Raw genomic sequence first — 138,956 nt, 5'->3', positions numbered from 1 at the left:
TTCTTTCTCTCCCCATTCATTCTTTCTCTCTCCCCTCTCATTCTTTCTTTCTCTCCCCCCCCCTTCTTTCTTTCTCTCCCCCTCTCATTCTTTCTTTCTCTCTCCCCTCTCATTCTTTCTTTCTCTCCCTCTCATTCATTCTTTTCTCTCTCCCCTCTCATTCTTTCTTTCTCTCCCCTCTCATTCTTTCTTTCTCTCTCCCCTCTCATTCTTTCTTTCTCTCCCCTCTCATTCTTTCTTTCTCTCTCCCCTCTCATTCTTTCTTTCTCTCCCCTCTCATTCTTTCTTTCTCTCTCCCCTCTCATTCTTTCTTTCTCTCTCCCCTCTCATTCTTTCTCTCTCTCCCCTCTCATTCATTCTTTCTCTCTCCCCTCTCATTCTTTCTTTCTCTCTCCCCTCTCATTCATTCTTTCTCTCTCCCCTCTCATTCATTCTTTCTCTCTCCCCTCTCATTCTTTCTTTTCTTTCTCCCCTGTCATTTACTAGCGTCCCGTTTTCCTAACAGGGTAGTATCCCATACCACTCCCCCCCATCCCACTATATTTATGGCGCAATCTATTGGCAAGCAAGCTGCCTCGTGTGTGTGTGTGTGTGTGAGAGAGAGAGAGAGAGATGATGTCTGTCACTCTATTTCTGACTGCTTTGATGGGTGCCCCGCTCGTGTGTGTGTTTCTGTTTGACGGTGAGACAGTGAGCCTCTCACTTTGGCCTCGCAGGATTGGGATTATAAACCAGTACATTTGGAGTTCCTGCGTTGATTTAATAGCCATCATAAGGTAAGTGAATTTATGCGTTTCTGTATTTCTGTGACATGCCAGAGAATAGTTAGTGAAAAGCGAGTTTATTCATAGAGCCCAGGGTGGACTGAGGGACAGGTAGGGGAGATGGGGGTTAAGGGAAAAGGATAGGACAGGGGAAAGAGAGTAGGGAGGACAAGGGAGAGGGCCTGGGTTACAGTAGCTGCCCTAGTGTGACTTTGCCACTAGTCTGCCGTTTCAGACAAATAGAACAGTCCCCCCCACAGATAAGGTCATGGCCAATTCTGTCTGGGTTGTAGCTACTGTAATGACACAGTTGTGTTGATTAGGTGGGTCACAAGAGAACTGGAATTGCTTCAGGTGGGAGACGAACGTTTGGAAACCACTGGAGTTGAGCCCCTGTTCCCGTGACCCTGCCGTTGACACGGCGACATGTCGCCACAGTTACATCTGGCACAGTTACGTATCGCCCAGGAGCGTGTTATGGTGAATCAACGGGTAAACATCTTTTAAGATGGTTGTCTGTCCTACCAACCGACATCACTCTCAGATGAGTTGGCGTAGGCTTCGTTGGTGTTATGTTGCTTCGAGACTGTCCACAACAGGGTATGTCTTCATGTGTGTCCATCCCTAGACCCAATACTTGTATAAAACCAGGCACCAGCTGAGCTGCCCTTCACCCAACAGGTTCTCTACAGGTCTCTGTCCTGTCTGTCTGTCTGGGCACAGAGGGGTCTGTCTGTCTGTAAGGTCCTGAGAGCCACAGGCCAGGGGCCCAGAGGTGTGTGAGAAGCCCAATGGAACGGACAGCTGAGTCAGGCTGGAACTGGAGAGGAGAGGGCACGAGTGCCGTACACGAGACCCGTGTTGGGTGGGAGAAGAAACAGTTGTTTGTGAGAGGTTGTGCAGATATTCAAGTGTGTGTGTGTGTGTGTGCATATGACTTCACTAGAAGGACTAATATTTCTGAGAAACAGTTGGTGTGTGTATGTTTAGGGGTGTTGAGTGATCTGTCATGGTATTCCACCACATCATGAGGTGTTTCATCATGTGTTGTCAACTTCACAGCGGTTACTACACCAGAAAGGTATTGGGGGAAAAAACATTTTAACATTTTATCTTTCAATGCACCCTCTCTCTCCTTCTCCATCTCTCTCTCTCTCTGAATTTTCTCTCTCCATCCCTCTCTCTTTTCACGTTACCTATCTCTTTCTCGCTATCCTATTTCTTTCTCTCATTCCTGTTTCTCTCCATCCTCAGCTTGTATCACCGTTTCTGTGGTGTCCCGCCCCCCACTCTGACATCACATCTGGCTGACCTCTGACTGTTTGACCCCTCCCCCAGCAGCCGTTGTCATGGCGCTGTCCTCACGCTTAAAGCTCTGGGAGCAGAAGGGAGGCACAGAGATGATGAGGCTGTTCTGGAATGGTCCTCACTCTGTGTGTTCTAGAATGGTCTGGAATGGTCTTCACTCTGTGTGTTCTGGAATGGTCCTCACTCTGTGTGTTCTAGAATGGTCTGGAATGGTCTTCACTCTGTGTGTTCTGGAATGGTCCTCACTCTGTGTGTTCTGGAATGGTCCTCACTCTGTGTGTTCTGGAATGGTCTTCACTCTGTGTGTTCTGGAATGGTCCTCACTCTGTGTGTTCTGGAATGGTCCTCACTCTGTGTGTTCTGGAATGGCCCTCACTCTGTGTGTTCTGGAATGGTCCTCACTCTGTGTGTTCTGGAATGGTCCTCACTCTGTGTGTTCTAGAGTCCTGTGTGTTCCCTTAATGTGTGTTCTAGTGAGTCTTCATGTTGTGTGTATTCTAGAACAATCAGCCCGTGTGTGTGTGTGTGTGTTTTGGATATGTAATTCTTTGTGTAGTCTACTGTATGTCCCACACTGCTTTGAATGTCCCGTCTGCAAACACAACCACTCCTGTGTGTGCATACAGTAACCAGAGAGCATCACTCTCTCTCCTCTCTCTATCACCCAGCTCTGTTTAATTCCTACATTGTAGTACTGTGTGTATTATCATTCAAATGGGCGAGTAACCTGTTTCGACCACCCCTGAGCAGAGGACGGGAGAGACAGGAGAGTTGTCCTATTGACCTTTCTGACCTCTCTCCTCCACAGTAACAGCAGGTCTAATCTAAACTGACCGTACCACCTCCGTTATTAATGAACCAGTAGTAAACCGGTCATACACTAGTTAAGGAATTATTACATACAGTTGAAAGGATATATGTCCGTATTTCACACCTGTTAGTGGACAAGAGGAAACTCTGTGAACTGCAGTCCTAAACTTAGATAATATTTGCTCTTCCACACTAGCGTGTATGTGTGTGTGTGTGTGTGTGTGTGTGTGTGTGTGTGTGTGTGCTAACCTGCTGTTACAGCATATAGCCCCTGAGCCTGTCCTGTAGACTGTATTGCGCCTATTTCTAACAGTAAATCTGAGTCTGGTTTGTGGCCCAGTTCAAGTACATGCTGTGAAAATTAGGGCTGTCAGAGTTAATCAGTTAACTCGTTAACATTTTTGTGGATTTGATTTTATTAATCGCAGCGTCTGAAAGTGTTTTAAAATACACTGAAAACATCCCCAAATTCTATACAGCTAAAAACGACAGTGTGATGCTTTTTGTATGAAAAATCTTAAATCACAGCTCATTTTGAGCAAATTCTGAGTTTGCGATTAATCACAGCAAATCCTGCAATTAACTCAATTACATCTTTTTTTGCCGTTTGACAGCCCTAGTGAAAATACAGTCAGTCAGTCAGTCGACGATAGAAAGTCAGCCAAAGGTGAAGTAAAGGCAGCACGTTGCCTTGTGTTTTTACGTATTGTGGTGGCGTCCATCTTGTTTCTTTCCAGCACAGTAAACTGAGTGACAGCCTGGCACAGCAGTTTTTCCTCCCAGATCAGACTCCACCAATCCTAGAGGCCGAGATGGCCCTGCGAAACGAGCAGTTGGTCAACGGAGAGCAAGGCCGCCACTCCAACCAATCAGATCTCAAGACCTCCACACACTTACATTTCACTCATTTATCAGAAGCTCTTATCCAGAGTGACTTACAAGAGCAATTAGGATTAAGTGCCTTGCTCAAGTCCACATCTGTTTTTGTTCTTCATGTAGCTCTTAACCGCTAGGCTACCTGGCTCCCTGGAACATACACACAGTGGAACATTCACCTTCTAAAGAACACACACTGCATGCTGTAGAATACACGTGATTTTGCATCTCACTTTCTCGCCGCCTCTTTCTTTTTCTCCCGCTTTCTTTCGCTCTCTCTCTCTCCGGCTTTCTTTCTCTTTCTTCTCTCTCTCTCCGGCTTTCTTTCTTTCTTCTCTCTCTCTCCGGCTTTTCTTTCTCTTTCTTCTCTCTCGCTTTCTCTCTCTCTGGCTTTTTCTCTCTCTCTCTCTCTCTCTCTCTCTCTCTCTCTCTCTCTCTCTCTCTCTCTCTCTCTCTCTCTGGCTTTCTCTCTCTCTCTCTCTCTCTCTCTCTCTGCCAGGTGAGGGGTGTGTGGTATGAAGTCGGGAATGTGTGGTACGTCCACAAGGAGGGCTTTATCCTGGTTAAGTGGTGGTAATGTAGTGTGGTTCACTGTGTGTATTGATGTGTTGTGGGATTGGTCGGTGTGTTAATAGCACCCTGCTTTAGCACAGCTTTTCTATCCAGCCCTTCGTACCGCGGGAGCCAGAACACACGTGGCTGAAGCAGCAGGTTGAAAATTCACCACAGGCTTTGATTCTCTGATTGCTTAAAGAACATCCGATCGCTGATGACTTTGTTTTGTACAGCGCCCCTCGTCACCACAAACCACTTCAGTGATGGCAGTCTCAGACTATAGTATGTAGCGAACGGCGGAGCAGCGGAAGAATTTAGTGTGAGTCGTTAAGCTAGAACAGTGGTTCCCAAACGTTTTATAGTCGCATACCCCTTCAAACATTCAACCTCCAGCTGCGTCACAACCCGGCTGGTGGGAAGTGACAAAGAGCTCTTATAGGACCAGGGCACAAATAATAATATAATAATAATCAATCAATTTGCTCTTTATTTAGCCATCTTACATATGAAACCTTATTTGTTCATCAAAAATTGTGAATAACTCACCACAGGTTAATGAGGAGGGTGTGCTTGAAAGGATGCACATAACTCTGCAGTGTTGGGTTGTATTGGAGAGAGTCTGTCTTAAATCATTTTCCACACACAGTCTGTGCCTGTATCTAGTTTTCATGCTAGTGAGTGCCAAGAATCCACTCTCACATAGGTACGTGGTTGCAAAGGGCATCAGTGTCTTAACAGCGAGATTTGCCAAGGCAAGAAACTCTGAGCGCAGCCCAATCCAGAAATCTGGCAGTGGCTTCTGATTAAATTCAATTTAATTGTTCAGATATCGGTAAGTGGACTGGAGGCAGGGCATGAAAGGGATAACGAATCCAGTTGTTTGTGTTATCCATTTTGGGAAAGTACGTGCGCAATTGCGCACCCAACTCACTCAGGTGCTTCTCTATATAACATTTGACGTTGTCCGTAAGCTTTTCATTTGTACACAAGAAATCATACAATGATGGAAAGACCTGTGTGTTGTCCTTGTTAATGCAGACAGAGAAGAGCTCCAACTTCTTAATCATAGCCTCAATTTTGTCCCTCACATTGAATATAGTTGCAGAGAGTTCCTGTAATCCTAGATTCAGATCATTCATGTGAGGAAAAACATCACCCAGATAGGCCAGTCGTGTGAGAAACTCCTCATCATGCAAGCGGTCAGACAAGTGAAAATTAAGGTCAGTAATAAAACTTTAAGCTCGTCTCTCAATTTAAAAAAATATATCAATACTTTGCCCCTTGATAACCAGCGCATTTCTGTATGGTGTAGAAGCGTTACATGGTCGCTGCCCATATCATTGCATAATGAAGAAAATACACAAGAGTTCAGGGGCCTTGCTTTAACAAAGTTAACCATTTTCACTGTAGTGTCCAAAATGTCTTTCAAGCTGTCAGGCATTCCCTTGGCAGCAAGAGCCTCTCGGTGGATTCTGCAGTGTACCGAAGTGGCGTCGGGAGCAACTGCTTGCACGCACGTTACTAGTCCACTATGTCTCCCTGTCATGGCTTTTGCGCCATCAGTACAGATACCAACACATCTTGACCACCAAAGTCCATTTGATGTCACAAAGCTCTCCAGTACTTAAAAAATATCCTCTGTTTTCCTGGTTTCCAGTGGTTTGCAGAAGAGGATGTCTTCCTTAATTGAACCCTCATAAACGTAGCGGACATATACCAGGAGCTGTGCCAGGCCTGCCACGTCTGTTGACTCGTCCAGCTGTAACGCATATAATTCACTGGCTTGTATGTGAAGCAGTATTTGTTTCAAACTTCTCCTGCCATGTCACGGATGCGTTGTGAAACAGTGTTGTTTGATGAAGTCATTGTCTGTATAGTTTTTTGGGCCTTTTCCCCCAGCATTGTCCCAGCCATATCCGCGGCAGCAGGAAGAATTAAGTCCTCCACAATAGTATGGGGCTTGCCTGTCCTAGACACTCGGTAGCTCACCATATAAGACGCTTCTAGACCCTTCTTATCAATGGTATCTGTTGCTTTTATCTTACTACTCAAAAGTCATCTTTATTCTCGTTCAAAAAACTCCCGTGGCTTATTTTTGAAATTGTCATGTTTCATTTCTAAATGTCTGCGCAAGAGTGAAGGTTTCCTGCGAGAGAGTAACGGTTAATGTGATTGGATGTTAATTATTTGACTAGGCTACCTGTAATTGACATTGTTGTTATTTCGCTGAACACTAGATGGTTACATTTCATTTTTGCCAGTGAAATGAGGCTACTCAGGCGAGGAAAAAACCTCACCCAAATGTATAGCCCCGTTGAAAAATATAAATGTACTGTTTGAAAATGTAATTTTTTTAAATATTTTTTTTTTAATGTGAATCACATTTTTATTTGGCTTACCCCCAATTCCCCAGTTTGAGAATACCTGGACTAGAACATCTAGCTAGCATTAATCCTATTCGATTTTCATATACTCACACACACATCCCCTGAACCCTGGTACACACACACACATCCCCTGAACCCTGGTACACACAACACATACCGTGCTTCTGCATTGCTTGCTGTTTGGGGTTTTAGGCTGGGTTTCTGTATAGCACTTTGTGACATCGGCTGATGTAAAAAGGGCTTCATAAATACATTAGATTGATTTGATTGACATACACACACTCACTCACTCACTCACAGGGATCAGAGATTAGGGATGCATAGCAAAGTTTAATCCCCTGAGACATAAACCCTGGTAATCTCTGTTTAGTTGTGCTGTGACAATAATACTGAGAATACAGACTAGAATCACAACCAGGAAATCTCCACTATGACTGAAATTTGTTCCACAAAAACAACGATAAATCATGTTGGGACAAATATACAGTGCTTAATTAACTATAGAAGAATGTCTCCCTGTTAATGATTAGCATCAAACACAACTCGTGGTGCCTCTAAAGCTGGAATCCTTAATTGAAACAATAACAAAGTGGGTCACCCCGCCTGTGTTTTGATGAAAAGCTTATGGATGGGCCTGGAGAAATGTAACCACTCCCAAATTCAAAGCAAGGACTGACCATCCATAATATCAAAATGGTAGTTTTAACCACGTTTTGTATTTGCAGTTTTTGTGGATCTCCATTAGTCCAGGGCTCCAGCAAAATTAAGGCAGTTAAACATTTTTTAAAACATTACAATACAGCTTTCACAACATATTGATTGTGTGCCCTCAGGCCCCTACTCTACTACCACATACAGTGCATTCGGAAGTATTCAGACCCCTTGACTTTTTCCACATTTTGTTACATTACAACATTATTCTAAAATGGATCATGAAAAAGCAAAAGCAGATAATTAAAAAAAATAAAATAATGAAATATCACATTTACATAAGTATTCAGACCCTTTACTCAGTACTTTATTGAAGCACCTTTGGCAGCGATTACAGCCTTGAGTCTTCTTGGGTATGATGCTACAAGCTTGGCACACCTGTATTTGGGGGGTTTCTCCCATTCTTCTCTGCAGATCCTCTTAAGATATGTCAGGTTGGATGGGGAGCGTCATTGCACAGCTATTTTCAGGCCTCTCCAGCTCTGGCAGGGTCACTCAAGGACATTCAGAGACTTGTCCCGAAGCCACTCCTGTGCTTAGGGTCGTTGTCCTGTTGGAAGGGGAACCGTCGCCCCAGTCTGTGGTCCTGATATCTCTGGAGCAGGTTTTCATCAAGGATCTCTCTGTACTTTGCGCCGTTCATCTTTCCCTCGATTCTGACTAGTCTCTCAGTCCCTGCCGCTGAAAAACATCCCCACAGAATGATGCTGCCACCACCATGCTTCACCATAGGGATGGTGCCAGGTTTCCTCCAGATGTGACTCTTGGCATTCAAGCCAAAGAGTTCAATCTTGGTTTCATCAGAGCAGAGAATCTTGTTTCTCATGGTCAGAGTCCTTTAGGTGCCTTTTGGCAAACTCCAAGCGGGCTGTCATGTGCTTTTTACTTAGGAGTGGCTTCCGTCTGGCCACTCTACCATAAAGGCCTGATTGGTGGAGTGCTGCAGAGATGGTTTTTCTTCTGGAAGGTTCTCCCATCTCCACAGAAGAACTCTGGAGCTCTGTCAGAGTGACCATTGGGTTCTTGGTCACCTCCCTGACCTAGGCCCTTCTCCCCATTTTCTCAGTTTGGCTGGGCGGCCAGCTCTAGGAAGAGTTTTGTTGGTTCCAATATTCTTCCATTTAAGAAGCATAGAGGCCACTTTGTTCTTGGAAACCTCCAAAGCTGCAGAAATGTAGTACCCTTCCCTAGATCTGTGCCTCGACACAATCCTTTCTCGGAGCTCTACGGACAATTCCTTCGACCTTATGGCTTGTTTTTTGCTCTGACATGCACTGTCAACTGTGGGACCTTATATAGACAGGTGTGTGCCTTTCCAAATCATGTCCAATCAATTGAATTTACCACAGGTGGACTCCAATCAAGTTGTAGAAACATCTGAAGGATGATCAATGGAACAGGAAGCACCTGAGGTCAATTGTGAGTCTCATAGCAAAGGTTCTGAATACTTATGTATGGTATTTCAGTTTTGTATTTTTAATACATTTGCTAAAATGTCAACCTGTTTTGATTTGTCATTATAGGGTATTGTGTGTAGATTGATTAGGATTGTTTTGTATTTAATCTTTTTTAGAATAAGGCTGTAACGTAACAAAATGTGGAAAAAGTGAAGCGGTCTGAATACTTTCCAAATGCACTGTATCTACAACACAAAATCCATGTGTACGTGTGTATAGTGCGTATGTTATCATGTGGTTATGCATGTGTATGTGCCTGTGTGTGTTGCTTCACAGTCCCCACTGTTCCCTATAGTGTATTTTTATCTGTTTTTTTTATTCTAGTTTTACTGATTGCGTAAGTTACTAGATGTGGAATAGAGTTCTATGTAGTGCTGTGTGACTCCCATAGTCTGTTTTTGACTTGGTGACTGTGAAGAGACCTCTGGTGGCATGTCTTGTGGGGTATGCATGGGTGTCTGAGCTGTGTGCTAGTAGTTTAAACATACACCTCGGTGCATTCAGCATGTCAATACTTCTCACAAATACAAGTGGTGATGAAGTCAATCTCTCCTCTACTTTGAGCCAGGACACGTATGCATATTATGAATGTTATTAATGTTAGCTCTTTGTGTACATTTAAGGGCCAGCTGTGCTGCCCTGTTCTGGGCAAATTGTAATTTTTCTAAGTCCCTCTTTGTGACGACTGGATTGTAGTCCAGGTGTGACAAAACTAGGTCCTGCCTTGTTGATAGTGTTGTTAAGAAAGCAGAGCAGCACTTTATTATGGACAGACCTCTCCCCATCTTAACTACTGTTGCATCAATTTGCTTTGACATTTTACATGTACATTTTAGTCATTTAGTAGACGCTTTTATCCAGAGCAACTTACAGTAGTGAGTGCATACATTTTCATACTGGTCCCCCGTGGGAATTGAACCCACATCCCTGGCATTGCAAGCTCCATGACAGTTTACAATCCAGGGTTACTCCAGGCAGTTTAGTCTACTCAAGTTTCTCCATTTCCTCATTTTATTTATTACACGATTTAGTTGAGGTTTAGGTTTTAGTGAATGATTTGCCCCAAATACAATGCTTTTAGTTTTTGAAATATTTAGGACTAACTTGTTTATTGCCACCCATTCTGAAACTGACTGCAGCTCTTTAAGTGTTGCAGTGATATCACCTGCTGTGGTAGCTGACGTGTATAGTGATGAGTCATTAGCATACATAGACACACAGGCTTTACTCAGAGCCAGTGGCAGGTCATTGGTAAAGATTGAAAAAAGTAAGGGGCCTAGACAGCTGCCCTGTGGAATGCATGACTCTACCTGGATTATGTTGGAGAGGTTTCCATTAACTTCTATGGGACACAGCCAGTGAAATATCAGGGGGGCAAATTCAAAAACAACAAAATGTCATAGGTGAATTATCTCAAACATACAACTATTTTACACAATTTTAAAGATGCACTTCTCCTTGATGTAACCACATTGTCCGATTTCAAAAAGGCTTTACAGCGAAAGCAAAACATTAGATTATGTTAGGAGAGTACATAGACAAAAATAATCACAGCCATTTTCCAAGCAAGGACATGTCAATAAAACCCAAAACACAGCTAAATGAAGCACTAACCTTTGACGATCTTCATCAGATGACACTCCTAGGACATTATGTTACACAATACATGTATGTTTTGTTCAATAAAGTTCATATTTATATCCAAAAACAGCATTTTACATTAGCGCATGATGTTCAGAAAATGTATTGCCACCAAAACGTCCGGCGAAGTGCACATCAATTTACAAAAATACTCATCATAAACGTTGCCAAAATACATAACAATTATTTTAAGAATTATAGATAAACTACCCCTGGATGCAACCGCTCTGTCAGATTTTAAAATAGCTTTACGGAGAAAGCACATTTTTCTATATTCTGAGTACATAGCTCAGCCATCACGGTGAGCTATACAGACACCCGCCAAGTTCTGGGCAACCTAAACTCAGAATTAGTATTAGAAATATTCTCTTACCTTTGCTGATCTCCGTCAGAATGCACTCTCAGGACTGCTACTTCCACAAGAAATGTTGTTTTTGTTCCAAATAATCCATATTTATGTCCAAATACCTCCGTTTGTTCGTGCGTACAGATCACTTATCCAAAGGTATAACGCGCAATTGCGGAACCAGAGACGAAAAGTCAAAATGTTCCATTACCGTACTTAGAAGCATGTCAAACGCTGTTTAAAATCAATCTTTATGGTATTTTTAACATAAAATTGCGATAATATTCCAACCGGACAATAGCGTATTCATTCAAGGAGAAAAAGAAGGAACAGCGTGCTCGCGTGACTGCGCATATCCAATCCCTTTGTTGCCAGGCAGTCCACTCAGAAACTGAGCTCCTATTATCTGCCCAGTGACAGGAGAATGCTCAAACCACTTTCTAAAGGCTTTAGACAGCCAATGGAAGCCTTAGGAAGTGCAACGTAACCCCACGGATACTGTAGTTTCGAAAGGGACTAGAAAGAAAAACTACAATTCTCAGATCCTCCACTTCCTGGTTGACTTTTTCTCAGGTTTTTGCCTGCCATATGAGTTCTGTTATACTCACAGACACCATTCAAACAGTTTTCGAAACTTCAGAGTATTCAAATCTACTGATAATATGCAGATTCTAGTTTCTGGGCCAGAGTAGTAACCTGTTTAAATTGGGTACGTTTTTCATCCGGCCGTGAAAATACTGCCCCCTAGCCCAGACAGGTTAACCTCTCTGGGCTAGGTGGGACGTTTGCATCCCACCCTAGTCAACAGCCAGTGGAATCCCGTGGCGCGATATTCAAATACCTTAGAAATGCTATTACTTCAATTTCTCAAACATATAAATATTTTACACCATTTTAAAGACAAGACTCTCGTTAATCTAACCACACTGTCCGATTTCAAAAAGGCTTTACAACGAAAGCAAAACATTAGATTATGTCAGCAGAGTACCCAGCCAGAAATAATCAGACACCCATTTTTCAAGCTAGCATATAATGTCACAAAAACCAAAACCACAGCTAAATGCAGCACTAACCTTTGATGATCTTCATCAGATGACACTCCTAGAACATTATGTTAAACAATACATGCATGTTTTGTTCAATCAAGTTCATATTTATATCAAAAACCAGCTTTTACATTAGCATGTGACTAGCATGTGACTAGCATTCCCACCGAACACTTCCGGTGAATTTACTAAATTACTCACGATAAACGTTCACAAAAAAACATAACAATTATTTTAAGAATTATAGATACAGAACTCCTTTATGCAATCGCGGTGTCCGATTTTAAAATAGCTTTTCGGTGAAAGCACATTTTGCAATATTCTGAGTAGATAGCCCAGCCATCACAGGCTAGCTATTTTGACACCCACCAAGTTTGGTACTCACCAAACTCAGATTTACTATAAGAAAAATTGGATTACCTTTGCTGTTCTTCGTCAGAATGCACTCCCAGGACTTCTACTTAAACAACAAATGTTGGTTTGGTTCCAAATAATCCATAGTTATATCCAAATAGCGGCGTTTTGTTCGTGCGTTCAAGACACTATCTGAAGGGTGACGCGCCGGCGCATGTCGTGACAAAAAATGTCAAAATATTCCATTACCGTACTTCGAAGCATGTCAAACGCTGTTTAAAATCAATTTTTATGCGATTTTTCTCGTAAAATAGCGATAATATTCCGACCGGGAGAAGTTGTTTTCGTTCAAAGACTCAAAGAAGAAAATGGACTCTTCATGTGCACGCGCGCAAACCCGTCTAATTGTTCTCAGATCTACCACTTACCAAATGCGCTACTGTTTTTCAGCCAGTAACTGCAGAGTCATCATTCAACGTTCTGGCGCCTTCTGAGAGCCTATGGGAGCCTTAGAAAGTGTCACGTTACATCAGAGATCCTTTGTTTTGGATAGAGATGACAAAGAAGGCCAAGAAATGGTCAGAGAGGGCGCTTCCTGTTTGGAATCTTCTCAGGTTTTGGCCTGCCATATGAGTTCTGTTATACTCACAGACACCATTCAAACAGTTTTAGAAACGTTAGGGTGTTTTCTATCAATATCAAACAATTATATGCATATTCTAGTTACTGGCCAGGAGTAGTAACCAGATTAAATCGGGTAAATTTTTTATCCGGCCGTGCAAATACTGCCCCCTATCCCCAACAGGTTAAAGAACAACCTCTGTGTTCTGTTAGACAGGTAACTGTCTATCCACAATATAGCAGTCATAACACACATGTTTTTCCAACAGCAGATTATGATTGATAATGTCGAAAGCTGCCCTGAAATCTTACAAAACCACCCCCACAATCTTTTTATCAACAATTTCTTTCAGCCAATCATCAGTCATTTGTGTAAGTGCCGTACATGTTGAATGCCCTTCTTGATGTTAATTTGTTTACTGTGAAATAGCACTGTATGCGTTAAAACACGTTTATTCCCAAACGTTTACTAGGCTATAAAGTGTTTTGAGGCTATACAGTGTTTCTTTACATTTCCTTTTTAACAAACATTGGAGTAAAACAAGCTTATATTTTGGGTTCTGATGGGGTATGACAGTGGATCTAAGCTCATGAGGCATTTAGAAGTTATTTTCTTCAAGAATTAATGAGCATACATTACGTTTTTTTAATCCAAAAATGGATGTTGCAACTAAGGATTCTAGCTTTAAGTGACTAATGGCTTTGTCCTGAGACTTGCCAATTGGTGGGTTTATATTGAGATTGTCTGTGATTGGTGGGTTCTGTGTTCCAGCCACTCAGCTGAAACCAGACAAGGGAACCCCAGATCTCCCAGCAGGCGTAGTGAGAGTCAGAATGGGGGCAGACGGAACACTGCATGATGTCATGGAGCACGACATCCAGAAGTCTCTCTCTCTTTCTCTCCAGTTGAATACGTCTGAGTTGAACCTATGTGAGGACCTGAGTGACCTGAGTGTGGAGCGCTCCACACTTTTAACCAGTCGAGCTAAAGCCAGCCTGCCCCTCACACACGCTGGACCCAACCTGCTCAACTTCTGGCCGCCGCTGAACCGACACGGAAAGGTGAACACACACACACAGACACACACACACACACTGTAGGAACACTAGTTTCTGCTGAGTGATTCATGCTGGGAAACCCAGTGTGTCTACTCTCTGGTCCATCAGTGATAGGAGCAAGGTGTTATATTGCTGTAGTTCCACGGGAACTAGATGATAAGGGAATGTTGTGGTCTCCTCTCCCCAGACCCCTCATTCCCGTCGTGGGGACAGTGTGTGGGACGCTCCCCCTGCCCTGGCCGCTCTAGTCAGGCGTGTGTATGTCTCCAAGGTAGGCACGCGCAGGGACCAGAGTGTGTGCGCGGTGGGACGCAGTGGCACGGGCAAGACCACCTCCTGCCAAGCTTTCACCCACACACACTCTGGTCCCTGTGCTTTGTGTGTGTGTGCATTGCTTGCATAATGTAATTTGAAATCTTTGTGTATTTATGAAGGGTGTGAGGTAATAGCACACTGTGTGTAGAATGTTGTCTCTCCTTGTGTGTGTTTCCAGTGGAGCGGACCCAGGCAGTGTTTACGATCCTGAGGTCGTTTGGGTGTGTGAGCTCTTAGCACAGCGACGCGTCATCACGCTTCGCCGTTGGTTCTCTCTCTGGACTGGCGTCTGCTGGACGCACACGCACACACACTGTTGCCCGTTATGCTAGTATATTGCTTCTAATGTCATAATCTAGTTGTCTCAATGTCCTCTCTCCTCTCCCTCCTTTCTTTCTTCATCCCTCTCTCCTCCTCTTCTCCAGACTATGATGTTAGAGAAGTGGAGGGTGTGTCAGAAGATGGAGGGAGAGAGTAACGTCCGAGTCTTCTCCAAGATGCTGGCTGGACTCAGTACAGAGATGAGGTACACACACTCTTACATGACTTCCTGTCTCCTCCTGATAGGACGGAGCTGCAGATGCACCAATTCTCTGAGGCTCTTTAGGAATAGTCGCTCCCACCAAGATAACCTGGAACCTTTTTGGTCTCTCTCTCTCTCTCACTCACTCACTCACTCACTCACTCACTCACTCACTCACACGTGACTTCAGGTGTCGTTTCCAGGCTCTGTCTCCTCTGGTCATGAAACGGTATGGTTCAGTCTTCATCACCCCAGATGAGAGGAAGTGGAGGAGCTGCTGGTAGATCTGGACAGGAAGAGTATCATACTGGGAGCTGGCAGGGTGAGGGAGGGAGGGCTTCTGTTCTGACAGTACTGAGCTCCTTAGAGTCAGTCTCTGACACAGTGTGTTTCTGAAGATTAGCTGGTTACACTACTTCATTTTTTTCTCTCCCTCCCTCTCTGTGTCTCTCCCTCCCGCTCTCTTTGTCTCTCCCGCCCTCTCTGTGTCTCTCCCTCCCGCCCTCTCTGTGTCTCTCCTCCCGCTCTCTTTGTCTCTCCCTCCCGCTCTCTTTGTCTCTCCCCATTCTTTCTCTCTCTCCCCTCCCCAGGTGTTTATGAAACGAGGTGTGTTAAAGTACTTGGAGCAGCAGAGAGACAAGCTGGTCAGTGATTGGCTGGTTCAGCTACAGGCTGCCTGTATGGGACACCTGGCTAGACAACAATACCGCAAAATGAAGGCATCTGACCCATGACCTCTAACCCATGACCTCTAACCCCTGACTGCCAACCCAGGTGAAACATGTTGTAATGTGTTAGGTAGGTGCTGGTGTAACACATGTAGTGACTCTGGCATGACGGTATCACCCGATAATGTGTCTTCCTATAATTGTGGTTAGGTACAGTAAATGGGATGCTGGTGTAACACACATGTATCTCTGTCTGTCCCCATACAGGTGCAGCAGATGGCTGTGAGGTGTTTCCAGAGTAACATCCGTACTCTGAGACGCGTGGCCAAGTGGAGCTGGTGGAAACTGCTGTGTAGAGTACGCCCCCTACTGGATGTTAACATGGACGACCAGAGACTCAGAGCCAAGGAGGTTGGAATCGATTCACAGACTACTCAGTGATTCAGAGCTAAAGAGATATTAGTTAATTCATGATTTAGAACCAAAGGAACTACTTGATCCAGAGTCCAAAGCCTTTTGACTCGACCCAAAGACAGATTTACAAGAGCTTTGCTTTAAAATTGGAGATTTGGAGATAGGTGATGTGGTAAAATACTTTGATTCCCCAGGATGAGATCATGGCTCTGAGACGATGGCTGGAGAAGTCTGAGAGGGAGAGGAACGTGCTGAGACAGACCACTGACATCTTGGAGACCAAGGTGGGAAAGTGTAAAGTTCTAGGGATAGTACATTGTGTAAAGTTATAGGGGGACAGTATAGTGTAAACGACGACTGTAACGTGTCAAGTTTGAGGGTGGTGGGTAAAGTTCTGGTTGTGAGTAAAGATGCGAGTGTGCGTCCCCGTTAGGTGACGGCGGCGGCGTCGGAACTAAGTGACGAGCGTTTCCGTGGTGAAGCTGTCAGTCAGGCGCTGGACACGGAGAGAGACTACGACTCACCAGGGAGAACAAGGAAATACAGGTAGTATTACAACACATATATCTACCTCTGTATAACTCGAAGGGCCACAGCACAATTACAATTGTGTCACGTAATGCAGTGTGTAATATCAGGTTAAGCCAGAACTAAAATCTCACGTCATTTACATAACCTCACAGTGTCGTGGACAGACTCTCATTCTCTCTCACTCTCTCTTCCTCTCCCTCTCTCTCTCTCTCAGGCTCATCTGGACCAGTGTAAGGTCACCAGTGGGGTGCTGGAGAAACAGTTGGAGGGGGAGAAACAGAAAGTCCAGAGCAGAGAGTCCCGGACAGGGACAAGCTGGGAAACTACTATAGGTTAACTGGTTTTCATTTTGATTGAACAATGGGTCAAACCCGCACACACTGAACTGAAGATTTGACTGCACTGGATGTTTGCTGCTGATCTGGGTTGTATGTCATGATGCATCGGTGAGAGTGCAGAATAAATGCCAGAATGCGAGTTTTGACACGGAAAAGGCAACGCGAGAGTCACATGGGAGGGTTTATAGCAAGGTTATTATGGTTTTGTGATTTTATATTTGTTTTCATTTCTATTAGTTTTTATTTGAAATTCAGTTGTTTCAGATTTGATTTCAAATCAACGTTTATTTGTCACATGTGCCGAATACAACAGGTGTAGACCTTACAGTGAAATGCTTACTTACGAGCCCCCAACCAACAACGCAGTTTAAAACAAAATATGGATAAGAATAAGAGATAAAAGTAACAAATAATTAAAGAGCAGCAGTAAAATAACAATAGTGAGGCTATATACAGGAGGCACCGGTTAGTTGAGGTAATATGTACATGTAGGTAGAGTTATTAAAGTGACTATGCATAGATAACAACAGAGAGTAGCAGTGGTGTAAAGGGGGGGGCAATGCAAATAGTCTAGGTAGCCATTTTACTAGATGTTCAGGAGTCTTATGGCTTGGAGGGAGAAGCTGTTTAGAAGCCTCTTGGACCTAGACTCGGCGCTCCGGAACCACTTGCCATGCGGTAGCAGAGAGAACAGTCTGACTGTTCTTGAACATGGCTACACTATGTCCTCTAGAACACCTGGTTCCTTTGCTCATTTTTGGTCATTGTAATCTGGTTCTTTTCATTGCCTTGTCGCTGCGTCAGCTGGAGATGCAGTTGGAACAGGAGTATGACGAGAAACAGATGGTCGTCCACGAGAAACACGACCTGGAGGGACTGATGGCTACACTCTGTGACCAGGTACACACACACACACACACCATATATATATATAGATATGCAGGCACACACACAGTAATTGTTCTCAGTGTAGACAGGGGCCTCATCAACACCACGGGGTACACAGCACTGCATGCTGCGTTGACTAACCTGCTATCACTGATAAAGTAACTGTGCACTCCTGAATTTACATATTGATAGACTGTGGTCAGACTGCTGATACACACACACACATATACACAAACACAAACTCACTGGTGCACAAACTCAATCTCATTGGCGCTGTTGAATCATGCTGGTCTTTCTATTAATGTGCCTCTAGGCCGCGAGCGCGTTTGCGCGCGCGCGCGCGTGTGTGTGTGTTAGCGCGTGTGTTAGCGTGTGTCTGTGTGCTTTCCAGTCCAGGCATTGGGGCAGTATAGATTTTTCCAGTGTAACGCTCTCTAGGTGATGAATTCAGCATGTCACTTCTACCAACAGGCAATACAAAGACACCCAATATAGCAGGCGGCCCCGAGCCTCCTCAACACCACCTCACTCTGTCACTACAGGAAGACGTAGAGTCTGTTTATGCCTCCCTGTGTACAATGCATCAGCCCCGCTAACTCCCTCACAGCAACAAATTGAATTACAAACGTCACCAACCGACGTTAACTCATTGCCCCAGAGTTCCTCCACTCCTTGATATTGACGAGAGAGAGCGAGCGAGCGAGGGTGTGAGTGAGTATGAGAGAGGGGAGAATTAGAGGGAGCACACGTATGTTCACACAGGACACTAGATAAGACAGGAGGATTTCACCAGGAGTAATGTGCAAAATATTCTAACAGCCGTATTTGGCGCTAACTAAAGTTTATTTAGTGCTTTATCCAAGTAGCCGGAGAGTAGAGCATTGCAGTAGTGTAATCTAGAAGAGACAAAAGCATGGATTAGCTTTTCTGCATAATTTTTGGACCCAAAATATTCAGATTTTTTGCAATGCTACGAAGATGGAAAAAAGCTGCCGTTGAAATATTCTTGATACTGTATGTTCATCAAAAGAGAGATCAGGGTCCAGAGTAATGCTGAGGTCCTTCAGTTTTATTTGAGACTACTGTACAACCATCAAGATTAATTGTCAGATCAAACAGCAGATCTCTTTGTTTCTTGGGACCTAGAACTAGCGTCTCTGTTTTGTCCGAGTTTAAAAGTAAAACATTTGCCGCCATCCACTTCCTTATGTCTGAAACACAGGTTTCCAGTGTAGGCAATTGTGGGGCATCACCATGTTTCATCAAAATGTACAGCTGTGTGTCGTCCGCATAGCAGTGAAAGTTGACATTGTGTTTCCGAATGACATCACCAAGAGGTAGAATATATAGTGAAATCAATAGTGGTTATTGAGGAACACCGAAAAGTACAATTGATTTCTCAGAGGACAAACCATCCACAGAGACGAACAGATATATTTCCCAAAGATAAGATCTAAACCAGGCAAGAACTTGTCCATGTAGACCAATTAGGGTTTCCAATCTCTCCAAAAGAATGTGGTGATCGATGGTGTCAAAAGCGGCGCTAAGGTCTAGGAGCACGAGGACAGATGCAGATGCTTGGTCTAACGCCATTAAAAGGTAATTTACCACCTTTACGAGTGTGGTCTCAGTGCTATGATGGATCTAACACCCGACTGTAGCGTTTCATATACGTTATTTGTCTTCGGGAAGGCAGCTTTTTCAAAAAATGCTGAGAAGAATGGGAGATTCGATATAGACCGATAGTTGTAAAGATGTTCCAGGTTAAGGTTTGGCTTTTTCAGGAGAGGCTTTATTACTGACACTTTTAGTGAGTTTGGTTCACATCCGGAGGATAGGAAGCCATTTATTATGTTCAACATAGGAGGGCCAAGCACAGGAAGTAGTGCTTTCAGTAGTTCAGTTGGAATAGGGTCCAGTACACAGCCTGAAGGTTTAGAGGCTATGACTAATTTTGTGAATGTGTCTTGAGTGTCTCCATTGATATTAAGTCCTGGCAGTTCTGTACTGACTCGGGACAACTGAAATTTGGAGAAATACATAGATTCAAAGAGGAGTCTGTAATTTGCATTCTAATGATCATGATATTTTCGGCGAAGAAGTTCACAAATTCATCACTGCTGAAGTGATGGCCATCCTCTTTTGAGGAGTGTTGCTTTTTAGTTAGATTTGCGACAGTATCAAAAATAAATGTTGGATTGTTTTTATTCTCAATTAGGATTGAAAAGTAGGCTGATCGAGCAGCAGTGAGGGCTCTTCGATACTGCACGGTCATTCCAAGCTAGTTGGAAAACTTCCAGTTTGGTGGAGCGCCATTTCCGTTCCAATTTTGTAGAAGCTTGCTTCAGGGCTCTGATATTTTCTGTTTACCAGAGGTGTGACTGCATCTAGGGTATTACGCAATCCTTGTTTAGGTGGTTAACTGATGTTTGTTCGCCGACATCCTTGGAGGGAGTCTAGAAGGGAATCTAGGAATCTTCGGGTTGTCCAATAATTTTTTCCATTTCCATTTTAGTCATTTAGCAGACACTCTTTTTCCAGAGCAACTTACAGTAGTGAATGCATACATTTCATACATTTTTTTATTATTTTTTTTGTACTGGCCCCGCGTGGGAATCGAACCCACAACCCTGGCGTTGCAAACACCGGCTTTTGATAATCTGAGCCGATTATTTGCTAACGTAATAAGATGTTGGTCCAATAGTCCCGGATTATGAGGAAAAACATTGAGATCCACAATATTTATTCCACGGGACAAAACTAGATCCAGGGTATGACTGTGGCAATGCATAGGTTTATTTTTTATTTTACCTTTATTTAACTAGGCAAGTCAGTTAACCTCCCTGGGCGAGGTGGAATCGCGTGGCGCGAAATACAAATACCTCAAAAATGCTATAACTTCAATTTCTCAAACATATGACTATTTTACACCATTTTAAAGACAAGACTCTCAACAGGTTAAGAACAAATTCTTATTTTCAATGATGGCCTAGGAACAGTGGGTTAACTGCCTTGTTCAGGGGCAGAATGACAGATTTTTACCTTGTCAGCTCGGGGATTTGAACTTGTAACCTTTCGGTTACTAGTCCGACGCTCTAACCACTAGGCTACGCTGCCGCCCCATGTTGGACCAATGGCTCCGAACGCCTTTTGGAGTGGGTTTGTGGACCTTTCCTTGTGAATATTGAAGTCACCAAAAATGTTTACATTATCTGCCATGACTACAAGGTCAGATAGGAATTCCGGGAACTCAGTGAGGAATGCTGTATATGGCCCAGGAGGCCTGTAAACAGTAGCTATAAAAAGTGATTGAGTAGGCTGCATAGATTTCATGACTAGAAGCTCAAAAGATGAAAATGCAGTCATTTTTGCAATAGTTTTTTTATTTGCCTTGTTTAGCAACACCTCCGCCTTTGCAGGATGCGTGGGGGATATGGTCATTAATGTAACCAGGAGGAGAGGCCTCATTTAACATAGTAAATTCAACAGGCTTGAGCCATGTTTCAGTCAAGCCAATCACATCAAGGTTATGATCAGTGATTAGTTCATTGACTATGACTGCCATGGACGTGAGGGATCTAACATTAAGTAGCCCTATTTTGAGATGTGAGATATTATCACAATCTCTTAACAATGACAGGAATTAGAGGATGTCTTTATTCCAGTGAGATTGCTAAGGCGAACACCGCCATGTTTAGTTTTGCCCGAACAAGATCGAGGCACAGACACGGTCTCAATGGGGGCAGCTGAGCTGACTACACTGACTGTGCTAGTGGCAGACTCCACTAAGCTGGCAGGCTGGCTAACAGCCTGCTGCCTTGCCTGCACCCTGTCTCATCCTTCTGCCAGGTGGGCCACAGGGACTTTGACGTGGAGAAGAGACTGAGGAGAGCTCTGAAGAGAACCCATGCTCTGCTGGTGAACGCTCAGCTACTACCATCTACCATAGACAACCCTGGACACAGCCAGGAACACAGAGCGCCTGCACAGCCAGGTACACACATGCGCACACACACACACACACACACACACACACACACTATGATGTTATGAAGGGGGACTCAAGGTGTGTTTAGATTCACAGTAATAAAATATATAGGCTTCCCGAGTGGCGCAGCGGTCGAAGGCACTGCAGTGCTTGAGGCGTCACTACAGATCCGGATTCGATCCCGGGCTGTGTCACAGACGGCCGCGACCGTGAGACCCATGAGGCGACGCACAATTGGCACAGCGTCGTCCGGGTTAGGGGAGGGTTTGGCCGGCCCGGGATGTCCTTGTCCCATCGCGCTCTAGCGACTCCTGTGGCGGGCCTGTCGCAGTGCACGCTGATACAGTCGGGCGGTTGTACGGTGTTTCCTCCGACAAGTTGGTGCGGCTGGCTTCCGGGTTAAGCGAGCGGTGTGTCAAGAAGCAGTGCGGCTTGGCAGGGTCGTGTTTCGGAGGACGCATCGGCTCTCGAACCTTCGCCTCTCCCGAGTCCGTACGGGAGTTGCAGCGATGGGACAAGACTATCTACCAATTTGGATATCATGAAAAAAGGGGGGTCAAATGTAAACATACCTTCCACTATCTATCTCTCTCTGTCAGTTGGAGGAGAGTGAAGCGAGGAGAGCGGAGGTGGTGTGTTCAGAAGACTCCGTCCATGGAACTGGAGAATGCTCAGATAGAACTAGAGAACATCTGCAAACACAAGCATCTGGTGAGAGCGATAGAGGCCTCGTACTAGACCCTTACTACTACTACTGCTTCTAGAACACTATAATTATCAGTCGTGTCCGGGAACTTTGAACATCAAAGTGTTTGCAATCCTACTGAAACCAACAGTAACAGGATCCTGTATACATGTGAGGACAACAATCTATTGGAGAGAGTCGTTTTAAAGTGCGAGTGTGTCTATGTGTAGGTGGATGAGCAGGAAGTCCAGCTCCAGCATGAGAAGTCAGATCTTTTGAAGAGACTAGAGGAGAACCAGGAGGACCTTAATGAACTCATGAAGAAACACAAAACCCTCAACGCTAAGGTGGGTTCCCTCTCTGCCTCATAGTGGCTCAAAACCATGTATAAAGACTTTGACATGTGCTCAGAATTAAAGATGACCAAAACCTGATCTTTCTCTCTCTCAGTCCTCAAGTGATATCTCTCCGATCAGAGAGTTGCAGGCTGAACTGGAGGAGGTCAATAAACAGAGACACACAGTACAGGAAGAGGTAAGGACTGAGAGCTGAGTAATGTGGGGAGATGGTGACCTACACATGCTGTTATTGTGGATAGGAGACTGGCTGAATAACCCACTCTGCCATTCCTCTTGTCCTTCGGCCTCTCCTCTCCTCCTCCTCTCTGTTCCTCTCCACCCCCTCCGCTTGCAACGAGTGTGGCCAGGGTGCAGTTCCTGGAGTCGTCCACCATGGGCCGTAGTATCGTCAGTAAGCAGGAGGCCAAGGTGTGTTACCTAGAGAACAAGCTGGAGTTCCAGAGAGGACAGGTCAAGAGGTTTGAGGTGAGACGACAACACAAAATGGACAGTAAACCCTAGATAGCATGTCTTTACTCACACACTTTTTCTTCCTCTGTCTCTCGCTCTCTGTCACTCTAATATCTCTCTCTCTTTGTCTCAATTCAATTTAATGGTGCAATATTGGCATGGTGTACATATTTCCAAAGCAGAAATTCTGGAAAGAATGAAAATAATAATCTCTCAGAAAAATGTCTCTGTAGGTGCTGGTGCTGCGTCTGAGGGACAGTGTTGTGCGCCTGGGAGAGGAGCTGGAACAGAGTGCTGAGACAGAGGCCAGGGAGAAAGAGAACAGTCAGTACTACCAGCAACGCCTCCACGACATGAGACATGAGATGGAAGACCTGGCTCAGAGAGAACAGGACAGTAGCCGCAGACGCATGGAGCTGGTAAAACACACACACACACACTATACACTGATTGTACAAAACATTAAGAACACCTTCCTAATATTGAGTTACACCCCCTCCTTTTGCCTTCAGAACAGCCTCAATTCATCCGGGCATGGACTCTACAAGGTGTAGAAAGCATTTCACAGGGATGCTGGCCCATGTTGACTCCAAAACTTCCCACAGTTGTGTCAAGTTGGCTGGATGTCCTTTGGGTGGTGGACCATTCTTAATACACATGGGAAACTGTTGAGCTTGAAAAACCCAGCAGCGTTGCAGTTCTTGACACAAACCGGTGCACCTGGCACCTACTACCATACCCCGTTCAAAGGGACTTAAATATTTTGTCTTGCCCATTCACCCTTTGAATGGCACACATACACAATCCATGTCTTAAGGCTTAAAAAAATCCTTCTTTAACCTGTCTCCACCTGGTCAATCTATGTCATGGAAAGAGCAGGTGTCCTTAATGTTTTGCATACTCAGTGTACACACACACACACACACACTCATATACAGTTGAAGTCGGAAGATTACATACACTTAGGTTGGAGTCATTAAAACTCGTTTTTTTAACCACTCCACAAATTTCTTGTTAACAAACTATAGTTTTGGCAAGTCGGTTAGGACATCTACTTTGTGCATGACACAAGTCATTTTTCCAACAATTGTTTAGACAGATTATTTCACTTATAATTCACTGTATCACAATTCCAGTGGGTCAGAAGTGTACATGCACTAAGTTGACTGTGCCTTTAAACAGCTTGGAAAATTCCAGAAAATGATCTCATGGCTTTAGAAGCTTCTGATAGGCTAACTGACATCATTTGAGTCAATTGGAGGTGTACCTGTGGATGTATTTCAAGGCCTACCTTCAAACTCAGTGCCTCTTTGCTTAACATCATGGGAAATCAAAAGAAAGCAGCCAAGACCTCCACAAGTCTGGTTCATCCTTGGGAGCAATTTCCAAACGCCTGAAGGTACCACGTTAATCTGTACAAACAATAGTACGCAAGTATAAACACCATGGGACCACGCAGCCGTCATACTGCTCAGGAAGGTGATGCATTCTGTCACCTAGAGATGAACGTACTTTGGTGCGAGAAGTGCAAATCAATCCCAGAACAACAGCAAAGGACCTTGTGAAGAAGCTGGAGGAAACAGGTGCAAAAGTATCTATATCCACAGTAAAACGAGTCCATTATTTACATTTGACATTTTAGTCATTTAGCAGATGCTCTTATCCAGAGCGACTTACAGTAGTGAATGCATACGTTTCATTTCATGCATTTTTTTTTTTTTTTGTACATAACCTGAAAGGCCGCTCAGCAAGGAAGAAGCCAGTGCTCCAAAACCACCATAAAAAAGCCAGACTACGGTTTGCAACTGCACACGAGGACAAAGATGGTACTTTTTGGAGATTTGTCCTCTGGTCTGATGAAACAGAAACGGAACTGTTTGGCCATAATGACCATCGTTATGTTTGGAGGAACAAGAGGGAGGCTTGCAAGCCGAAGAACACCATCCCAACCGTGAAGCACAGTGGTGGCAGCATCATGTTGTGGGGGTGCTTTGCTGCAGGAGGGACTGGTGCACTTCACAAAATAGATGGCATCATGAGGTAGACAAATGGGTCTTCCAAATGGACAATGACCCCAAGCATACTTCCAAAGTTGTGGCAAAATGGCTTAAGGACAACAAAGTCAAGGTATTGGAGTGGCATCACAAAGCCCTGACCTCAATCCTAGAGAAAATGTGTGGGCAGAACTGAAAAAGTGTGTGCGAGCAAGGAGGCCTACAAACCTGACTCAGTTACACCAGCTCTGTCAGGAGGATTGGGCCAAAATTCACCCAACTTACTGTGAAAAGCTTGTGGAAGGCTACCAGAAACGTTTGACCCAAGTTAATCAATTTAAAGGCAATGCTACCAAATATTAATTGAGTGTATTAAACTTCTGACCCACTGGGAACGTGATGAAAGAAATAAAAGCTGAAATAAATCATTCTCTACTATTATTCTGACATTTCACATTCTTAAAATAGAAGCGGTGATCCTAACTGACCTAAGACAGGGAATTTTTACTCAGATCAAATGTCAGGAATGAGTTTAAATGTATTTGGCTAAGGTGTATGTAAACTTCCGACTTCAACTGTACATACTACACACACTTTACACACCTCACAAAGAGAGAAGAGGATAGTAGGCGCAAACATATGGCACACACACACACATACACATACACACGAGACCAGGGTGGTAGCTGAAGTGATTGTGTCGTGTGTGTGTGTGTGTGTGTGTGTGTGTGTATGTGCCTGTTATGTATTCTGAGAGTGTCCGTAACACTGATGCCTTTTCCCGACCTAATGACCAACCACACAGACACACAAAGCTCTCAGAACGAGATACAAGCACACTCACACGCGCTCCCTGTCTCCCCAGCGTTCTCTCTCTAGCTGTGCCACTGTCTGGTTGTGATTAATCCTCATTGCCTTCTCAAGGTTAAGGATACACACACACACCCCATCCCACTTCTCGTGTCTCTATGACAACCACTAAACCCCCACCCCGACACACACACACACACGTGTGTCATAAAGTGTGTGTGTCATATGTGCGCTAGTGTGTGTGTCGTAAATTTGAGTGAATGAGCTAGTGTTTGTGAGGGAGAGAGAGATGACAGGATGAGAGCGGGGAAAGGGGAAGAAGAATAAGTAAATCACTCCTCTCTTTCTCTGTATAAATCCGGAAGAATGCTTGAGAACCCTGACCAACAGACACATACACACTCTACAGGAAGGCCCAGGACCCGCGGGTGTGTGTGTGTACGTCACAGTATATGACTGATGATGCGATAAGGACTCTGCATTATTATAAGACTCATCCATTCTGGCCTGTATTGAATAGCATGGATAAACTTAGTTGACCTGTGACACGGGTGCATACACACACATCCTTAGCGTTCCTTGTGGCCGGTCTGTCACTTCACCTATGGACACATCTCTCTTTTACTCTTTCTCTCTCTCTGTGTTCTCAGGAGATGCAAGTGACGGAGCTGAGTGCAGACATTACAAGCCTTGTTGTCAGTGGCTGTGTGCAGGGCTAGATGTCTGAGCTGTAGTCTGACTGTTACTGTCTACGGAGGGACCGAGCGCCATCTCCCTGTTGTTTGTCTTGTGGTCTGTGGGTGGACCAGTTCGAGAACCACAGGGCTGGAGCAAAGAACTGCGCACACGCACGTTTAAGACACAATGAGCTCGTCTCTGTTCTAAGGGGTGTGTTTGAGAGTTCACCTGCTTTGATATTGTCTTCCATGATGCATGGGAGTTAGAATACAGAAGCCAGTTCTGCTCTCTCCCTCCTGTCCCTTTATCATTTTACTGTTCCTTCTCTGTCCAACTTCTATTCTTTTTTAATTCGCACTCCCACCTCTGTTCCTTTTCTTTCCTCTTTCTGGTGGCAGACGGGAGAGGTGGTAGTTAATATACAGTACCAGTATGTCACCTGAGTGTGAATGTCTGCCACCTCTGGTCTCACAGCAGGAGAGAGGACAGGGACAGGAGATGTCCTGCGGCTGACCCTGACTTAGAAGTCTTGCATCACTGGCTGTGATCTCTGCCTGTGTGTTTTCTCTCTTCCTCAGCGACAATGTGTCTAGTGTTCGTTCTCAGTCTCTGGACACGGAGGATGTTGGCGAGGGCATCCATCATTGGCTGGGCATTCCCCGAGGGGGCCAGGGGGGGGGGCTCTCCCTGTGGCAGCAGTATCATCAGCAACTAGTCAGGGCATAAGTCTGTCAGACACCATGAGCACTTACCTTTGCCCCCTCCTGCCCTCCCTACGGTGGTGGCAGGGACTGGGAGACTAGTCAGGATCAAGGGAAAGATGGAGCAAAGTACAGAGAGATCCTTGATGAAAAACTGCTCCAGCGCCTCAGACTGGGGTGAAGGTTCACCTTCCAACAGGACAACAAACCTAAGCACACAGCCAAGACAAGTCCTTGAGTGGCCCAGCCAGAGCCCAGACTTGAACTGTGATACTCCCCATCCAAACAGAGCTTAAGGATCTGCCCAGCTTGTAACATACCCCAGAAGACTTGAGGCTGTAATCACTGCCAAAGGGTCTGAATACTTATAAATTAGCAACAAAAAAAATCTAAACCCATTTTTGATTTGTCATTATGGGCTATTGTGTGTAGATTGATGAAATAGTTTCCCCCCCAATGTGGATAAAGTCAAGGGTCTGAATACACTGTATAGACATTGAAGAGTTAAAAGCCAAAGATGGATTGTGTGGTTGATTAGAAGCACTGTGCGAGAAACTGTTCTGCCACCAGTCATTCATTTTCTACATTGGCGAATAGACATGAAAACAAAGTAGCCACCCACTGCCTTGACAGCTTTCCATACTCAACCAGCTTCACCAATAGTCTTGGTGTTCCCACATGCTGAGCACTTTCCTTTTACTCCAGTCCAAACCATCTCAATTGGGTGGAGGCCAGGTCAACTGATCACCTAAACTACACTCCATTAAACACCTCTCTACATGACTGAAGGGGAGTAGACGGGTTAAAGGATTTAAGCCTTGGATCATTTGTGCCATTGAGAGTGTATGGGGGAAAACAAGGGTACGTTAGTAGTTGCCAGGCACACCAACGCTGCTGGGTTTCACACTTGTATGAAGAATGGGCCAGCATCCTTCTAGAACGCTTGACACCTTGTAGAGTCTAGGCCCCTACAAATTGAGTCTGTGGGGTGCAACTCAATGTTACGTATTCTCAGTATATTAAGGCATGAGCCAATGGAATTGTGGGGTTAATTTGGTACATGGTGTTCTGCTATATTCAAAACTGAACTCTTCAGCGCTGCCAAGAAAACAAGGGGGGGGGAGAAATTTAACAATCCTTAAACTCAGAACATAGTCAAGGCCTCTTGCTAGAACTGACTTTCCCACCTGAAGATCAATTACATAGTGATCAACATGTACAAAACTATGACAAGGACACAAGACCATTTCTTCCAAATGATTTACTTAAAGCACCGACAACATGTACAGGATAAACAGCCTTAATTTAATCCCTGTACTGAACAGGTAGAAAGACATTAAATTAAACAGGACATTTGGATGAGCAGCAGCACCTGGAACAGACCATAGAAAATATTTACTCTTTCAGCAAAGTCATCAGGCACCAAGGTTTTTTTTATAAATGCTATATGCCCCTAATGGTTATTAAATGGGGTGGAATCTAGCTTCAGCAATAAGGAGAGACTAAGGAACATTAGTCAAACTAGATTCATTAGTCCACTGTTGGTCCCAAAATGTTTCTCATGAAGCAAAGGGCTTGTTTTGACATTGCATCTGACAGTGCAGGCAACTGCCTACAAATCACCTTACCTCACTATTTGTAGCTTTGTCCGTAACAAAATGTTCATACAGTTCAGCTGCTTGAGAACACAGCCAAAGTGTCACTTGTGGCATTTTGCTTCTTTAAAGTCCAATCTTAACTTCCAAACATTTTGGGACTGTATAGTGGACTAATGAAAAACAAAATATGTACTGAACCAAAGCACAACATTAACCATTTGAGTTAGTTCATATAGGGAAATCAATTTAAATTAACCCTAATTTCTTGATTTCACATGACTGGACAAGGGTGCAGCCATGGGTGGGTCTGGGAGGGCATAGGCCAAGCCAGTCAGTTTTACGTCCCTGCACCAAAGGCCTTATTACAAACAGTTCCAGGTGGCTGGTCTCAGACTGTCGTGGAGGTCCTGGGCTGGTGTGGTTACATGTGGTCTGCAGTGGAGGCTATACTGCAATTCTCTAAAATGGAATTGGCTTCAGGTAGAGAAATTAACATTCAATTCTGGCAACATTCTTGCAGTCAGCATGCCAATTGCACGTTCCCTCAACTTGAGGCATCTGTGGCAGAACTGCACATTTTAGTTGCCTTTTGTCATTGTCCCCAGCACAAGGTGCACCTGTGTAATGATCATGCAGTTTAATCAGCTTCTTGATGTACCACACCCATCAGGTGGATGGATTATGTTGGCAAAGGAGAAACTCACTAAAAGGGCTGTAAATTTTAGGGCAGCTTTGTACCTATGGAACATTTCTGGGATCTTTTATTTCCACTCACAACCTGAGACCAACACTTTCTATGCTGCGTTTATATTTTGTCCAGTATAGGCGAGTGGATTTTATACATGCCATTTATCTGACACTTCAGCGAAAGTGACAGTCACCTGTGCAAATATTTGACATACGGGTAGTCCTAGGAATGGAATCCACAGTCCTGGTGTTGCAAGAACCATGCTCCACCACCAGATACAGAGGCCCACTCAGGGATTACCATTACGTCCTGAGGCAGTCGCCAGGTAGCCACTTACCTGGGATTACTTTCCCTTATTTTTTCCTCTCCCCTTTCCCTGAAAAGCATAGAATCAAACATTTTAAATACAGGCCAGTCATGATTCTAACACGAGACAAGATTACGTGCACTATATAGGGAACAGGGTACCATTTGGGACAAAGGTTGAGTCTCAGATTGAACAGGAAAATAAATATAGCTACGTATAAATATTAAAGGCAGAGTAAATATTAAAGCACCTTTTTGGGAGGGTTCTCATCGTCTGACACAGGTCTGGAAGGAGAGAGAATCAATTATGGCTTTGGCAACCAGATACAGCAACAATTACATTTCTGTAAAGCACTTCCAGGAAATGATTTCATAAATGCGTCATAGAAGCATTGATTAACACAACTTACGCATCTGCTGCCTCTGGCTTCTTTTTCTGGAGAAGGGGGAAACAACATTAGCCTGATCCCAGATCGGTTTGTGCATACCATCTCGTTGTCAAGCCAAGTGCGAGTAAGAACACGCGCTATAAGTATGCGTATTGCCGTGCCAAGTGAAAATGGTAACTATAAATCATTCAACAAAAATATGAGCTAGAATTTGATGTAAGACAGATACCTTGCCTGCAGCATTTCCACTCCTCACTACTGCTTTCTTGGGCTTCACTGGAGACTCCTCAATATCCTCCTCCTCGTCCTCCATCTCATCATCATCACTCCCCATGCCTGAGAAGTCATCCTCCACTGGAAAGCAACAAGTTACATAGATGACAGCTGCCAGTTAGAAAGCCCTGTAGTTGATGATTCCAAATCTCTACTAGAGCTACCCCCTTAGCTAAACTATTTCATCACCCGATTCCACAGTAATAAACCAGATACTCCTCAAGACCTTGACAAGCTGAACCAGAAGTCATTAAGCCCTTCATTTTCACCCCCATCAAACCCCTCAATTTAGGGCATCCCTGGTCCCCCTACTCACATGCAATGTGTTCCCCACAGATGTACACAGGTCCAGCGCCACTCTTCAGCCTGAAGGTAACAGGTGGGTGGAGTTCAAGGCCGGAGAGATTGACCTGGAGATATGAATACAGACAATAACAGTGTCCTCATTCAAACTGATAGAGCCTTGCACCCAGCTAGGATAGGCCTGTAACCCCCTGGTGATTACTCCCATTGTCAGATTTCATTTAGCCTTGTAGGACTAGGTAATTGGAAAGTAGTTAATTTCACAATAGAAATCCAGGTTTATCAATTGAACGGTTGAAAAATATGAACTGCAATAGATTTAAGCCTACAACAATTGGTGAAAAAAAAACTAATTCAGGCTGCCACAAAATAAATACATTGGGACTACATCATACCATGGGCATGCTGTTGGCATGCAGGGTCGCCACGGCTATACCTTTACCATTAGCTGGTTCTCCAGTCATCAACTCCACAATGTTGAACTCTTCTTTGGCGCCTGCGCCCAGACACATCTGCCAGGGACAAGTCAGTCATTTGCAAATGCACCACTGAATTTATTTAAATTGCGTTCTAGGTTGCATTGATTGCAGTCGTACTACCCGTAGTAACATATCAAGAGCATTTCAGACATTTTCAGCAGGGCTGCTATACACGACCTGAAACCCACAATCAGTTCATGTGTTTGTACAGCACTTGGATTGTAAAACGTCATGCTCCAAGATGAGTGATGACTTACAGTTCTCAGGGCGAGTTGATGTTGGTAATTTGTATCATCCGTTTTGAACGTTTCCTCCATCTTTGACTCACTGAGTTCACAACCTACAAACAGAATAAAATAAAGCCTAACCGAGTCCGTCTAACAGCTACATTTAACGGGCACTCTAGGAACACCATTTCTAAATAAATACCTACCCCATAACATCGACAGTGGTTTTTCCTGTTTGTGCATTTTTTTACAAACTTAAAACTTTTACCTGGGGAAAAAAACAATACTCGTGAGTCACACACGGAACCTAACACATTAAATGTGCAGAAGTTTGTCAAAGCCTGCATTTATTTAGCTGACTAAACGACGTTTCTGGTGGTTATTAGAAACGTCCTTCACCATTGAGTGGAGTTCAGTCTGCTAATACTGAGCAAAACCAAGGGATTTCGCAAACAAAGCTTCAATCACAACGTCGCATGAACATGCTTACCGAAGAGCGCTGCACTTCCGACTGGTCCTGGACAGATAGAGAACGAGAGAAATGCAACTTCGGGAAACTGACGATTATAATGAAGATGAGAAGACAGGTGACGCTAATAAAGCATCAAGCGCCAAAGCTAATTGGCTCGTTAACCGGGGTGATGCACCCTAGAACAGATAGGCACTGATTGAATCCCAGTCCACCGCCTAGCTTCTACCGTGACTTCCAGAGAACACATAAACTTCGGGAACACTCTTGCATGGAACAAGGCACCCTTTCCCTTCTTTTGTGTGAAATTGCTCATCGGGTGCCCAGTAGAGCGGTCTCGGGCTAAGACTGCATGGAGTGGAGCGCATGTTCTCGAAAATGGCAATGGAAAGTTAAAAAAAACAAAAAAAAACAAGGCATCTGAGTGATAGCGGTGTGAAGTCTAGACGAGTATGATGAAGATGATGCCAGCAATGGAGGGAGGAAGAGTGAGGGCAATACTGGATGGACTGCTGTTGATAAGCTAGAGTTGAAGTTAGGAAGATAAGACTTCTAGTGAACCTGCTGCTCAGCGCGATCATTCGTCTCAGGAACCTGTAAATAGCTGGAGGATGATGAGGAGAGTAACCCCCCCCCCCCCAAAAGAAGAGGATAAGGAGAGTGAAGAATCCGATGAAGCTAGCAACAGCGAGGGAGACGGTTTGTCGATGAAGATCAGTGTCAAGTGCAAACAGAATGAGCTGTACTCCAGACCGAGTGCTGGAGGTGATATGGAAGAGAAGGACGATGAATTACCTGAGGTGGCAGGTGTGGTGTTGAGCTTGGAGCCCGAGCCTTGCACCAATCGTCATTCATCTGGTCCGGTAGGAGTGAGATTTTTGGATAAACTGGACCCTTCCTTTTGGCTGACCCATATGTGGTTTCAGGTTGAGGGAAAAGGAAGTTGGCTACTGTTGAATCGGTGAAGGTAACCCGAAGTGGATTTTTTTGTGTTTCTTCCACCGAGAGGGAGCGACACTCCACGCCATGTGAATGGGAACAAGACCTGTTACTTGCTTTGCTCTCAAGAACATGGTGCCATTGAAAGGAATGATCTCTGGGGTAGCGGTAAGGGTGGAGGTGAAGATTCCCAGTGTCTTTGACGGTCACCATTTGGTGCGACGCAGACCTGTTGGCGAATGTGGTGAAACAGAAAAGTCACTGTTTGTCCTGTTGAGTTTTGATGTTAAGTCGTTGCCCAACAAATTCATGTTAGGATATATCAGTTATCCCATCAGAGCTTGAGTGCCGAATCCACTACGGTGTTTCAGGTGCCAAGTTTATAGTCATGTTGCAGCAGTGTGTAGGAGGGAGAATCCTAGATGTGAGAAGTGTGCAGGAGGGCATGGGACAAGGAAATGTGTAGTATCAGTGAAACAAGTGGTATGTGTTAACTGTAGGGGTGCCCATGTTGCTGGGGATCAGAAGTGTCCGGTGCGAGAGAAGCAGGAGGAGGTTGCCAGGGTCAGAGTTGTACAGAAGGTGTAGCATGCTGAGGCAGTGAAGAAAGTAGAGGAAATGGGTCAAGGGTGAGGGATCCTAAGAGGCTCCCGGTGAGTAGTAGACTTTTGCCAGCATGCTGTCAATAATGGCTGATCCCTGGCCGTGACCCCACTCTCCGAGGGTGTCTCACACACTTGTACGTGTGAAACAGGACAAATATAAGCACCCCCTATTTGACCTTTGATGGGCCTACAAATGAAATGGGCTTCAAAGTAAGGTTGGTTTCTTAGCGTTCATTGCCATGGTAATCAACTGTACCGCAGGAATGGAACGTAAATCACAGAAAATACATGTGGTGGTGGCAGATGCAGAGAAACCATTGGCCTGGTGTAGGATCAGATGGGGGGGTGGGGGTAATAAGTGTAGGGTTAGTTGGCAGGGTCATTTGTTTTCTTCTCTTTTTCCATTTTTGTATCACAAAGCATAATGGATTTATACTCCAGTCCAGTTGATGACGGTAATGCAACATTAATATTGGATGCCAACTGCCATCACACCCCGCTGAAGAAGAAGAAGACCGTGCCTTATGGGATTCCACTTCGTTACGAAGCCAGCAGCGTTGCAGGCTCAGTTGAAGTGCCTACCGGAGGGGCTAACACCTTCGATCATTTTCACTCCCTCAGCTTTGAGACACTTGGCGGAGGCGTGCGTGAACACGCAAATGGAGGGACGATTACTTGGGGTTCAGACACATTTGTTGTTGGATTCATGCATAGAGATAGATAGAGGACTCATCTTTGTATCTGTTTCATTAAAGTGTCCGTGACAGCGTTGGAATCGAGGCAATCTCAATTTTGAAGTAGTACATTTTCTCCTTCACAATTGGCTGATCCTTCCTGATGACCTGGTTGGACATGACTCCAACAGGGTCACCAGGAGGGATCAGCCAATGAAGTTGGGTGTCCCACCCAGTTGACTACATTAAAATGGTGGAAGCCCTCTGTGACGCTGCCCATGCTAACACAGCCTTTTGACCACTAGAGGCCTCTATCATTCTCTATGGATTCATGCCGCTTGTGTTCCAGGTTTTCTTTAGGGGAAATCCCGTTGGAAAATCCTATCCACTGTGTGGTGAGTTGGCTAGTACAGTAGCAGTCTCTCTAGTCGAGACAGACGGGTTGCCTCCCACAATGCCCCAGTGTAGTTGCTACCCTAGGTCTGGGATTTCTGAGACTAGTAACAGCAGTAGTGAGTGACTATGTTTAGGCTACTGTGTAAGCGTATACAGCGTTGTAGTGTGTGACTGTGTAACCTTAGTGTGTGTGGCGTAATGAGGGATGACTTTTAACGGTGATGTTGTTGAAAACACATAAAGCAAGCAGTTTCTTGTTGTGTGAGAGCCTCTGTTCTTCAATTCTCATTCTCTACTGTGTGTGTGTGTGTGTGTGTGTGTGTGTGTGTTCTGCAGACAGCCGTGGGATGTATATTTAATGCATCTCTGTGGGCTCGGATCTCTGCAGTCAGTGGAGAACAGAGTGGAGAAAACATGAGCTGAGTGTGTGACCACCGCACCCCTGAGGGGAACCCACACAGACTCACTAACACACACACACACACCACAAATTCTCATATACGCAGACACACACACTTGCTCCTAGACAGGCCATCAAAAAGTACCGTTTTGGGAAGAGAGCAGAGAGAAAGATGAACGGATGAGAGAGAGAGATGCATCCATTTAATGAGAGAAAGAGTAGACCATTGAAAGTGTTGGACATAAGTGTATTTGACACAAACTTCAACATTGTAACACAACACCCATTTCTCTTTAACTAAGCCTACTCAAAGCCTGCATAACAGCTGCACATTCTCTATGCCAGATGAATACAAGACCTCGTCCTCTGATTGCAATGCTGGCTCATATTTCTCCCATAACATTCAGACATAAATACAGGCCTTCCGTAATGAGCCATCCAGTCGGATTTCATATGAAATATAAATTGCAGGATAATGTGGAATAATTCAGATGATTATGGAGCTGATTGCGTCCCTGATGGCTTCTAGCTTGACCGGTGGAATTGACCACTTTAACGGCAGCAACATATCGACTGAATACTAATGAAACTGACGAGAGAGAGTGGGTGTTTGTGAGAAAGAGAGTGGTTTGAGGGATCGACTAGATGAGGAAATAGAAACTAGCTGAGGACGAAATCCCTAATGTTGATCTGAGATACATAAAAACAGAAACACAAGTCCCCCATCCACAGATTTGTGTGCCTTGACTGTGTAGAAGACTCATTCTAATCAAGCCTTTGGAGAAAAATTGGACCGTGGGAGACATGCAGGCTTGTTGATGTACGCTAAGTCAACAGGCACGTAGTGAGTCCCAGCGCTAGTTCCTGTTGACGGTGTTGTAACACAGGAAAACTAAACATGGTTTCCGTAGCGATAGAAACCTTCTGAGAGGAGTTGAAGAGATCTACACCAAGCTGCCATGGCCACAGGGCTACTCCATATGCATGGCACACACACACACACACATGGTACTACACACACACACACACACAGAGTGCTACACACACACACGGTACTACACATGTTGCACACACACACACTTAGCCCCCTCATTTGACAGTGCACGGCTGAGCGTGTGTGGGATGGAAAGGAGATTCCTTACTGGTTTCAGGGACAGCCATGACAATGAGAGAGAGAGGGAGAGAGGAAGGAAACGGAGAAGGAGAGACGCATATTGATCTTGTGCTGTTCAATGGCTAACACTGTTTTCCATGTTGTGTGTGTCTCAGTGCCCAGAGGACAAGAAGCAAGGAGTTCAATGAATCAATACAATTACTAGTGGACGACCTACAGTATCACCCACTGCGTGTGTGTGTGTGTGTGTGTGTGTGTGTGTGTGGTGTGAGTTAGCTTATGTGAGCTTAACTGTTGAAAGTGACCTTTCTGACACACACACACACATACACCACATAAATGCTAGAATACTACAGTGTGAGTGTGAGATGGTAAGACTGCGGGTCTGTGATAATCATTGAGCTCGTCTCACTGCAGAGGCTTATCCCCCCCTCTCTTCTGCGTACACACACACAAACACACACGTGCCGCATAAGCACATCTCTCCCCTCTGATGCCTTCCCCCTCACTATCCGAGGAGAGAGTGAGAGGGGAGAGAGAGAGAGAAAGGGAGGCAGGGAGGGATAGGGAAAGTGGAGAGAGCGAGGGTGTGGTGGTGGGGAAAAGCCAGGAGGCGAGTACTGAGAGATCACCCAGTAATGCTTCTCTCCATCCTCCATACCTCTATGTGTTGTCTCTTCCTTTGTTATCGGGGATGGGGAGAACACTGTGATATTGCTTATCGTCTTAGATGTTTTGCCATAAGAGAACAAACAGAAGCACTGAAGCTTTACTGTGTTTTTATCGTACACATCCGTGTGATCTGAACACCACTGGTTCCTGTGGCCTGATAGTGTTGAGTGTTTCAGCACCATGGACAGCAGCCTATATGATGTTTGACTCTCTCATTCTCTCTCTTCATTTTGATCCATCTGTACGGCAAAACGGGATCCATTTCTGGCACGCACGTTTCTCCCTGAAGTGTTGCACTCATACACTCCCCTCAAGGATTGATAAGCATTGTGTTTGTGTCGACGGAGGGACTATCATGCCTTTTACACACCAATCCTATGCTTTTAACTCCCTGAGAAGGAGGCAACGGGTGCACACTTCAGGGAGAAGGAAGAGAATGCTAATTGGGTCTGGGTAAAAGGTGGAGAGGAGGATGTCTTAGTGTTGCTGCTGTGGTGATTAGTATGTAAATCCTACCAGCCCTGTTACTGTGTAGGACATGACAGGCTCAGTGCCGGGTCTCTGTGGTGTGTGTGTCTGTGTGTGTGTGAGTACGAGAGCGAGAGTGAGGGAGAGATTGGTGGGGGGAGGGAACAATAATGTAGTCAAGTCACTAAACCTCCAGTCCGATTCGAGTGCCAAGTCCCTAGCATTCAAGTCCGAGTCCTTTGTGCTCGAGTCACGAGTCCCTTGTTAGTGCTCAAAGCTACATTTAGTAGCGTAGAAAGCTGAATAACTTACTGTCTTGCACATTGGTACGGCTAGCAGCTCTCTGACATTTGCTTTTCTATATATCATGTTGAATAATAACAAGGGAGAGAGACTTTCTGACAACAAAGTCACGACTGGTCGAGTCCGAGTCAAGTCCGAGTCCTGGACTGGGCGTATTACGTAACACTCACCGTCCCACTATGTTGCTTCCTTAGTGTGTGTGTGTGTGTGTGTGTGCACATGCAGTGATGCGCACTACAGAGCACAATCCTTTCAAGCCTAGACAGCTCCTCAGACCACCACTGACTCTCTCTCTCTCTCTGTCACACACACACACAAGCACTGCGTATGATAGTTGGGGAGATTGGGGACTATGAAAGGGACAGATGGAGAGGGCCAGCTGCTGTGGTCCTTAATGAGGCATCTAGTTGCATAACTCAATCCTAAACCCCAACACTTTCTATTTACACTACATGACCAAAAGTTTGTGGACACCTGCTCGTCGAACATCTCATTCCAAAATCATGGGCATTCATATGGAGTTGGTCCTCTCCTTTGCTGCTATAACAGCCTCCACGTTTCTGTGAAGGCTTTCCACTAGATGTTGGAACATTTCTGCTGGGACTTGCTTCCATTCAGCCACAAGAGCATTAGCGAGGTCGGGCACTGATGTTGGGCGATTAAGCCTAGCTCAGTCTGTGTTCCAATTCATCCCAAAAGGTTGCTGGTTTGAATCCCAGAGCCGACTAGATGAAAGATCTGTCGATGTGCCCTTAAGCAAGGCACCCTAATTCCTCCTGTAAGTTGCTCTGATAAGTGTCTGCTAAATGACTAAAATGTAAAATGTATCTATCTCTTGCTCTAAACCCCGAAAATATCTTGCTCTAAACCCCAAAAATATCTCTCTCTCTCTATCTAAACCCAATACGTTCAATCTATCTCTCTAAACCCTAACACTTTCTATCGGTGTATCTTATCCCTAACACTTTCTATCTCTCTCTAAACCCTAACACTTTCTATCGGTGTATCTTATCCCTAACACTTTCTATCTCTCTCTAAACCCTAACACTTTCTATCTGTGTATCTTATCCCTAACACTTTCTATCTCTCTAAACCCTAACACTTTCTATCTCTCTCTAAACTCAATATTTTCTGTCTATCTTATCCATAACACTTTCTATCTGTCTATCTTATCCCCAACACTTTCTATCTCTCTCTAAACCCAATACTTTCTATCTGTCTATCTTATCCCCAACACTTTCTATCTCTCTCTAAACCCAATACTTTCTATCTGTCTATCTTATCCCTAACACTTTCTATCTCGCTCTAAACCCTGACACTTTTGATCTGTCTATCTATCTAATCTATCTATCTAATCTATCTATCTATCTATCTATCTATCTATCTATCTATCAAGTTATGCTCTCTATTCATTCTCTCTCTATTCATTCTCTATCCATTTTAAGTGTAACACAGAGAGACTTTCTTTCTGCACTCTCTTTTCTGTGTTTCTCTGCTCCTCTTTTGCCCTCTGTCCTTTCAGATGTACAACAGGGCACCGCCATGGATACTGGCATTTGCTAGGTGAATACCAAGGGGTAGAGCTCTGTTGGCACACACACACACAATGTGTAACGACAATCAGCAGTTTTAATTCCTAATTATTGACAAAGGCAGGTATGTTGTCTGCGGTAGACTAAATCCCTTTCAAGTATGAAAAGACCGCAAATGAACATTTAGACTGAATATTTTAAGCTTTCTCTCAATTTTATAGCAGCTTCAGCACTACTTCTGTTTGGTATTTCAAGCCAGGACATACTGTATCTTTTTATGTATTGATCTGTCCTTACCGGCTCTGTGTGTGTGTGTGTGTGTGTGTGTGTGTGTGTGTGTGTGTGTGTGTGTGTGTAAAACGTATGTGCACGTGTGTGTGCGCGCGGTGTGAGAGATCGAGAGGCATGCAGTTTGGCACAGCATAGCGGGAGGAGAGAGAGGGAGAGAGAGCGAGAGACCAGGACAGAAAGAGCAGAAGAGGCAGAAGAGACGTGGCACATTGCGAGGTTCAGGCGAAGGGAGGCAAGACATGCGGACCGCAGAGAAATCACCACCACCACACTGCGCGCTGACAGAGGAGTAGAAAAACAAGTGGCACGTCACATCTAGAAGATCGCTGTGCAGACCGACTGTCGAACACCAACCTATTCTCCGCGTGCATTCCGTTAGCAGGTCTATCTGGACAGAGCGGCTCTGTCTGGCTGTGTGAAGCCATGCCACCGGGCCATTACCGAATCGGTGCCCTATCAGCGCTACTCTGTCTCTGTGTGATTTGGACCGGGTTCGCGGCAGAAACACAAGGTAATGATGCTGGGGTTAACTTTCTGCCTGGTGTGTGTGTGTGTGTGTGTGTGTGTGTGTGTGTGTGTGTGTGTGTTGTTATCTCTGTGCTAACCCATTTGAGGGATTTGTTTGAGGTTCCCCTTGGCTCCTATCCAGCATGAATGACTATCACAACTTTGCTTTGTCTGTGTTTCTAAATAGCGTAGGCTACTAGAATTCTAGCCTATTACAGTTAGAATCATGATACAAATCTTAATTAATTTCTTTGAGCACTTTCAATTACATTGGATACAGTGGAGGCTCCTCAGAGGAAGAAGGGGAGGAACATTCTACTCAGTGAATTTCATTAAAAAAAATAAAACATGATAAACTATCCTTTTTAGATAAAACATGTCACCAAATATCTGATTAAAACACACTGTTTTGCAATGAAGTTCTACATAGCCTCAACAGCATTCTGTAGGGTAGCACCATGGTGTAGCCGGAGGACAGCTAGCTTCCGTCCTCCTCTGGGTACATTGACTTCAATACAAAACCTAGGAGGCTCATGGTTCTCACCCCCTTCCATAGACTTACACAGATTTATGGAGAAGAAAACCTTGGCAGCAGTGCCGCTTACTGACAACAGCCGAGATAAACAACTTAACATCTTTTTTGATAGATTTGAAACAGCGGGCAGGCCTTCTGTAAATGACTTACCCCTCACAAATGACAGTCCCATAATTATCTCTAAAAAGGGTGTCCTTAGGGTCTTCTTTAAACTCTATCCTTGGAAGCCATAAGCTGTGGTGATCTAAACTGGCAGATTATCAGGGAGTGTAAATGGCAACTGTGTGATATACAGAAGAGTTTTCAAGTGTTACTGGACAGCTGCAGAATCCCCGAAATCTGGAAAACTGCAACTATTGTGCCCATTCCCAAAGTGTATAATCCCAAATCCCTGAATGACTATCGTCCCATTTCCTTGACCTCGGTGATTATCAAATATTTGGATTGCGTTGTCCTGGGACACCTTCTGCACATGGAGAGCCTACTGGACCGTTCCAGTTCGCATATAAACCAGGCCACGGGGAGCGCATTGTCCTGGGACACCTTCTCAAGCAAACGGAGAGTCCATCTGTGGTAAATTCAATTGATTGGACATGATTTGGATAGGCACACATCTGTCTATATAAGGTCCCACAGTTGACAGTGCATGGCAGAGCAAAAACCAAGCCATGAAGTCGAAGGAATTGTTCGTAGCTCCTAGACAAGATTGTGTCGAGGCACAGGTCTGTGGAAGGGTACCAAAAAATGTATGCAGCATTGAAGGTCCCAAAGAACACAGTGGCCTCCATCATTCTTAAATAGAAGAAGTTTGGAAGGACAAAGACTCTTCCTAGAGCTGGCCCCCCGGCCAAACTGAGCAATCGGGGGAGAATGGCCTAGGTCAGGGAAATGACCAAGAACCCAATGGTCACTCTGACAGAGATGCAGTGTTCCTCTGTGGAGATGGGAGAACCTTCCCAAAGGACAACCATCTCTGCAGTACTCCACCAATCAGGCCTTATGGTAGAGTGGCCAAACTGAAGCCACTCCTTAGTCTTGAAGTTTGCCAAAAGGCACCTAAAGCACTCTCAGACCATTAGAAACAAGATTCTCTGTGGAACACTATCTACCTAGAGTTTTCATCTGTATTTTTCGTAGCTGTCTACATACCACCACAGACTGATGCTGGCACTTAAACCGCACTCAATGAGCTGTACACCGCCATAAGCAAAAAGAAAACGCTCATCTAGAGGTGGCACTCCTAGTGGCCGGGGACTTTAATGCAGGGAAACTTAAATCAGTTTTACCTAATTTCTATCAGCATGCTAAATGTGCAACCAGAGATAAAACAAATTAGAGACCACCTCTACTCCACACACAGAGACGTGTACAAAGCTCTCCCTCGCCCTCCATTTGGCAAATCTGACCATAATTCTATCCTCCTGATTCCTAATCACAAGCAAAAATTAAAGCAGAAAGCACCAGTTACTCGGTCTATAAAAAAAGTGGTCTGATGAAGCAGATACTAAACTACAGGACAGTTTTTCTAGCACAGACTGGAATATGTTCTGGGATTCTTCCGATGACATTGAGGAGTACACCACATCAATCACTGGCTTTATCAATAAGTGCATTGAGGACGTCATCCCCACAGTGACTGTACGTACATGCTAGAGGTCGACTGATTAATCGGAATGGCCGATTAATTAGGGCCGATTTCAAGCTTTCATAACAATCAGCAATCGGTATTTTTTGGCCACCGATTTGCCGATTAAAAAAATAAAATAAAATGTACACCTTAATTTAACTAGGCAAGTCAGATTAAGAACACATTCTTATTTACAAGAAGCCTAGAAACGGGGGTTAACTGCCTTGTTCAGGGGGGATTCGTTTTTGCAACCTTCAGTTACCAGTCCAATGCTCTAACAACCTGCCTTACATTGCACTCCACAAGGATTAACAGGCTGACTACCTGTAACACGAGGGCAGCAAGAAGCAAAGGTAAGTTGCTAGCTAGCATTAGACTTATAAAAAACTATCAATCTTAACATAATCACTAGTTAACTACACATGGTTGATGATATTACTAGTTTATCTAACGTGTCCTGCGTTGCATATGATCGATGCGGTGCCTGTTAATTTTCATTGAATCACAGCCTACTTCGACAAACGGGTGTTGATTTAACAAGCGCATTTGCGAAAAAAGTACTGTCGTTGCACCAATGTACCTAACCATAAACATCAATGCCTAACAGGAATATTTAGACTTAGTCACCCGTTAGATAAAATACGGAACGGTTCCGTATGTCACTGAAAGAAAAAACGTTTGTTTTCGAGATGATAGTTTCCAGATTCGACCATATTAATGACCCAAGGCTCGTATTTCTGTGTGTTTATTATATTATAATTAAGTCTATGATTTGATAGAGCAGTCTGACTGAGCGGTGGTAGGCAGCAGCAGGCTCGTAAGCATTCATTCAAACAGCCCTTCGCTGTGCTTCAAGCATTGCGCTGTTTATGACTTCAACCTGGGTGGGTATAATTTGTGGAACGTTCCAACAGGAATCTATTCCAAAAACTTCGTAAATAACAAGGTTTCCAAAAAACAACGCATACAAAGTTGTATAGCGGCAGAATAAGATACCGGGTAGGGAGTGGTCTATTTCATTGCGTTTTTCACTCATCACGTTTATTCCAAAAAATGTCTGCCCTCACATGTTTGTTTGCCTATGGACAAACATTAAGAATAAGCTACGTGGTGAGTTGATGCCTATTCGGCAGCTAGTTAGCTCGGTTTGTATGCGTTGCTACTTTGTATGCGTTGTTGGTTGGCAACCTTTTACTTTACGTTTTTTGGAACAGATTCCTGTTGGAACGTTCCACAAATTATACCCACCCCTTCAAGCCTATCAACTCCCAAGATTAGGCTGGTGTAACCGATGTGAAATGGCTAGCTAGTTAGCCGGGTGCACGCTAATAGCGTTTCAAACGTCACTCGCTCTGAGACTTGGAGTAGTTTTTTCCCTTCCTCTGCATGGGTAACGCTGCTTCGAGGGTGGCTGTTGTCGATGTGCTCCTGGTTTGAGCCCAGGTAGGAGCGAGGAGAGGGACGGAAGCTATACTGTTACACTGGCAATACTAAAGTGCCTATAAGAACATCCAATAGTCAAAGGTATATGAAATACAAATCGTATAGAGAGAAATAGTCCTATAATTCCTATAATAATATAATAACTACAACCTAAAACTTCTTACCTGGGAATATTGAAGACTCATGTTAAAAGGAACCACTAGCTTTCATATGTTCCCATGTTCTGAGCAAGGCACTTAAACATTAGCTTTCTTACATGGCACATATGGCACTTTTACTTTCTTCTCCAACACTTTGTTTTGCATTATTTAAACCAAATTGAACATGTTTCATTATTTATTTGAGGCTAAATTGATTTTATTGATGTATTAAATTAAGTTAAAATAAGTGTTCATTCAGTATTGTTGTAATTGTCATTATAAAAAATTAGAATAAATAATCGGACGATTAATCGGTATCGGTTTTTGGTCCTCCAATAATCGGTAGCGGTATCGGCGTTGAAAAATCATAATCGGTCGACCTCTAGTACATACCCCAACCAGAAGCCATGGATTACAGGCAACATTCGTTCTGAGCTAAAGGGTAGAGCTGCCGCTTTCAAGGAGTGGAGCTTATAAGAAATCCCGCTATGCCCGTCGACGAACCATCAAACAGGCTAAGTGTCAATACTGGACTAAGATCAAATCGTATTACACCGGCTCCAATGCTCGTCAGATGTGGCAGGGCTCGCAAACTATTACAGACCACAAAGGGAAGCACAGCCGAGAGCTGCCCAGTGACACGAGCCTACCAGAAGAGCTAAATAACTTCTATGCTCGCTTTGAGGCAAGTAACACTGAAAAGTGCATGAGAACATCAGCTGTTCCGGATGACTGTGTGATCACAGTCTCTGCAGCCGATGTGAGTAAGACCTTTAAACAGGTCAACATTCACAAGGCCGCAGGGACAGACAGATTACCAGGACGTGCACTTCGAGCATGTGCTGACCAACTGGCAAGTGTCTTCACTGACATTTTCAACCTCTCCCTGTCCGAGTCTGTAATACCAACATGTTTCAAGCAGACCACCATAGTCCCTGTGCCCAAGAACACTAAGGTAACCTGCCTAAATGAGTACCGACCCATAGCACTGATGTCTGCAGCCATGAAATGCTTTGAAAGGCTGGTCATGGCTCATATCAACACCATTATCCCAGAAATCCTAGACCCACTCCAATTTGCATACCGCATCAACAGATCCACAGATGACACAATCTGTATTGCACTCCACACTGCACTTTCCCACCTGGACAAAAGGAATACCTACGTCAGAATGCTATTCATTGACTACAGCTCAGCGTTCAACACCATAGTGCCCTCAAAGCTCATCAAAAAGCTAAGGACCCTGGGACTAATCACCTCCCTCTGCAACTGGATCCTGGACTACTTGACGGGCTGCCCCCAGGTGGTAAGGCTAGGTAGCAACACATCCGCCAGGTTGAGAGCTTCAAGTTCCTTGGTGTCCACATCACCAACAAACTAACATGGTCCAAGCAAACCAAGACATTCATGAAGGGGGCACGGTTAAACCTATTCCCCCTCAGGAGACTTAAAAGATTTGGCATGGGTCCTCAGATCCTCAAAAGGTTTTACAGCTGCACCATCGTGAGCACCCTGATGGGTTGCATCACTGCCTGGTATGGCAACTGCTCGGCCTCCGACCGCAAGGCACTACAGAGGGTAGTGCGTACGGCCCAGTACATCACCAGGGCCAAGCTTCCTGCCATCCAGGATATCTATACCAGGCGGTGTCAGAGGAAGGCCCTAAAAATTGTCAAAGACTCCAGCCGCCCTAGTCATAGACTGTTCTCTCTGCTACCGCATGGCAAGCGGTACCGGAGCGCCAAGTCTAGGTCCAAGAGGCTTCTAACCAGCTTCTACCCCCAAGCCATAAGACTCCTGAACAGCTAATCAAATGGCTACCCAGACTATTTGCATTGCCCCCCCCCCCCCTATGCTGCTGCTCTGTTATTATCTATGCATAGTTACTTTAATAACTCTACCTACATGTACATATTATGTTATATTATGTACAATTACCTTGACTAACCGGTGCCCCCGCACATTGACTCTGTACCGCTACCCCCTGTATATAGCCCCGCTATTGTTATTTACTGCTGCTCTTTAAATAATTGTTATTTCTTACTTTTTCTTTTTCTTTCTTTTTTAGGTAAGTATTACACTGTAAGGTCTACACCTGTTGTATTCGGCGTATGTGACAAATACATTTTGATTTGATTTGAATGCCAAGCGTCACCTCTGGAGGAAACCTGGCACCATCCCTACGGTGAAACACGATGGTGGCAGCATCATACTACGGGGATGTTTTTCAGCGAAAGGGACTGGGAGACTAGGGAAATTTAAACGGAACAAAGTACAGAGAGATCCTTGATGAAAACCTGCTCCAGAGTGCACAGGACTTCAGAATGGGGGGGGGGGGGGGGGGGGGGGGGGTTCACCTTCGAACATGACAACGACCCTAAGCACACAGCCAAGACAACGCAGGAATGGCTTCAGGACAGGTGTCTGAATGTCCTTGTGTGGCCCAGCCAGAGCCCGGACTTGAACCCGATCGAACACCTCTGGAGAGACCTGAAAATAGTTTTGCAACGATGCTCCCCATCCAACCTGGCAGAGCTTGAAAGGATCTGCAGAGAAGAATGGGAAAAACTCCCTAAATGTGCCAAGCTTGTAACGTCATACCCAAGAAGACTCGAGCCTGTAATTGCTGCCAAGATGCTTCAATAAAGTACTGAGTTCTTATGTAAATGTAATATTTCAGTTTTTATTTTTTATACATTTTCAAAAATGTATAGAAACCTGTGTTTGCTTTGTCATTACAGGGTATTGTGTGTAGATTGTTGAGGGAAAAAAACATTGAATCAATTTTAGAATAAGGCTGTAACGTAACAAAATATGGAAAAAGTCAAGGGGTCTGAATACTTTCCGAATGCACTGTAAATTACACACGTCACCCAATGGTGCAAGGAAAATAGACTCATTCTCATTGTGAAAAAAATCCCCACGTAATTTAAAATACATTTACGAGACCGGGCCAATTCACATTGACTCAGAACAAATATAATCAGTTGAGAAATACAAATATCTTGGAACTATAATTGACTCAAAACTCTCCAGGACTGCAAACACAAAACAGATATACAAAAAGGGACAACAAAGGCTGTATTTCATGAGGAGATTAAATATATATCAGGTCAATAAAAGAATAATAACCATATTCTACAAATCCTTTGCTCAGAGTGTTCTCACTTTCTGTTTCCAAGCCTGGTACAATCAGCTATCCATCGCAAATCAAAACCTGCTACACAAAATAGTGAAGCTGTCACGCAAAACCAGTGGAGTTAATGTCTAGAACATGGACGTGCTGACCAGACACACCCACTCAACCAGGAGTACCAGCTCCTACCATCATGCCGCCGATAAACCGCCAGAGCCCAGAAATCATTCATTCCCACCAGTATAAATCAATTGAATAAAGAACTGCTCAACCCCTCCCCCTTCCCAGAATTGTATGAACTGAATTCTAAACTTTATCCACATGTTGTCTGTGTTACAGCCGTCGTATAGAGGAGACCAAGGCGCAGCGTGTAGAGTGCTCATCGTTATATATTTTAATGGAAACGAACACTAGACAAAATAACAAAATGACGGCCAACAGTTCCGTCAGGTTTACAAACTAAACAGAAAGCAACTACCCACAAAAACAAAGGGAAAAACAAGCTGCCTAAGTATGGCTTCCAATCAGAGACAACGATAGACAGCTGCCTCTGATTGGAAACCATACCCGGCCAAAACATAGAAAACAAAACATAGAATGCCCACCCACCTATCACACCCTGACCTAACTAAACAGAGAAAACACAGCTCTCCTAGGTCAGAGCGTGATAGTACCCCCCCCCCCCCCCAAAGGTGCAGACTCCCGGCCGCAAACCTGAACCTATTGGGGAGGGTCCGGGTGGGCATCTATAATTGGCGTAGCACCCTCACCACCCGCTGATCCCCCCACTTTGTGTGTCTGGAGGAACCAGACCCTGGATCATCGCCGGAGGCTTTCAACCGCCAACCGCCGCTGAAGACTCTGGGCTGAAGGGTGCCGCTGAAGACTCCAGGCTGCAGACCGCCGTTGAAGACTCCGGGCTGGGGAGTGTCGCTGGAGGCTCCAGACTGGGGAGCGTCGCTGGAGGCTCCAGACTGGGGAGCGTCGCTGGAGGCTCCGGGCTGAGGAGCGTCGCTGGAGGCTCCGGGCTGAGGAGCGTCGCTGGAGGCTCCGGACTGGGGAGCGTCGCTGGAGGCTCCGGGCAGAGGAGCGTCGCTGGAGGCTCCGGACTGGGAAGCATCGCTGGAGGCTCCGGACTGGGAAGCGTCGCTGGAGGCTCCGGACTGGGAAGTGTCGTTGTAGGTTCCGGACTAGGGACCGTTGTTGCATGCTCCATGCCTTGGATCATCAATACAGATTCCGTGCCATGGATCATCACTGGAGGCTTCGTGCCATGGATCATCTCTACAGGTGCCGGGCCATGGATTATCCCTAGAGGCTTCGTGCCATGGATCATCACTAGAGGCTTCGTGCCATAGATTATCACTAGAGGCTTTATTCGTGAAGCTGGAACAGGTCTCACCAGACTGGGGAGACGCACTGAGGACCGAGTGCTCAAAGCAGGCACCGGCCGTACTGGGCTATGGAGGCTTACTGGAGGAAGAGTGCGAGGAGCAGGCACAGGACGTACTGGGCTATGGAGGCGCACTGGAGGTCTGGAGCTTAGGGCTGGCACACCACGTCCTGGCTGGATGGTTATTCTCGCCCAGCAAGGGCGGAGCGTTGGTACAGGACGAACTGTGCTGCGCTGGTGAACGGGGGGTACTGTGCATAGAGCAGGCGCAGGATAACCTGGGCCGAAGAGACGCACTGGAGACCAGATACGCTGAGCCGGCACACTTCTTCCTGGCTGACGGCCAACTCTAGCACGGCAACGGTGAGGAGCTTGTACCGAGCGCACCGGGCTGTGACTGCGCATGGACGACACAGTGCGCATCACCGCATAACACAGTGCTTGTTCAGTCACTCGCTCCCCACGGTAAGCACAGGGAGTTGGCTCAGGTCTTCAAACCGCCTTAGCCAATCTACCTGTGTGCCCCCCCCCAAAAAATAATTTTGCCGCTGCCTCTTGGCCTCCTGTTGCCTTCCTAGCCGTTCCTCCCAGGATCGGCGTTCCGCCTTCATCTCCTCAGGCGGGCGGCGATACTCTCCCGGCCTTGTCCAAGGTCCTGCCCCATCTAGGATCTCTTCCCAGGTCCAGTCAATCGGCCCACGCTGCTTGGTCCTTTGGTGGTGGGTAGTTCTGTTACAGCCGTCATATAGAGGAGACCAAGGCGCAGCGTGTAGAGTGCTCATCGTTATATATTTTAATGGAAACGAACACTAGACAAAATAACAAAATGACGGCCAACAGTTCCGTTAGGTTTACAAACTAAACAGAAAGCAACTACCCACAAAAACAAAGGGAAAAACAGGTTACCTACGTATGGCTTCCAATCAGAGACAATGATAGACAGCTGCCTCTGATTGGAAACCATACCCGGCCAAAACATAGAAAAAAAACATAGAATGCCCACCCACCTATCACACCCTGACCTAACTAAACAGAGAAAACACAGCTCTCCTAGGTCAGAGCGTGACAGTCTGCTGTATTTTTTTACGACAGATTTTTACCTTGTCAACTCGGGTATTCGATCTAGCAACCTTTCGGTTACTGGCCCAACGCTCTAACCACTAGGCTACCTGCCGCCACCATTACTAAACAGTACTTATGATGACTTCTGAAGGACGTCCTCCAATATATCAGCGTTCTTGCAGTATGAACTGACATGTCTAGCCAATCAAAGGATCAGAGAATGAATCAAGTTCTGAAAGCATAAGCTAGTGCTGCAGTGCATAACATGTGGTGAATAGTTGACTCAAGGAGAGAGAAAGACAATAGTTTGTAACAGTTTTGAACAAATTCATTTCTTCAAAAATTAAGAAGCAGCGGAGAGAGAGAACGCTAGCTATATTCCGTTTGTGTATTTTTTATTTTTTGCCTTTCTCTTACTTAGCAAATGCAGCTAATTTAGCCTACTCAACAACCGGACTAAAACAGAGAGGAATACTATTTATGTTAGCTTGCTGGCTAAGGCTATCCAACACTTCAACTCCTTCAAGCCAGGGTAAACTTTCGTTTTATAAATGTATTGCTTCTAACTTCTTGCTGTACACTGTACTGCAAGATTGTACATATGGAAATGAGATGAGTCATTCAATACTGGATTGGATTGTGGGTTTACTAATGTGGTAGTTCTAGTTTGTTGACTGTAACATTATTTTGGTGACAACGATGTTGACTGTATAGCGGTTTGCGGTTAGTGGTTATGGTATGAAGATTTAGCTTGTGTAGATTTTTTTTGCCTGCTGTTGTGTTTTGCACTGTTGTCCAAAAGCGAAGCGAAAATGTGAGAGAATTATACGAGCAAAGTGATGATGCTGTATGTGGCTGCTATGAAAGTGAACCTATGTGTGCGGGTGATTGGGGTGAATTTTTTCCGCCAGTTCTGTCGCAAAACCTTTCTTAAATGGAAGCGAATGGAACAAAATGGGCCTGCCTGAATTTGTCGAATGGAAACTCTCGGTTTAGTTCTGTTTTACAACTGTTTGGACTAATTTCACCCCAGATCAGGTAGATGAAGGGAAGAGTGTGCATGGCGGTCTGTCTGCCACCTTGATTATTCAAATTATTCAAATGTGTCTCTCGACCTGTACAAAAGCTCTAGCCTAATGGCCTAAGCACCTTTCAGCGATGTCCTACCAGTGACGGTCGGGGCGTGTAAGATTAGGGAGGATTTTTTTTGGGGGGAGCATGGCCTTGTTTCTATTACAGTATTTTGGATGACTGTCATTCATATTCCATTCACCCAGCTAGCTCAATGTTACATCATAGGTTTAGGCTACTGCATTATATATTTGGCCTATACCCATCACGTTATAAACTTTCATTTGTAGGCTAGGTTGTAGCAACCTCATGATGGGTATAGGCCAAATATATAATGCAGTAGCCTAAACCTATGATGTAACATTGAGCTAGCTGGGTGAATGGAATATGAATGACAGTCATCCAAAATACTGTAATAGAAACAAGGCCATGCTCCCCCCCCCAAAAAAAAAAAATCCTCCCTAATCTTAAACGCCCTACCGTCACTGGTTGGACATCTCTGAAGGTGCTTAGGCCATTAGGCTAGAGCTACAGTCTACCTATTATTTTCTGGTCTTGATGAGAAAGCTTGTTAAACAGGCCGTGGCAAAGCCTACAACATGACGCGTGGGAGTCAAACAAAGAAATAACACAAAACACACAGCAATTAGCACAGCCAATCGTTGTTCGGGAGTCTGCCTACGAATTGATGAATATCTCTGGTTGTCGGGAAAAAAAGACGTGTGCACGCGTGCGTGTGTGTGGCATGTGCAGAGTTTATAAAAGGTGGGGGTTTGTCTGGTTGCTGCAGCATGATCTGGAGCCGCACTCGACAAAGGTGATGAAGACTTTGCAGGGTCCCCCCTCTCGTGTGTGTGTGTTATCTATTAACCTCCACTGTCCCCGCGGCTAACTGAATGTCAGACAAAGACAGCACCGTTTCTCTGTAGCTGATGTTGTCTATTTAATCAACATGGTCTCTCACTCTCTCGCTCTTCGGCCCAGTTCATGGGCTATACAACAACAAATGATTGTGTGTTTAGCCTTCCCGAGAGGCTGTTAGTTATTCCTCCTCATCACGTGTTGATCAAAACGGCGATATAATATTATCCTATTAGAACTCCGTGTTCGGTAGCCATACAGCCGATCTGTTTTCTAGTCATATCACAGACAGTGGGCTGCCATGCAACTGTCTCTAATACATTCATTGTATCAGCTTCTGCTGTGTGTGTGTGCGTGCGTGCGTGTGACGTTTGAGAAATTTGCTATGCACAGATATTTCACCGGGAGGAGAATGTGTGTTGTTATTAGATTGACCTCATTTCAGCATGCGAGAGGTTATGACAATTGTATCGTCGCGGTCTCCCACCCCGACGCCAGTTGACGGTGACTGTATCGGCTAGGGCACAGAGGTCTGGTCTCTCCATGAACGTAGGGCTCTACCTGGTCTAAAGCAGGGGTCTCCAACAGGTCGATCGCGAGCTGTCAGTAGCTCGCAGCCCACATATGAGTAACTCGCCAAACAGTTCTGAACGTAGGCCTACATTACATTTTTCGTGTTTTCCACCGCAAACTGTCATAAACAAATCTCACATGTATCAGACACCGCAAGCTCCCAGCTACTATCTAATCAACATTGACATTATCCCACCCCTGGTTAGGTTCTATTGGCTTAAAAAGCCAAACATAACACAATATCTGCCATTTAATTAACAACTATATTGCCCCTGTCTGTCTGTGTGGTGCGCGCATTTGTCTATCACTCCGTATGGAGTAAGTTGATGTGATGACCATCTTGTGGGTTTACAGAAATACTTTCCCCAAAACCTTCTCAATTAAATGTTAACTGCAAAGTGGCCTTACTTGCCAGAAGTATATCATGAGTAAGTATATCATTTGTATCTATTATTTGTTATTTGCAAACTTTGCGATGAAATGAGCAACAGCAGTACAGAATCATTGCTAGACTAACACATTACTCACTTGCTAGATGCGCAATTAAAGGGCCAGATGCGCAATTAAAGGGGAATTACACTCCAAAATCCAAATAGTTTAGTTTTCTTCCAGATCTAAATAACAAGATCTTCTGATGTGAATTAAGCATTGACATGGACCCAGAACATCCTATTTCGTTTTTTTCTCTATGAACAATTGTAATTTTGAGAGTGAAAACCAGCAAAAATCTAAACTCAGGAAAAATAAAACTGAGAAAACATAAATTGGGGGGGGGGGAATCACCGATTTTATAGGGCCCCCCTTAGAGTTGTTTATTAATCATTATTTTACCAGGTATATTGACAGAAAACATAATGTACTACTTTCTCTTGTACACTAAGGACCCGGGGAAGAGAAGAATGTGCCTATTTGAAAGCTCGAAAAAAATGAGTAGCGTGCGACCTGTTTCACATTTTTTTTAAGTAGCACTCATGCCAGAAAAGGCTGAAGACCCCTACTCTAGAGTCTAGCCAGTCTCTCCTCTCCTCTCTCCTCTTCTCTCTTCTTATCTCCTCTACTTCTCTCCTCTCTTCTCCTCCACTCTTTTCTCCTCCCCCCTTCACCTCTCCCCTTTTCTCTTCTCCTCTTCCCTACCTACCCTTGTGTTACATCCACTTCCACTTTTTCTGTCCCCCTTCCCCTTTCCTGTCATCCTTTTCTCTTCTATTCTCTCTCTCCTCTTCCCCCTTTCCTTTCTTCTCTCTCCATACTCCCATCTCCCTTCCTTTCCAATATCTTTCTCCCCCTCCTCTCTCTCCTCGCTGTGGCAGGTTGTCTGTTCTCTCCTCTGTAAAACTCACTCAGCCGTAATTTGTCTTTCTCCTCTCATCACATCACCTCTTATTCTTTTCCTCGCCGTCCATCGTTTTCTCTCATTCGGCAGAGGCCCACCCTTCCTTCTTCTTGTTTTTCTAAAGGCTGAGTCGAGGGAAGCTGTAACTGTGAACAACACAGGGAAATATGTCCTTTAGCGCAATCACCCCAGTCTTATTATTGGAAAACCAACCAAGTCCTAAGAATCCTATAACACATTTTTGCCATAGTATGGACAGAATATCTATTTCCATTTAACATCAAAACGGTGTGTGTGTGTGTGTGTCCCCAGGATTATCAGTTCTGGCTGACTGTGGGGTTATAGGGATGCTGCTGACGCTATTCCACAATAAAAGCAATTAACTGCAGCTTAACTGTGTGGCTAAGCTGCTCTGAACCCATCCGCAGTGTGTGTGTGTGCGTGCATGCGTGTGCGTGCGTGTGTGGGGGCGTGCGTGTGTGTGTGTGATTGAACTGTCAGGGCTTTTGTGTTGGGCTGTCTTCCTCTGCTCTTTTTCTGTTGCTGCTGTTGTTGGCCTGACTAGGTGTTTGTGCTTTGACGTTTCCGTGGCTTTAAGCCCAGCCTCTGCTAAGGTCGGGATGAGAACAGAACAGAAGTTTGTATCAGGATAATAACTCAGTGAGAGTGCTAGGCCGGGATTCAGTAGTGATAGTGATTTGTCAGCTATGCACATTTTTAAAGCATACGTTTCCGCTCTCGCGGAGACCGCATTCACGGCAAATGCAGACTATGTCGGCTCAATCCAAAATTACCTTTAAATGTCAAGCACGCTTTAAGGCGGCTCTACCACTGATCAGATAGAATCCCGGTCCTAGTCCCACTCCTCTATACCTGACTGATTGGATTCTAGGGAGTTTCTCCTAGCCACCGTGCCTCTACACCTGCATTGCTTGCTGTTTGGGGTTTTAGGCTGGGTTTCTGTACAGCACTTTGAGATATCAGCTGATGTAAGAAGGGCTTTATAAATACATTTGATTTGAATTTGATTTGATTACACATCATATGTTTCACACTCACAACCACACTCTCCTCTCCATAGCATGGCTTTGAAACCAATAGTCATAGGATGACGCTATGGCATGTCTAGATGTTGAAAAGGATGAAAATGTGCAATACCCTGAGCTAATTCAGAGTTAAAGGTTGAGGGTCATTGGTTAGCATCACATTTGTGCACAGTATGAAGTGTTGTAAGCCATTCTGTCTAGGCCCTGTTCAATACTAACTGTCATTTTAAGTCTGATGGTTGTGAGCTGAGTTTGTGGCTTCAGTTGATTGGCACGGTCAGGAGCGTTTCCAGCCGAGCGTTTTATACTGTTAATGTTTCATCTTCCCTTTTCTTCAAAGCCTCATCCCTCATCGCCATCATCTGAATGGCCCACTCTTCCGTCTCCCTTCATTACAGAGTCCCATTGAAGAGCCTGTCTGGTCCTGTTCCCGAAACTCTGTGTGTGTGCGCGACGCGCGTGTGTCTGAGTGATAAAGGAAGGCGCTACTCAGATCGACACCGATAGCTACGGCTGTCTGGTGTGATGTTAAATAAACATATTTGTCTTGTTCACTTTTCAGATGCTTCTCTTCTCTGAGCTACTACGGAAGAGGGGGGGGGAACAGCTTGCAGAGTTTGAATGCAGCAGTGTTACGCAACTTCAACGTGGCAGCTACGCTAACACTCTGAAAGCTTCTAAACTGAAACGTTTCTATCGAACTCAGATTTCATCCTAACTGTGTGTGGATATGACTGTTATTGAGAATTTTCTACTTCTCTCCCTACATCGTCTCACCTGCTGGCCAGACCACTCGCGCGCGTGCATCAGTGTGCGTTGATTTTGTCCACCCACACCAGACGCGATCAGGACGCACAGGTTGAAATATCAAAACGAACTCTGAACCAACTATATTTATTCATTTGGGGACAGGTCAAAAAGCATTAAACATTTTAAGGCAATTTATCTAGCTAGCTTGCTGTTGCCAAATCATTTGTCCTGGGATATAAACATTGGGTTGTTACTTTACCTGAAATGCACAAGGTCCTCTACTCCGACAATTAATCCACAGATAAAAGGGTAAACAGAGTTTGTTTCTAGTAATCTCTCCTACTTCAGGCTTCTTGTTTGGACTTTATATGGCGGTTGGCAACCAACTTTAAGGTGCATTACCACCACTAACTGGACTGGAGCGTGGACCTCAGTTTGTCTTTCAATCACCCACGTGGGTATATGTTTCTAAAAACCAATGAGGAGATGGGAGAGGCTGGACTTATAGTGTGTCATGCATCACAAATAGAACCAAGTTCTATTTTATCGTTGGCGCGACCGAGCAGCGTGGGTGCAGTGATTGAATAACATGTTTGTGTAAATTAATTTTGCAACGCTACGCTTGCAGTGTGGTCAGCATGTCAGAGATAGTTTGGTGGAAAAGCCTATCAAAGCTGTAAGACAGTGAAAACAATCCATCCCCCTGGAACTATCTTCATTTATATAATTATAATTATATAATTTATATAATGCATTTAATCTTTAACCAATTCAACAAGGTTTGTAAGACCCTTGATTCACTAATAATTGGGCAAAGTCTCAGATTTGATAAAAAAAAAAGGTTCAAAGATCTTTATTCATGAGAGCTCTAAAGTAAAAAATTAGGACTCAGTGTCACAGTTGTCGTTGGGAAAGGAGGACCAAAATGCAGCAGGTATGTGGTTGCTCATCTTGAACTTTTATTAAACTCAAAAATGAACACCAAAATGAACTCACAATCAACAAATAGTCTTCTCAGGCTCACATACGCTAGACAAGAAACAAAACCTACACCAAACAATTACCCATATATAGGACTCTCAATCAGAGGCAACGAGGAAGCACCTGCCTCCAATTGAGAGTCCCAAAGCCCCATTAACCTAACATAGAAATACACTCACTAGACTAAACATAGAAATACCTAAACATAGAACATAAACCAAAACCCGGAAATAATAAATCAAACACCCTTCTACAAAAACACCACCCCGAACCACATAAAACAAATACCCTCTGCCACGTCCTGACCAAACTACAATAACAATTAACCCTTATACTGGCCAGGATGTGACACTCAGTCCTTTTATAATACACACATACATTCCTATCTTTAGACCATTCCCTTCTCAAACAACCAGTACTTTTCCACTAACCACAAAGAACCATAAAAGTTGTCACATTCTTCAAGGCTTTCACCTCCCCTCCCCCGTTGGGACCCTCTTGGTTTGAAACCCTCTAATGTTTTTCTATTACCTACTCTACAACTTCACTCTGTTTACATCCCTACTAAAGAATACAACATCATAGTATTACACTAATAACAGATCTACCCTGATCTACCCTCATCCTGGTTTCATTTTCTCATCATTTTCAAACTTTTCCCCCTATCCTACAATTTCAGAGTGGAACACTTAAGTCATTATCCTAACACATACAAATTATTCTAACACTATCCCTCTGGCTCTTTGTTGTCGCGCTCCAGTTTTCAGCTAATCTATGACATTGGGATCGTTAACGTTTAAAAAAAAATCCCTAACCAAAAAAGTTTTCCCCCCCCAACAAAATCTAAATCACAATGCAGTTATCACAAAACTACCACTAACAGGTCCTGGTCATCATCATAAAGGGAACATTTTTAATTGAACAAATACCTAACGCAACAATGCTATGATGTTAGTAGGAGGAGATATGCATCTTTCAAACTATGCCACGGATATGAAGCGCTCCGCACATCATCATCGTTAACAGTTGTCAAAATGGCAGAGAGTGAGACAGGGAAGCAACACTCCTGTATGGCAATTCAATTAAATGAGAAGGTGGTGAAATGCAAACTTTGCAAGGTAGAATTGAGCTACAGTGGCAGTACAAGTGCAGTGCTTAACCCTCTGAAAGGGAGGCACCGTGAGACCCAAACTGTTGCTGGCAGCAGCGCAGGCCCCCAAAAACAGACATTAGACAGGCTCTTCACACGACAGAAGTGCGATAAGTGACAGAGTGAGAAAATCACAGCACTAATTTCAGAAATGATTGCAGTTGATATGCAGCCATTGTCAATGGTACACTCTTAGAAAAAAGGTTTCCAAAAGGGTTCTTCGACTGTCCCCATAGGAGCATACTTTTTGGTTCCAGGTAGAACCCTTTTGGGTTCCATATAGAACCCTCTGTGGAAAGGGGACAGACGAAGAACCCTTTTAGATTCTAGATGGCACCTTTTTTTCAAAGAGAATTTCGGCTTCAGTCCCCACGATGGCATATCTAGAACCAGACTACAAGATGCCATGTTGAAAAACTGTGACGGTCAGGATGGAGAAATTGTACAGTGATTGCACTGCAGGTACAAACGCAAGCTCTCAAACACCCCATATGTGGCGTTAACAACAGATTGTTGGACATTTATGAACACGCATCACTGCAGCGAGCCATCACATTGATGAGAAATAAGATATGAAGTCCTATGTATTGAACACTGAGAACATAGAGGAGAGGCACACAGCGGGGAACCTAAAAATGGCATTAACTACCATCATTGCTGAGTGGGCGTGGGACAGCAGTAAGCTGAGCGCTGTCCGAGAGGGGAAATATCTATGTGAGAATAGAGACAGTATTGCTTCTTCGAACAAAAACATCATACCTCCAAAACCGGCAGCTTGTTGACAAAACGGGCTCCAGAAACGAACTATGACAATACTTTGCTTACAGAGCAGATGACTAGGGCGAGCCCACTGAAACAACTAAAGATGTTACAAAGCAGTGCAGTTCAAGGGAGGTTTAGTTTCAAAATTACATTAAAATTATATTCCACATTACATTTTCATTGTAACGTCATTCTGCTAGCTACTAAATTTGAAGTGTCAATGATATGAGCATATATTCAGCATGACATTCATGTGAGCATTATAATATGATTATCAACCAAAAGTTCAGTGAAATTCACTCATATATTTAGACTATTTCACGTTTGTCTGCAGCCAGCCAGTAGCCCTGGGCGGAGCATTACATGCTGGGGGTTGAAATGCACTCTGGGAATAGTAGTATGCTGTGAAAATCTATGGTGTGTACTAGAGACTATTGCAAAATAGAAGCTTCAGAAATGTCAATACAAAACCTAGGAGGCTCGTGGTTCTCACCCCATTCCATAGACATACACAGCAATTATGACAACATACAGAGGACATCCTACAACCTATCAGAGCTCTTGCAGCATGAACTGACATGTTGTCCACCCAATCAAGGGATCAGAGAATGAATCTAGTACTAAAAACATAAGCTACAGCTAGCTAACACTGCAGTGCATAACATATGTTGAGTAGTTGACTCAAAGAGAGAGAAACACAATAATTGAACACTTTTGAACAAATGTATTTATTTAAAAAGGAAGGAGAAGCAAAAGAGAGAGAGAGAGCTAGTGAAGGCAGCTAGCTAGTTTAGCCTACTTAAACATGAGGCTCAAACAGAGAAGGATGCTATGTTAGCTAGCTGGCTATGGCTATCCAACACTGGAACTCTTCCAAGTCAAGGTACGTTTTTGGTTTTATAAATTTTTGCCACCGGGTTCGGCCGGTGTAACCGCTAAACTGCTTGCTGACTATACACTGTATGGCAAGATTGTAGCGGGTTTACAAATACATTAGTACAAGTAGCTATGTTGACTAGCTATGACGTTAGCTAATATGGTGACATTAACAATGTAGGTATAGCGGTTAGGGTCATGATATGAAGGTTTGACTAGGAAAGGATTTTTCACCTGGTCACAGACAGCTGATGTGTTGTGCTCTGAAGTCCACAAGCGAAGGGAAAGTGTGTAGATGTGGGAAGGAATTCTACAACGAGCAAAATGATCATGCTGTTTGTATGTGGCTGCTATGAAAGTGAACTGTGTTTGCATGTGATCATGGGGTGTATTCATTCTGCCGATTCTGTGGCAAAAAAAATCTTTAACGGAATGAAGCTTTTTAAACATACCTGAATTTGTCCAATAGAAACTGTCGTTTGCAACTGTTGGACTAATGATTACATCCTAGATCAGCTAGATGCAGGCAAGACTGCCTGTCACCTTGATTATTCTTCATTTTTCTCTCGACCTGTGCACATACGTTGTAAAGTTGTAGCAACCTCATGATAGGTACAAGGAAAGGTTGAGTATCATGTAGTAGCCTAAACCTATCGATTGTACATTAAGCTGGGTGAATGGAATATGAATGACAGTCATCCAATATGCTGTAATAGAGATAAAGCCATGCTCATAAAAAATAAATAATTGTCCTCCCTCATCTTAAACGGCACCGACCACCACTGGACTATACAGTATATACACACTCACTTGCACACACTACACTGACACTCTCACACAACCCACACACATTCACATACACTACATACACACACACATACACACACACATATTGACATAACACAAACACACATATACACACAAAGACACTTTAACACTCATATTCTGCTGCTACTCTGTTCTTTATTTTACTCTTATTATTATCTATCCGGATGCCTAGTCACTTTACCCTGCCTTCATGTACATATCTATGTCAAATACCTCGTGCCCCTGCACTTTGATCTGGTTCTGGTACTCCCTGTATATAGCTCCATTGTTGTTTATTTTACTATTTTCCTTTGTATTATTTTCCTGCATCATTGGGAAGGGCTCTTAGGCAAACATTTCACGGGAAAGTCTACACTGCGTGCACAATTATTAGGCAAATTGTATTCCTCGGGATTAATTTTATTGTTGAACAAACACAATGCTCTCAGTCAATCCAAAATGTTTTTGAACCTCAAACCTGAATGTTTAACAAAGGAAAAGTGAGTTTTGTCTTTCTCAGGGAAATATATAAGTGTGCACAATTATTAGGCAACTATTAGTGTGCACAATTATTAAGCAACTAAATTACAAAAATAATTTCTCTCAACTCACTTGTTTATTCTCAATTTTTAGAGTAAGTGTAACAGATAAGTAACACAAAATGACAATTATATAACATTTTTGGCCTTTCAAAAATATTCAGTGACCAATATAGCCACCCTTATTTTCAATAACTGCCATGAGCCTTCCATCCATGGAGTCTGTCAGTTTCTTGATCTGTTCACAATCAATTTTTGCTGAAGCAGCAACCACAGCCTCCCAAATGCTATTCAAAAAGGTGTATTGTCTTCCATCACTGTAAATCTCACATTTGAGAAGGGCCCACAAGTTCTCAATAGGATTTAAGTCAGGTGAGGAAGGGAGCCAGGTCATTATTCAGGCATCTTTGAGGCCCTTGCTGGCTAGCCAAGCAGTGGAGTACTTGGATGCATGTGATGGAGCATTGTCCTGCATAAAGATCATGGCCTTCTAGAATGCTGAGGACCTCTTCCTGTACCACTGTTTGACGAAAGAATCTTCCAGAAACTGCCAGTAGGTTTGGGAGTTGAGTTTCAGTCCATCTTCAACCTGAAAAGGTCCAACTACCTCATCCTCAATGATAGCAGCCCATACCAGTACCCCTCCTTCACCTTGCTGGCACCTGACTCAAAGTGGTGCCCTGTGTCCATTACTGATACAGCTACGGGCCCATCCATTTGGTCCATCAAGAGTCACTTTCATTTCATCTGTCCATAAAACCTTTGAAAAATCTGTCTTCAGGTATTTCTTTGCCCAATCTTGACGCTTCAACTTGTGAATTTTATTCAGTGGTGGTCTTGTTTCAGTCTTCTTGACCTTGGCCATGTCTCTGAGCACTTGACACCTTGTACTTCTGAACACTCCAGGTAGGTTGCAGTTCTGGAATACGGTGGCACTGGAGGATAATGGGTTCCTGGTAGTTTGATGTTTAATTCTTCTTAAGTCTTTTGCAGTTCATTTGCGCCTTTTCTTCCCCATGCGTTTTTTGCGCCCCAGTTGACTATTCGCAACAAAACGTTTGAATGTCCGGTGGTCACACCTCAATAGTTTAGCTATTTAAAGAGTGTTGCATCCGTCTGAAAGGCATTTTACATTTTTGGCTTTTCAGTGTCAGTTAAATTTCTTTTTTGGCCCATTTTACCTGAGATAATGAGGCTGCCTAATAATTATGCACACCTTGATATAAGGTGTTATTCACTTTCGCCACACCCTCCCTCATGACACAAATACATATCACCTGAAAATGATTAAATCCAATAAGCATTCAATTTTATATGGTTTAGAGTTCGAAAATGTGAATAGAAACAATGATAAGATCAGAATACTCACTTGCTTAATAATTGTGCACGCAGTGTACATCTGTTGTATTTGGCACATGTGACAAATAAGGTTTGAATCATTCTACACCGTTGTACTACACCGGCTCTGACGCTCGTCAGATGTGGCAGGGCTTCCAAACCATTACAGACTACAAAGGGAAGCACAGCCAAGAGCTGCCCAGTGACACGAGCCTACCAGACGAGCTAAACTACTTCTATGCTCGCTTCGTGGCAAATAACACTGAAACATGCATGAGAGCACCAGCTGTTCCGGAAGACTGTGATCACGCTCTCCGCAGCCGATGTGAGTAAGACCATTCAACAGGTCAACATTCACAAGGCCGCAGGGCCAGATGGATTACCAGGATGTGTACTGCGAGCATGCGGTGACCAACTGGAAAGTGTCTTCACTGACATTTTCAACCTCTCCCTGTCAGAGTCTGTAATACCAACATGTTTTAAGCAGACCACCATAGTGCCTGTGCCCAAGAACACTAACGTAACCTGCCTAAATAACTACCGACCTGTAGCACTCACGTCTGTAGCCATGAAGTGCTTTGAAGGGCTGGTCATTGCTCACATATGCACCATTATCCCAGAATCCCTAGACCCACTCCAATTTGCATATCGCCCCAACAGATCCACAGATGATGCAATCTCTATTGCACTCCACAGTGCCCTTTCTCACCTGGACAAAAGGAACACCTATGTGAGAATGCTATTTATTGACTATGGCTCAATGTTCAACACCATAGTGCCCTCAAAGCTCATCAATAAGCTAAGGACTCTGGGACTAAACACCTCCCTCTGCAACTGGATCCTGGACTTCCTGACGGGCCGCCCCCAGGCGGTAAGGGGGCCCCTCAGGGGTGCGTGCTCAGTCCCCTCCTGTACTCCCTGTTCACTCATGACTGCACGGCCAGGCATGACTCCAACACCATCATTAAGTTTTCCGATGACACAACAGTGGTAGGCCTGATCACCGACAACGACGAGACAGCCTATAGGGAGGAGGTCAGAGACCTGGCCGTGTGGTGACAGGACAACAACCTCTCCCTCAACTTGATTAAGACAAAGGAGATGATTGTGGACTGCAGGAAAAAGTAGGACCGAGCACGCCCCCATTCTCATCGACGGGGCTGCAGTGGAGCAAGTTGAGAGCTTCAAGTTCCTTGATGTCCACATCACCAACAAACTGACATGGTCCAAGCACACCAAGACAAGAGGGCACGACAAAGAAGGCACAACAAAACCTATTCCCCCTCAGGAAACTGAAAAGATTTGGCATGGGTCCTCAGATCCTCAAAAGGTTTTACAGCTGCACCATCGAGAGCATCCTGGCTGGTTGCATCACTGCCTGGTATGGCAACTGCTCGGCCTCCGACCGTAAGGCACTACAGAGGGTAGTGCGAACGGCCCAGTTCATCACTGGGGCCAAGCTCCTGCCATCCAGGACCTCTATAACATGCGGTGTCAGAGGAAGGCCCTAAAAATTGTCAAAGACTCCAGCCACCCCAGTCATAGACTGTCCTCTCTGCTACTGCACGGCAAGCGGTACCGGAGCACCAAGTCTCGGTCCAAGAGGCTTCTAAACAGCTGCTACCCCCAAGCCATAAGACTCCTGAACATCTAATCAAATGGCTACCCAGACTATTTGCATTGCCCGCCCCTCTTTTACAATGCTGCTACTCTCTGCTGTTATCATCTATGCGTAGTCACTTTAATAACTCTACCTACATGTACATATTACCTCAACTAACCGGTGCCCCCACACATTGACTTTGTATCGGTAGCCCCCCTGTATATAGTCTCTCTATTGTTATTTTACTGCTGCTCATTAATTACTTGTTACTTTTATTTCTTATTCTTATCCATCTTTTTTAGAACTGCATTGTTGGTTAGGGGCTCGTAAGTAAGCATGTCATGGTAAGGTCTATACCTGTTGTATTCGGCGCAAGTGACTAATACAATTTGATTTGATTTTGATTGATTTGATTTTGTCTGGTAGAGATGGAACTGCATTGCCCCATAGCTATCATATGCAGTACCATTTCTGCCTTTATGAATTCACATATAATTGTATTATTTTTTCTTAAACCATGTACACAAGGCCAAAATGATCCTGCTGATGACAGCTAGGGGGCAATGCAGTTCCATCTACCGCAGTCATGGCTACCATGGCAGTTTAAACGTTACCAATTTTTTAAACATTTGACCTAGTTGGGACTTTCAGAAATTAGAACACGGGATTGATCTGTGCCTGTGGAGAGTGGAGAGGGGGAGCGAGAGAGAGAGAGGGATATCATATAATACCATTGACATTAAAACCAGTAGATAGCGATAGCGGTGACATATTCCTTGGAAAACTCTCTATGGCGCATGAAGCTGGAAATATTTGAATTTGAAGCGAGCCATATTACTGAATGGGGCTGAATGCAAATGATCATGGTCCATGGTCCATGTAGTTGTTTTCATCCTGCCTGAGAGAGTCAACCTGGTTTAATGTCTATGAACCTGTTGCTAGCCTACTGTTAAACCTTTACAGCAGAAGGTTAATTTGAAAGCTTTGCGTTACCTAGAACCTAGCCAGGTCAACATTGGAAAATAAAATGGACGGCAATTATTAACTACGATAATCAGAATTACGACTGATTTAAGATTAGACTCTTTCGAGTGGCGATTAGTACAGTTAAATACAGAACATTCCGGCATGGTGACTCTCTTAGTAAAATCAAATTTGTGGGGGCATGGACTAGACAAGGTGTCAAAAGCGTTCCACAGGGATGCTGGCCCATGTTGACTCCAGTGCTTCCGACAGTTGTGTCAAGTTGGCTGGACCATTCTTGATACACATGGGAATCTGTTGAGCGTGAAAAACCCAACAGCGTTGCAGTTGTTGACACACTCAAACCAGTGAGTCTATTACCATACCCCGTTCCAAGGCACTTATATCTTTTGTCTTGCCCATTCACCCTCTGAATGGTACACATACACAATCCATGTCTCAAATTTCTCAAGGCTTAGCAATTCTTCTTTAACGTTTCTCCTCCCCTTCATCTACACTGATTGAAGTGGATTTAACCCTCGTGTAGTTTTAACATTCTGTGTACTCCCCTTGTCCTAAGGGTAAAAAAAATGACCCGCCTTCACTAAACCCCTAAAATAAAGCAGCTTAATTGAATTTGAAACAACCTGTCATTCGTTTTTACATTTTACATTTTAGTCATTTAGCAGACTCTCTTATCCAGAGCGACTTACAGTAGTGAATGCATACATTTCATTAAAAAAAAAAAAAAATCGTACTGGTCCCCCGTGGGAATCGAACCCACAACCCTGGCGTTGCAAACACCCAAACTTTGTGAATATCTGGGTTTTCCCTCTTCACAATGCAGAAAGACTGCATTTAATCAGTGGACACCACTCGTTTTTTTTTTTCAAAACACCTGTTGTAATTGTTTTCTTTACTAAAGTAGAGGTGTATTATTATTATTATTATAATTGCTAAAGGTACTGCATAAGTGTTAACATGATATTTTTAGCAAGAGATAGCACTTGTATAACCTAAGAAAGTAGAAGAAAAGTGCAGAAAGTAGTTTTGAATGCATTTTATTGAAGGGAAACAATAACGGTCTTGAACTTTTTGGGCAACATAGTGATACATTCTTATATACTGTACAATGAGGAATTCAACTACAAAATACTAGTCTTCTCCCATTTTTTTAACCATTGCCCCCACCCACAAGGTGTACAAACAACAACAATAAAATAAGATAATAGATACAAAACAAAAACGTGAAGAACATAAATCAATCAATTCTAATTAGCACATTTAGGACAGTATACAAGTGTGTGTGCATGGAGTTTGCAGATGTATTTCTCACATGTGCAGCACATAGAATTTGTTTTGCAGTCCTTCTTTGGGGGAAATAATTGGCATCTCCTCCTCTTGCCTGCCACAGCTGCAGCCTCAGGTGGATCAGGACAAGATTCAGCCCCCTGAACAGCTTTCACAAGCGCAGCAGAGGCTGCTGTGCGGGGGAGGCACTCCCTTCTTTGAATGTGTGGGGATACAAGTGCCTTTCCCAGCTGCTCCAGGAACACCCTCCTCTTGTTCCGCTTATCAAGCATCCAGGTAGGGTTGATCTTGTTCCATATCACGCAGGCATTGTATGAGGACACATCAATGATGTTATGGAAGATGACCAGGGGCCAGCGGGCAGTCATCCTCCTGCAGGTGTAAGTTCCAATCACCATGTCCAGGTTGTCCACGCCTCCTTTGTTGTGGTTGTAGTCCAGGATGATGGCTGGCTTCCTGTCCTCACGATCACTGATCTCATCCGTTTTGTGCAGTGTGCTCAGGAGGACCACATTCTTGTTCCTCTTTGGGAGGTAAGAAACTAGAGTGATGGTGGGGGTGAAGGCAAACATTGATGAGAAGGCCTCTCTACCCCTTGTTGCGAGGAGTGCAGGGTGGAGCTCAGGCTTGTTCTTTCTAACTGTACCCACCATGGTGATCTTCCTCTTCAGGAGCTGCTGGCTGAGTTCATAAGAGGTGAAGAAACTGTCACAAGTGACATTGTGCCCCCTCAGTCCATCTGTCACATCAAGCACAACCTGCATCCCCTGGTTCTTCTCCGGGCCTCCATTGGTCGGCTTTCCTATGTAGACTTGCATCTTCCAAGCGTAGCTGGATTGTGCGTCACAGGCCACCCATATCTTGATGCTATACTTTGCTGGCTTGCTGGGCATATACTGCCGGAAAGGACAGCAACCTTTTGACAAAATAGGTTACTATCAGTAATTAGTATCAGTGTCACAGAAAACAATCACATAAATCAATGATATTACAGCAACACATAATGAAATTAACAGTGAGAATCACTTACATTACAGATATGAAAATAAAAATGTACCTCTGAATGGAACCAGTTTCTCATCCACTGTTACTTCTGGCCCAGGGTTCTCCCAGACTTCTCTTATGGCTGCCAGTTTGTATCTCACACACGTTACACGTCTTGCCTCACGGTTATCAAATCGTAGCATTCTTTAGAAAGTGTGAGACTTTCAGTGGCATCTTGGCACAGAAAATCGCCCTTCCACTCTCTGCATCCCAGAGACTACATGTAGCCTCGCCTCAGGACCTAAAATTAGCAGCCCTATGTAGGCACACAGGTCAATCTCATCCATCCTTATTTACGGAAACCCTCCAAATTTGTCATCTCCAGTGTGATTTTTTCGATGGCTGGTGTGATGAACATGTAGAATGTTGAGGTGATGTCCTGGACATGGGCAACTGCATGTCTTGTGGGCCCTGGGGTCATCCTTATGACATTTTGTGCTGCCATCCTGCCCTGGTTGTCATATGGTGACAAGGACCATGTTATTTTGCTGTTCTTTGACAAAAATTTCTCTCTTAAAGCTTGGGGGATTTCTTCTTCATCTGAAGATGATGCATCGTGCTCTGGGTTGTATTCTTACCCATATTCTTCTTCAGATACCTCCTCCTCTTCTAAATCATTGTTCTCTTGTTCCTCCTGGACATCTGAAAAAATCCGATCTATGACCTGTTGGGCACTGAAACGTGCACTCATGGCTTCAGCAAACAGAGAACTGGAGGGACTGTCATCTGCAGCACCTTTATAGCCTCTGACTGCATTCCCCATTAGTAAACAATGCTTTCAAGAAATTTTTATTTTTTCAGAAATGTTGTTTATTTTGTCTGAAATTGTTTTGATTTTGTCTGTGAACTTGAGTCATGTGTGGGGTCGTGGAGGGGAGATGCTGCACATGCCCAAGAAGGTTTTAGTTTTGTCTGAGTTCAATCAGTAGCACACATAATCTCAATTTCTCTCTCTGTGTGTGTGTGTGTGTGTGTGTGTGTGTGTGTGTGTGTGTGTGTGTGTGTGTGTGTGTGTGTGTGTGTGTGTGTGTGTGTGTGTGTGTGTGTGTGTGTGTGTGTGTGTGTGTGTGTGTGTAAATTATTTTATAACTGCCGGGTCAAAAATGACCCTAAGAACAATCTTTGTACCCTGGTGGTGTATAGCTTTCATGGAAATATGAACAAAGTCGATGTTTCACTTTTTCTAATGTTGGGGTCACTCTAGGAACAGTAATCAAATTTCAAGTTGAAAAAATATAATTTAGGGGTTTTTCTCTGCTGTTAAACATAGTGGCGGGTCATTTTAGACCCTTAAGACAACACAAGGGCCGGTGACATAATAAGGGATCATAGCTTTCACCTGGATTCGGCTGGTCTATGTCATGGAAGGAGCAGGTGTTCCTATTGTTTTGTACACTCAGTCAAAGTCCAATATCTAAATAAAATGCTTAGGCGGTCCGCAGGCGGTCCGCAGAAGCATTTTAATGGAAGAAAAATCTCTGGTACAGTCCTGCTGTAAGATTCATCACACACACACACACACACACACACACACACACACACACACACACACACACACACACACACACACACACACACACACACACACACCTCTGTGAGATCGATAGATCACACATACAAAGACTCTTCTCTGCAACCTGAGGTCCCAGATGGATAGAACTGATGGGACGATGACTGACTGACGTTGATGACATCACCCATTCGGTTGACCCAGACCCCATATTGACGACATGACCCAGGAGGATAACTGATATTTCTGTGATATGACCAGAGATGATTTGGATGGTGTCATCGTTCTTGGTAGCAGAATGAGATACGGCTAGGTAGTTGGAACGTGGGAGTGAGAGAGTGGAGGAGAAAAAGATGAACTGACGAGGCATGTATGGCTGCAGTGTGATACAGTGAGGGAAAAAAGTATTTTATCCCCTGCTGATTTTGTACGTTTGCCCGCTGACAAAGAAATGATCAGTCTATCATTTTAATGGTAGGTTTATTTGAACAGCGAGAGACAGAATAACAACAAAGAAATCCTGAAAAACGCATGTCAAAAATGTTATAAATTGATTTGCATTTTAATGAGGGAAATAAGTATTTGACCCCTCTGCAAAACATGACTTAGTACTTGGTGGCAAAACCCTTGTTGGCAATCACAGAGGTCAGACGTTTCTTGTAGTTGGCCACCAGGTTTGCACACATCTCAGGAGGGATTTTGTCCCACTCCTCTTTGCAGATCTTCTCCAAGTCATTAAGGTTTCGAGGCTGACGTTTGGCAACTCGAACCTTCAGCTCTTTCCACAGATTTTCTATGGGATTAAGGTCTGGAGACTGGCTAGGCCACTCCAGGACCTTAATGTGCTTCTTCTTGAGCCACTCCTTTGTTGCCTTGGCCGTGTGTTTTGGGTCATTGTCATGCTGGAATACCTATCCACGACCCATTTTCAATGCCCTGGCTGAGGGAAGGAGGTTCTCACCCAAGATTTGACGGTACATGGCCCCGTCCATCGTCCCTTTGATGCAGTGAAGTTGTCCTGTCCCCTTAGCAGAAAAACACCCACAAAGCATAACTTCAGACGGGCATGTATATGTGCTTTCTTGAGCAGGGGGGCCTTGCGGGCGCTGCAGGATTTCAGACCTTCACGGCGTAGTGTGTTACCAATTGTTTTCTTGGTGACTATGGTCCCAGCTGCCTTGAGATCATTGACAAGATCCTCCCGTGTAGTTCTGGGATGATTCCTCACCATTCTCATGATCATTGCAACTCCACGAGGTGAGATCTTGCATGGAGCCCCAGGCCGAGGGAGATTGACAGTTCTTTTGTGTTTCTTCCATTTGCGAATAATCGCACCAACTGTTGTCACCTTCTCACCAAGCTGCTTGGCAATGGTCTTGTAGCCCATTCCAGCCTTGTGTAGGTCTACAATCTTGTCCCTGACATCCTTTGAGAGCTCTTTGGTCTTGGCCATGGTGGAGAGTTTGGAATCTGATTGATTGATTGCTTCTGTGGACAGGTGTCTTTTATACAGGTAACAAACTGAGATTAGGAGCACTCCCTTTAAGAGTGTGCTCCTAATCTCAGCTCGTTACCTGTATAAAAGACACCTGGGAGCAAGGAATCTTTCTGATTGAGAAGGGGTTAAATACTTATTTCCCTCATTAAAATGCAAATCAATATATAACATTTTTGACATGCGTTTTTCTGGATTTTATTGTTATTATTCTGTCTCTCACTGTTCAAATAAACCTACCATTAAAATTATAGACTGATCATTTCTTTGTCAGTGGGCAAACATACAAAATCAGCAGGGGATCAAATACTTTTTTCCCTCACTGTGGTAGAATAGAAAGAAGAGGAGGAGGGAAGCAGAGAAGTGGAGAAGGTGGTCATCATGAAACCTATAGTACAACCATAGATAGAGAGAGGAAAGCAAGTGAGAGAGCGGAGGAGTGAATAACAAGCTATACATGGCCGTGTTGCTATTGAAAGAAACGGTTAGGATTCACCGAAGCCTGCTCTTTGGCTCCACTATAGCCTAGTTAGGGTCCTATATGCGTGTGTTTAAATGTGCGCACGCGAGAGAGATGTTCAGAAGTCATTGAAACTCTACTCACACTCCTGTCTCCCTCCAGTTACCAGTAGCATCAAGGAATGAGATTGAGGGAGAGAGAATAAAGGAAAGGAGGATATTGAGAGATGAATGGTGGGAGAAGGAGGGCGCGAGAGAGATGGGGGAAGTGTGGGGGGAGGAGACGAGAGAGGGGGGTGGGGGGGGACAGTAGCAAAGGGGCATTGGCAGAAGTAACAGACAGCTTCTCTCTAGGGACAGAAAGCCCTGTTCTGTTTTCACTGCTCTTAACGCACACACTTGTGCACAGTGAGCACACAAACATACACACACGTGCGTGCGTGTGCGTGTGTGTGATAGAACATGTATCACAGGTACATGGACTTCTTCCAGCCTAAAGCTGAGCAGGAAAACATGAATAAAATAACAGATCGATATTTCTCTTCACTGGCCACATTAATTGTGAATGGAGAGATCGAATGGAGGAGAGGAAGAGGGGAGGAAGAGGGGAGGAAGAATGCCTTTTAGCAAGTAGCTGAGGGTTTCCATGGGGATTGGACGTCAACATGGAGAATGTTCAAGAACCTTGCCATCAGATTGGGGAGCTAACACAAGTCTTCAGGTCTCAGGCGAGGTGACTCGTCTTGTGAGCGTGGTTTACCGAATCTTCTTTGTTAGACATGATTGAGTTGGGAGGCAGTTTGAAACAGTAGGCCAACACACATTACGTTGAAAGGGCTTATTAATCATCGCTAATAGTGCTTATTAATAACTTATGTGTTGCCCTTGAGATACATAGTTACACAACATTCTCTGTATAGAGAAGATCTGGGGGCAGAGAGAGAGGGAGGATGGGATGAAAGGAGAGGAGAGGTATGGACAGAGTACAGAGGAGGTATATAAATAGAGTGATAGAGGAGGGTGTGTGTGAGAGAGGAGAGAGAGCCCACAGATGATGCCATCTGTTCATAAGAGTTGGTCATGCCTGGGTGGAATAGCACCTGCTTCTAACACCACATACGACCCAGATGGGACTCTGTGCCTGGAACCCTGAACAATGGCATGAGGACGGTGTGAGTCAAGAACCAAAGGGCTTTAGAAGCAAGGGCTTTCGAACTTAGTGTGTGTTTGTTTAGTAGTTGAGTGCAATGTTCTCTCTATGCTGCAACTCCCCGGGACTGCTGCCCAGAAGAAATATCAGCCCGTGCAGAGAAGCATGAGATTGAACTTCCCTTAACTTTCTAGACTTTTCCCTGTTAATTAACACTATCAATGTCTCCCTTTACTGGGGAAATTGTTATTGGATCAACGCAATATTAGCCACTTTCAATGCAACATACCGAAACAAAACAAACTATGCAAGACTTTTGGGCTCCCGAGTGGTGCACCCGAGTGGTCTAAGTCGCTGCATCTCATTGCAAGAGGCGTCACTTGGTTCGAATCCAGGCTAAATCACATCCGGCTGTGATTGGGAGTCTCATAGGGTGGCGCACAATTGGCCCAGTGTCTTCCGTGTATGGCCATCATTGTAAATAAGAATTTGTTCTTAACTGACTTGCCTAGTTAAATAAAGGTTAAATAAACAAAAAAAATGTTTAAATGCAAAACTAACTGTGCAAGAGATTTTCTTGTAGGCAGAGCGCATCGTAGTATGATTCTGTTGCATTGACAGGCACGACTCAGACCAGTGCGCCATAACCAATCAGAGCTGCAGTAGGCCTATATGCAAATCGACCATTGCCATATATGGATTTGTGCCGTTCTCTTTGAACTGGACTGTTTTACAACATGAGCTGTCACGATTATTATGCGCTTGTTTTGAGATCAAAGTGAGAGCTGTAGCCACATTTGCTTACATTCTTTGCTAGTTAGTGAGTTATTATCCCAGTTATAGGTCATTTGTAGTCAGCAATGTGGGAGGGATTGTTTACAAGATCACCAAACGTGTACATTTCTAGCCAGTAGTGGAAAATGTACCCAATAGTCATACTTGAGTAAAAGTAAAGATACCTTCATAGAAAATGACTTGAGTAAAAGTGAGTCACCCAGTAAAATACTACTTGAGTAAAAAGTATTTGGTTTTAAATATACTTAAGTATCAAAAGTACATGTAATTGCTAAAATATACTTAAGTATCAAAAGTAAAAGTATAAATGATTTCATATTTCTTATATTAAGCAAATCAGATGGCACAATTTCCATGTTGTTTCAATTTACAGATAGCCAGGGGCACACTCCAACACTCAGACATACTTTACAGATGAATCATTTGTGTTTAGTGAGTCCACCAGATCAGAGGCAGTAGGGAAGACCAGGGACCATTTTCCTGTCCTGTATTCAAAATGTAACTAGTATTTTTGGGTGTCAGGGAAAATGTATGGAGTAAAAGTTATCAAAAATATAAATAGTAAAAGAAAGTACAGATACCCCCAAAAATGACTTAAGTAAAAATAGTTTAAAGTACTTCTTAAGTACTTTACCCCACTGTTTCTAGACATCTTTGAAAAGCAAGTCAGATAAAGAGATGTTTTTATGTCTTAAAGGGAAAGTGTTGTATTTTGAGACAGGCTTGAATAAACTAAGTAGCCAAAAGGCAGAGGGTAGCATAATTTGTCTGATTCTCTGTAATAATGGTATGGGAGTAATAATAAATTGTATTTTGGAAAGTGGTTTCTTGCATAAAACAACACAACAAAATATTCAGTCACCTCCTTGTCTCAAGGACAAATGGATCATCAGGTTAATATCAAGCCCTGCATGTTTTTTTTTCAAAAGTCTCATGGAATGTGAACCACACATTGGTTACTACAATAGGGTGAATGATAAAACCGCAATTTCCATGTTATAATGTTATGGGATGCATTTTCTCCATTGTTTTTCATGGTAGGCCACTCTGGTAGGCCTACATTATGATCAAATAGCCACAGTAGCCTACTTAAAACAGGTACAGTCTCGGTGTTCACAGTAAACGCGCTCTGGAAGTTGCACAGAATTTTCACAACGTTCAAGTTTGCGCTCAGCAGACCTGAAATGTGCTCAGTGCTCCCAAATAATTTGAGGGAACATTGGTTGTATGTGTGTGCGTGTGTCTATGTGTGTGTGTGTGTGTGTGTGTGTGTGTGTGTGTGTGTGTGTGTGTGTGTGTGTGTGTGTGTGTGTGTGTGTGTGTGTGTGTGTGTGTGTGTGCGTGTGTGCGCGCGCGTGCGTGCGTGCGTGCGTGCGTGCGGGGAGTTTGCTTCATCTGATGATCTGCTCTGAGGTTATTGCTGATTGGTAGGGTCGATGACTGCTCTACTTTAAATCAGTCCACCAGCCAACCCACAGCCAGACTCAAACATCCAATTACAGATAGCATCGACGTGTGTGTGTGTGTGTGTGTGTGTGTGTGTGTGTGTGTGTGTGTATGTAGCTGACGGTTATGAGAGTATGTTTCCGTGGCGTGTTGTCGTCGTAGCTAAGGAATGCTTTCATAGTTACGGTGGGTCCCAGGTTGCCAGTTTGGGGTCTGCAGATGTGTTCAGCTGTAGCCAGTCAGATCTCACAACAGCATCAATAAAAACAGACTAACAGATAGTATAATCAGCTGTCTACCTCTTCTCTACCCACACCGCCTCCTGTGTGTTCCTTTTGAGTTTTCGGAACCTTGGATGTCTTCATTGTGTTCCCACACATCATATAGACAGCTCTCTCTCTCTTCCTCCTTTTATCTCTCTCTCTCTCTCTCTCTCTCTCTCTCTCTCTCTCTCTCTCTCTCTCTCTCTCTCCCTCCTTTTATCTCCCTCTCTCTCTCTCTCTCTCTCTCTCTCTCTCTCTCTCTCCCTCCTTTTATCTCCCTCTCTCTCTCTCTCTCTCTCTCTCTCTCTCTCTCCCTCCTTTTATCTCCCTCTCTCTCTCTCTCTCTCTCTCTCTCCTCTCTCTCTCTCTCTCTCTCTCTCTCTCTCGCTCTCTCACACACACACACACAATTGTCCTTCCTCACTTCTTCTCTTCTTCATTGAGATGTTTGGCATCGTTAATGTTTCGGCACATAGTCACAAACACACACACACACGCACACACATGCGCGCACACACACACACACACACACACACACACACACACACACACACACAGCGATGTGTTGAACACTGTGTCAGGAACATGATAATGTGTTACTCAGCTCCACAAGGGTGTGAACTTGATATCTTGTGAGTGTGCGTGGGTGGGTGAATGTGTGTGTGTGTGTGTGTGTGTGTGAGAGAGAGAGAGAGAGTTAGTGAATGAGTGGTAGCGAGTCTGTGTGTTTCTAGGTTGCGTTTTTTTTAACGCATTTTAAAGGCAGCATTAGATCTTGTATTTAATTCTCTACAAACCAAATCTCTGAGGTACCGAATACTGACATCAGGATGTAAGAGAGGGAGGTGTTTCCATTCATCCCTGATCATCTCATCCGTTGTTGTGTTTTTTGGGGGGCTTTTCAGAGCATGCAGAATATAACGCCTTGGTAATACCAAAACATCCCTACTCTGAGGGAGTGAGTCATCACCGCCACAAAGACATTGGTTTAATAGTGTTTGTATCGCATTTTCATCATTCTTTTGTTGTTGTATAAAGAAAATTGGGTCTGTAAAATCCTCCTTATTGTCCTTGGTCATTCTATGAATACAGCACTACTTTTTCGACATGAACCACCGTGTTCCTGTGAGGAGGGTTTGGAGTTAGATGGTAGTGGTTCGGTCTGATCCACTTCTAGTCCTAAATACATGGGGCACTAGTGTTGGGTTGAGAGACACAGTCAATGTACACAGTGTGCACTGTAGTCACACGTTTACAATATAGATCTGTGAATGGATTCACAATATAAAGAGCTCAGCCGAGAAAATGGAATGTACTGTACCAAAACCCTTTTAGTGTTTAACCCAATGAGGAAGAAAAAAGTATATTTGTATCAGATCAGGCACAGCTGTTGTCCTGTATCATCCACATCTCCTCGTGAGTAGGATGCAAGTTGGTGGCTGATGAAGGTTCGATGGGTGGAGTTGACACTCTCTGCAGACGTTGAGTTGGTGGCTGATGAAGGTTCGATGGGTGGAGTTGACACTCTCTGCAGACGTTGAGTTGGTGGCTGATGAAGGTTCGATGGGTGGAGTTGACACTCTCTGCAGACGCAACCGACACTATCAAACTCCAAAGCTGTTTTCCTTATGTCACTGTGAGGATATGGGATTGTAGAAAGCAGCCTGTTCTGAGAGCAAGTGGTAAGTGGTCCAGTGTTTTGGAGGGGTTGGAGTGGAGGGGTTGCTGTTGTTTAGGCAGCAACACAGTGATACACTGGCCATGAAGGGCCTGACTGTGTGTGTGTGCAAGTGTATGCGTTGGTGTGCGTGTGTGTGTGTGTGCCTGCGGGCTTGTGTCCACTGTTCTGTCCTTTTTTAGTGCTGGGCACTTGGAGATGTTATTTTAGCATGCGTGGGAGCAGTGTGCCTGTCTCTGCTTTTTTTTAATGTTCTTCTCACTCTCCCTTTTTCATTCTCCCCCTTCTCTCTCTCTCTCTCTCTCTCTCTCTCTCTCTCCCTCTCCTTTCTCTCCCTCTCTCTCTCCCTCTCTCTCTCTCCCTTCTCTCTCTCTCTCTCTCTCTTTCTCTCCCTCTCCTTTCTCTCCCTTTCTCTCTCTCTCCCTCTCTCCCTTCTCTTTCTCTCCCTCCCCTTTCTCTCTCTCTCTCTCTCCCTCCCCCTTCTCTCTTTATCTCTCTCTCTCTCTCTCTCTCTCTCTCTCTCTCTCCCTTCTCTCTCTCTCTCTCCCCCTCTCCCTTCTCGCTCTCTCTCTCTCCTTTCTCTCTCTCTCTCTCTCCCTCCCCCCTTCTCTCTCTCTCTCTCTCTCTCTGTCTCCGCCATGCCTGACTGCCCACCCTGTCTCTCCTCGCCCAAAGAGTCTGTGGTCTGCCTGTGTGAATGTGTGTGTGCATGCAGGTGGTGTGTATGCATGTGGTGTGTGCGCGTGTGCGCGTGTGTGCATTCTGCCTGTTTGTGTGTGCAATAAAGAGCAGGTTATTGGGCTGGGCTGCTCGTCCTGGTGCCAGATCGCCCCAGTAGTCCTGATAACAGTGGAACAGGCAATATAACAGACAGTAGAACAAACAGTGGAACATACAGCAGAACAGGCAGTGGAACAGACAGTGGAACACACAGTAGAACAGAAAGTGGAACAGACAGTAGAACAGAAAGTGGAACAGACAGTGGAACACACAGTAGAACAGAAAGTGGAACAGACAGTGGAACACACAGTAGAACAGAGAGTGGAACAGACAGTGGAACAGACAGTGGAACATACAGTAGAACAGACAGTGGAACAGACAGTGGAACATACAGTAGAACAGACAGTGGAACAGACAGTGGAACACACAGTAGAACAGAAAGTGGAACATACAGTAGAACAGACAGTGGAACAGACAGTGGAACAGACAGTAGAACAGACAGTGGAACAGACAGTGGAACATACAGTAGAACAGAGAGTGGAACAGACAGTAGAACAGACAGTGGAACAGACAGTAGAACAGAGAGTGGAACATACAGTAGAACAGACAGTGGAACAGACCGTGGAACATACAGTAGAACAGAGAGTGGAACAGACAGTAGAACAGACAGTGGAACAGACAGTAGAACAGAGAGTGGAACAGACAGTAGAACAGACAGTGGAACATACAGTAGAACAGAAAGTGGAACAGACAGTGGAACAGACAGTAGAACAGAAAGTGGAACATACAGTAGAACAGACAGTAGAACAGACAGTGGAACACACAGTAGAACAGAAAGTGGAACAGACAGTGGAACACACAGTAGAACAGAAAGTGGAACACAGTGAACTGGACAGTTTCCTGCTCCAGAGAGGCCCTAACACAGCCACACTCTCCAGACATAGTCACTAGACACGCAGGAAAGAAAGGTTTTCAGGAGCTTCCCTTTGAGTTCCTCAGTCCTGCTGGTTTTTGCTTATCTGTGTAATGTTATACCAGGCTAAAACAGGTCCTAACACAGCCACACCACATTCAATAGACACACAGAGAAGAAAGGCTTTCTGGGAGCTCGGAGCTGTCTCTCTCTTTGCTCCAGCTTAAGCATGCACAGCAGGTCCTCCAGTTCCTCAGTCCCACTGGTTTGCATTTCTCACTGGAAACAGGACTGGCTGCAGGAGAGCCCTAACATATAATGAGTATAAAAATACAATTATTCTCAGTGCTAAAAGCAGCACTAGTGTAAAGACTATATGTCACCTGTAGTCTCGCTGTCTTTTACACTTTCTTTTTCTCTCTCTGTTTATCTAGGTGAAGTTGACTCCACACCTCCACCCTCCTCCCCCTCCCCCTCTCAAGCCGTAGGGGACACAGACTCATCCCGAGGGAGAAGTTCCGTGGTTGGGCTAGTGCCCGGGGCCGGGATGGGTGCCCCTGGTGATCTGCTCGAGTCATTCCTGGCCCAGAAGGATCGTCTCCTCTACCAGACAGGGGGGGTGGTCCTGCCCTCTGCTCAGCCCCAGGACCTGCTGCCTCTCCTGGGCAGAGGACTGAGCGTGAGGGGCCTGTCTGGAGGTCTCTCTCTGGATCAGCAGGGTCTGTTGAAGAGGATAGGATCCCTAATCTCACAGCCCCACGACAGTGGACCCCTCCTCCCGTCACAGCCCTCCCAATCCGACAACGACCCCATCCCCTCCTCCTCCCAGCCCGGGACACACACATCCACACACACACCGCTGGGACAGCGAGATGAGGTCACTGCTATCGTCATGGCGACCATGGCTGCAGACACACCTTCACCAGGTACATGTTGGAGAATGTTCTCAATGTTGGAGAACGCCTCGTCCTTTTTACAGAAAGCAGTTGTTTACCTTTCTCTGACTGAAGACATAGATGTGCTTATCTCACCAGCATCCTGGATTACGCTGTGAAAATAAATTGCTTTTCCAATATTTTTCCAGTATTGTTTGTCATCTCCACTCCTCACCTCCTCCTCTGTCCTCTCCTCTCCTCTCCTCTCATTCCCTCCTCCTCTCCTCCCCCTCTCCTAAACTATCTCTCCAGCTGTGTCTGGCTGTATGGTGAATTTCTCTGACCCAGAGGGATACATAGACTCTTCTGACGACCCCCCACTACCAGATGGAACATTTCTACACTGTACATACACTATCACTGTGTACACAGGCTATGGAGTCGAGCTACAGGTAAACAAACACCCACATTGACACACACAGGGTTCATATAGTCATGCGAAAAAAAACTGGTCGTGTTTTCCAGGCGTGGAAAAGTCATGGAAATTAATTTCATAATGTCTGTTAATGTCATTTATTTAGGCACAGTTTTTAAATATTTTATCAATCAAATAAAAATCAACATGTCAGCCAGGATCGGAATGAGACTAGCGCGTTCTGTGTTTGCGCGCATCACCAGCATGTGTACGAGACGAGTGGGCCTTTGCTCAAGGAGAGATGAGACAGTTTGGACATTGTAGCAGCAGGTACGCCTATAAAATATGATAGAGAACAGACTAATAACTAAGTAGACAATTCAAAACATACACTGTATATTGTATCCTCGAATTAACTGTTCAGCGATTATTAGCATGTATAAAAAAAAACTTCTACCGACGCTCCCGAATAAGGTCATACAAAGTTGATTTGCTTTTTGAATGATTAATTTAAATGATTCTTTTTGACGAAATGAACGATTCACTTTGCCATTGTATCAGTCGGGATTTGGTTAAATCGTGGTGAATCGAACCATGTGAATCAAAATAATCATTTGTGAATCAGTCATTTTAGGAGAAAACGTTAGATGTAGCGTTTTGGATTCTGTGCCTTCAAAACTCGTTTTGTGCATACTTCCAGTTGATTTGGCCATCTATTGTATCATTGCATCTCAATAGCCTGCAAAGTAAACACTACTATATTGAATCATTCATTCTATCGATTTATGACATTATTCTGGTGAGCAACTATTTATTTAGTCTTCTAGGGCAACATACAATGACAGCAGAGAAGCTTAATGCATCTAATTCTAGACAAGTTGACTAACAAATTGCCAAAAAAAATCTGGTAAATTTTACACAGAAATATAGCCTATCTAAATCAGGCAAAAAATGATCCTGCACCCTGTCAAAAAATAATTCTGCTGTCTCGGACTGTAGACTGCATACTCAGATTTTCACATGATCACATATCATTGGGTGCACGTGTTTGTGAGTGTGAATGTATGCAGGGTTCATACACATTGTGACAGATGGAAATTCATGACTTCTCCGTGACTTTTAACCACATTTCCATGATCAACAATCGGCTGTGTCTCTATGTATGTATCAAAAAGTACGCGTGGTATCGACACTGGGAGACTGCGCTTTGATCCCATGTACCATCTCCCGTCATTGTGTAAAGCAATGACGGAGAGTGTGTGCAGGCTTTTGATCAAGCCCTGCTAAAACACATCAGAGACAGTTTATCAAAGGTCTGGTTGAGCAGCTGATAAAAAAAAGTGGTTTGTTAGAGGGGGACTGGAATAAAAGCCTGCCCACCCATTAGCTCTCCTGGAGGACGGCTGACCACCCTTGATGTATAACATAGCAACAATACAACCAAGTCATTTTTATGCCTTTTGAAAAAATGTGCTCATTCATTATATCAAAGAGCGAACGGCTATGGAAGGCTACAAATATTTTTATTCAGCTGAAGCGAGCCCACAAATGTTCTTCTGGAAATGTACCTTTTCTAGTTTAGTCATACTGTATTTATCTTAGCTACCTTTATAGTTGACGTGGGTACATTTTTCTCTGTCATCTCTGCTTTTTTTTCGAGGAGCAAATACGTTTAAGGGACTGGGGATAAAATGCAATGACAAAAAAGACGGAAAAGATTTTCTGTGCAACATTTCCAAATGATATCAGTTTGACCGGTTGTAAGGAAATAGAAAGTTGTAAACGACCCAACGTGGTTCTGATAAGATTTCAGTTGGGCTTGGACCCATATTTGATGTGTTTGAAATGGTATCAGATTTTATGACGCTGATAAAGACAGCACCTCTACAGACGGTATCTAACTGACCATTCACATTCTCTCAAGATGATGAAAGAAATCCTATTTCTCCACTCCTGTTCCCGAGTAAAAATGTTGCCTACATTCGGTGTATAATTTCACTGCAAGAAATGCTTAATTCTGCAGGAATTAATAGTAATGCTTCAATCAGACCAACAGTGTATTTGCGTCAATACCGCGTAATAAATTCTGCAGTTAAACTTTTTTCATTATGTAATCCAACATTTTAGTGGATATGTGTGCAACAAAAATTCTACATTCACCTTCTGCAAGTATTTCTGTCAAGTCTCCGCATACAATTTGATGCATACGTTCGTTACGCCCAACGTATGCACCACACAGAAAGCACTGCAACTGACTCTGCAACGCAATGCTGCGAGGAAAACGCAGCGTTCCATTGGAAGTGAATGTACTTCTGGTGTACCAAAATATAATATATTGTCGGTCTGATCGAGGGGTGAGAGGTTACAGACCTACTTTCAGTGTTCAGATTTCAGTTTCCATTTAACAAATCCTCAAAATTCAAAAGGCACTCGCACATCTGAGCAATCTTGTTGCAGGTGCATGGCAACAGTTGAAACAGGATGAAGGAAAAAAGGAAACCGCACACTGCTCTTGATAGTATCACTGATATTTAATAAGCTTACGTATACACCTGGAAACCATGTGTTTGATGTTTTTGATACCATTCCACCTGTTCCTCTCCAGCCTTTACCTCGAGCACGTCCTCCCCAATTAAGGTGCCACCAACCTCCTGTGGCACACACCGATCTGTGTGGCAATAGTTGACTCTGTGGTGATCTCACTCTGACCCCTAGTGGTGTCTGCTGGAACAGCACCCTGTCCTCCACACAACACTGGGGCTGTTTAGAATATTAGAATATTTCTGTATCGTAGTAACATGGTTCATGAGATGTTAAACTCTCTCACACCGTCTTTCTCCACCCCCCCTCTCTCTTTCGCTCTCTCTCTTTCTCTCTCTCTGCCTCTCTCCTTCTCTCTCTCCCTCTGTCTCTCTCTCTCAGGTGAAGAGTGTGAATCTGTCAGAGGGAGAGCAGCTGTCAATCAGAGGGGTGGATGAGGGTGGGGCCTTGCTGGTTCTGGCCAATCACACGCTTCTGGTGGAGGGTCAGGTGATCCGCAGTCCGACCAATACCATCTCAGTATACTACCGCTCCTTGCCTGAGGGGACCATGGGCATGTTCCAGCTGCACTACCAGAGTGAGAACGCACGCGCACACACACACACACACACACACACACACACACACACACACACACACACACACACACACACACACACACACACACTCTTTCATGGTTTGAAATCAAAGCCTTCATTAAGTCCTCAGGTGCTGTTGATTCTCTGTCTACCTGATCTGTTAATTGCCTACCCACTTAATCTTGTTTTGTAATTAATTAGCGCTGTGATTGGATGTGTCATATCAATTAGCTGATTGGAACTCTGATTAATTGGTTTTCATCTCATCTCAGCCCTTTGATAGTGTAGTTGTGTGTGCACATGATTGTGTGGTTGTTTGTGTTTGTATGTGTCATCTGTAATGTCTCCCTTTCTCATCTCACCCCTGTGTACTCTCCGGCTGCAGTCAGAACGGCAGGGTAGCCTAGTGGTTAGAGCCTAGTGGTTAGAGTGTTGGACTAGTAACCGGAAGGTTGCTAGGTCAAATCCCTGAGCTGACAAGGTAAAAACTTGCCGTTCTGCCCCTGAACAAGGCAGTTAACCCACTGTTCCTAGGCCGTCATTGAAAATAAGAATTTGTTCTTAACTCACTTGCCTAGTTAAATAAAGGAAAAATAGATAAAAAGAGAGAGTGCACTTAAAAGACACGCCCTCAAATTAAGTGGACACTTCTGATGACGTCTGACGAGTATACACTTGCGAGGAAGGAAGGATTTTTAAATGGACCACCCTTGGCCGGAAATTCCTCGCTCCTTCATCCCACGATGACTGTGTTTTCAGCCACCAGTCGTTTGTGGGTGCTTTATATGCACTACAGTCAATTATGAGTGTGTCTACTTATATTAAATATATAATGATTAATATACGCCTACTGTATGATCACTAGCAAATTAATTAGCTAACTAACTGCCTAGCTGGAACTTCTGAAGAATGAAAATGTATTATTTCTACAATTTCCAAAAGATAACCAAACAAAAACACGACTAAAAACGAGGGCGTTGCAAACTTCCCTTGCTTGGCTAATCATTTGGACCTTCCTCCAGGATTCCCCCAAGGGCATAAGGCGAGGAGGGTAAGTAGACAAGGGTGTGTCTTTTATGAGTATGAACTGCAACCTCTGTGTCAGTTCAGATGTGACAGGGCTGGACAAATATGGTGGATAATAGTTCACTCGTTTACCATTGAAAAATAAATGGTCAATAAATGGTCTGCTTAACGGGGTAGTTCTCCCATAGATGCCAATGCAATAGCTTAGTTTGTTGACTGTAATGTAACCAGAAGAAATTAGGGAGTGGGGTGCCTTGCTTACTCCTGCGTCTCTGGATAGATGAAGTCAACGTGACATGAAAACCACCTGCCTTTCCTCTTCTCCTCTATCTATTATCCTGGCCTGTCCTCTATATATACTGCAAAAAATAAATAAAGGGAACACTAAAATAACACATCCTAGATCTGAATGAATGAAATAATCTTATTAAATACTTTTTTCTTTACATAGTTGAATGTGCTGACAACAAAATCACACAAAAATAATCAATGGAAATCCAATTTATCAACCCATGAAGGTCTGGATTTGGAGTCACACTCAAAATTAAAGTGGAAAACCACACTACAGGCTGATCCAACTTTGATGTAATGTCCTTAAAACTAGTCAAAATGAGACTCAGTAGTGTGTGTGGCCTCCACGTGCCTGTATGACCTCCCTACAACGCCTGGGCATGCTCCTGATGAGGTGGCGGATGGTCTCCTGAGGGATCTCCTCCCAGACCTGGACTAAAGCATCCGCCAACTCCTGGACAGTCTGTGGTGCAACGTGGCGTTGGTGGATGGAGCGAGACATGATGTCCCAGATGTGCTCAATTGGATTCAGGTCTGGGGAACGGGCGGGCCAGTCCATAGCATCAATGCCTTCCTCATGCAGGAACTGCTGACACACTCCAGCCACATGAGGTCTAGCATTGTCTTGCATTAAGAGGAACCCAGGGCCAACCGCACCAGCATATGGTCTCACAAGGGGTCTGAGGATCTCATCTCGGTACCTAATGGCAGTCAGGCTACCTCGGGCGAGCACATGGAGGGCTGTGCGGCCCCCCAAAGAAATGCCACCCCACACCATGACTGACCCACCGCCAAACCGGTCATGCTGGAGGATGTTGCAGGCAGCAGAACGTTCTCCACGGCGTCTCCAGACTCTGTCACGTCTGTCACGTGCTCAGTGTAAACCTGCTTTCATCTGTGAAGAGCACAGGGCGCCAGTGGCAAATTTGCCAATCTTGGTGTTCTCTGGCAAATGCCAAACGTCCTGCACGGTGTTGGGCTGTAAGCACAACCCCCACCTGTGGACGTCGGGCCCTCATACCACCCTCATGGAGTCTGTTTCTGACCGTTTGAGCAGATAAATGCACATTTGTGGCCTGCTGGAGGTCATTTTGCAGGGCTCTGGCAGTGCTCCTCCTGCTCCTCCTTGCACAAAGGCGGAGGTAGCGGTCCTGCTGCTGGGTTGTTGCCCTCCTACGGCCTCCTCCACGTCTCCTGATATACTGGCCTGTCTCCTGGTAGCGCCTCCATGCTCTGTACACTACGCTGACAGACACAGCAAACCTTCTTGCCACAGCTCGCATTGATGTGCCATCCTGGATGAGCTGCAATACCTGAGCCACGTGTGTGGGTTGTAGACTCCGTCTCATGCTACCACTAGAGTGAAAGCACCACCAGCATTCAAAAGTGACCAAAACATCAGCCAGGAAGCATAGGAACTGAGAAGTGGTCTGTGGTCCCCACCTGCAGAACCACTCCTTTATTGGGGGTGTCTTGCTTATTGCCTATAATTTCCACCTGTTGTCTATTCCATTTGCACAACAGCATGTGAAATTTATTGTCAATCAGTGTTGCTTCCTAAGTGGACAGTTTGATTTCACAGAAGTGTGATTGACTTGGAGTTACATTGTGTTGTTTAAGTGTTCCCTTTATTTTTTTGAGCAGTGTATTATCCTGTCATCTCCTCTATCTATTATCCTGGCCTGTCCTCTCCTCTATCTATTATCCTGGCCTGTCCTCTCCTCTATCTATTATCCTGGCCGGTCCTCTCCTCTATATATTATCCTGGCCTGTCCTCTATATATTATCCTGTCATCTCCTCTATCTATTATCCGGGCCTGTCCTCTCCTCTATATATTATCCTGGCCTGTCCTCTATATATTATCCTGGCCTGTCCTCTCCTCTATCTATTATCCTGGCCTGTCCTCTATATATTATCCTGTCATCTCCTATCTATTATCCTGGCCTGTCCTCTCCTCTATCTATTATCCTGGCCTGTCCTCTCCTCTATCTATTATCCTGGCCTGTCCTCTCTATCTATTATCCTGGCCTGTCCTCTATCTATTATCCTGGCCTGTCCTCTCCTCTATATATTATCCTGGCCTGGCCTGTCCTCTCCTCTATATATTATCCTGGCCTGTCCTCTATATATTATCCTGTCATCTCCTCTATCTATTATCCTGGCCTGTCCTCTATATATTATCCTGTCATCTCCTCTATCTATTATCCTGGCCTGTCCTCTCCTCTATCTATTATCCTGGCCTGTCCTCTATATATTATCCTGTCATCTCCTCTATCTATTATCCTGGCCTGTCCTCTCCTCTATCTATTATCCTGGCCTGTCCTCTCCTCTATCTATTATCCTGGCCTGTCCTCTCCTCTATCTATTATCCTGGCCTGTCCTCTCCTCTATCTATTATCCTGGCCTGTCCTCTATATATTATCCTGTCCTCTCCTCTATCTATTATCCTGGCCTGTCCTCTCCTCTATATATTATCCTGCCCTCTCCTCTATATATTATCCTGTCATCTCCTCTTTCTATTATCCTGTCATCTCCTCTATCTATTATCCTGGCTTGTCCTCTCCTCTATCTATTATCCTGGCCTGTCCTCTATATATTATCCTGTCCTCTCCTCTATCTATTATCCTGGCCTGTCCTCTCCTCTATATATTATCCTGCCCTCTCCTCTATATATTATCCTGTCATCTCCTCTTTCTATTATCCTGTCATCTCCTCTATCTATTATCCTGGCTTGTCCTCTCCTCTATCTATTATCCTGTCCTCTCCTCTATATATTATCCTGTCATCTCCTCTTTCTATTATCCTGGCCTGTCCTCTCCTCTATCTATTATCCTGGCCTGTCCTCTATATATTATCCTGCCCTCTCCTCTATATATTATCCTGTCCTCTCCTCTATCTATTATCCTGGCCTGTCCTCTATATATTATCCTGTCCTCTCCTCTATCTATTATCCCGTCCTCTCCTCTCCTCTATCTATTATCCTGTCCTCTATCTATTATTCTGCCTGTCCTCTCCTCTATCTATTATCCAGTTCTCTTCTCTATCTATTATCCTGGCCTGTCCTGGCCTGTCCTGTCCTCTCCTCTGTCTATTATCCTGGCCTGTCCTGTCTTCTCCTCTATCTATTATCCTGGCCCGTCCTGTCCTCTATCTGTTATTCGGGCCTGTCCTCTATCTATTATCCTGGCCTGTCCTGTCTTCTCCTCTAGCTATTATCCTGGCCTGTCCTGTCTTCTCCTCTATCTATTATCATGGCCCGTCCTGTCCTCTCCTCTATCTATTATTCTGGCCTGTCCTCTCCTATCTATTATCCTGTCCTCTCCTCTATCTATTATTCTGCCCTGTCCTCTCCTTTATCTTTATTCTGGCCTGTCCAGTCATCTCAGATCAAATTAGAACAGGAAGCCAACTGTGGAACAGAATAGCATAAAATATAATGGGAGAGAATGACAGAATGGAAATCTCTGTCTCTCCCTCTCTCATTCTCCCCTCCTCCCTGCCCCTCTCCCCCTGACAGTATTCCGTCTGAGCTGTGCCCTGCCGAGAAGGCCTCATTTTGGTGAGGTGTCAGTGCTGGATCTGCTGCCAGGGGGCACTGCCCGCTTCCACTGCCACATGGGCTACCACCTGCAGGGGGCAGTGGCGCTCACCTGCCTCAATGCATCTCTGCCTGTCTGGAGCAGCAAGGAGCCCAGCTGTAGAGGTAGGGAGGAGAGGGAGAGACACATGCACATGCAGGGACACACACATACATATTCACACACACAGGGACACACACACATCTCAATACCATGCTGCTGTCTGGAGCAACAACATGCCCAGCTGCAGAGCTGGGGAGACACAAACACACACACACATATAATCATCACCTCTCTCCCTCCATAGCACTATGTGGGGGCTCAGTGAAGAATGCTACAGTAGGGAGGGTCCTGTCTCCCTCTCCCCGCCTGGGGCCCGATGCCACCCAGGACCGTTCCTGCTCCTGGTCCATGGAGGCCCCCACAGCACAGAGACTACACCTGCACTTGGAGAGACTGGCCCTTGGACCCACCGAAAGGTCAGAGAGAGAGGGAATGTGTTTGAGCTTTGAATGTGTAACCTATAATTGTGCTGTAATCAACTTTTGAAATGGATCAAATCTTCAAGTGGTTTATAGGTCTGCATATCACAATAATCTGGGAACCATAAAATGTTCCAATGAAATTTCTCCCCCCAGACTTGTGTTATGGAGCGGTCTGGACGCTGGGTCTGTGGTGCTGTTTGACTCGGGGCGGGGTGGTCCAATACCGTTTGAAGGGGTGATCAGTGAGGGTCCAGCAGTCAGGGTACAGTTCATCACTGACCAACCTAACCACAATACAGGCTTCAACATCCGCTATGAGGGTAAGAGCACACACATTTCATCATATTTTCGAACCTTTCTGTCTAACCTCCTCTCTGCTCTCTCTTTTCCCTCTCCCGTCTCTCTCTCCCGTCTCTCTCTCTCTCTCTCTCTCTGCAGCGTTTAAGCGTGGTCATTGTTATGAGCCCTACCTGCAGAATGGGAACTTCAGCACCACTGACCAGGCCTACGGTGTTGGCGCTGTGGTGCAGTTCAGCTGTGATACTGGTCACTCTCTGGAGCAGGGGCCGCCAGTCATAGAGTGTATCAACGCCAGAGATCCCTACTGGAATGACACGGAACCACTCTGCAAAGGTGTGTGTGTGTGTGTGCTGTATATTTGTGTGTCTGTGTAGACTTCTGAAAATCCTATGGTAGCATTTTCTTTCACATTGAGAGAGTTCTGATATCAAGCTGTGAGGCATTCATCTTTAATGATACAATTTGACAACACAGAGTTTAATGTGAAAACATCCAGTTCCTTTAATTTTTTTTTTTAAATTGGGATATCCCCCCTCCTCTCCTCTCCCTCTGTCTCCAGCCCTGTGTGGTGGGGACCTAGCAGGTCCTGGGGGTGTGATCCTGTCTCCCAACTGGCCCGAGTGGTACGGAGAGGGAGAGGACTGCAGCTGGAGGATACACGTAGGGGAGGACAAATGCGTGCTGCTCGACGTACAGCTGTGAGATATATATATATATATACACACACACACACACACACACACACACACACACACACACACACACACACATTAAGATTAGTTCCAACCAAAATGTGACTTTTAACCCCTCCAAAAGACATACACACTAGAGGTCTTCACGGATCCACCTGTACCCGAATACCGAGACCCAGATCCAGAGTTCTAAATAATGTCACGGGTCTGGGTCGGATCCGATATGATCGCCACGGGTATCGGGTAGGCCTATGTGTCTTTTTAAATGACTTGTCCGGAAGGATCCATACAGATCCGAACGCGACTGCTGCAGAAGAGAGATAAACTGGATAATTTTATGCTGCTGCTCTTGCTTTTCATGAGAGTGGCGCGTATAGCTTGTTGTTGTTGTTAGCCAATCATAAGTCATCAAGGCGGCAATAGGCTACAGTAATAGAGCCTCCTAGTTGGGCAAAAGTGAAGAAATATCTAATCAATGGGAAGATGGAATTAAAATGATGGTATGAAAAGTTAAATGAGAAGCTACAACAACCAAGAGCCAAAAGGTAGGCTGCTACTTCATATTCTGAATGGAGTTGTTGTTGTTTGTAGGCTAACTGTGTAGGACGAGAAAGCGCACGCAGCCTAAATTAGCCTAGCTTAACTAACTTCTCCTGGTTTGATGCAGCTACTATAGCTCGTGTCAGCTTGGTTGCTGTCTTTCGTCTCTTCCTCCCTCCTCCCTGTTCCCGTGCCACTGGCTCACACTCACAGTTGCCTAAACACACAGCACGGCCCCAGCTAGAGCGTCACCTCTCTCTACCTCTCCCTCGCACTTTATCTGCTCCGGTTAATAAAGTCGCTTCAAAATTGACTTTTCTGCTGCTTCCCTAACTCAGACCGGGTCTGGATCCGACCAAGTCTATGCGGAATGGGTCTAGTTGTCCTCGGATCCATTCGGAACGGGTCTCTCTATATATTAAGAAATATATATTTATGCATATCGGGTCGGATGGGAAAGCTCTATGACCATGTCTAAAGGACATAGAGGTTTGGGGGGCTGCCACACTGGACTCTGTTGTTGTGGGGGAGGTTTAAGTGCCTTGTTTAAGGGTATAACTGCAGGCAATGGCATCTAGTATTTTATATGTCCGGCCAGATTTTTCTGATTGGGACCTGGGATTTGAGCTGGCGACCCTCCGGTCACTGGTTCGCCTCTACAACCACTAGGCTACCTGCCTGCCACATACAAACTGACACACACACATACATACACACACCTGTCAGATTTCTGATGGTAATAGGTTGTTAAAGTAGCCCGATGTTACTCATCACCTAGCCTCTGAGGTCATCAAGCTCCCAGCATTCCATCTGACTCATCCAGCGTTTCAGTCTCTGACACGTCACCCCATTACCTCACACGTGAGTCAGTGGTGATTTTGTTTTGAGTGACAATCTTGGCGAGGCAAACTCAACACATTTTTTTTTTAGATGGATGCGGGTGAAGCCACTACACATCACTAAACAATACGTTAAATGTTAGGGCCTACTTAAAGCTGTCCCTGCGGCTGAGCTTTCTTTTCAGCAGCATGGAGCGAATCCTTACCACGGTTACACCTGGCTATCAGCGGAGACTCGTCTGGCAGCGAAACAGTTCATTCAGTCTCATTTACTGCCTTTTTGAAGAAGAAAAAAAACTGCTGAAACGGCTGACTTTCTTAAATAAATAAGGTTTCTACTGACTCCTTGTGGATTTGTGTAACTCGATAAGAACCGCATTGTCCTTAAATAATAACGAATATCAACATGACTTTTGAACCATACACAAACATGATTCCATTTATGTTCAGTAAATTCATCATGTTAGTTCTCATATCGTTAACACTTAGCTCGAAGTATAAGAAAGTGCACGTGGTTCGTTCTGCGTTGTGTACTTTTGATTAGGACACTGCCACAACTGGAGGTCTGCTGGTTGGATGATTTTTTATTTGCCCTGCACACGAAGAGACAACACACAATATGTTAGCCCTTGGCGCAGTCACAGCTCTCAGGCACCTTGCTATGCCGAAGGTCAGGCAAAAGAGAACCGTAAGGGGGTACGGAAATACAGATAACCCGCGATGGGCCAAACCAAAATATACAAAACTTTTACAATCACGTGTATGTACAATATAGATATGAAAAAGTGTTTGTACACCAAAAACTAACATTAGCTATGCAGCTGTAATTATATTTAAAAAAAAACACTGAATTATTATTATTATTATTATTATGAAATTATTAACATCCCCTCTTGACTTGGCCTATTTGAATTGGTCCTTGTGTGCGATTTGGTGCATAATCTAAGGGAACAACGTCACACTGCTACACATGCAAATCAGCTGCGACGGGGTATGCCTTAGTTCAGCACATTCGAAATGGACAGCGACAGAAATTCAGATAGACGTTGGTACAGATATATTCAGCAAGATGTTGAGGCCTTAACTTTACTCTTAATCAAGTCACTACAGAGAAAGAAAGTGAGGGGGCGCGGATTCAGCGGTTATGTGGTCTGAAAAGGAAGGAAAATACAATCACAAAGATCCACTTATAGACATTACTACTGACGCACAGACAGCGCAATATGAACTGGAATTACATGGGTCTATTACTGAACTTTTTGTTGAATACAAATGTTTAAATGTGAAGAGACGGTCACTGGTAAACATGGTTACAGACCCAACAACATTATATAGTATCCCCTCCTTTTGGAGAAAAGCACGAGCTCTTTATAAAACGCAAAGTAAGCAAAACAATTAAATACATAATTCTAACATTGCCTAAAATGATGAATAAGATCCTAATGAGAGAGACCTATATACTGTAAGCAATATAACAATTGAGATGTACAAACTATGGCATAAGGGAGAGATGAGTGGATAAGAGGCAAGCTGCAATTTCGTCATGAGCGGGCTGAGATGGACGTAGCCTATATGCCTATTCGTTTAGCCACCCAATTTAATGCGTGCTATAATTCGGGCGAGCACGTACCTATTCTCGTCTGTTTGTTGGTTGTGAAGGTCATGGCTGTCCTATATGCTTTGTCTAGCTGAGTCACAACGTTTGATTTCCCCAGTACTCTACGTTTAACAGCGTTGTCTATATGTGATGCACAATTCTCGTGTTTTTGAGACCCTTTTAGACAGATGTTTTAAATCCGCAGTCAAATGTCCTAGTGGCCTCATGGGTGGAATGTTATAAATACACCTTTATAGATTCATTATTTTTACACAGAAAATCCAGTGTTTCTGTGTCAAGCTGTTTTGTTATATTTCAGTCTTCTGTGATGTACAGTACCAGTCAAAAGTTTGGATGCGCCGACTCATTCCAGGGTTTTTCTTTGTTTTACTACATTGTAGAATAATAGTGAAGACATCAAAACTATGAAATAACACATATGGAATCATGTACTAACCAAAAAAAGTGTTAAACAAATCGAAATATATTTTATATGAGATTCTTCAAAGTAGCCACCCTTTGCCTTGATGACAGCTTTGCACAGTCTTGGCATTCTCTCAACCAGCTTCACCTGGAATGCTTTTCTAACAGTCTTGAAGGAGTTCCCACATATGCGGAGCACTTGTTGGCTGCTTTTCCTTCACTCTGCGGTCCAATTCATCCCAAACCATCTCAATTGGGTTAAGGCAGCCCTTCTCAAATAGTGGGGCGCGCCCCCCCTGGGGGGGCTCGGAGCGATGCCAGGGGGGGCGCGTGTGACCCTGGGGAACATGCTTTTTTTGCAGCAGCAGCCGGGAGTAGGTTTTTTTTGCACCGAACAAGAGCACACAGCACAGAGCAGGAGATATGAAGTGCAGATAACAAACCCTTAAGAGACACCATGGAAAAATATTTAACAGGGATGAAAAGAAAGGCGGAGAGAGACGGAGATAATGAGACAAACGTAAGTCTCCCGAAAGCTAAGATGAGGAAATATGACGACGCGTACCCCACTCCATAGCAGAGGAGCTGATACTGCCTGCAGCATTAGACATGGTCTCTGTCATGCTGGATGACGCAAGTGCTGCAAAAATAAAAACTATCCCTCTGTCCAATGACACTGTCGCCAGACGTATAAATGACATTGCTAACGATCTTAAAGAACAGCTGGTAGATAAACTCAAAGACAAACGTTTTGCCTTACAGTTCGATGAAGCAACTGACAGCAACAAAGACTGTTTGTTGATCGCTTATGTACGTTTTGACATGACAAACTCCCTGTGTGAGGATCTACTTTTTTGTAAATATGTCAGAGACAGCCACAGCTGAAGAGCTATTCAAAATGCTGGACTGCTTCCTGACTGAGAATGGGCTAAAGTGGGAGAACTGCATTGGTGTTTGCAGTGATGGTGCACAGACCATGGCAGGGATGAGAAAAGGACTTCAGGCACTCATCAAGAAGGCCTCACCTAATGCTGAGTGGACACACTGTGTTATACACAGAGAAGCACTGGCATTAAGGCACCTTTCCTCTGAATTAAGTGAGGTTATGACTGACATTGTAGGTGTAGTCAATTTTATAAAGACCAGACCACTAAAAACAAGAGTCTTCTCTGCTATCTGTGAGGAGATTGGAGCTGAACATCAAGCTGTGCTGTTTCACAGTGAAGCAAGGTGGCTGTCACGAGGAAAAGTCTTGTCTCGTGTTTTTGAGCTCAGAGAGCAGATAAGAATGTTTTCGGAGCAGGAGCACAAGTATGACCTCGCAGAAAAATTTTGTGATGAGAACTTCCTGGCAAAACTGGCCTATCTGAGTGACATATTTGGAAAGCTAAATGAACTAAATCTACAGCTTCAAGGGAAAGATAAACACCTCCCTCAGGTCACAGACAAGATCAGCTCTTTCACTCGAAAGCTTGCAATGTGGGGCAGGCGACTTGATGAAGGAAATACTGATTCATTCGAGAACCTGCATGAATTTGTTGACACTACTGACTATGATGCCACCTCAGTGATTCCATATATTAAGGAGCATATTTCATCACTGATGGGATTCTTTAAAAAGTACTTCCCTGAAAACAGTTCCCAATATGACTGGGTGAGAGATCCTTTCAATGCACCAGCTCCAACTGGTTTCAGCTCTACAGAGGAGGACCAGTTCATTGATATGACGTCTTGACTCCACATTGAGACTGAGGTTCACATCACAGACACTGAGTGAATTATGGCTGAGTGTAGAGAGGCAGTATCCACTCTTAGGGCAGAGGGCCATGGGCATTCTTCTTCCTTTTGCAACATCTTATCTTTGTGAGACTGGTTTCTCTGCTGTTGCTGCACTGAAGACCAAGTACAGGTCCCAGCTAAACATTGAGCGGGAGCTGAGAGTTGCAGTGTCATGCTTCAAACCCTGCTTCAAAAAGCTGTGCTCTGCAAAACATGCTCATTGTAGCCATTAATCCTGACTTCCTCATTTAGATTTTTTAAATCAGCACAATTTTTTTATTCATTTTTGTTTTATAGGTCAAAGTGTTTCATATATTGTGCTCCTGAGTTAATGTTGCTGATCAATTTGAATGTATTATTATTTATTGATTATATTTTATTTTATTTTTCAGTATCAAATGGTCAAAAAAAATTTACAGTTTAAATAAGGGTTGAATTTATTTTGACATTTCAGGCAAATTTATGCACTAAGTCTTTTCTGTTACAGACTAAAAAACAATGTTAATAAATTTATTCTTTGTTGTAAGTTGATCTATATTTCTTTCTTTTTTCTTTTTTTGTTTTCTTTAATGTTAAAAAGGATACAATGTTATGCAGAGGTGTACTTATAACAATTTTATAGACAAATTATACTATTTACAGTCGCGGCGGAGAGTTGGGGGGCGCAAAATGTTTACTTCTTCCTAGGGGGGGCGTAACAGAAAATAATTGAAAAGCACTTGGTTAAGGTCGGGTGGCTGCGAAGGCCAGGTCATCTGATGCAGCACTCCATCACTCTCCTTCTTGGTCAAATAGCCCATACACAGCCTGGAGGTGTTGGGTCATTGTCCTGTTGAAAAACAAATGATAGTCCCACTAAGTGCAAACCAGATGGAATGGCGTATCGCTGCAGAATGCTGTGGTAGCCATGCTGGTTAAGTGTTCCTTGAATTCTAAATAAATCACTGGCAATGTCACCAGCAAAGCACCCCCACACCATCATACCTCCTCTTCCATGCTTCACAGTGGGAACCACACATGCAGATATAATCTGTTTACTTACTCTGCGTCTCACAAAGACACGGCGGTTGGAACCAAAAATCTCAAATTTGGACTCATCAGACCAAAGGACAGATTTCCACCGGTCTAATGTCCATTGCTCGTGTTTCTTGACCCAAGCAAGCCTCTTCTTATTATTGGTGTCCTTTAGTCGTGGTTTCTTTGCAGCAATTCAACCATGGCCTGATTTACACAGTCTCCTCTGAACAGTTTATGTTGAGATGTGTCTGTTACTTGAACTCTGTGAAGCATTTATTTGGGCTGCAATTTCTGAGGCTGGTAACTCTGAACTTATCCTCTGCAGCAGAAGTAATTCTGGGGTCTTCCTTTCCTATGGTGGTCCTCATGAGAGCCAGTTGCATAGTAGCGCTTGATGGTTTTTGCGACAACACTTGAAATTTTCCGTATTGACTGACCTTCATGTCTTAAAGTAGTGATGGGCTGTTGTTTCTCTTTGCTTATTTGAGCTGTTCTCTCCATAATATGGTCTTGGTCTTTTACCAAATATAGCTACAGTTGAAGTCAGAAGTTTACATACACCTTACCCAGATACATTTAAACTCAGTTTTTCACAATTCCTGACATTTAATCGAAGTAAAAATTCTGTTTTAGGTCAGTTAGGATCACCACTTTATTTTAAGAATATGAAATGTTAGAATAATAGTAGAGAGAATTATTTATTTCAGCTTTAATTTCTTTCATCACATTTCCAGTGGGTCAGACGTTTACATACACTCAATTAGTATTTGGTAGCATTGCTTTTAAATTGTTTAACTTGGGTCAAACATTTCGGGTAGCCTTCCACAAGCTTCCCACAATAAGTTGGGTGAATTTTGTCCCATTCCTCCTGACAGAGCTGGTGTAACTGAGTTGGGTTTGTAGGCCTCCTTGCTCGCACACGCTTTTTCAGTTCTGCCCACAAATTTTCTATAGGATTGAGGTCAGGGCTTTGTGACGGCCACTCCAATACCTTGACTTTGTTGTCCTTAAGCCATTTTGCCATAACTTTGGAAGTATGCTTGTGGTCATTGTCCATTTGGAAGACCCATTTGTGACCAAGCTTTAACTTCCTGACTGATGTCTTGAGATGTTGCGTCAATATATCCACATAATTTTCCTACCTCATGATGCCATCTATTTTGTGAAGTGCACCAGTCCCTCCTGCAGCAAAGCAACCCCACAACATGATGCTGCCACCCCCGTGCTTCACGGTTGGGATGGTGTTCTTCGGCTTGCAAGCGTCCCACTTTTCCCTCCAAACATAACGATGGTCATTATGGCCAAACAGTTCTATTTTTGTTTCATCAGACCAGAGGACATTTCTCCAAAAAGTACGATCTTTGTCCCCATGTGAAGTTGCAAACCGTAGTCTGGCTTTTTTATGGCGGTTTTAGGGCAGTGGCTTCTTCCTTGCTGAGTGGCCTTCCAGGTAATGTCGATATAGGACTCGTTTTACTGTGGATATAGATACTTTTGTACCGGTTTCCTCCAGCATCTTCACAAGGTCCTTTGCTGTTGTTCTGGGATTGATTTGCACTTTTCGCACCAAAGTACGTTCATCTCTAGGAGACAGAACTCCTCTCCTTCCTGAGCGGTATGCCGGCTGCGTGGTCCCATGGTGTTTATACTTGCGTACTATTGTTTGTACAGATGAACATAGTACCTTCAGGCGTTTGGAAATTGCTCCCAAGAATGAACCAGACTTGTGGAGGTCTTGGCTGATTTCTTTTGATTTTTCCATGATGTTAAGCAAAGAGGCACTGTGTTTGAAGGTAGGCCTTGAAATACATCCACAGGTACACCTCCAATTGACTCAGATGATGTCAGTTAGCCTATCAGAAGCTTCTAAAGCCATGATGTCATTTTCTGGAATTGTCCGAGCTGTTTAAAGGCACAGTCAACTTAATGTATGTTAACTTCTGACCCACTGGAATTGTGATACAGTGAATTATAAGTGAAATAATCTGTCTGTCAACAATTGTTGGAAAACTTACTTGTGTCATGCACAGAGTAGATGTCCTAACCGACTTGCCAAAACTATAGTTTGTTAACAAGAAATTTGTGGAGTGGTTGAAAAACGATGTTTTAATGAATCCAACCTAAGTGTATGCAAACTTCCGACTTCAACTGTATCTTCTGTATACCACACCTACCTTGTCACAACACAACTGATTGGCTCAAACGTATTAAGGATGTTCCACAAATTAACTTTTGACAAGGCACACCTGTTAATTGAAATGCACACCTCGTGAAGCTGGTTGAGAGAATGCAACGAGTATGCAAAACTCTCCTTAAGGCAAAGGGTGGCTACTTGGAAGAATCTCAAATATAAATATATTTTGATTTGTTTAAAACTTTTTTGGTTACTACATGATTCCATATGTTTTATTGCATTCATTTCATGTAGAAAATAGGAAAAATAAAGAATAACCCTGGAATGAGTAGGTGCGTCCAAACTTTTGACTGGTACTGTATATAAACTCAAAATATTTGTTTGAAGCCCATAACCATGTGTGTGAGGTGTATACTTTTGTTTCAAAGTAGATTTGTTTAAGACTACCAAGAAACACTTTATGACCCTGATTTGGTGCACTGCAGTGAAAAGTTAAACCCAGACTTGGACCACACACCCACTCCACCGAATAGCAGGCAGGGGAAGCAAAATAGTGATTGCTTTGCAACTCTCGCAGTTAACCACTGCTTCATTCCAAACCACTCATTGTGTCACACCCTGATCTGTTTCACCTGTCTTTGTGGTTGTCTCCACCCCCCTCCAGGTGTCGCCCATCTTCCACATTATCCCCTGTGTATTTAGACCTGTGTTCTCTGTTCGTTTGTTGCCAGTTAGTTCAAGCCAACCAGCGTTTTGTGTCTCAGCGCCTGCTTTTTCCAGTTTCTCTTTTCTCGCCCTCCTGGTTTTGACCCTTGCCTGTCCTGACTCCGAGCCCGCCTGCCTGACCACTCTTCCTGAGCCTGCCTGCTGACCTGTACCTTTGCCCCCCTCTGGATTACCCTCGGCCTGCCTGCTGCCCGGTACTGTTGCCCCACCTCTGGTTTACTGACCCCTGCCTGCCTTGACCTGTCTATTGCCTGCCCCTGTTGGGATATTAAACTATTGTTTGTTCGATGTGGTCTGCATCTGGGTCTTACCTTCATATCTGATACATTGTTGAATTTGCGATTTCCGACTTGTTTTGTATTAAATGTTTATGTCCAATGGCCGGTGAGCCATCTTCATATGACAAGGATTGAAAAGCATTGCCAGTAGATTGCCGATGTGATTCATGATGACAGCTTATCTTGCAAGCTAGCCAAGATTTTGAAAGTATGATGTCCAATCAAAGCTACGAGAGAGAAACTCAGCATAAAAAAAGAAAGGTCCCTTTTTCAGGACCCTGTCTTTCAAAGATAATTCGTACAAATCCAAATAACTTCACATCTTCATTGTAAAGGGTTTAAACACTGTTTCCCATGCTTGTTCAATGAACCATAAACAATTAATGAACATGCACCTGTGGCATGGTCGTTAAGACACTAACAGCTTACAGATGGTAGGCAATTAAGGTCACAGTTCTGAAAACTTAGGACAATAAAGAGGCCTTTCTACTGACTCTGAAAAACACCAAAAGAAAGATGCCCAGGGTCCCTTCTCATCTGTGTGAACGTGCCTTAGGCATGCTGGAAGGAGGCATGAGGACTGCAGATGTGGCCAGGGCAATACATTGCAATGTCTGTACTGTGAGACACCTAAGTCAGCGCTACAGGGAGACAGGATGGACAGCTCACCGTCCTCGCCGTGGCAAACCACGTGTAACAACACCTGCACAGGATCAGTACATCTGAACATCACACCTGCGGGACAGGTACAGGATAGCAACAACTGCCCGAGTTACACCAGGAACGCACAATCCCTCCATCAGTGCTCAGACTGTCCGCAATAGGCTGAGAGAGGCTGGACTGAGGGCTTGTAGGCCTGTTGTAAGGCAGGTCCTCACCAGACATCACCGGCAACAACGTCGCCTATGGTCACAAACCCACCGTCGCTGGACCAGACAGGACAGGCAAAAAGTGCTCTTCTCGCGTTTTTGTCTCTCCAGGGGTGATGGTCGAATTCGCATTTATTGTCGAAGGAATGAGCGTTACACCGAGGCCTGTACTCTGGAGCGGGATCGATTTGGAGGTGGAGGGTCCGTCATGGTCTGGGGCGGTGTGTCACAGCATCATCAGACTGAGCTTGTCGTCATTGCAGGCAATCTCAACACTGCATTACAGGGAAGGCATCATCCTCATGTGGTACCCTTACTGCAGGCTCATCCTGACATAACCCTCCAGCATGACAATGCCACCAGCCATACTGCTCATTCTGTGTGTGATTTCCTGCAAGACAGGAATGTCAGTGTTCTGCCAATGGCCAGCGAAGAGCCCGGATCTCAATTCCATTGAGCACGTCTGTGACCTGTTGGATCGGAGGGTGAGGGCTAGGGCCATTCCTCCCAGAAATGTCTGGGAACTTGCAGGTGCCTTGGTGGAAAAGTGGGGTAAAATCTCACAGCAGGAACTGGCAAATCTGGTGCAGTCCATGAGGAGGAGATGCACAGCAGTACTTAATGCAGCTGGTGGCCACACCGGATACTGACTGTTACATTTGATTTTGACCCTCCCCCCCTTTGTTCAGGGACACATTATTCCATTTCTGTTAGTCACACTGTGGAACTTATGTCTCAGTTGTTGAATCTTGTTCATGCAAATATTTACACATGTTAAGTTTGCTGTAAATAAACGCAGTTGACAGTGAGAGGACGTTTCTTTTTTTGCTGAGTTGATAGCGTGATTTGACGTCATTTTTGTCTGTGGCCAATGACCTTGAGCCTTCTTGGACAGGCACTTCTACTGTAAATCTATGGTAGGGTTGCAGGGGGGCTTGATCTTCCTAGCTCTCCTGCAGATTCTGCGGTGACGTGGTGTCCCCATGAGTGACAGTACTGATGGGGTCATGATAGGGCTGCACCAAATGTTTGATGTATTATAATAATTGATTATAATATGTTTTAATAGAAGGGGAGAGACTGTGGGACCCTTCCTCCTCTACATTTATAGGGTCCTAGACTACAGATTAACAATATATATATATTCATTGTAAGGTTTTAGAATTGTTCCACAGTTTTTTCTAAGTCTCTGCATCGTATAAAGAAATGTGGTCGTGAGAAAGCATTTCAAAGATAAACAAAGAGCCCTGCAGGGGAGTAGAAGAGATAAGATGCCAGTCAGACATACCTCTATAAATCAACTTGGGTGATTGGACATTCACTGCTGAGGTCTTAGAAAACACTGGAACTATTGTATCTCTTGCAAGTTTGTATCGCTGTGTATGCATGGGCTTGGTCTGAGGAGTAGCAGGTGATGACGTATGCAGTGACATCACAGGGGGTTGACTACAAGCATGATAAAAGCAACTTGGACTTTTCCTATGGGGCGGAACTCATGAGAGACATCAGTTGTATATGTGATGTTTGATCTTTGACTTCTGTCTACAGCTGTATTTTGATTACAATTGTTAGGATTTATAAGTGCACATTTCGAGTGTTCCTTATTTGTTAAGTAAATAAAACGGAGCACAGAAAAACGGAACCAACAGAACCCTGAGCCAATCACGGCGCAACTAGAGATAAACAATGCCTACGCTCTGTTATCTCGCTGGCTGCCCCTCCACTACAGAAAGCACTGAGCTAGGCTGAAACTGCTGCATTTTGGAGTTGCCTTACATAAAGAAAGAGGCCAAGTTTGTATGCTGCTTTTATTAACTCAAGGATTTTTTTTTACATTGTTTGCTGAAATTATATGCGACACGAATTAATGCCAGAATTCCATGCAAAACAGGCCAACTTTTTTGTTGTTGTTTAAACAGGTGGGGTTAAAAACATGAATGACGGGTCGCCATTGCACAGAGTTTGCCATATGGTGCTGATACCATATACACTCATATCATATGCTTTGGGACGTGTTGGATGCATCCAATTTAAATTCATAATGTTTATGGGCATGACAAAAGTAGGCTACTTATTGCCAAAGCAACGGACAATTAACATTCGAAAAATGTGTGATTCAACAACTAGAAATTTAATCAACTATGCTCTCTCTCTCCCTTTCTCTCCCCCCCCCCCCCTTCAGTCTGAACCTGAGTGACAGTGACATGTTGACCATACTGGACGGTGATGAAGTCACCACCCATATCCTGGGCCAGTACGTGGGCGGAGCCGGGCCCTTCAAGATACAGTCCACGACCCCTGACCTTACCGTGACCTTCCACTCCGACCCCGCCGGCCTCGTCTTCGGCAAGGGAGAGGGCTTCATCATAAACTACATGGGTAAGCGAGGCGGGATGGAGAAGAGAAGCAGAGAGGGAGGGAAGGAGAAGTAACAAGATGAATTGATGAGAGACGGTAGCCAATATTGGAGGAATAGACGACTTGGATATATGCCTAGTCGACAGCCGAGTTGAAACGGAGAGTCAGTGAAAGAGAGACAGAGCTAGAGAGATAAAGAGGAGGCTGAGGAAATGAGAGAGACAGTGTAATGTCCCAGACTGTCTTTCTGTCTCCTCTCCCTTTTCTCTTCCTCCACTTTACCCTCCTCTCTCTCTTTTTCGCTCTCTCTCTCTGCCCTTATTCAATCACATCCTATTTTCCTCACCGCCCCACTTGGCCTGTGTGTGTGCGGATAAACACACACACACACACACACACACACACACACACACACACACACACACACACACACGCAATTATTTGGAATGCTCTCCACGTTCACACGAGGAAACACGAACATGCAATCGCATTAGAATATGCACACTCGATCGTTTTATATGTACACTGTACACACCCACACATATATACACTACTTTCAACAGAAAATTAGAAAGACATGCCTGCAGAAATACATCTGCAACCCTTCTCCTTTGTTATTTTGTATGTAAGAATACATTTATGTAAATATTAATAAGCATTTGTAAATGCTTGTTTGTGTGTCTCCACAGAGGTGTCCCGTAACGACTCGTGTCCGGACCTGCCGGAGATCCAGAATGGCTGGAAGACCACATCCCATACTGCCCTGGTGCGGGGTGCTCGCATCACCTACCAGTGTGACCCAGGCTACGACCTGGTTGGACGAGAGACTCTGACCTGTCAGCTAGACCTCACCTGGAGCACACAGCCCCCCTTCTGCGAGAAGAGTGAGTTAGCTAGGGTGGTTGGGGGAGGGTGTGTGTGTGTGTGTGTGTGTGTATGTATGTGTGTGTGTGTGTGTGTGTGTGTGTGTGTGTGTGTGTGTGTGTGAGATTGAGAGTTCTTGCCTAGTACAAACCCCACTCTGACACCCATTCTCTTCTCTCTCTCTCTCTCTCTCTCTCTCTCTCTCTCTCTCTCTCTCTCTCTCTCTCGCTCTCCCCCTCTCTCTCACGCTCTCCCTCCCCCCTCCTCTCTCTTCAGTAATGTATTGTTCAGACCCGGGTCATGTGGAACACTCTACCAGGTCACTGTCAGACCCTAAACTCCTGGTGGGGACCACCATCCAGTACATCTGCTACCCCGGCTTCATCCTGCAGGGCGGTGCCACACTCACCTGCTACGGACGAGAGCCTGGCACCCCTGTCTGGACGTCTAAACTACCCCACTGTGTCTGTGAGTACCTGTGCGTAAGTGCGGCCCTGGTCAAAAGTAGTGCCCTATATAAGGAATCGGGTGCCATTTGGGCGCAGGCTATGTATGGATGAGTTTGTTGGACTGCGGTAAGTTGAGTCCAAGGGGTAAGTTGAGCCACCTTAGATTCTAGGAAACTCTACACAAAATGTATCATTTGACCGAAGGAAGAAACTACATGGACAAAGTGGTAAGCAAGTTTGGTCCAAAAAAGGATTTTCACCGAGTCAAATGAATGTATTGTGTAAGAGGTTTAATGATGCTTGTATCTAAACCAAAGTAGATAATTGTAAGATTGTTTTATACATCAGTTGGGGTCTCTGTAAGCTTCAACATGAAGTCCTAAACCTAGCATGAAAGTGGCTCCTTGTAGCAGTGTAGGCTAATATAGTCTAAATGTTTGCCTTGGGCAAAGTTGAGCCAACGGCCATGAGGTAAGTTGAGTAAGGCATTATCGCAAGGCATTATCGCTGGGATATGAGGTAACAACAGGGCCTGGCTTATGTTAAGTGTGTTAAAAGATGCTTAAAATGATTAAAATACAAAAAAAGCGATTGCAATGCGTTTGAGAAATAAGGATCGAGGTAGTGGTAGTATTTCATTCAGTAAAGACATTTCTAGGTGGCTCAACTTACCCCATACCCGGGGTAGGTTGTGCCAAGAGACCACTTTTTTTCTGGACAAGCTATGTCTTCAAAACTGACATGTTTATATGAATTCCAGGGATACACAACATCCTGAAATATAAGTAGATATCTTTGTTAGACAGAATACTATATTTCCCTTGACGGAGTGATGCTGAATGTTTAAAAAAAAGGGCTCCGCTTACCCCACTCTCCCCTAGTGTGTTTTTCTGGGAGGTGAGGCTGCATGTCAACCGTCAGTCACTGTATATTAAACCTGAACAGTGCAGTTCTCTCTCTTTCTCTTTCTCTCTCTCTCTCTCTCTCTCTCTCGCTCTCGCGCTCTCTCTCTCTCTCTCTCTCTCTCTCGCTCTCGCTCTCTCTTGCTCTCTCCGGTAGACCAGAGGCTTATTTTAATAGCGTTTGATGTTGCAGAGGTAATCTGTGATGAACACTTGATCTCTGGCGGAGACAACTCGACAGGGGCTGTCTCTCTCTTTGTTCTGCTGACACCGCTCCCAGCGTGTATGTTCATGGTTATTAAAGTGTGTATGAGTGTGTTTGTGTGTATGACAACTTCCTCCTCCTCTCTGCGTTCTCATGGTTGCTAATGTGTGTCTATGTGAATGTGCGTGGGTGTGCGCAGCTGCGTGCGCGCGTGTGTGAGGCGTTTAATATGCTAATGCGGTATGCAGATCAGGCCCTTGCCACCTGGAAGAGGGGCGGAGGTTACCCATTAGTCATAGCAGCTCGGCTTGAGACTGTCAGACCAGGAGGAGAAGCTGTCAATCAAACACCCTACCCTTATCTGTTGGACTGTGTGACACACCTCCTTAGAACCAGTTCTCCAGCCCTCTACCTCCAGTACCCCACGCTGTTCCACTTAATTGAGCTATTTCACTTCTAGCATTGATTCAACTGGTCAAGGGCTCGATAAATGTTGAGCAGATTAATGTTGACCCCTTTCTCTCTCTCTCTCTCTCACTTGCGCTTGCACACTTTCTATCTCTTTCTCCGTCCCTCGCTCCAGCGGAGGAATCTGTTTCCTGTGAGAACCCTGGTCTGCCTGATAACGGATACCAGATCCTGTCCAAGCGCCTCTACCTGCCCAGCGAGTCGCTCACCTTCATCTGTTACCAAGGCTTCGAGCTCATCGGCGAGGTCGCCATTAAGTGTATCCTGGGGAACCCGTCATTTTGGAGCGGACCACTGCCACTGTGCAGGGGTGAGGCCCAGCCGCCAAGCACCCACACGCCACCCCCGCAGGCCTGCATGGAATGGAACATTCCTCACCATGACTTTCCACATAGACATGCTACATGTGAATGGTGCTTGTTTAAGTAATGATACTGTCCCTGTGCATGATACAGCTCTCGGCAGCCATATTTGTAGTTCCTCCACTCTCTGTAGTTGTTTAAGACTGCTGGACTGTGGTCAGAAGTAGTGCAACTGTATAGAAAATGTGTGATCTCTAGACAGCCCTAGAAATACTGTACCTGCCACCAGTATGATATACCATATCTACCCTGTCAATGTCTGAGAGAATGTCTGATGTCTTGCAGCCAACCATGACTGCTTTGGCAACCACGCTTTGGAAGGTGAGTTTGTCTGTCTCTCTCTCTGTGAGCCTGCCTGTCTGTCTCTGTTTTTGTCTGTCCGTGTTCTTGTCTGCATGTCTCCCACTGGGCACACACTGGTTGAATCAACGTTGTTTCCACGTCATTTCAATGAAATGATGTCGAACCAACGTGGAATAGATGTTGAATATTACATCTGTGCCCAGTGGGCTGTCAATCTATTTTTTTTAGCAGATTATCTGGGATACAAAAATATATATATTTAAAGAACCAACACTTGCACTCGACCCCCCCCCCCCCTTTTCTAGTTCTGACTTTGCCGATAACTATTTTATTGAGGAAAAGTGTACTTACTATGCTTGAGATATGTGGTTGTCCCACCTAGCTACGGTATCTTAAGATGAATGCACTAACTGTAAGTCGCTGTAGATAAGAGCATCTGCTAAATGACTCAAATGTAAATGATGGCGATGCACTCTTTTCCCTAACTACCCGTATGCTATATTAATTCTCGATGCCTGTTGGAGTCGCTTTCATATTTTTTGCCTTTTATAATGCTTATCTGTTGTTTTGACCTTTTCAATGAAGCCACCATGTCTATCTCTCATTTATTTGAGTATTTTTATTCCCCCCTGCTCTCCTCTCCGCTTCCCTCCCCTCTCCTTTCCTCTATCCATCTATCTCCTCCATCTCCTCCAGTTGTTGAGGCAGCAGCCGGGTCAGGTCTGGACGGTGGCAACATGGCATTGGCCATCTTCATCCTTGTACTTCTGCTCTCCGTGCTGCTGGGAGGAGCCTACGTCTACATCACACGGTTAGACCACACCCCCTCTCACCTCATCATTGCTTATTTGAATACACTGGAGCTGAATATTCTGTATTCAATTCGGTTTAAAAGCTATATTGTCCGTGGTCATATGGAAACACAAACACAAACTGCCCTGGCTACCTTCCTATTTGATTGTGCAGCCTTTGACATGGTTGAATAACAGGAGGCTGCAACGTTACAGAACATTCAGATAGGAATGTATTGTGTAGAACAGATATTATTCTCTGTCATATGATATTATCACGTCAGCTGCTCTACATGTGACAATTCTAACTGCCACGTGCTGAACTTTTCACCTCAATGTATAGACTCAAATGAATGAGATGTGATGTCATACTCTCTCTCTCTCTCTGCTCATGGAAACAGTGGTGGTGTCCTGAAGGTTCTGGGTGTTTTTATACTCCTGACGCCATGCTGTTCCTCTCTTGACCACCAGGTGCCGCTACCACTCCAACCTGCGGCTGCCGCTCATCTACCCACACCCCTACAGTCAGATCACCGTGGAGAGCGAGTTTGACAACCCGCTCTACGAGACAGGAGGGGTGAGGAAGAACACGCACAAACACACACACACGTACTGAAAACACACACGCGAACATAGTCATTGTATGAGACAGGAAGGTCCTTACTACTGGTCTTTAACATTTCTCTCTCTTTCTCCCCTCTCTCTCAGGACAACCGCGAATATGAGGTATCAATATGAGGACCATCTCCACTGTTGGAATCCTAAAATGAAGCATCCACCCCACCAACCCATCCCCCTACCCTTCCTCCTCCTCCTTAGACCTGCCCAGGTGGAAGTTATGTAAATACAGACTGACTATAGTCTTGCCCCTTCCCCCCATGATCCCATGACCCCCATGACCCTGTCCTCCAATCACAAAGAGAGGAATGAGGGAGAGGGAAGTTGAGTCGGAGAGGCAATGGGGGAGAAGAGAAAGGGGAGGACAGGAGATACTGTGAAAGGGGGCTGCAGGATTTGGGGGATAAAGAGACTGAAGCACTTGTGACAAGTTGTGTCTATTTACTCATGTGTCTACCATTAGAGAACAAATACAGAGACAGGGAGGGAGGGAATATGTGAAGGGGGAGAGGTGAGGGAGAGAAGGGGAGCGAGAAAGAGGAGTGAAAGATAGAAAGAAGTGACCTCACAGGAAGTGAGGTCATTATCTCTTCCTGGTTGTGCCCCATCTTCCTGCCTGCAGTCATTTCTAAGGCCTTGTTTTAGACCTGTTTATAGTACTGGTTTTACCGTAGTAACTGACCCGTACAAGCTCAACCAACCATAACAACACCAGAAGAGACCACCACAAGATGATGTATTTATTTTGATGTAAATGTGACGTTTTATGCGGATTAATGAATGTACATTTTCATTTTGAGAATACAAAAAGAAAAGATGTACCATGCTACTGACTTCCCTAAATCAATGGTCAAAATAAAAAGTATGAAAGAATCTTTCTATTAAAATAAAACACACGCACTTGTCTTTGTTGTCAGTTATTTATTTGAGTGTCCCTCCCTTTGTCACAGGGCAGAACAGGGAACATGAAGAAGATGACATTCTCTCCTCTGACACTGTGCAGTGTTGTCCTGCTAATGCAACAGTATATCCATACACACGCGCACGCACACACAGGCTATGTCTCGATTCTCCATCACAGCTCCTAGTCGCCTTTCCTTCAAGAACACAGTCTGGTAGGTAAAAGAACTGGATCCATTCCAGACACTGGACTTTTTTGTGTGCACTTCCAGTCACTTCATGGCACAGGAAGGCTGTCTGGCGATCAAACGTGCTATTTGTCATGTTCGTGTGTGAAGATCCTTTACCACAATCTCTCACACACCAGAGGTGACAGAGCTGTTGGAACTGGTTTACTTTCATTCTGACTCAACAGCTTTGTTCCCCCTCAGTAGACAACAGCCTCAAAAACGAAGTTGCTTTCTGTTTCAATGCCTATTGCTGCTATTCACAAATGAAAAGTTACTTTTGCGAAAGCAGGTACTAAACACTTAACAGTTGTGAAAACAACTGTGTGTGTGTATTTGTCTGTCTGCGAGGGCATATGTGTAATTACCCAACAAAACAGCTGAACAGAGAGGGTGTCAGAGTCATACAAAGCCCTCAGGATGTAAAGGCAGGCTTGACTCAGTAGTGCAACACAAAGTAGACAAGATGGTCGAGCGTCAACAACAAAAAGCCATACCCTAAGCCTCAGAACAATGGAGCAAGTATATGAGCTACTGTATGTGTTTTTAATGTAGGGTCAGGGGAGATTTTCCTTCAAATGACATTTCAATCAAAATGGAAGTTGCCATGGTGACTTCTGTCCTATAGTGTACATATAAAACAGGATAAGGTCTAGTGGGTCAGAGAAATCAGTCCTGAAAAATGCTTCAACCTCTCCTCTCTTACCCCTCTTCATTCTTACTTCTGTCCTTTTCTAAGTCACTCTGTTCCGCGCCAGCCTTCACCGTCAAAGTAATTCAACCACAGTTCAACTTCCTCTTACGTCCGTTAAGGCGCGGCAAACGTATCTCTCATGTCAATGTTTTATAGCATGAAGCCTACTTTCATTTGACCTTTTTCTTGCTTGTTGGTATCTCTTTCACTTGCAATCCCTCTCTCGCTCTCTGTCCCCTCCACCTTCCCTCTCTCTCCCTTTATCACTCTGTTGGTTTGTCTAGCTGCATATCGCTTCTAATTCTGACCTTGATCACTGGAGTAACAGCGAAGGTTCTAGAATGCCTGATAAGACCTTGTGAAGTTTGCGTTTCACAGTTACTGACAGGCACTGACTCGATGAATAATAATATAGTATTAACTCTAACGCAACACAGAAAGAGTCAGGACAAGAGGTTTGTTTGAATTTGCTGCATTACCATTATCCTTTATATTTGCATAGATTTAAACAAAACTTTTCCATCTATGCCAAGGAAAGATTTCCCCTCTGCAGGAATAGTTCTAGGTGTGTTGTAAGATTTCTGTTGTGAAACAAAAAAACATTTCCAGGCTTTTATTTTCAGAGATATGAGGAGAGGGAAGTGGACATTCGGAGGGACCTGCCATAATAGTTTCATCTCAGATAAACACTCCTGTTCTGCAGTGTTGACAGAAGAGAGAGTTTGTTTCTGTATGAATATGAGAAATAAAATCTCCCTCGGTCTTGTTTCTCTCCCTCTATTCCAGAAAGTACCTCTCTCTGTACATTTCACCAAGGTTAGTCTCACTGAAACTAAAACGTCTCTTTTACAAGAAAGACCTCGTCAAAAAAGCAGCGCACACAGGTGGCCTACTACTTGTGACCAAGAGACCATGACCAAGCACCACCATCTCCATCGGTGATGCGTGTGTCAGCACGGATGGGATTAACAGGGGTCCTGATCTTGGGTGGACTCTATACCCTGACCCAGTTCCGGCGTTTCTGTCTGCCCTGCCGGCGGCCGTTCCAGGGTGGTGGTAGACCTGTGACTGTGCCGGTCCAGGGCAGGTGGAGGGTCAGTGCTGATGCTCCTCTGGTGTTTATGGGAGGGGTACCTCACTCCGGGAAGCCACCGTGATGAGGTACATCAAGAGAGAGCAGGGGGAGAGTATTTATTTACTTGTATTTACCCATGTACTTGTATTATTATAACCCCCAAAATAGGTATTTACCTCTGTACCCTGTCATTTTGATCTCTGTCTTATTTCCCACTGTGTGTAGAGCCGGGCTGGATGCCCACCCTGCTGTGTGGTGTGGTGTGGGGGGTCCTTTTATCCTTGTGTGGACCTAAAATCCCCCAAAGTCACCACAAGGATAGTAAAACAAGGAAAATTCTCCTTCGTGGGGACATTTCCCACATCCCCATGGGGACAAAGGCTATTTTAAGCTTAGGGGTTAGGTTTAAGGTTACAATTAAAAATTAGAGTAAGGGGTTAGGTTTAGGGTGTGTGTGTGTGTGTGTGTGTGTGTGTGTGTGTGTGTGTGTGTGTGTGTGTGTGTGTGTGTGTGTGTGTGTGTGTGTGCGTGCGTGCGTGTCAGCACGTCCACAGACCAGGTGATGAGGCCAGTGAACGTGAAGGCTATGACTCAGTGGGTAGGTCACATCCCCCCAGACGTAGTGGCAGACATGGATGCTATCGGGAGACTAGGCTGCCACCCCAGAGCCAAGCCACCTAACTACGGACAGCCTGACCCACAGGTCCACAACAACACACAGAGGGTAAGGTCACACACACATGGTTTTGCTGATGTAAACCTCATGTCCTCTCTCTGATAAGTTTAGATCAAGGGGAGACTTTAAAACTCCTGTAACAGGCCTACATATGAAAGGACGGCCCTGGTTAGTCTATCAGAAGAACCACCAATCCTCAATGTCTAGATTACTGTTTATTGACTGTTTCTACTACAGAACTAATCAACGTTGGTTCTGTCTACTTCCTTCTTTAGACGTCCATGAATGGTTCACAGATACAAAGTGTCAGCGTCTGGAACAATGGTCAGTATGACCTCTCTTTGGAAAGACAACAACGTCAACCAAAAGTCTGCTGACTCAGCACTAAGTCAAAAGGGACACCCACGCTTGTTCTCTAGACCTCATAGATCTGAATAAGTGCTAAATCTGCTGGTAGAGCTTAGGAAGGAGTCTGGCTTGGAGGGAAATGGCCTTTCCTGTTTGTGTAGAATAAAAATGTTGTTCCATCTGTTAATGCAATTTCTATAAAATCACATTGATGCCCTGAAATAAACCGTCCACATCTGTGTTGCATGAAATTAAATAATACAGTATTCTATGCACCCCAAAAAATATTCTCTGGGAGAGATCCTAATATGTTGATGCTTGTAAATGTAGCAAAACTATGCTTACTCAAAAAGTAAAGTTTGAGGCTTTACTGACATAGCCAACACATAAACCAATTTGACTAGATAGCTGGCAAGGTTGATACTGCCCGAGGCCGACTAGTTTCGTGTTGACTGAGCAGCTTGTTGCTAGAGAACGACGAATCACTATTTTTGCTAATTTCTATCTCCGCCCAACGATCGACTTCTTTTATCCGACCGTCCATTCCTACACAGGTACTTCGAGTTAAAAATTAACTTTGATATAAAACGTTTTTACTGTGGTATGTCGTAGATTTTGTCCCTTCATCCAAAAGAATCCATATGATAACGGATATTTATCGAATCCGCAGTTTATAGTTCGACATGGGTGTAACGGCGGAAGGATACGTGACGGTAAGGTATAAATACCACAGCCCTTTGTTTGCGATAACAGACTGGTTTCCTGAAGACAGAGGCAGAAAGTACAGTGGATCATTTTTTCTGTAAGTAGGGTATTATCCAAAAATAAGCACGAATGACTAAACATTTTTCAAACATTTCATTCAGCTTGGTGTATATTTGTAGCGCGATGCTTTTCCGTTCGTATTGTGTATGTACAAGCAAACGTCGACGCTAGCTAACGTTGCTGTTACGTTATCTGGTCAGACCAGCTAATTTTCTAGTTTACGTTAGCTACTACAACTAGCTTGTTTAAGTAGAAAATAAAGTTGACTGTATGGTGTTAAATTGGCTAGTTTAAAAAAGGTGTGCAACCGTATGATTATTTACTATTGATAGCCTTAACCTTCATTCGACTTAGCTAGCAATTTAGTTAACGTTTATTTGAGGCGCCATTCAAATACAGTAAGTGACTAGCTTAGTGTGAGGCACAGCTCGTGAACTAAACCCAACTTGCTACGATCTCTTATTCGGCTGAACGGGCATTAGATTAACTTAATTTCAATTAGGCCTAATGTTAGAATTATGTAACATTAATTTGTTAACAGGAGAACGTTAAATACGTGTCGACGACAAATGAGATGGCTGTTCCATAGAATTTCCAAATGATCAACGAGCTTGTCCGTACTTGACGACTATCAGATTTGAAGATACATTTTAGCAATAGGCGGGGTTTAGGGCTATGTGGCGTGTTAAAAAGTGACGACCCAAGATTGTTCTAAAATGGTGGCACCTGGAGCCTGCTAATGTCAACGTCAGCTGAGTACTGCCCCCAATGGGAGGCTTTCTGCGCTGCCCTATTTAGAAATTCGCCCACGAAGTTGATATGAACTAGATTGAGACCTAGTTTGAATTGTCTAGCCTGTTAAATTTTAATTGCTTTTAGTCTTGGGAGCAGTTTAGTCTAATATATATTTTATCTTCCTTAGTGTCAAGATGCAGATCTTCGTGAAGACACTTACCGGAAAGACCATCACCCTAGAGGTCGAGCCCAGTGACACCATCGAGAATGTCAAGGCCAAGATCCAGGACAAGGAGGGCATCCCCCCAGACCAGCAGCGTCTGATCTTCGCTGGCAAGCAGCTGGAAGATGGTCGCACTCTCTCCGACTACAACATCCAGAAGGAGTCCACCCTCCATCTTGTGCTCCGTCTGAGGGGAGGTATGCAGATCTTTGTGAAGACCCTTACTGGCAAGACCATCACCCTAGAGGTGGAGCCCAGTGACACCATCGAGAATGTCAAGGCCAAGATCCAGGACAAGGAGGGCATCCCCCCAGACCAGCAGCGTCTGATCTTCGCTGGCAAGCAGCTGGAAGATGGTCGCACTCTCTCCGACTACAACATCCAGAAGGAGTCCACACTCCATCTTGTGCTCCGTCTGAGGGGAGGTATGCAGATCTTCGTGAAGACCCTGACTGGTAAGACCATCACCCTGGAGGTTGAGCCGAGTGACACCATCGAGAATGTCAAGGCCAAGATCCAGGACAAGGAGGGCATCCCCCCAGACCAGCAGCGTCTGATCTTTGCTGGCAAGCAGCTGGAAGATGGTCGCACGCTCTCTGACTACAACATCCAGAAGGAGTCCACCCTCCATCTTGTGCTCCGTCTGAGGGGAGGTATGCAGATCTTCGTGAAGACCCTGACTGGTAAGACCATCACCCTGGAGGTTGAGCCGAGTGACACCATCGAGAATGTCAAGGCCAAGATCCAGGACAAGGAGGGCATCCCCCCAGACCAGCAGCGTCTGATCTTCGCTGGCAAGCAGCTGGAAGATGGTCGCACTCTCTCCGACTACAACATCCAGAAGGAGTCCACTCTTCATCTGGTCCTGCGTCTCCGTGGTGGCAACTAAGCAGCTTCTCCTCTGCTCTTAACGATGTCTCATCTTAACCCCAATTTCCCCCCTTACCTCCAATCCCACCCATTGACTGCCCCTTCCCTCTAACCCCAGCCTCTGACTTTCTTTCCCCTCTCCCCTAACCTCTCATCCCAGCTCTTCATTCCTTTAAATTTCAATAAAGTTCAAGCATTCCTGACATCATTGTCTTTGAAGTGAAATTTTTGAAGTACAAAGCCTTGAAGGAAGTTCTATTTTGGGATGTTTTAATGTTAAACCTAATGAAATGCCTCATGCTTTTAGAGGTACGAGTTCAGTACTATACTCAATAACTCATTTCAACTTCTGAAGTTATCTATGGCAAATTTGGAGGTACTCGTTGTGTAGTAAATAGATGGGCTGGTCAGTGCAATGGATGTACCTAAGACATTGCAGTCAAGGGATGCCTGTAAATACCTATGGAGGTAATTGACACCTCTTAAAGCTACCACTTGCGCAATCAATCAAATTGAGATGCATGGTTAATGTACTGCGTAATTCATGCTTGAAGGCCTTAAATTGTGTGGGCACTAGAACTAGGATTAGTTTGAAATGCATCCTGCCTGAGTAATGACTGACATGACTTGCTTTGCTTGGACTTAAGATTGGTTTACATCAAACCTGTTTTCATGGTACTATAGGTATTCAGTACTTCAGCAAATTGTCATTCATACTTATAACCACAAGATGTCCCTGTGTAGACAACTGACACTGCAGATTGCGTATACCATTAAGGTAATCAACGGATTAAAAGTAATTTTTCTTAATGCTTATCCAGCTCTGGGAAAAAATAAGACCACTGCAAAATCAACATTTTATCTGGTTTTACAGATTTTTGTTTAAACTACTGACATTTCACAGTGGTTGTGAGACTGGCTTGGTGATGGTCTGGGAGTGCTTCAGCAAGGCTGGAATCGGGCAGATGTCTTTGGAGGACACATGAATCAAGCCATGTACACGGTTATCCTGAAAGAACTTGCTTCCTTCTGCTCTGACAATGTTCCCCAACTCAGGATTGTTTTTCACAGCAGGACAATGCTCCATGCCACAGCCAGGTCAGTCAAGGTGGTGATGGAGGACCACCAGATCAAGACCCTGTCATGGCCAGCCCAGTCTCCAGACCTGAAACCCATTGAACACCTCTGGAATGTGATCAAGAGGAAGATGCATGGTCACAAGCCAAACAAAGCCGAGCTGGTTGAATTTTGCGCCCATGAGTGACAAAGTAATCCATTGTGAAAGACTGGTGGAGAGCATGCCAAGACACACAAAGCTGTGATTGAAAATCAGGGTTATTCCACCAAATATTGATTTGTGAACTCTTCCTCAGTTAAACCATTAGTGTTGTGTTTAAAAATGAATATGAACTTATTTTCTTTGCATTATTTCAGGTCTGACCGCACTGCATCTTTTTTGTCATTTTGACCAGTTGTCATTTTCTGCAAATAAATGCTCTAAATCACATTTTTATTTGGGAGAAATGTCAGTAGTTGATAGAACAAAACAAAAATGTTCATTTTACCCAAACACATACCTATAAATAATAAAACCAGAGAAACTGATAATTTTGCGGTGGGCTCTTCATTTTTTCCAGAGCTGTAGATGTTTATTAAGTCCAGTAGACATGAGGGCTTTAACCTGAGAACTGCTCACCTCAGAAAGCCCCTTGCATAAGGAAGAGCAGGATGCCACTGAAGGTGTTGTGACTGTATTCAGCACCATCGTATAGCCCTTGGACTGAGGGGAGATGCATGTACACCATGTCACCTTCCTCCAGCCATAGAGACAATGCATTAGATATGTATATATCACTTTCACTACCATTGTTTTGTTCCCTATTCCACGTAAGTCTGGTCGTTGTGGTATAGGTAAACACCCATCCATTACGGAGATCTGTAATCCCTGGCAGTGAACCTGAAGTAGTAGACTTACTAGTGTAGATTAATTTGGTCACTGGTCAGCTTATTCATTACCTGTGTTTGGTATGTAGGCAGTGCAAATGTTGGTGGTGACTTTTGTTGTAGACCAGTGAGGTTTGGGTATTGAGGGGTCCTACTACTCCATCAGTCAAAACAGCGGAGAAGGACGCATTTGGTCTGTTAGTGAATTCAAAGATTCACTAACAGCACACCACTACCTTCACCACACTATATTTTGAAGCCCAAACAAAGGAAAGTCCCTATCTTGACAGACCTCATACTACAAATGTTGAAACGTGGAGTGTTTCTGTTCATTATCTGCATTCTCTGTCTCCAGCTTGCCAATTTAGTTTTTTAGGAACTGCACTTCATTCTTGGTGATTCCCAGATCCGTTGTTAGTATCATCACCTTGTTTTTCTGTTCTTCCACCTCCCCCTCACTGTCCCCCAGTCAGGTCTCCATGTTCCTCAACTCCACTCTCTGCTCCACCAACATGTCTCTCAGCGCTCTCAGCTCAGCCCAAATGTCAGGTGGTGGTGGTGGTTTGGCTGTTTGGCTGTTTCTGGGACATCTCTGCAGCTTCAGTCTTTCGGCTATCAAGTCCTCTCGTTCTGCTCTCTCCCTCAGTCTTGTCAGTCTCTCTGACCCCATGTCCCAGACAGGAAAAACAGCAGCAGAAATGACACTATAAAGAAATGTAGTCTAGTACATCATGAGGCTCAGTCCCCTTCTTTACACAATGTACTTAGTGAACTAAATGGAAGATAATTTAACATCTCTGATAGAAAATGTGAAACGGTGTCAAGGACTCTGATAAAGAAACACTGGGTGAGCTGACCTCATAGGAGGTCATTAAACTAAAGGCTGTGGGAGGTCTCTTCGACACCATAGACCATAGACCAAGTGCTAAGAGCAGTTAATTCTGAATTTATCATGATTAATTAATATGGCCAATAAAAGTTTAGTTTTAGTACATCTAGTTTACAGTGGTGGGAAAAGTACACAATTGTCATACTTGAGTAAAAGTAAAGATGCATTAATAAAAAATGACTCAAGTAAAAGTCACCCAGGAAAATACTACTTGAGTAAAAGTCTAAAAGTATTTGGTTTTAAATGTACTTAAGTATCAAAAGTAAATGTAATTGCTAAAATATACTTAAGTATAGTATCAAAAGTCAAAGTATAAATCCTTTATTGTTCCTTATATGAAGCAAACCAGACTGCACCATACATTTTTTGTATTTTTTTTATGGATAGCCAGGGGCACACATAATTTACACATGAAGCATGTGTGCTTAGTGAGTCCTCCAGATCAGAGGCAGTAGTGATAAGTGCGTGAATTGCACCATTTTCCCGTCTTGCTAAGCATTCAAAATGTAAAGAGTACTTTTGGGTGTCAAGGAAAATGTATGGAGTAAAAAGTACATTATTTTCTTTAGGAATGTAATGAAGTAAAAGTAAATATTAATAGTAAAGTACAGATACCCCAAAAAACGACTGAAGTAATACTTTAAGTATTTTTACTTAAGTATTTTACACCACTGCTAGTTTATGGCTTTAATGATGTCCCATGTTTGACTGCTTTTAGTGTCTTAAAACTATTTAATTTGAGTGGTCTAAAATGTAATTTTTTTTTGTATCTGTATTTTATATTGTCAATCATTGTATCATTTGTGGAGTGAAACTTTGTTTATCTATCTTTTTCAAATGTTTCTTAATATAATACCTGTTCTACAAACCAGATTGAACCCTATTGAACAGTAATCCCCAACACAATTGAGCTATGTTCTCTCCTCCCCTCACTCACTTCTCCCCTTCTGTCTCGCCCTCCTCCTCTGCTTCCAAATGATGCTGGAAAATATGTTGTCTTTTCATTTTTATTCATTTATTTTATTCAGATGAGTAGAAGGACAAGAACAACACACACATCAGAAAGATGAGTTCATTTGAGCACTTTGTCCAGCATCATTATCGGTAACCCTGGAAAAGGGCTATAGAGCCGTTTACTTTGGGCTAGAAGATAAAGCATGCTGCAGGACTAAAATAAGAGCTAGCCTTAACCTAGTAGGCTACTGCTGTTTCCAGTTCTTGGCCAGTTACAAGTTTACCAGTAAGTTTTTGTCATAAATAAGATTTTGCGTTTTTTCTTTGAGCTGAATCAAAAATAATCATCAATTCCAATATTGCCAGCTACACAAGTAGTGAATAGCAGAAGGAAGCATTGAATTCACCTCACTGACTTGGGTAAAATTTAATTTCTTGAATTTGACCTAAAAAGCCCGCGCTGTCATTTGAAAATGCAGGATTGGTCCAACCAAACAAGCCAATATAACAGCCGTAAATCAAGTTGATTTTTGAAAAAAATATAACGGTCCAATTGCAAAAGAATAAAGATTGATTGACACAGCATCTGTTTGAAATACACCCAATTGGTTTAAAGGAAGGCGGGCTCATTCAGGGGCCTATATTATCGCGAATCAGCGATGTTTTTCAATTTTTCTGTCAGTTAACCGTTGGAAGTTGTAGAGCCAAGTTAGCCTAGCTAGCCAACCGTCGAACGCATTTTTGTTAAACATTAATTAGCTAAAGTTCTTACTTATAATCAACATGGTAAGTTTTCTGTCAAGAAGATGAGTGACAAACAAAAAATGTTGGTCAAATTATATAATGGTAGCTAAAATTGGCAACTTTTTTTTTTACATTGGCTAGCTAGCTAGCTAGCTAACTTAATATTAGCTACCTCGTAACTAACAATTCAGCAATGATGTAATAGCTAGCTAAGCAACATCAACATAACTCTGCCAGCTTTTACACATTTGTCTTAAGAGCTAGCAAATTGTGTCAAATGTTATTTCTCCACAGCGTGAGTGCATCTCTATCCACGTTGGTCAGGCTGGTGTGCAGATCGGGAATGCCTGCTGGGAACTGTACTGCTTGGAACATGGGATCCAGCCCGATGGGCAGATGCCCAGTGATAAAACCATCGGCGGAGGAGATGACTCCTTCAACACCTTCTTCAGCGAGACTGGAGCGGGAAAACACGTCCCTCGTGCAGTGTTTGTGGACCTCGAACCAACTGTTGTTGGTAAGGATGAACATTTCCTAAAATATTGACATGACTAAGATTTTTTACATTTATTTTTTAAAATCCTGCCTGAACTGAGTTGTGATTTTTCATAGATGAGGTCCGCACGGGGACATACCGTCAGTTGTTCCACCCGGAGCAGCTCATCACCGGTAAGGAGGATGCCGCCAACAACTATGCACGTGGCCACTATACAATTGGCAAGGAGATCGTCGACCTGGTGCTGGACCGAGTTCGCAAGCTGGTGAGTAACAGCATGCGAACTCATAGCGATGTGTTTCCAACTAGAAGTTATATAACTTTACTTGCAAGCTAATTGAACAGGGTTGTACACCAGTGAGGCCAGTCTGTCCCTAACCTAGTGTCTTGCACAGGTCAGTTTTTTTTTGGATCTGCACCCCCGCGCCGGCCACATCAATGCCAAGCCTAAACTGATATTCAACATCAAAAGACTGTTAAAACACCAGCAAATCAGCTTCAAGTAATAAAAAAAAAAAAACATTTTAAAAATGGTATAATAGAAAGATATGTGATTGTAAGCAAGGTTTGACATAAGTATGTCTTAGCCAAATATTATCAGTTTGGGTTTGCAGTCTACAAATTGTTTGCAATTACGTTCTGGCCCCCTGACCATCAGCTCAAGAAAAAAGTGGCCTGAGGCAGAATCTAGTTGATGATCATTGGGTTTATAGGCTGCAAAAGGTGCCTACATGTATTTAGTAGGCTATTGGCTACAAGCATTAGCATTTACCAGCCTCACAGGTTTAAACTTTATATGGCCTGTGTGTAGTGTAAATGAACAAAAGCCGTAATTAATGTAATAATTATCTGATAATTGACTAAATTGTTGTAAACAAATACCTGCTTGCACATTTGCTGGCTGTGTATCCATCTACCGGGTTGTTGTCCTCAATCAAATCAAATTTAAATCAAATTTATTTATATAGCCCTTCGTACATCAGCTGAAATCTCAAAGTGCTGTACAGAAACCCAGCCTAAAACCCCAAACAGCAAGCAATGCATGTGAAAGAAGCACGGTGGCTGGGAAAAACTCCCTAGGAAAAACTCCTGAGAAAGGCCAAAAACCTAGGAAGAAACCTAGAGAGGAACCAGGCTATGAGGGGTGGCCAGTCCTCTTCTGGCTGTGCCGGGTGGATATTATAACAGAACATGGTCAAGATGTTAAAATGTTCGTAAATGACTAGCATGGTCAAATAATAATAATCATAGTAATTGTCGAGGGTGCAACAAGCACGTCCGGTGAAACAGGTCAGGGTTCCGTAGCCGCAGGCAGAACAGTTGAAACTGGAGCAGCAGCATGGCCAGGTGGACTGGGGACAGCAAGGAGTCATCATGCCAGGTAGTCCTGAGGCATGGTCCTAGGGCTCAGGTCCTCCGAGAGAAAGAGAGAATTAGAGAGAGCATATTTACATTCACACAGGACACCGTATAAGACAAGAGAATACTCCAGATGTAACAGACTGACCCTAGCCCCCCGACACATAAACTACTGCAGCATAAATACTGGAGGCTGAGACAGGAGGGATCAGAAGACACTGTGGCCCCATCCGATGATACCCCCGGACAGGGCCAAACAGGCAGGATATAACCCCACCCACTTTGCCAAAGCACAGCCCCCACACCACTAGAGGGATATCTACAACCACCAACTTACCGTCCGAAGACAAGGCCGAGTATAGCCCACAAATGACTCCAAAATCCTTCCAAACCGGGGAATTTCACTATCATAACCTTTATTTTTATTTCTCCTGTTACATTAGCCAATTTTGCGTGATCTAGGAGTCAGGGAAAATAAACTTGGCAATGTATTGTCGAGTGGGGGAAGGGAACATAAACTGCGCTTGGACAAATTAGGAATGTTTCAGCACCACACAAATAAGCCTACGAATGGACAGTTCCCTGCTCCATTCTCTCACTGCGTGGCTTGTATTCTAGGCCTGGCTATGTCTGCCTCACTGCTCATATAGCCTAATGGAATTTGCACCACAATTAAAAATTAAGCTCCTGGGGTTGTAAAAAACAAGTATTATCTTGACTTAAAAAGTTTCCAACCTGCAATATAATTGTTTTATTTCCCACCAGCTGATTTTTTTTTTGCTGGTCAACCGCATCGAACCGTGAGTATCCAACACGATGCAGGACTCTACCCTTACCCCTTGTATTCTTTCTCACCCCAGTCGGACCAGTGCACTGGGCTTCAGGGCTTCCTGATCTTCCACAGCTTTGGTGGTGGAACCGGCTCAGGTTTTGCCTCTCTGCTCATGGAGAGACTGTCTGTGGACTATGGCAAGAAGTCCAAACTGGAGTTTGCCATTTACCCCGCCCCTCAGGTATTTCTAAGGTTTAGTTGCTCACATTAATATTTGGTAAATTTCCACGCCATCAAAACTAGTACTGTACTTTGGCCTCGTACTCAATACTTGTGTTTGTTTAATATGTAAATGTTCATTATGTGTAACCTAAAGATGCCTGTTCTACCACTTGTGTATGTGTTCAGGTGTCCACAGCAGTGGTAGAGCCCTATAATTCTATCCTGACCACCCACACCACCCTGGAACACTCAGACTGTGCCTTCATGGTCGACAACGAGGCCATCTACGACATCTGCCGTCGTAACCTGGACATCGAGCGCCCCACTTATACTAACCTCAACAGGCTCATTGGCCAGATCGTCTCCTCCATCACCGCCTCGCTGCGTTTCGATGGAGCCCTTAACGTGGACCTGACTGAGTTCCAGACCAACCTGGTGCCATACCCCCGTATCCACTTCCCCCTGGTCACCTACGCACCCGTCATCTCTGCTGAGAAAGCCTACCACGAGATGCTTTCTGTGGCAGAGATCACCAACGCTTGCTTCGAGCCAGCCAACCAGATGGTGAAGTGTGACCCTCGCCATGGCAAGTACATGGCCTGCTGCATGCTGTATCGTGGGGATGTGGTGCCCAAGGATGTCAATGCTGCCATCGCCACCATCAAGACCAAACGCACTATCCAGTTTGTCGACTGGTGCCCCACCGGCTTCAAGGTAAACAAGCAATGGGTTTATTCATTCACAATGATCTATGTTCCTAAACCTTTTCAAGTATAATTGGTTAGTCAGATTATTATACTTTTTTTCTTTCTTCTTGTTCCCTGTAGGTAGGTATCAACTACCAGCCACCCACAGTGGTGCCAGGTGGAGATCTTGCCAAGGTCCAGAGAGCCGTTTGCATGTTGAGCAACACCACAGCCATCGCTGAGGCCTGGGCTCGGCTCGACCACAAGTTTGATCTGATGTACGCCAAGCGTGCCTTTGTGCACTGGTATGTGGGAGAGGGTATGGAGGAGGGAGAGTTCTCTGAGGCCAGAGAAGATCTGGCTGCCCTGGAGAAGGACTACGAGGAAGTCGGAGTGGATTCAGTGGAGGGAGAGGCTGAGGAAGGAGAGGAGTACTGAATCCTGACCTGATTGAAAAATGTTTTACTGTTGATTGACAATTTTAATAAAAGTTCTGTTTTTGGTCCATTCTCCTGTGGATTTTTTCACTAAATTATTCAGTTAACAATATCTGCACAGAATATATATTACTCACTATGTCCAATTGATAGAACAAATGGAGATTACTGGGACTTTAGGCAGAGCCAATATAAGTATCAGTTAAAAAACATGTATTGATTAAATGGAAAATGGGCAAATCAACCAGTCTGCTAGTCTAGTTTTACCAGATTACTGTAAATTCCTATGGAGTATAAAACAGGTATACAGTACCAAGGGGGCTTTTGAAAAGGCCTTGTTTGAAGATTTGTAGAGCATGTTTAATATGAATAACTAAAGGTTTAGGAGATCTTAAATGTTTTGTTCAATGAGATAATAGCAGTCATTTAACATTACGTTTAGGAATTATGAAGCCTTTAGGTATTTTTTTTATAACAAATTCTTCAACATTCACAAAAAACTAACATTAGCTGATGAAGATTATCTCAGAAAAAAAAACGTATGAGATCTAAGTCTGTTTATCATCAAAGACCTTATTTTTGGCTTTTATCCAAAAACGCCATTAGTTTTCTTAAAAAGCTTTGTCCAACAAACCATGGTGGAGTTGGTGCCTACAAAAATACGCCTTTACTATTTCTCGCTATTGCTAATGTACCCATAGGAGCAAAGCAGTAAGTGTACCATCAGTCTGCTGTAATTTGTTGAATCAATGCAACTAGCATTACAAATACATTCCATTGCACGAGCCACATAAATTGGCATTATTTAAATGGGAATGGAAACACTATGATGTAGAACATCAGCTAACTATGAATCGCCATATTAACACAGATATACCGCTTGAAACACCTCAGCTAGAAGGTCGGCGTAGGCAAACAAACTGGTGTGAGTGGGGGATGCTGCCAGGTAATGGCTAGGGTATGAGTATTTTTTTTCTTCTTTTTCTCAGCTTTATTTAACCAGGTAGGCCAGTCGAGAACAAGTTCTCATTTACAACTGCGACCTGGCCAAGATAAAGCAAAGCAGTGCGACAAAAACAACACAGAGTTACACATAAACAAACGTACAGTCAATAACACAATAGAAAAATCTATGTACAGTGTGTGCAAATGTTAAAGATTAGGGAGGTAAGGCAATAAATAGGCCATAGAGGCGAAATAATAACAATTTAGCATTAACACTGGAGTGATAGATGTGCAGATGATGTGCAAGTAGAGATACTGGGGTGCAAAAGAGCAAAAAGATAAATAACAATATGGGCATGAGGTAGTTGGGTGGGCTATTTACAGATTGGCTGTGTAAAGGTACAGTGATCGGTAAACTGCTCTGACAGCTGATGCTTAAAGTTAGAGGGAGATAAATCTTCAGCTCCAGTGGTTTTTGCAGTTCGTTCCAGTCATTGGCAGCAGAGAACTGGAAGGAAAGGTGGCCAAACGAGGTGTTGGCTTAGGGGATGACCAGTGAAATATACCTGCTGGAGCGCGTGCTACGGGTAGGTGTTGCTATGGTGACCAGTGAGCTGAGATTACCGAACAAAGATTTATATATGACCTGGATCCAGTGGGTTTGGCGACGAATATGTAGCGAGGGCCAGCCAACGAGAGCAAACAGGTCGCAGTGGTGGGTAGTATATGGGGCTTTGGTGACAAAATGGATGGCACTGTGATAGACTACAGAGCATGAGTGTGTGTGTGTTGTAGAGAGAGATGGTAGCGATACGGCAGAAAATCCCAGCGGATGGTGGCTGTATTACATCCAGTCAGAGGTTCAAATCAAATCAAATTTTATTGGTCACATACACATGGTTAGCAGATGTTAATGCGAGTGTAGCGACATGCTTGTGCTTCTAGTGTAACGGCCGTCGTTGTGAAGAGACCAAGGTGCAGCGTGGAATTTGTTCATCTTTGTAATTTAATGGGAAAAAAATGAACACTTTACAAATAAACAAAACGACAGCCAAACAGCTCTGTCAGGTACGTAATACAAAACAGAAATAAACCACCCACAAAACCCAAAGGAAAACAGGCTACCTAAGTATGGCTCCCAATCAGCGACAACGATGTACAGCTGTCTCTGATTGAGAGCCATACCAGGCCAAAACAAAGAAATACAAAACATAGAATAAAGGACATAGAACGCCCACCCTAGTCACACCCTGGCCTAACCAAAATAGAGAATAAAAATCTCTCTATGGCCAGGGCGTGACAGTACCCCACCCCAAAGGTGCGGACTCCGGCCGCAAAACCAAAACCTCTAGGGAAGGGTCCGGGTGGGCATTTATCCGCGGTGGCGGCTCAGGGGCAGGACGCAGACCCCGCTCCACCACTGGCTCACCCCACTTTGGTGGCACCTCTAGAGCGGGGTCCCTCGCCGCCGACCCCGGACTGGGGACCCTCGCCGTGGGCGACTCTGGCTGCGCCGGACAGGCGGGCGGCTCTGGCTGCGCCGGACAGGCGGGCGGCTCTGGCTGCGCCGGACGGTGAGCGGCTCTGGCTGCGCCGGACAGGCGGGACTTGCAGTAGGCCTGGCTCTGGGCGCAGGCACAGGATTCACCAGGCTGGGGAGACATGCAGGAGGCCTGGCTCTGGGAGCAGGCAAAGGACTCACCAGGCTGGGGAGACTTGCAGGAGGCCTGGCTCTGGGAGCAGGCAAAGGACTCACCAGGCTGGGGAGACTTGCAGGAGGCCTGGCTCTGGGTGCAGGCACAGGATTCACCAGGCTGGGGAGACATGCAGGAGGCCTGGCTCTGGGAGCAGGCACAGGACTCACTAGGCTGGGGAGACTTGCAGGAGGCCTGGCTCTGGGCGCAGGCACAGGATTCACCGGGCTGTGGGGGATCACTGGAGATCTGGTGAGTAGGCTTGCCACCACTCTTCAAGCCTGAATGCCCACTTTCGCCCGGCACGGGCGGAGCACAGGCACAGGACGAACTGAGCCCTCCCAGCACCCCGGAGACACAGTACGCAGAGCCGGCGCAGGATACCCTGGGCCGAAACGGCGCACTGGAGACCAGACGCGCTGAGCTGTCACAATCCACCCTGGCTCGATGCCCACTCTAGCATGGCACTTACGGGGGGCTGGCCTATAGCGCACCGGGCTATGAGCGTGCACTGGAGACACCGTGCGCTTCACCGCATAACACGGTGCCTGACCAGTACCACGCTGCTTCCGGTAAGCACGGGGAGTTGGCTCAGGTCTATCGCCTGTCTCCGCCAATCTCCCCGTGTGCTGCCTCTCAGCCTCCTCTTGCCGTGCCAGCCGATCCTCCCAGAAACGCCGTTCTGCCTTCGCTGCCTCTATCTCCTCCGGCGGGCGGCAGTATTCTCCCGGCCTTGTCCACGGTCCTGCCCCATCCAGGATTTCCTCCCAGGTCCATGACTCCTTTTTCCCACGCTGCTTGGTCCGTTGGTGGTTTGTGGTTCTGTAATGGCTGTCATTGTGAAGAGACCAAGGTGCAGCGTGGAATTTGTTCATCTTTGTAATTTAATGGGAAAAATTGAACACTTTACAAATAAACAAAACGACAGCCAAACAGCTCTGTCAGGTACGTAATACAAAACAGAAATAAACCACCCACAAAACCCAAAGGAAAACAGGCTACCTAAGTATGGCTCCCAATCAGCGGCAACGATGTACAGCTGTCCCTGATTGAGAAAACAAAGAAATACAAAACATAGAAAAAAGGACATAGAATGCCCAACCTAGTCACATGCTGGCCTAACCAAAATAGAGAATAAAAACCTGGCCAGGGCATGACATCTAGTTCCGACAGTGCAGTAATATTTAACAATTAATCTAACAAATTCACGACTACCTAATACACACAAATGTAAAGGGATGAATAAGAATATGTACATATAAATATATGGATGAGCGATGGCCATGCATAGGCAAGATGCGGTAGATGGTATAGAATACAGTATATACATATGAGATGAGTAATGTAGGATAATAGACATTATTAAAGTGGTGTTATTTAAAGTGACTAGTGATACCTTTATTAAATCCATTATTAAATGTATTATAGTGGCAAGAGATTTGAGTCTGTATGTTGACAGCGGCCACTCTATGTTAGTGATTGCTGTTTAACAGTCTGATGGCCTTGAGATAGAAGCTGTTTTTCAGTCTCTCGGTCCCAGCTTTAATGCACCTGTACTGACCTCGCCTTCTGGATGATAGCGGGGTGAACAGGTAGTGGTTCGGGTGGTTGTTGTCCTTGATGACCTTTTTGGCCTTCCTGTGACATCGGGTGGTGTAGGTGTCCTGCAGGGCAGGTAGTTTGCCCCCGGTGATGCGTTGTGCAGACCGCACTACCCTCTGGAGAGCCTTGCAGTTGTGGGCAGAGCAGTTGCCGTACCAGGCGGTGATACAGCCCGACAGGATGCTCTCGATTGTGCATCTGTAAAAGTTTGTGAGTGTTTTAGGTGACAAGCCGAATTTCTTCAGACTCCTGAGGTTGGAGAGGCACCTGTTGCGCCTTCTTCACCACGCTGTCTGTGTGGGTGGACCATTTCAGTTTGTCCGTGATGTGTACGCCGAGGAACTTAAAACTCTCCACCCTCTCCACTACTGTCCCATCAATGTGGATAGGGGGCTGCTCCCTCTGCTGTTCCCTGAAGTCCATGATCATCTCCTTTGTTTTTTTATGTTGAGTGAGAGGTTATTTTCCTGACACCACACTCCGAGGGCCCTCACCTCCTCCCTGTAGGCCGTCTCGTCGTTCTTGGTAATCAAGCCTACCACTGTAGTGTCGTCTGCAAACTTGATGATTGAGTTGGAGGTGTGCATGGCCACGCAGTCATGGGTGAACAGGGAGTACAGGAGAGGGCTGAGAACGCACCCTTGTGGGGCCCCAGTATTGAGGATCAGCGGGGTGGAGATGTTTCTTACCCTCACCACCTGTGGGCGGCCCTTCAGAAAGTCCAGGACCCAGTTGCACAGGGCGGGGTCGAGACCCAGGGTCTCGAGGGTACTATGGTGTTAAATACTGAGCTCTAGTCAATGAACAGATTTCTTACATAGGTATTCCTCTTGTCCAGGTGGGATAGGTTGCTGTCAGTGTCTGGATGGCAATATATTTATTGGACATGCCACTAATTTTTATGAAGGACTTCCTTGCAGAATATTTATTTTTTATATATAAAAAAATAAAATAATTGTGAGTGCACAAAAAAATATATGTTTTTATTATTTTATTTTTATTGTGAACACAACAAATACAAAATAATAGGTTACTCGGCCAGTCAGCGGCCGATATGCCAGTTAAATAATTGGCGAAATGTTGCTTGATTATAAATTGTTTAAGGTTTATATCAGTCGTGGGTAGGTGCTCAATATATATAATCAGTATCCTATAACGATGTTCATCATCAGCGCTGTTTGGCGCTGATGATGAACACATTTCATCATCATCATGGGTAACACATTTAACGTTTGATTAAACGACCGGAGTCCGAATCGCAGACAGCATCATGATTCATTTAATCTCATTCTAACCAATAATGGGGAGTGAGAATTGGACGAGGTGTACGGTATCTCATCCCTGCGTGTGTCGTTTCTTCCATAAAGCGCGCATAGCCAGAAGCAAAGGCATTGAATAAACCCAGTTCATTTAGTAAATCTAGCCTAGCCTAAAGACATAGACCTAATGCCTGCACCGTATGTAAAAATAGTACTTGTTAGCTTGTCCACTATAACAGGTTCAAGCGTAACCAGAAAACTTGCTTTGAAGAATAAACAACTTTCAGTGCGCACTAATCCCGTGTCCCTGTCGCTAAAGTAGCGACTTCAACTAGCGTTGGCTGCCATCTATTGGAAAGGAATGGTAACTACACTGGGTAGCTAGTTGACAGAGTCAAAGTACACTTTAATAATATATGCCATTTAGCAGACGCCTTTATCCAAAGCGAACTGGGTACATGGTAGTGGAAACAGATCATAGAAACAGGATTACAATTTTGATATCATGGATGGATGGTCAGTCCTTGCATCTATAGCTCTGTCTATGCATTTGAGAGTGCTTACATTTCTCCAGACCCATCCCTCAGCTTTTTACAGAAAGAGGAGCAGGGAGACACTTTGTTATTGTTTCTACTGCGGATTGCCACTTTATGAAGTTGAGATGCAGATTAAATACGCACCAAAATATGTTACAGATACTATTAAAATGTCCCATCACTCAGACAATCAATAAAATGTTTTATTTTTTTATTTTTACAAAAGCCCATTTTACATCAAAATAATAACCACAATGGTTATAGAGGGTGCAACAGTTCAATGCCTCAGGAGCAAATGTCAGTTGGCTTTTCATAACTGAGAATTGATAGGTTGAAAGAGAGAGTTGAAACAGCAGGACTAGGACAAGGTTGCACATCCATTGAAACGTTTAAAAAAATAAAAATGTAATCTGCAGTCCACTCCGATTCCCTTTATGGATGGGTGTATCTTTGAATTCGCTGTTGAATGGCACGCTCCTTTCCCATTTTCGGAACGCCATCCCGCTACCCCAAAGTGATCGATAGTATATCTTGGCTCGCACTGTGATGATTGTGATTCTGAGCTCTCAGGTTCATACAGCGAGTCCTGGTCTTCACTCATCTCACTCTCCGTCAGCTCCATCTGTGGCGTATAGGGGCAGGACTCGGTTGTATACTGATGGTCGTCAGCGCAATCTAGCTGGGCCCCGAGCTCTTTAGTGATGGTACCGGTGGACTTCTTCTCCACCGCAGCACAGGAACAATCTGGCACCCAGGGGTCAGTTTGGCATGCTGTATTAACCGTTCTTTCCTGTTGGTAGAAAACAATTAAGACATCTATTAGGCTATAGTTATATTCAAGAATCACTGCATATACTTGAAATAAACAATAAACAATAGCCTTACAAATAACATGGATTTGCATGTACCACCTCTTCCTCCTGCGCAGTCTCCTCCAGGATGAAAACATTTTCAGGGATGAAGATGTCATCCTGAAAACAAACAAACGTTTTGTTAAGACAACTGAACCCAAATATATTAGTTGGCATTAACAAGCTACCTGTCTTGTATGCTTTGTCAACACACGCACGCACGCACACACACACACCTTCCTATAATTGTGAGGACCTTGACACAGGACCTTGAGGACCCTAATTTCTGATAGAATTGGGAACAAACAGACACCTCATTCCAGCCCTAAGTGGTTCCACAAACACAGGTATCAATTCAAAACCTGAAAAACTCCAATAAAAAAATAGACATGCAGGGCACCAGTCTAGTGAGGACCAGTGATCACAGGTTAAAGAACAGCTTCTATCCCAGTTCTATCTGGGACCTAAACTGCTTTTAATCATTCTTTTAGAACATAACTGAACCTTTTTTTATTTTATGATCTTTCCACTGCATTTTTTATTGACGTTTTTGTTACTGTTTATGTGTATGTACCACAGGAGGTTGGTGGGAGCTTAATTGGGGAGGACAGGCTCGTTGTAATGGCTGGAGCGCAATGAATGGAATGGTATCAAATACGTCAAACACATAGTTTCCATGTGTTTGATGCCATTTCATTCTCTCCGTTCCAGGCATTATTATGAGCCGTCCTCCCCTCAGCTGCCACCACTGGTATGAACTTTCCTATATTTGAGAGAGCTCCTACAAGGAATTCCAATGTATGTATTACTTTTAATACCTGCAAATGGAAAATAAACTACTTGAACTCCTTATGAGTGTCTGAAGCCGACTAGGCTGCTGCCATCTGACAAGAGGTGAAAACATTACAGGAATATTCTGCAAATGTTGATGAAGACGTAACTCAATACACCCAAAACAGCATGCAGTCTTCCACAAGAATCCCATGAGGTTATAGTGTGACGTTATGAGTTGACGTTAAAGTAACATATTCAGAACATACTGCACTTGTTTGTACTGTTTTTGATGTATCCTCTGTTTAAACATTTCAATTCTTACAATAACACTGTTGAAATACCAATGTGCTATTTTTTTAATGTCTTTTAGGTTGAAAAACTAATTGTACATGAATATATTGTAGTTTTCATAATAAAACATACTTGAAGCAAGAAAAAGCATGTTAATTGTCAAAACAATTTTGCTATCGATTTTACATTGCCTCTCCCAGTCGCAGGTTGATATTTGTCATGAATCTTGCCCTGGAGGCAGAACTGCGCGATTACCTCTAGATATGCCAGCTGCAAAGTCAAAATTGGCTATATCGTAAACATTTATGGCAAATAATTTTGTTTTATGGTCTTAATTTAAGTTAAGGATTAGCAGTGTGGTTAAGGTTAGGTTTAAAATCAGATTGTATTATTTTATGCCTGTGCCAGCCAGTGACCACTTTGCAGAACTGCCTCCAGGGCAAGATTCATGACAATAAATGCCAACCTGCCTCCCAGTCATCCTCTCCCTATCTTTACAAGGCTGCAGAACATGCAAGCTAGTGATGCCGGGGTTGTCTCATAACCCACAGTCCCCAGGCGGGTGGGTGGCATGCAGGTTGAATAAAGAGAAAACAATACACTGTGTACAAAACATTTAGGACACCTGCTCTTTCCATGACAGACTGACCAGGTTAATCCAGGTGAAAGCTATGATCCCTTATTGATGTCACTTGTAGATCAAGGGGACAGGACAGGTTAAAGATGGATTTGTAAGCCTGGAGACAATTGAGACGTGAATTGTGTGTGTGCGCAACTCAGAGGGTGAATGGGCAAGACAAAATATTTAAGTTCCTTTGAACGGGGTATGCTTGTAGATTATTGGCAGTTTATATTCATAACTTAAACTTCACCTAACGCATTCAAATGAATAAAAACTCAAATAAAACGTTTTTTTCCCATCTCAAGAGGTTCAATAAAAAAATGACTATAATAAGTGCCAAATAAACTAACGGTTGCCCATAACAGGATTTCATATTAAATCATGCATACATTCTTTGTGACAGGGGGAATGGAAGCGTGTTGCGTACCACAGGAAGTGGCAATTGAATGCAAGCTTCACCCAAAAAATGAAATTGCAATTATCTATGGGTAACCGGGTTGACGTGTTATGCTCGACACACTGTTTTCCACCACAAAAATAATACAAATAAAAAAAGAGCAGAACCAGATCACGAGCTCAACAATGACCTGCATTTTGGAGATATGTCTAAAAAGCTTTTCATCTTTTACAACTCTCCCATTTACTTGTGTGAACTTCATCGCATGCTAGCCTTTTACTGGCCGCGGAGAGCCATGGCCTGAGTGCTGCCCCCAGCCCCCGAGTCCGGCTGCCCCTGCTTGGACTTGGAGTTCCCCTTCCGCCTTTATTGAGGCCTCCGTGTTCACCTGGTAACGTGAAACAAGCTCTGTGAACCTGGTGATCCGCCCGCTTTTATCCGCTCAGAGACTAAGTCCCCAACCCAACCTCCACAGCCCGAGTGCTGCCCCCAGCCTCTGAGTCCGGCTGCCCCTGCTCGGACTCTGAGTGCACCTGGTGACCTTTTGACTTCCACAGCGAGTCTCAACCTGACTCCCAGTCCCACCAGAGGACGGGCCCGGGTGGATGGGCGACCACCACCTAGTCCCCTACCTATCCAGAGCCCAATGTCAATGTCTTGTGCCTTCTACCCACCTGCCTGTGCTCTCTCACACTGTGTCTAGCCTCTGGCCGCTGGCCCTTCTCAGTGCACCTGGTAACCCGTACGTAAAAAAGGAGGATGGAGGAGGAAGACACTTCCGTACCCGACAAAAGCTTGGATCGAGGGCTGACTTTCAATAGATCGCAGCGAGTGAGCTGCTCTGCTACGTACGAAACCCTGACCCAGAATCAGTTCATCTACGAATGATTTAGCACCAGGTTCCCCACAAACATGCGGTGCACATCATGAGAGGGTCAGCAACTCATCCGGCTGCACCCCAACCCTGTCACGAACGACTCTACTCACCTGCCAAAAGAGGCTATCCCGGCGGCCGAAGCCCCACTTATTCTACACCTCTCATGTCTCTTCACAGTGCCAAGAGTCAAGCTCAACAGGGTCTTCTTTCCCCGCTGATTCCGCCAAGCCCGTTCCCTTGGCTGTGGTTTCGCTAGATAGTAGGTAGGGACAGTGGGAATCTCATTCATCCATTCATGCGGGTCACTAATTAGATGACGAGGCATTTGGCTACCTCAAGAGACTCTTAATTATGTCCTGCCGTTTACCCCCGCTTCATTGAATTTCCTCACGTTGACATGAGGGGGTCACAGCCACCCCGAAGGTGGTTTGAGTGCGACCATGAAGGGTAGCATGCTACAATCAGATATCATCAAATTGACATCCATTTGAGTCACGCCCGGTGGTATCATCAGAGGCTTTTCTGTCTTACAAACTGGACATCATTTGCTGCATCTAACCTTCAGCAGACTTTAACTGGGTTTTTACACCCAACTAACATCAATTTCCAGCGCAAATACCAATTGACAGGTGGGTACACTCCTTTGAATTTCATCAAGTTGACGTTCAGTGATCCGTGCCCAGTGGGAACCTAGGCTTCTTCCGTCCGTTTTATGGTTCCGCAGCAAATCCATTGGAGTGGATGGTACTACCCACATCAGATGTAGGCCTCCCTCCCCAGACAAGCTGGAGATACCTCTCTCCACTTCGTAGAGCATGAACCAGATCCATGCAATGCCCTATCACTGCGGGGCCAATGGGTTTAGTGTGCTCCTCAAGTCTAGTGAGCGTCGAGGAGACCACCCCCCTACAATGTGTGGGGCCGGCGAGCGCTGTAGCTGAGGACATCTGCGAGAAGGGCCCGGCGCATGTCCAGAGTTGCCGCCGCCAACCGCAGGACCCAACCTCCCACCGGTCTGCCTTCGGCCCGCCGACGGACACCACCCCAACGAACCCCCGCATGCAGCCCCTTGCGAGACCACGAATGAGACGCAGCGAGATGGGCTGCACAACAAACTTCCAATGGTGGCGAGAGGAGGGCGATGGAGCGACTGCTCCCCCAGACGCAGCTCGAGCCCAGCCCCGCTTCGCACCCCAGCCCGACCGACCCAGCCCTTAGATCCAATCCTTATCCCAAAGTTAGGGATCTTTTTTGCCAACTTCCCTTACCTACATTGTTAAAACATGCCAGAGGCTGTTCACCTTGGAGACCTGCTGCGGATATCAGTACGGCCCGGCGTAAGATTTACACCCTCTCCCCCAGATTTTCAAGGGCCAGGGAGAGCTCACCGGACAACGCCAAAACCGCTATGCTTTTAAGGGCTTGGGCCCCTCTCTTGGGTCGAACCCATTCCAGGGCGCCCTGCCCTTCACAAAGAAAAGAGAACCCTCCCCGGGGCTCCCGCCAACTTACCTGGGATCGGTCGCGTTACTGCACTGGATGCCTCGCAGCGCCCGTCTCCGCCAGTCCGTGTACATTCTGAACCTTGTTTGAAGTCAGTAGGTCACATGACCAAGGAGCTATTGAAATTTGAAAGTTCGAAAAATTCATGTCAAATTATGTGAGATGAAAATGGATAAACTAAAGGGTGTGAAATATAAATGGGTAGTCAGTGGACATTCAGAATCTTCTTTGTGTCCAGTAGGTCAAATGACCAAAGAGCTATTGAAATTATAATGTTTACAAAATTAATGTAAAATCGTGTGAGTTGACAATGGACAAACTAAATGGTGTGCAATGTGTAGGCCCACTGAGTGTACATTCTGAACCTTGTTTGAAGTCAGTAGGTCACATGACCAAAGAGCTATTGAAAATGTAAATAAATAATTTAAAAAAGTGCGAGATGTAAATCGACAAAAAAAAAGTGTGTGCAATGTGTTTCTATGCCTTCGGGTCAGCTAGAACCAGTTTTGAAAGTTGTAGGAGTAATGGTTAAAGAGATATTGAAATTTGAAAACTTAGATTTGTCACTATGTTGACAGTCCCTAACTGCCCTAACTACTGTTGGTGGAATATCCAACCTGAATCTGTCTTTACCTCGGTGATTCGGGATGGAGATGCAGGTAGGAAAACGGTGCAGTGTTTACTTCATGCTATTATCTTGGCTGAGCTACTATGTCATGCACCGGGAAACAGACTCCAACATCTCAGAAGAGATATAAGGTAAGGTGAGGTCTTGTCTTTTAGTTTAGCAAGTTGCTTCTAATTAGCTGGATGGCTATAGAGTGGTGCAGTGCAGAACAATTTATTGGATGCGTATGACAGCTCTTCGAATTGCAAGTATAGGACTGTGTTCTGAAGGAGAATTTAGAGCTTCGGGGGAGGGGAATGGGCAGGGTATATGCAAATTAAATACTTAGTGTTTTCTACAGTTATGGAAGTTATTTAAAATGTGCTCTTTGAGTATTTCTCCAGTAGTTTTCCTCAAGGAGAAACCCACCCCTCCCTCCCCCACTTCTATGTCAAAGATAATAAAATAAAAACACTACAGTAAACACTACAGTCCACAAAAACACAATCTTTTTTTGCTGCAGCATTTACTGTATACCATAGTAAACTGTAAATACTACAGTATACTACAGCGAATATTACAGTAAAGTCAGCCAAAACAATACAGTGAATACTATAGTATTCCTACCATAGTATACACTATAATATTTTTTCAAATTCATTGAGTTACTGGAGACAAGCTGAAACACGTCTGTATCAAGAGGTGTACGTAACACTCTTAAACGAGCTAAGTGGAACAAAGATGACTTCATTCCCCTTACAGAAGATGAAAATAAACTTCATACTCATCTCAGGGGTGTGGAAGATGATGCAATACAACAACTATCAACATCAAAAAAGTTCCTGTTCTTCTCACAGACCGTACAGCATCATCTATTGACATCCTCATAATACATAGGAGCCAGGTGGGAGTTCCCAAAGAAAACCCTCTTTGCCAGACTGTCGTCCAACACACCCATCAGGGGATCTGACTGCCTACGGCACTTTACCTCTGTCTGCGGAGCGGAATATCCTGAGGGCCTCAGGTCAACTAAACGTAGAAAACAGATGATGAATTTACAAGATCACAAAATGGACCAAGTCGCTAAGTTTATGGGTCATGAGAATACCATGCAGCTTGCCAAAGTTAGCAAATTGCTGATAGCAAGCAATAGAAAAGGGACCACATGCATACTAAGGCAAGTCTTTGGATCAGATCGACTTGGATACAGATGAAGACTCAAGAAGACTTGGAAGCAGGATCAGCGAGGGTTCTTCAGAACTCACTCAGTCCGGTAAGTTGGTGACGGTAGATTGGCTGCTTTCGTAAAGCAAGGGGAACGCTGTAATGTCGTTACTTGCTAATATGTGGATTTGTTGTTATCCTTATGTATGTGCCATCTTTTTGTGTTTTTCAGGCAAGCCAGAGAAAGAACAAAAAAACGCACCAAAGAGTCAAGACAGAGCCACCAGTAAGACTTGGACGCAGGATCAGAGAACAGCAAGGGTTGTTCAGAACTCAGTCAGTCCGGTAAGTTGGTGAGGGTAGACTTTGAGGCTGCTTATCTGACACGAAGTCCCCCCCCCCCCAATTGTGTGGGAACATCATGTTTATTTGTTTTAATCTTTTTATTTGTTTGCGATTAGGTTTGAAGAGAATGACTCCTCAACCCAAGAGGCCCTGGAGCAGCTGTGAGAAAACTTAGACTGTGAGCAGAAAAAAACAGGCAGGTCACCAGGAGCACAGAGCCTGTTTCGGGTTACCAGATTCACAGAGCCTGTTTCAAATTCCCGCTGTCAGGAACCACTTGCACCTGGTAACCCGTAACAGGCTCTGTGCACGTGGTTCCTGACAGCGGGACTATAGACGTCTTAGTAATTCCAGGGAGTAAGCTATACACTCTCAGGCCCAGGGAGAGGGCAGGGAGTGTAGGCCTAGAGGCCAGGAGTCAGAGGTCACCAGGTGAATGGGGGCCTGCCTGGAGGTCAGGAAGGCCCCAGGGAAAAGGCTCAAGTGAATAGGTGCGTGAGTGACCAAAGAGCTATTGAAATTAGAATGTTTACAAAATTCATGTAAAATTGTGTGAGATGAAAATGGACAAACTAAAGGGTGTGCAATGTGTAGGCCCACTGATTGTACATTCTGATCCTGGTTTGAGGTCAGTAGGTCACATGACCAAGGAGCTATTGAAATTAGAAAAATTGAAAATGAATGTAAAATTGCATTAGATGAAAATTGACAAACTAAAGGGTGTGCAATGTGTAGGCCCACTGTGTGTACATTCTGAACCTTGTTTGAAGTCAGTAGGTCACATGAACAAAGAGCTATTGACATTTGAAAGTTTGAAAAATCCATGTAAAAACGTGTGAGATGAAAATGGACAAACTAAAGGGTGTGCAATGTGTTGGGCCACTGAGTGTACATTCTGAACATTGTTTGAAGTCTGTAGGTCACATGACCAAGGAGCTATTGCAATTCAAATGTAAAAAAAAAAGTTTGGACTTTGTTTACACTCCTAATTAAACTAGAAATACAAAATGTTGCTCACATTTCCACATTTGTATCAGCTTTGCAAATCGAATTAAGGTCCAAATTGTGAAAATAAGACCTCTGCAATGTTGTGCGCAATTTTTACAACATCTTGACACTTATTTGGAGTCTGTGGCACAAGCGGTTTGAAAGCGCAAATATCTAACCTGAAACTGTCTTTACCTTAGTTCCCGAATCTCCCAATTGCCCCCCAGCAAAATGTGCCTACATTTAGGCTTTTGTTTATGTGTATTTCACTCTGTTGAGGTATAAATTCGAGAATAATGCTTGTATGGATGTCAACCTCAATACATGTTGACGTCATCAATGAACTGCGTTACAGTTAAAAACTACTTTGACTACCACCACCGATTTCTATATGCTAGCTATGCTACCAGCTTATACGAATGGGAGTTAGCATTGCGCAGTCACATTTCTTAACCTGAAAAGGGACAGCTTCCAAATGTTATGTAACGAAACCAGCCAAATATATCCAAATCGGATTTTAGTAACCACATTATGGGACTGTTAAAATACTGTAACGACCCTGGGTTACAATACATAAATAATTATGGAGTTGACAAAAATCCACTTTCCTAGATCAGATTTGTTGAATGTGCGCCAATCCAGAGTCCTTGCATTCCATTCACCTCTTTCCAGTAGTTCAACCCATTTTCGCGTCTTTGAAATCCCTACATGAGGTACCATAACCATCTTTTTTTTTTATTTGTGATCTTGTTCTGATAGCCTTGCTATGGTTGTTGTCAACCAATCATGTCAATGCGGTGCTATACAGAGCCCTCGCATTGTTATAAAATGCAAAATATGGGAGGAGCAAGGCGATTCGGCCTCTGCAATTGCATCACAACCTCCGTACAGAGCCACATTTCCAGATGAAGCATAAACTAGCGCTCTGTGGCGCTAGCTTGACCTGCAGTAAAGTTAGAGAACCAAGTTGAGGAAAACGTAACTAAACAAAACATGTTTTAATATCACCTGAAGCAACATAATTATCCTGACTCGAATGACAGGATCATATTTTGCAATCGCCCAAAATAAATGCGATTTCTGACAAGAGACTCCTCCATTTTGCGTTGAAATATATTTATGCCGCGTTCAAAACAACTGTGAATTCGGAAAAAAACAAGTTGGGTCATCCAACTCGGAATTCCAACTATTTCCAACCTGAAGATCACTGACGTCGTATTTTTCCGAGTTCCCAGTTGTTTCGAACGTGGCACGAGTGTCCGAGTTGGATGACCGTTCAAATAGATTTCTCCCAGTCGGAGCTCGTTTATTTCAGAGTTCCCAGTTGTTTTGAACGCGGAATATGCTTTGTCTGTTCATTAGCGGGGCTCCGTGAAGACGTTAGGCGTAAAGAAATGCTTCGAACGTTGAATGACGTGATCGGAGTACGTCACACAGACGCAACCAATCGGGTTGAAACAAAGGCGGGGCTCATTCTGGGGTATATATCATCGTGAATCGACGTATATTTTTCAAAACAATTGAGCAGTTAACCGTTTGAAATTACATAGTCAAGACCGACGTTTCTTAGCAAGCCATAATAACTGCAGGTCATACTTTCTAGAATCGAAATGGTACGTTTTATGTCGAGAGTAACTTTAGTGGCGGTGGCTAGTTCAACGGACGAACTCATTTTGGCCTAGCTAACGTTAGCTGAATTACCTTGCTTTAGCTAACATTAATTAGCCAGTCAATAATGATTTCATTTCTACCCACAGCGTGAGTGCATCTCTATCCACGTTGGTCAGGCTGGTGTGCAGATCGGGAATGCCTGCTGGGAACTGTACTGCTTGGAACATGGGATCCAGCCCGATGGGCAGATGCCCAGTAACAAAGCCATCGGCGGAGGGGATGACTCATGCAACACCTTCTTCAGCGAGACTGGAGCGGGAAAACATGTCCCCCGTGCAGTGTTTGTGGATCTCGAACCAACTGTTGTTGGTAAAGGACGAAAATAAAGTTGGTATTCAAATGTTAATCTAGGTGACGTTAGCTAGCGAATGTAACTTGTATAAAAAGGCCCGTTTAAGAAATCGCGCCTGAACTGTTTTCGTAGATGAGGTCCGCACGGGGACATACCGTCAGTTGTTCCACCCGGAGCAGCTCATCACCGGTAAGGAGGATGCCGCCAACAACTTCGCCCGTGGCCACTATACAATTGGCAAGGAGATCGTCGACCTGGTGCTGGACCGAGTTCGCAAGCTGGTTAGTAATGTTAGCAGTCATTTTGTTACCCTGAACGGAAGCCATGTGCTTTCAGTTCCTAGTTTTGTAAGCTAGCTACTATAGTTATACAGCAGCGTTTTCTTTTTTGGGGAACAAATAGAGTAACGTTAGCTTGTTGTATTGCATGGCTCTATGATTATCCATTTTACGAGGAGAACAAGTTGAGAAATGTACTGTTGACTAATCACATTCCGTACAAATTTGCGCAACCGTGGCATTCAAACGAGGCTGCAGTGAAAACTAGTGTTGGCATCAATCTTGGGCGGGAACTACGTTTTCTATTCAAGCGTTGGTTGAGATGACCTGATAGCATTGGTGAAAAGTTGAAAAAACGGGCCCCTCTGACGCTATACGTTAAAATGTGACGTGTCATGACGTAACGTACAGCGCGCATAATTGCAACTCATTCTGTGTCGTATAGCCTCTTTCCACCAGGTGTAGCGCTTCTCTCCCAGATTAAAAACAAGAAAAGGACATGGAAGGGGGGATACTTAGTGAATTGTACAACTGAATGAATACATTTTTGCGTCATCACTGCAAGCCAACATGACTTAAAAGCCGTGACAGTTTACTTCTGAAAACAGATGAGCATGCTTTGTAATGTTTCTACAACAATACATGTATTACTAGTAAGCAATAATGTGTCTTAACCAAAATATCACAAATGAGACTTAATTGCACCTGACCCTTTAAGGGCAGTAGGTTACCGTGGTAGTGCGACTCAGGCCATGTTTGTGCCTGTCAAGAGTATGTGAGCAGAGAGCAATGAGCGGGATTAGAAAATGGCCTTAACTACGGCTCCTCTCAGTACTCCATGTCCTTTTCTACCACTGCTAAAATCCGCTCCACACTCACACACACAAAAATCCGCTCCATTCATTAAACACCCATCTATTTTTGTGACTACCTGGACCTTCCAATTGGTTTAGGTATTGAAACCAAACCATATGGTTTTGAATGAAAAGTATGATTTCAAATGCTAGTGTAATGCTTGCACCGTGGAGCCCTGACCACCTGCCAAGGTGGCTGGTGAAAGCCATCTCAGCCACAAATGCCAAAAATCTACCTGCGGCGGGTGTTAAAACCTGTGAGGCCTGTCTGTTTCTCACCGCAGTCGGACCAGTGCACTGGGCTTCAGGGCTTCCTGATCTTCCACAGCTTTGGTGGTGGAACCGGCTCCGGCTTTGCCTCTCTGCTCATGGAGAGACTGTCTGTGGACTACGGCAAAAAGTCTAAACTGGAGTTTGCCATTTACCCTTCACCTCAGGTATGGCAGTGGTTTAATTTACTTGCTCACATTAATATTTTGTAGATTTCTACATTAGCAAAATCGTATTGGACTTAATTGTCCTGTACTCAATAATTCTCTTCTATATTGAGTTGTTTATTATCAAAACGTGACACCAGATGCCTGTTCTACCTCTTGTATGTGTTCAGGTGTCCACAGCAGTGGTGGAGCCCTATAATTCTATCCTGACCACCCACACCACCCTGGAACACTCAGACTGTGCCTTCATGGTCGACAACGAGGCCATCTACGACATTTGCAGTCGTAACTTGGACATTGAGCGCCCCACTTATACTAACCTCAACAGGCTCATTGGCCAGATCGTCTCCTCCATCACCGCCTCGCTGCGTTTCGATGGAGCCCTCAACGTGGACCTGACTGAGTTCCAGACCAACCTGGTGCCATACCCCCGTATCCACTTCCCCCTGGTCACCTACGCACCCATCATTTCTGCTGAGAAGGCCTACCATGAGATGCTTTCTGTGGCAGAGATCACCAACGCTTGCTTCGAGCCAGCCAACCAGATGGTGAAGTGTGACCCTCGCCATGGCAAGTACATGGCCTGCTGCATGCTGTATCGTGGGGATGTGGTGCCCAAGGATGTCAATGCTGCCATCGCCACCATCAAGACCAAACGCACTATCCAGTTTGTCGACTGGTGCCCCACCGGCTTCAAGGTAAACAAGCAATGGGTTTATTCATTCACAATGATCTATGTTCCTAAACCTTTTCAAGTATAATTGGTTAGTCAATTTTTTTCTTCTTGTTCCCTGTAGGTAGGTATCAACTACCAGCCACCCACAGTGGTGCCAGGTGGAGATCTTGCCAAGGTCCAGAGAGCCGTTTGCATGTTGAGCAACACCACAGCCATCGCTGAGGCCTGGGCTCGGCTCGACCACAAGTTTGATCTGATGTACGCCAAGCGTGCCTTTGTGCACTGGTATGT

General features: G+C 44.5%; 6 protein-coding genes across 6 annotated transcripts in view; 5 read left to right on the top strand and 1 right to left on the bottom strand.

The window, feature by feature from the left end:
- The first annotated feature begins 21,389 nt into the window (after nucleotides 1–21,389).
- On the top strand, nucleotides 21,390–26,891 carry LOC115203880 (unconventional myosin-XVIIIb-like). Its single transcript, XM_029768954.1, has 7 exons — nucleotides 21,390–21,606; nucleotides 22,200–22,311; nucleotides 22,516–22,632; nucleotides 22,736–22,819; nucleotides 22,992–23,109; nucleotides 23,328–23,513; nucleotides 26,549–26,891. Exons 5-7 carry the CDS (start codon nucleotides 23,017–23,019, stop codon nucleotides 26,615–26,617), a joined length of 348 nt encoding a protein of 115 aa, XP_029624814.1. The 5' UTR covers nucleotides 21,390–21,606; nucleotides 22,200–22,311; nucleotides 22,516–22,632; nucleotides 22,736–22,819; nucleotides 22,992–23,016; the 3' UTR covers nucleotides 26,618–26,891.
- A 1,629-nt stretch (nucleotides 26,892–28,520) lies between these two features.
- On the bottom strand, nucleotides 28,521–32,175 carry LOC115202735 (nucleoplasmin). The gene is made up of 10 exons (XM_029766789.1): nucleotides 32,031–32,175; nucleotides 31,747–31,808; nucleotides 31,571–31,653; nucleotides 31,230–31,346; nucleotides 30,848–30,941; nucleotides 30,488–30,612; nucleotides 30,280–30,305; nucleotides 30,121–30,154; nucleotides 29,901–29,939; nucleotides 28,521–28,649 (listed from the first exon to the last, which is right to left on the bottom strand). The coding sequence occupies exons 2-9, from the start codon at nucleotides 31,781–31,783 to the stop codon at nucleotides 29,907–29,909; spliced, it is 549 nt and encodes a 182-aa protein (XP_029622649.1). The 5' UTR covers nucleotides 31,784–31,808; nucleotides 32,031–32,175; the 3' UTR covers nucleotides 28,521–28,649; nucleotides 29,901–29,906.
- A 7,345-nt stretch (nucleotides 32,176–39,520) lies between these two features.
- LOC115203875 (seizure 6-like protein) lies at nucleotides 39,521–105,887 on the top strand. The gene is made up of 17 exons (XM_029768948.1): nucleotides 39,521–39,914; nucleotides 77,118–77,609; nucleotides 77,871–78,010; nucleotides 80,896–81,091; nucleotides 85,928–86,113; nucleotides 86,296–86,467; nucleotides 86,627–86,793; nucleotides 86,912–87,106; nucleotides 87,333–87,471; nucleotides 99,850–100,046; nucleotides 100,715–100,909; nucleotides 101,166–101,357; nucleotides 103,029–103,223; nucleotides 103,561–103,596; nucleotides 104,275–104,389; nucleotides 104,841–104,946; nucleotides 105,078–105,887. Exons 1-17 carry the CDS (start codon nucleotides 39,827–39,829, stop codon nucleotides 105,105–105,107), a joined length of 2,841 nt encoding a protein of 946 aa, XP_029624808.1. The 5' UTR covers nucleotides 39,521–39,826; the 3' UTR covers nucleotides 105,108–105,887.
- A 3,724-nt stretch (nucleotides 105,888–109,611) lies between these two features.
- On the top strand, nucleotides 109,612–111,705 carry LOC115203878 (polyubiquitin-B). Its single transcript, XM_029768952.1, has 2 exons — nucleotides 109,612–109,709; nucleotides 110,595–111,705. Exon 2 carries the CDS (start codon nucleotides 110,602–110,604, stop codon nucleotides 111,517–111,519), a length of 918 nt encoding a protein of 305 aa, XP_029624812.1. The 5' UTR covers nucleotides 109,612–109,709; nucleotides 110,595–110,601; the 3' UTR covers nucleotides 111,520–111,705.
- Nucleotides 111,706–115,934: 4,229 nt separating this feature from the next.
- On the top strand, nucleotides 115,935–120,073 carry LOC115203877 (tubulin alpha chain, testis-specific). The gene is made up of 6 exons (XM_029768950.1): nucleotides 115,935–116,073; nucleotides 116,326–116,548; nucleotides 116,644–116,792; nucleotides 118,747–118,899; nucleotides 119,067–119,594; nucleotides 119,708–120,073. The coding sequence occupies exons 1-6, from the start codon at nucleotides 116,071–116,073 to the stop codon at nucleotides 120,002–120,004; spliced, it is 1,353 nt and encodes a 450-aa protein (XP_029624810.1). The 5' UTR covers nucleotides 115,935–116,070; the 3' UTR covers nucleotides 120,005–120,073.
- A 15,851-nt stretch (nucleotides 120,074–135,924) lies between these two features.
- LOC115203876 (tubulin alpha chain, testis-specific) overlaps nucleotides 135,925–138,956 on the top strand; it is a 3,220-nt gene continuing 188 nt past the window's right edge. Inside the window, exons 1-6 of the mRNA XM_029768949.1 lie at nucleotides 135,925–136,070; nucleotides 136,215–136,437; nucleotides 136,553–136,701; nucleotides 137,837–137,989; nucleotides 138,160–138,687; nucleotides 138,787–138,956. The exon at nucleotides 138,787–138,956 is cut by the window's right edge and continues 188 nt beyond it. Coding sequence (XP_029624809.1) covers nucleotides 136,068–136,070; nucleotides 136,215–136,437; nucleotides 136,553–136,701; nucleotides 137,837–137,989; nucleotides 138,160–138,687; nucleotides 138,787–138,956 — 1,226 coding nt within the window. The 5' untranslated portion in view covers nucleotides 135,925–136,067. The remainder of the gene's footprint in view (nucleotides 136,071–136,214; nucleotides 136,438–136,552; nucleotides 136,702–137,836; nucleotides 137,990–138,159; nucleotides 138,688–138,786) is intronic.

Source organism: Salmo trutta, chromosome 12 (assembly GCF_901001165.1).
Source record: "Salmo trutta chromosome 12, fSalTru1.1, whole genome shotgun sequence".
Lineage (NCBI taxonomy): Eukaryota > Metazoa > Chordata > Actinopteri > Salmoniformes > Salmonidae > Salmo > Salmo trutta.
The sequence above is the reverse complement of the archived record's forward strand: the minus strand, read 5'-3'. Positions and strand labels throughout refer to the sequence as shown.

Coding starts and splice junctions, on each gene's coding strand:
- LOC115203880 (XM_029768954.1), top strand. CDS start 23,017: ATGGGCCGTAGTATCGTCAGTAAGCAGGAGGCCAAGGTGTGTTACCTA. Junction 23,110..23,327: donor GACAGGTCAAGAGGTTTGAG/GTGAGACGACAA, acceptor ATGTCTCTGTAG/GTGCTGGTGCTGCGTCTGAG. Junction 23,514..26,548: donor GCCGCAGACGCATGGAGCTG/GTAAAACACACA, acceptor CTGTGTTCTCAG/GAGATGCAAGTGACGGAGCT.
- LOC115202735 (XM_029766789.1), bottom strand. CDS start 31,783: ATGCACAAACAGGAAAAACCACTGTCGATGTTATGGG. Junction 30,613..30,847: donor CTGTGGGGAACACATTGCAT/GTGAGTAGGGGG, acceptor GTTGCTTTCCAG/TGGAGGATGACTTCTCAGGC. Junction 30,155..30,279: donor AAGCCAGAGGCAGCAGATGC/GTAAGTTGTGTT, acceptor CTCTCCTTCCAG/ACCTGTGTCAGACGATGAGA.
- LOC115203875 (XM_029768948.1), top strand. CDS start 39,827: ATGCCACCGGGCCATTACCGAATCGGTGCCCTATCAGCGCTACTCTGT. Junction 39,915..77,117: donor GTTCGCGGCAGAAACACAAG/GTAATGATGCTG, acceptor CTGTTTATCTAG/GTGAAGTTGACTCCACACCT. Junction 86,794..86,911: donor CTTCAACATCCGCTATGAGG/GTAAGAGCACAC, acceptor CTCTCTCTGCAG/CGTTTAAGCGTGGTCATTGT.
- LOC115203878 (XM_029768952.1), top strand. CDS start 110,602: ATGCAGATCTTCGTGAAGACACTTACCGGAAAGACCATCACCCTAGAG.
- LOC115203877 (XM_029768950.1), top strand. Junction 116,549..116,643: donor CCTCGAACCAACTGTTGTTG/GTAAGGATGAAC, acceptor GATTTTTCATAG/ATGAGGTCCGCACGGGGACA. Junction 119,595..119,707: donor GGTGCCCCACCGGCTTCAAG/GTAAACAAGCAA, acceptor TGTTCCCTGTAG/GTAGGTATCAACTACCAGCC.